The sequence below is a fragment of the Prionailurus viverrinus genome, chromosome F2 (assembly GCF_022837055.1).
Source record: "Prionailurus viverrinus isolate Anna chromosome F2, UM_Priviv_1.0, whole genome shotgun sequence".
NCBI classification, from domain to species: Eukaryota; Metazoa; Chordata; class Mammalia; order Carnivora; family Felidae; genus Prionailurus; species Prionailurus viverrinus.
In genome coordinates this window covers 44,288,214-44,402,520 of record NC_062578.1, presented here as the reverse complement: position 1 = coordinate 44,402,520, position 114,307 = coordinate 44,288,214, and the positions used below count along the sequence as shown (strand labels likewise).

Below are 114,307 nucleotides of genomic sequence, written 5' to 3'. Positions count from 1 at the left end.
CTGCCAAGAGGCCTTTTTCCATTCCTAACACCTCTTAATATGATTAACTTAGTGTGAGTCTTCTGGGCACAAAGTTTCCAGGAACAGCATTTCTCAGGGTGAGTTTATAAAGAACAGTCATGAGATATACCAAGAGAAATCACCGAGGCTGATTCTCAGGGATAAAAATCTCTCCTCCCACCTCTCTCATTTAATCTCCCTTGGCATGGAGTAAAATCTGAACTGCTTATTAAAAGTACACCATGGACCTAAACCACCATATGCAAAATAGCCGAGCACACGGAGCTCGGCAGAGGTGGGGTTTAGGAACGTTCGAAGCTCGGGTCAGTTTGGCTCCATTTCTCTTGGCCTAAGATGCTCTGATTTTATCAGCACTGAAATATTAAAAAATACATATGTGTGAAAAAAGCTATAAAGCTGCCTCCTCAGGCCAAACTACGTGTGTCGGCATGGCCACATGTGGGTGGAAAGGGTCCCTAGGTATGATGACCACAGAGTCAAAAGGTTATTTTCTCAGATGTGGGCAAATGTCACTTTAATTGCAAAGCCTTCATTTACAGCACACTCAACAATGAACAAACAGGAGAACTGTGACTTCTGAACATATGAAATGTATAAAAGTCCCTTGAAATTCAGATAGTCGAGATACGAGCATTCCACAAGAAAAGCACCCTTCCTCATTTTTCTGAAGACCGTCTTATGTTTCAAAGATGACAAGGCATACTCAGAATCTCAAAACAGTAGGATGTTCCTTGCAGGGAGAGAAGAAGAAAATCTTGTTTCATACTATTAGGCAAATACTTAACGAGAAGGGTCCTGGGTAGGGATGGGAAGCCAGGAGGAAGGAAGCACCAGATACCATGCGAAACTAAACAAATCAGTTCCACCTCTGTAACACAGATGGGACATGCCACTCCACGACCCCCGACACGGGGTGTGCAAGAACAGCCATCGGAGAGCGGCTGCCGTCATTGGCTGGGATTGCTGAAGGGTGTCAATTTAGCCCATGGACAAAATCCTTGAACAGCAGATACAAACTGTCACTGACTTTAAGTCAAAAAGAATCTTAAGGAAATTCTTGTTTTATTTATATAGATATGGACTCCTATTTATCTAATTAGAGCAATGATTACACAGTTGACATTCCTGTTCCATAAGGGTTTGTTCAAACACTGGAATGGCTTAAGAAAAGCATCGTCTAATTTCGATTTTATTTTACACTTTGAAAAGAGACAGAGGGAAGACAGAGAAAAAGGATGACTAATTCCCCCCGACTCTGGGGTCCAGCAGGTACAGACTTCTCTGACTCCAGGTTCATCCACACTGCTGGGAAGTTTCAATGTCTAGGGAAAACCAGGGAAGACTAGGTAAGCCCGCTGCGCCCCACCCCTACACAAAGAATTCTACAGTGAGTCTATCACAGTGCTCTAGCTGAAGCGTATCTTTAAAACTAAAGAGGGATTCAACTGAACATCTAAATTTTAAAACTGTAGCGTTCAGCAACAAATAAGCTCAGAGAACTCAACCCAGAAGTGAAATGAAAGAACTATTGCTCTGACGTCTGAAAATCAAGCCGCTGCGCTCAGCTCTGCCCCACTTTCAGGTTTAGGCAGACACATAAGGGGGTGGTGGCTCCTTGGACGCGCCATTCACAGTGGCATCATCGTAAGGGGGTAACAGCACCTGAGAAGAAACAGAGAAGACGAGGGTTAGTGTGTAAAGGTGCACATACATTCCCCTGAGCTTTAACTTTAAAAGAACTTTCATGCAATTAAACGTTTACCATAGCCGGTACCAAAGATCAACTTGCCAGCAAGTGGCTACCCTTCGATGAGAGACTTTTTCTTAAGGAAGAAAATGGGAAGAGACTTTTGGCCCTTCTGTAGGTTCTCCTCACCCTGTTCACATGTGCCTGGAGGGACACAGGACTGTGTCACTAGGACTAGGAAGCAGGCGACTGTGGGTCTCCAGGGCACGAAAGGCTTCTGGGTGAGTTCCACGTGTGCACACAATTGGGGCAGGCACCTAACTGACCACACGAGCCACACTCATGGTTGAGATCAGCCACAGTTTACCGGCACAGCCGTGGTAAGTTACTTAACCTACATTTCTGCAGCCATAATAGGTGGATACCTGAGGTCTATCAAATACCTAACACTGCTTGATGCACCCCTGAGATGGTCGATATTATCTGTCAATGGGTGAAGAGAAATAAATAAGAATAAACACTCATGTTGATGGACAACCTTTCTGTTCACATTTCAGGTACAAAATCAAGCACTTCTAATTGTTCATGAGCTGTCAACATAAGAAAACACTGACTGATTTGGGGAGTGAAAAACAAACCAGGGAATAGCAACTCAATATAATTAGCCTTGATTCAATCAACTAACATTTATTATGCACCTACTGAATGACAGGCATTGTGGGTACAAGATAATTAAAATAAAAGACAGTCTGTGTCCTTAGGAATTGAGAGATGAGATGAACGAAAACCTTACCCACCTCAAGTGCTTTGTGGAAAGAGGAAGAATATTCATTCACAAATGGAACAGAACAAAACAAAATTATGGACATCACTTAAACTGAAAGTAGTAAATAAATGTAAAAGCCAATTTCCTGCCTTTTCATTTATTTATCCCTTTAGCTTCCATAGGGACATTAAAATTTTCTTTTTAAGTTTTTGTCACACCCCATCCCCCCAATACCACACACAGGCACACTCTTCCCTCTCTTAACACACCTAATTGCTGATTTTTCTCTTCTTCCGGTCTGGGAGCTCCTCTTGAGGTGCAGCCCTGTCTCACTTAGCCCCAGAGATGGCCCCAGTCCCTATTCGCTACTAGGAACTCAGATGTTTGTAGAATAAATGATGGAGGCATCCCCTGGGCTGGCCCTGGGAGAGTCTGTATGGTACATCAGAGGGAGAAGTGCAGCCGGGCATTCTAGGCAGAGGACATCTACACTGGCTAGAGGCCAATTAGGAGACTGGAAACCACCCAGTCATTTGAACAGAGAAAATTTCATAAAGAGTCATTAACAGAGGACTGGAGGTGAAACAGGTAAAATCAGGCACGATCAATGCATGGGTGTGAACAGGATGTTAAAGAACGCACACGGAAAACTCCTTTAGGCCTCTCGGGAGGATATGTGGCATCAGGCCCAGAGCAAAGAGGAGGTGCTGCAGGTAGACAGGGAAGAGCACCGGCAAAGGGAGGAAACCTGAACGTAGAGTACCTTCTGGGACCGGAAGGAAAGACGGACAAGGGTCAGAGCATGACCGGAGCCCTGTCTTTCACGAGCAGGTACTTTACCCAGTAACTGGCAGGAGCATCTTGACGAGGGATCCTAAAGGTCTCGGCCTGACATGGGAGAAAAGTGTACTCTCTACAACAAAGCCACAGCTCCGCTCCCTGTGTCGGCACATAGGTGTGTGTGTGCGTGTGTGCACATTCGATGTGGCTACTTAGAACCGGTGGCAACAGCTGGGATCGACACTAAAAACATTTACATTTTCCACGACTGAGCTTCAGCATGATGCTCCTCGGCCTCATTAAATAACGAACTGGTTCCTATCTATCATTATCCTTGGAGAAATTATTCTAAAACACAGCAGGGCTACTAAAAAAGGACTGAAATCAAGCCATTGTATCCAATTTATTTTCTTTCCTGAGCAAAACACAACACTCAGATTCTCCAAAAATGTACACCAAAGATTAAACATGAAATTAAAAAAAATTTTTTTAATGTTTATTTTGAGAGAGAGAGAGAGAGAGAGAGAGAGAGAGAGAGAGAGAGACAGCAGGAGAGAGAGGGAGACACAGAATCTGAAGCAGGCTCCAGGCTCTGAGCTGTCAGCACCGAGCCCAATGCGGGGCTTGAACCCACGAGCTACGAGATCATGACCTGAGTCAAAGTTGCCACTTAACCAGTTGAGCCACCAGGGGGCCCCTGAAATTTTTTTAAAAAAAGAAAAAAGTACTGTAACTTTGTAATTTTGTCAAAATATACCTACTTTCGCATAAGTCTGGCAGTTTGTCACTATTTCTTGTGATTTGTCTTCAAACTTGTATTATTATTATATTTTTAAGTTTATTTATTTATTTTGAAAGGGACATAGAGAGTGCGAGTGGGGGCAGGGGCAGAGAGAGAGGGAGAATCCCAAGCAGGCTCTGCAGGCGGTCAGTGAGCAGAACCTGATGCAGGGCTCGAACTCATGAACCATGAGATCATGATCATGACCTGAGCCGAAATCAAGAATCTGACATTCGACCGACTGAGCCACCCGGTGCCCCTTCAAACTTGTTTTACAGTTTCATTTTACAACAGTTATCTTCACATCCCAATATTGGCCTTTTGTCTCAAATATTCCTATTGCCTTGGACCCTTCATCCAAAGTCAAGAGGCCTGGTGACAAGTTTGCCCTTTCAGCGGGGCTCGTGACAATCTCACCTATCCTCGCGTCCCCACAACCACACTGAAGATGGTCTTCACACAGTACCTCACGCTCTTTTCACTGAAAGTCATCCAAATGGAATCAGTTTTACATTCTGAAGGGATAGCGTCATTTTTTTTAATCGAAATGACGTTAATATTATTGACAATTTCAAGGAAGGGTTGGTGACATGGGACTGCCATACTGTTTCTATTACAGTCTGACAATGCTGACTAAAAACACTTCCTGTTGTCCTTTTCTTCTAAAGATCAATAAAGTACTTAGAAATCTGAAAAAACAACTGTAGAGTCAATTAAGATGGAACATGCCAATTAAGATGCCACATAACAAAACTGGTTGAAATCCAATTACTTTGACATTTTTAGAAGTTGGCTTTTAGTTAAACTCAGTCTTTCATTTTTAAAAATTTAGTCATTCACAATGAATGACTACAAAAATAATCTCTGAGGACTAAGAATATAGGTCATGTCCTACTTCAAACTAAAGGCACTGCCTGGAAAACGGCAGCTGCTCGACGAGTAGACAAACACAGAGACGTTACAAATCTCAACCACCGAGGACTTTACTTCAAGCAATATTCAATCTAATGAAATTCTAATCTAAGTACAGTCCCTTGGAGTTTGTCTTAATAGGAGCTCAACCACAGGGTGACTGTGTGATCGTGTCACTTTCTTCCATGCAGAGGGGAAAATCCCTCTTGCCAATGACCCCAGAAGGCAGCTGTTCACTAGGAAGATTAGAGTCTGTGTGTCCGTAGTGTCTCTTTCGTTGGGAGTTACCTTGCTAAGTGACACTGTGCTTGTGGGAAAGCAGCTCCCTGGTCATTGCAGTTCAACACAGCAAATACATCAATACATAAAACAGTTGGAGGGAGAAATAAATTAACACCAAAGGTCAAAAAATGTAACACAGAAGTGATTTCGTAGAAGGATTCCATAAATCCACAAGTCATTAAAATTTGGGAAACGAATTCATTCCATCAAATACTAAGAGATGATAAAATGGTCGAGAGAAAAGAACTATTTATTGGTAACAACAGGAGATGTTTGGGTACTATGGTTAGAGTTGGACTTCAACCATAATAGTAGAGCTTAGGCATTAAAAGCCTAATTTTAATTACATGGAACTCTACAGTTGTCAGCTTTACACACACATCTCCCCAAAGTATTATATGTAAGTTACATACATGTCTACAGACATTCACAAAATTACATGTCCAATTTTGTGTTTTGGGAAGAGTGTTCAGAGCTTTCATCATGTTCTCAGAGAATCTTCCCCGGAGATCTGGGGGTCAAGACCAGAGATCAATATGAGGTACAAGGTAAAGTGCACCAGAAGGCTGCTTACTGGCCCCTGCATCCTACCAGGGCAACGTAAATTAAACTGGAACCAGTGACCAGGACGATGGCTGTGTGGCACCTTGTCCACGCCGGGGCAGGGGGAGGAGAAACCCTAGGAAAAAAAGAGAACTGATAGATGACCTTACACAGTCAAAATACTTGGAAAATAGTATTAGTAGGTGGTTGACAGATCTAATAGCCACACAGAAAGGATGGGGGCTTAGGTAACAGGAAAAAAGCATGGCAGCTGAAAAAACAAGGCAAATGTTTACTGGGAAAAAACAAAAACTATACAAGAAAATGTATACCACAGAGCTCTGCACTGAACAATATTCACGTATGTGCATCATCCAAAGTAAACACTGACTGATGGCGGCACCAGAAAATCTGATATGACTGTACGAGGAGGACAAGGGAAGCAAGGAACATGAGGAGGAGAGTGAGAGTTAAATCCTATCCAACAACAAGAAGTCAAAAGAGATCTTGAGCAGATGACCAAACAGCAAGGTAGACACTATTTTAAAATACAGAGGTAAACACTAGAAGAAACAAGAAAAAGAGTCTGCAGCACTTACTGCTGGGGTAACAGGTAAGAGCTGGGCAGGATAAGTAAGAAAGCAATCTTTCTGTGCAGGATCTTCAGCTATGTATATGTAATACTATGTTAACAACACAAATAACATTTAAAAAATGAAAGAGTAATCATGGCAGCGTTGAAGTCGAAGTCCGTCATCAAGGGGCAACTTTCAACCTGAGGGTGGTGGGCAGGCTAAGGGCTGCATCATTCCTGCTGGCTGGAGGCAAGTTGTGGATTTGACAGGAGCTTCTGCAGGGGGCCTGGAAGATGAGCTTGACTGGCCAGATCTGCAACTCTCAGAGCAGGGAAGGGTGGGAGGGCCTGGACCCCAGCAGTACAGATACTTAACAAAGCAACGGGGGAGCACTGTGCTGGCTGAAGTTATTACCTCAGGTGCAACATGCTCCCACAGAAAGGGTGATCAGGACCAGCCCCCACACCCACCTGAGACCCCCCCTCCAGTCCTGTGAGTCCCAACCTCCACACCGGAACATAGTGCAGAGCACCCCACACTCCAAAGAAAACTAGAGAACTATGGTGCCCTGAGGTACCCCCAAGGAAACAAATGTGTGCAACAGGAAAACGAACAATTCCCTCATTTACCATGTTCTTCCCGCTACTCATGCCCAGGTCAACAGCAGCCCTGTATCTGACCCCACCCTACCCTACCCCATCCCATCTATTCCCAGGATTCCTGGCATAGCGCGCTCATTACCGATCTGACTCCTTCTTGTGATTTTTCTCTCCTGGAACGCTCCTTTCCTGTCACTCCATACAAACCCAAACAACCCCAGGCTCATGTTAAATTCACTTCTAATATGGAGATCTGAAATGTTCCAGCCTGGATTACACTCTTCTCCACTTAATTATGCTGTACAATCACAGTACAATAAGTTCTTGAGATAAAAAGACCACAATGATAGATTTTCATATTCTTTATAGATGATATGAAGTCGTAAGAACAACACTGGAAATGGCAGTAATTATAATACGACCCTCTGAACTCAAACCACAAAATCACTTTCCTGAAGCACTTATGTAAGTTATCAATTGTATATTATCTTGTACTATTAATAGTCTCATATACACTTACCTTTCTCCTCTCCAAAGAGTTCCTAAAAAGCAGGAGTCTCACACTTCTGTATCCCTCTCTCAGAGCTTGTTCTTAGACAAAGGGGTATTCAAATGTGAGTTCTATCACTTAGTTGATGTGTGGCCATGACCATATTCTAGAGGCAATATGGCGGTGGATAGCCATCAGGATCTGATATCAGACCCGGGTTCAAATTCTAGCTCTGTGATTTATGATCCTTGGGTTATGAAATATACCTGAACTTCAGTCTGCAGATCTATACAATGAAGACCACGACAAGTTCCCTTTGAAAGGGTGTTATAAGGATTTAAGGGAGTTAACATAATGCTAATGTGCAGGACAGGATTAGCATTTGGATGCTCAATGAATGGCAGCGATTTTCCAACTACAGCCAGACAATTGAAACAGTATTATTTTATCTTAAACTAGCTCACCTACACAGCACGCTCTCCTCAGGAAAGTGACACCAGTAAGCCCTCTACTCACATCGTTATTTCCTTGGGTTAGAAAAGAAGTTCTCTCTTCCTGCCCCAGCTCTGGTGGTTGCAGAGAGTGTTAGAGGCTAAAATTGAAGCTGCTCTGGGCCCTGCTTGTTGAGGCAAACAGATGACTGGATAAATACCCATGAGGGAAGGTCACTGAACCAATAACCTATCTGACATGGATCCTCTCTCAAGAATCCTGAAGAGGGGCGCCTGGGTGGCGCAGTTGGTTAAGCGTCCGACTTCGGCTCAGGTCACGATCTCACGGTCCGTGAGTTCGAGCCCCGCGTCAGGCTCTGGGCTGATGGCTCAGAGCCTGGAGCCTGTTTCCGATTCTGTGTCTCCCTCTCTCTCTGCCCCTCCCCCGTTCATGCTCTGTCTCTCTCTGTCCCAAAAATAAATAAACGTTGAAAAAAAAAAAAAAAAAAAAAAAAAGAATCCTGAAGATATTCCTGTTCTGGAATATGGAAGGATAGTCCTAAGGTTGTGCCGAGAAACTCCTTTGGAAACAAGCCAGCTCATGATTCCTTTTACCTCAAAAGCTAGGAGCAGACAGTATACTCATCTCCCCCTACTATAGGATTTGCCGTCCCCACACCTCCCACGTCCTCCTTTACCAAATCTAAACAAAAGTAACTGAATGATGAGAAAAGACACTATTTGTCCATGAAAAGTGGATGCCATTCTTACTGTAAGAGATGTGGGCATATAGTTATAATTCTAAAATCCACGGCAAGGTTTGGTTGAAAACACCATAGCCAGCACTCACGCCTTACCCGCGTACATGGGGGCACCTATCAGAGGGCAGCTGGGCTGAAGGCAGAGATGATGATGGGCTGAAATGTGGAGCAGGATGGCCTATGTCAACAGCAGGGGTCATCCCGGGAGGGGGGAAAGTACACGCAAACTGCGTGTCATGAAAGACCCAGGCACACCCAGTAAGGTTTAGGTAGTTTGCTGGCTGGAGACCTGGGTGCGTGAGGTGGGATTACAACGGATGAGTCTGGAGCTACAGGCGGGACCCCAGCTGGTCTTGGAAGCAACGGCAGGGAAGTGGCACCTTCTTTCATAGAAACCAGCAGTCCTCGCCATTTTGGGGAGGGGGGGTGGATACGGGTCTTTGGTAACTGAGGAGGCACAGATTGTTTTTACAAAATCAACCACCCTCCTCTCCCCACAAAACATGAAAAAGCCAAGAAAATACCACTGTGAATTTAGACTTTTCTTGTTTTGGCTCCTCGGGGGAGGGAGGGGGTGGTTTTCGTGAAGGGGCCTGGTATTTGTGAAAGCACGACAGCTCACAAGAGCGAGAGCAGCCGCTGTTGACAACACGTCAGTAACAGTCCCTCAAAGCTGCTTCACAAATAAGATGGAGTTGGCAGGACGAAGTTAGGATTCCGCTCCCTCCTCTCGTTTCAAGGAAATACTAGAATGCGTGCAGCTGAGACTGAGGTTATTGTAGGGGTAAATCCTGAATCTGTTCCTATTTATTAAGAGGGAAACAATACCAAACCACCCCACAAGTCACAAATAGCCATCACACAGCAAAGTGGAGTAACCCACAGTGGAGAAATGTTGCAGTAATAATAAGTGGCACAGAACCCCCTGAAGACTTAAAAAAAATTTTTTTAATGTTTATTTTTGCGCATGCACGCGCGAGAGAGAGTGTGAGCGGAAGAGGAGCAGAGAGAGAGGAGACACAGAATCCGAAGCAGGCTCCAGGCTCTGAGCTGTCAGCACAGAGCCCAATGTGGGGCTGGAACTCATGAACCAGGAGATCATGACCTGAACTGAAGGTGGACGTTCAACTGACAGAACCACCCAGGAGCCCCTGAAGACTTTTTTAATTTTTTGTTTTTGCTTTTAGAGAGAGTGTGTGAATGTGTGAGTAGGGGAGAAGGAGGGGCGGGGGGAGAAGGAAGGGTAATAGAGAGGGAGGGAGGGAAAGAGGGAGGGAGAGAGAGAGAGAGAGAGAGAGAGAGAGAGAGAGAGAGAGAGAGAGAGAGAGAATCTTAAGCAGGCTCCATGTTCGGTGCGGAGACTGGTACAAGGCTTGATTCCACGACCCTGGGTTCACAACCTGAGCTGAAACCAAGAGTCAGACACTCATCCAACTGAGCCACCCAGGTGCCCCCTATGAAGACTTTTAAATAAAGGGTTGACAAATCAGTTTTATGATTTACATCAGTCTGGCAGCAACAGAGAGAAGAAAACTGAAAAGTAGAGCTGAAAAGACTAAAGGACTAATCGTAACAAGTTTAAAGATGACTGGCCAAGGTGACAAGGTAGACATTGCTACCATTCACTGGAATGGAAGAAAAGCAGCAGATATGGAAGAAATAGTGTGATCTCCGCAGTGTGCTCGTTTGTGGATGACAACTGGACGGTCAGGGGTATAGGCACGGAGCTGGTCTGGTTCACATCACCTAAGTGATTTCCACCAAATGAATAAAAAAGAGAGCAAGACAAATGATTTATTAAATGTTTTCCATTCATTTCATCAATGAGTGTTGGTGCTGCTGTGTGCCAGGTACTGAGGATACCGCACTAACTGAACCACACAAGGCCTGAACCAGCAGACAGCTCATCTGCTAGCCGAGGGGGGCTGATGAACAGAATTTATTTTCCATGGGGAAGAGCTTCTCAACCAGTATCCATTCACAAGAGTGTGCCATACAAACACTGTTTCTTCCTGTTTGCCACCGTCTCGAGAAGCCTGAGGCCCGCTGGGGTACTGGCTAAGAGCATGGGCTGTGGGGCAGACCATCTGGGTCTACCAGTCCCAGCTCCGAGGCCTCGGGCTGGCCACGTACCTCTTAAAGCCCTACTTTTCTCCATCTATAAACAGGGGCCATAACAGCGTTTCTCTCACAAGGTTAGTGAAATAAATAAACCTCAGCAATGTGCTTATTAGTACATGGAATGTACTCAGGCTCAACAAATCACTTTATCCCACGCAGTTTTGAAAGGATGTTGTGGCTTGCAGTATTGGTCATACTGCAAAATAAGACAAACGAGTGTTGAAATGACCCAGAAATAAGACAAAATGGAAATTAATTGGGTCAAGAAGTTTTTTTTCCATATATGAATGGATAGACAGATAGATACAGAAAGAAAGGAAAAGAGAGGGAGGGAGAGAGAGGAAGGTGTGTTTTTTCTTTTTTAAAATTTTTTAATGTTTACTCATTTTTGAGAAGGAGAGAGAGAATGTGAGCGTGTGCAAGCAGGGGAGGGCCAGAGAGAGGGGGGGACAGAGGATCCCAAGCAGGCTCTGCATTGACAGCAGAGAGCCCGACGTGGACCTTGAACTCACAAACCATGAGATCACCACCCAAGCCGAAATTAAAGTCAGACGCTTAACTGACTCAGCCACCCGGGAGCCCCTACTTTTTTGTGATAGTAAACTACAACAAGACTTTATGGAGCCTGGGGGGCTCAGTTGGTTAAGAATCCAACTTCGGCTAAGATCATGATCTCATGGTTCGTGAATTCGAGCCCCCATCAGGTTCTCTGTTGTTGGCACGGAGCCCTCTTCAGATCCTCTTCAGATCCTCTGTCTCCCTCCCTCTCTGCCTGCCTCTCTCTCTCTCTCAAAAATGAATAAACATTAAAAAAAAAAAAAAAAGACTTTAGGGGCACCTGGGTGGCTCAGTCAGTTAAGTGTCCAACTTCGGCTTGGGTTGTGATCTCACAGTTCGTGGGTTCAAGCCCCGCGTTGGGTTCTGTGTGGAGTGTGGAGCCTAGAGCCTGCGTTGAGTTCTGTGTCTCCTCCTTCTGCTTCTCCCCAACCCCTGCTCACTCTCTCTTGCAAAAATAAACATTAAAAAAAATTTTTTTAAAAACCTTATGGAATAAATCTTTATATAAAAGATAGTGGGTAATATATACTAACACATAATAGCTTTAGCTACTATTTTTCAAGGCTTTGTGACTATTTTGCAAGCAAATTATTCTTTTATTGATTTTCTACTAGAGTTTGTAGAAAATGTAAGCTTGATTTAATCCAGAGGCAAAACAACAAATAGGTGAGAATTAAAACTTTCTCAGGAAAAAGCTGTCCTTTACAAACACCAAAGGGTTAGGTGCTGTTTGTGAACCCACCTGCAGGAGAAAAAGCTCAACTCTGAGATCTACCAAGGCCAAAAGTTGGGATTCTTAAACTCCCTGGGATGGTTCCAACAGTTGTCCTACAAATGCCTAGAGAACTTGGCTTCAACTTCCACTAAAGCAGAGGTCTGTGAACTACGTGGGCCAAATCTGGCCTGCCACCTGTTTTTTGTGTGGCCTATAACCTATGAATGGTTTTTACATTTTTTAACGGTTTAAAAGAAGAAATGCTTTGTGATCTGTGAACATTACATAAAATTCAAATTTCAGCACCCATAAATGAGGTTTTATGGGAACACAGCCATACTTACTCATCTATGTATTATCTACAGCTGGCTTCACACTAGGACAGCAGGGCAGAATAGTTATGACAGAGACCATCTGGCTCACAAAGCCTAAAGTATTTACTCTCTGGCTCTTTATAGAAAGTTTGCCTTTGCCCGTACTCAGGAAAAGCATTACCCTGATTTCTGCCCTTGGAAGACAGAATAATGTCAGATATGAAATTACACGGCCTCAAAACAATCTCAGAATTTCGAGGCACTTAGGTCTTCCAAAGGTCCTTTTAAATTAATTCCAAGAAGTGAAAATATTTTCTCTTCTTCACCATTTCTTACATCCCACATGGTCCACAATGTATATACAGTTACAGTGTACCTTGTTTAAAACAGGCGGCGTGTCTTACATTGGCCACACCATATTGGCCTGTTTAGACGAGCTTTTCCTTACTCATGCCAAACAGGAAAGGAGAGACAGCTGGCTTAGGAATCGTCACGATTAACAGAAATAACCATTTGGGCATTTGGGACAGGGTCACCACGGACATAAAGTCTGGGCTATCTTTAAGGAACCTAGGTTAGCTATTTCCAAACTTTTTTAATATCCTCACGTATGATATAAATAAGTAAACATACACATAATCACATTTTTTACCTTTAAGATACACATTTTCATACATTTTAACCCCTGAATGGAGGCTTCACCTTGTAATCGACAACACCTTACAATAAGCAGTACCTGAAATAATGGTGCAATTTACAACTGATGGCATCTTGTTTCCAACATGCCAGGAGGCGGAGAGAACATAAACAGACTTTTTGGGAGGTTCTTGTAAGAAATCCCCACTGAGCCCTGTCTGCCTACATAATAAGGAATCATTTCCAAAGGCAAGTAAAATAGAAGATGATTTTATCCTCAATTCACTGCAAAACTACTATAAACTGCAATTACTTGATATTATAGGAGGAAGTCATTATTTCTCTTAATTCTCAATAGAGAAGCTACTCAGACTCTTTTACAGATTATATCCAGAATATAGAAAGAACTCGTACTTCAAATATTTCAAATTGGGTCAAAAATTCTCACCAGTGAGTTATTTGGTCTGGAAATACCAAATTAACATAGCTGCCCAAACTGAAAGTTAAAATGGTTTTGAGCACTTAAATATCTAATATTTAAATAACGCTATCTAAATGAATACACCTTTAAAAACCTGTACTTTTGTCTAAAATAAAAACACCTCATTTAACTACAGAGGAAATGGAAGGGATGGCCAGCCTGCTATCATGCTGTCTATGAAAGGCATCCCAGCTACTTCCTCTCCGCGACCCCAGCCTGATGTGCTACGCCACCTACTGTGCCTCCTCCTTAATGATTCTACACCGCTCCTTCCAGAGGCGGCCAAGGCGGCAGGAAGAACGCTCAGTACCTCAGATCTCAGCTTCCCATTTTACCCAGCTCCCCCTTCCCTGTACACCTCCCTCCCTCCCTTGCGTCAGTGGAAAGGGAGAAATGTCTCCTGCTTTCATTTCCAGCATCCAATGAAGCAATGTTTAATTTTCTATTACAGTGTAATTTGTGCCTACAAGCGTCATTTTTTCATAGCTATAAGTGCACTACCAACTTCCATATTCTGCTTTTCAAAGCATCACAAGCCTTTCGTCTGTTGTTAAACTGTTCGTAATAATTTTCATGACAATAATGACATTTTGTCAAGTGGATATATCCTTATTTAACCAAACCAGTCTCTAATTATTAGAAAATGAGCTTAGGGGCGCCTGGGTGGCTCAGTCAGTTACGTGTCCGACTTCGGCTCAGGTCATGATCTCACGATTCGTGGGTTCGAGCCCCCACATTAGGGTCTCTGCTGTCTGTGCAGAGCTTGCTTTGGATCCTCTCTCCCTCCCTTCTCTCTGCCTCTCCCTTGCTCTCTGTGTTCTCTCTCTCCCAATAAATAAACAAATGTTAAAAAAAACATGAGCTTGGGGTACTTTTGCTGTTAAAAACAATGCTGCACAAACATACATTTTTTAAAATTGCTTCCTTAAAACACATACCCAGAAACTTTTCTTAAAATATGTTAAAAAATAAAATCCAAGGTCTCATTTGTTCCTAGAGCAAAAATCAATACACACTCTTTTTTGGACAAGGGTGATACGTAAGTCCATTTCTGTGTTGTTTTAAAGTAAACTGCAATGAAAATCGAGGGTAACTTAATCCTCTGTTCACTGCAAAACTACTATTAATTGTTCTCACTTGCTATTATTATAGGAGGATTACAATTAAGCAATTAAGATTAATAGCCTCTTACCCAGGGTCACAAGGAAAACTGGGTTTATTTGAAATGTTCTTCCAGAACTTTTAGGTTTCAAATATTTGTATGTTGACTGGACTGCTCCATGTCCTCATTGGATGAAATAACTGAAAAGTTATATGGGTCAGAGATAATTTCTAGCAGACCAGGAGATTTTTTTTAAATGCTGTATTTTACAATGGAAGGAAAGAAACATGAACCGAGTTAACATCACATCCGGTCAGCTTGAACCGTAGAACATACATGAGAGCAGGTGAAAAGCTTTCAGGAGGAAATCTCGGGGGCAGCCAATGCAATCTCATGCACAACCAGCCGTGTGAATGTGGGAGCAATCGGGAAGCTGTGTGGGGCTGAGTTACAGGAAGTAGGGCTGCTTAGCACAACTCTGAAGAAGGCAGGTGCCCTGCCGTTACAAAGCTTCCTTTTAACCTTTGCTTTTCTTCCCACTCTAAGTCACCCTCCCATCCCTTCCACTGTGCTAAAAAGCAAAAATAAGCAAGCAAAATAAAAAAGTCCCACGGCTTCTTTTTTTTAATTAATTTTTAAAAAGACTTTATTTTTAAGTAATTTCTACACCCAACATGGGGTTCGAACCTACAACCCCGAGTCGTAAACTCCACCAACTGAGCCAGCCAGGTGCACTCCCCCCACAAAGTACGGCTGCTTCTAAGGTTTGTGACTTGACTTGAGAAGAATCAGCTCAATGAACTGTGTAGCTGCTTCACTCCTCACCCCGCTCAGGCAGGTGCCAGGCACGGGAGGTGAGAACACATGGTCCTGGCTGCAGTCTGCCGACAGTCTAGGAGGAAGCCGGTGCATAAGAACAGACAGAAGCCAGGTTGCTCAGGTCCGTAATGCCCCTCCTGCCGCTCGCCAGCCGCGTCATCCCGGGAAGTGACCCCCGTGGTGCCTCAATGGACTCTTCTGTACACAGGGCTTAGGAGACCCTACTCCAAGGACTCTTGGGGGATGAAGTGAGCTCATATACTCAAAGCACCCAGCACAGAGCCTGGCAGATGGCAACCACCACGTAAGCATTTGGGGAGAGAGCCATGCTACTGAAACTACAGGGCAGGAAGGTAAAACAGAAGCAAAGAGCAGAACATCGCTGGAATTATTCAGCCCCCAGGTGGATGGCATTTGTGGGAACTGTCGTGGAGACAGCACACCAAAAGGTGGTTGGACCAGGTACCTTCCAAGGTACTGTCCTACCCTCAGGCTAAGTGGTTTTATGTTTTTTGTACAGTCACACACAAGAGATATCCCTGAGACTCATCTTACTCCGTATCCCCTCGACTATCAGCTTGCTTTTCTACCACCTACAGCTCCCTCAAATCCTTCTCCTCTTCCTCTTTCCCTCCACCGTGGCCTTGGATCAGACCTTTATTGTCTCCATCGTCATAGTCACCTTGACTCTGGAGATAGTCTCCTAACTGCTCTCTCTGCTTATTGGAGAGTTTACCAAATCTCTATCAACCTCTCACATCTGCCTTGGTTTTTTAAAATTACAAGGGGAAAAAAAAGAAGCTTAGGGAGATCATATAAACTATTAAATTGCAAGGCCAAAGGACACCTACGACTGAGATGTTACAAGTAAGATCCCCCTTTTGTATTCCAGCAGGTAGCAGGCCAGAAGCTTCAGGGTCTAAAGTCACAGGCTACAGTTTTAAACTCTCTAGCAGTCGTGTTCTTAGCACACCTTTCTCTCCCCCCAACCCCTCACTGCTTCTGGACCCTCTGGTCCTACAGGCAAACGACAGTGATGAAAGATGTGCACTGTTTATAAAGTATGTTTAATGAATCCGAGATGCCCAGGACTGGAACAGATCTTGAGAGCCAGCCTAGTAACTTAGTTTTCTGGGGAAGCCCCCCTTACACCGTCTCAGAAAGTGATGAGTTTTCTCAAGAATCTGCAAGATGAGAACTGTACATTCACCTGGCATCAGTCTAGCTTCTCAGGTATGAAGGACCTTCTTCTGAAGTATAACCAAAAATCTCTCTTTGAGGGCATGGGGGGAGATAAAAGGACTCATGTTACTTAGTCGGGAACTTGTTTCTAACCATACCTAACCTATTCCTAGGAAGGAATGAACATCTGATTTTTAAAAGCAACAGGAGGAAAAAATAATAAAGAAATAAAAGCAACAACAGGGGGAAAAACAGGGGTATTTTTTATGCACAAATTTTAACAGTCATTGAGACCACTACTAAATCCCACTCCACTCCACCCCCAGCAACCCCACCCCACCCCCCGCCCCAGCCAACCAAGAACTTGTTTTGGGGCTTTTCTGACAGTCCAAGGTCAGCCTTTCTTAATCTCAGGTCCCTCAGAGGGAAAGAGCTGTTGGGGAGATAATCTGGCTTTCATCAGGTCCCTGACTTTTTTCTTTTTTTAAAAAAAAATTTTTTTTTTTTCAACGTTTATTTATTTTTGGGACAGAGAGAGACAGACCATGAACGGGGGAGGGGCAGAGAGAGAGGGAGACACAGAATCGGAAACAGGCTCCAGGCTCTGAGCCATCAGCCCAGAGCCTGACGCGGGGCTCGAACTCACGGACCGCGAGATCGTGACCTGGCTGAAGTCAGATGCTTAACCGACTGCGCCACCCAGGCGCCCCTCCCTGACTTTTTTCTTAACTGCGTTTTTCAAGCAGTCAGACTCAAAACAGGGCCCCACATGGCAAAATACTTTCTGAAGTCAACACAGTAAGCCTGTATATAATGTTAATCTGGATTAGCACCCACAATGCGACATGGCATAACAGGCTCTATGTTATGATGTTTAAAATTTTCCTGTGTATCCATAAATGGTTAGGAATTTTCCTACATTACTCAAAGTCTATGATTTATTTTATCTGGAATCAGAACTTCAGACATCATCTTGGCTAAATATTAATCTCACTGCTTTTAAAGTGCTCCAATTCCAAAGGAATCAGGTTCCCTACTCTGGGATTTAACTAAATACTGGGTATTACCATGACTCAAATCTTCACTGGTGTTAGCAAGACAAGACTGCATAGATTAAAATAGTTTTTAAAATCTCAATTTGCATACATTTTAATGTGAAGGAAATCTGTTTCTATAATCTACGTGTTTAGTATTTGATACATTTTTCTTCTTAAGGCCAAATTTTGATGGCAGTAGGGGAGAAAATGTGGTATTATATAATATGTATCTGGAAAGTGATTTCTACAACAATGTCCTCAAAGGAACAGTGTGTCTCCTCAGGGAACCCAACAGCGTGACACAGGGACTCAGAGGGGACACTGTGGGATTTTTTAAAATTTCAAGGAAAGCACAGCAACAACTGGTAGATATTATACTCATTTCTTTTTCTTTTTTTCCAAGTTTATTTATTTATTTTGAGAGAGAGGGAGAGAGTGAGTGAGCAAGGGAGGGGCAGAGCCCAACACGGGGCTCCATCTCACAAACCACAAGATCATGACCTGAGCCGGGATGCCTGGGTGGCTCAGTCAGTTAAGTACCTGATTCCTGATTTCAGCTCAGGTCATGATCTCGTCACTTGTAAGTCCAAGCTCCGTGTTGGGCTATAAGCTGACAATGTGGAGCCTGCTTGGAATTCTCTCTCTCCCTCTCTCTTTGCCCCTTCCCCACTTGTGCTCCCTCTCTCTCAAAATAAACTTTAAACAAACAAAAAGATCATGACCTAAGCTGAAATCTAGAATCGACCCCTTAATTAAATAAGCTACCCACGCCCCTATTATCCTCACTTGTACTCTTAGATTCTCTGGACCTGACTACTTAATGCAATGGACAGTTAGGTATTCCTTTTGGCTTATGAGCACCATGAAAAAAAAAAAAAATACCAAGACCCTAGAGCATTATGAACTAACAGAGTTTGTGACCACTCTGTTTTAATCATTTCTTTTAAAGGTTTTGCTGTAGTTTGGTTGGGAAACTGGAGGTTAGATTAACTCAGGGAATGAGTTCCAGTACCTGATAACTCCTCTGTCCTCCACCTAAGCAGTATTCGAAAGAGTACATATACGACTAATAATATGTGTACTATTTTAGAGAAGAAAAGAAATTTAAAAAGAGAACACATTTATTTTCTACCAACAAGAGCCCCCAGAGGATGCTTCCACAGAGGTCACCCTGAGACTATTCAGCCTGGGAGAAAAGCCATCTGGCCTAATACTTGATAGGAAGTGAAAGGCAACATGTTATTATGTCAGTGTGGATTCCCAATAAAGACAGGGACAAAAGAGAAACACATTATTACATGCTACGAGGATCTTAATATAGCTATGGAGTCCAGGGAAAATGACAGAACTAGATCACTCCAACCCCCACTCAGGTCTCAGAGCGAGGCTTCGGCATATTGGGATTTTTAAAGTTGGAATGCTAACATTAACTCCTTTCGTTCTAGTCAAAACCATTCTTAAACATGCGGAGCCCTGCTTAAAGAGAAATATGTTGTCTTGGGGCGCCTGGGTGGCTCAGTCAGTTGAGCAACTGACTTCGACTCAGGTCATGATCTCACTGTTTGTGAGTTCGAGCCCCGCATCGAGCTCCGCATCTGTGCTGGCAGCTCAGAGCCTGGAGCCTGCTTCAGATTCTGTCTCCCTCTCTCTGCCCCTCCCCCCACTCATGCTCTGTCTCTCTCAAAAATAAATAAATGTTAAAGAAATTTTTTTAAAAGAAATATGTGGTCCAAACCTAGAAATCCAGATTACGGTCTCCACCTAAAGAAAGCAGCGCTCCTTGGAGAAATGGCTGATTATGAGTCTGGGACAGAAAACGGACGAGAGGAGCCTGGAGCATCTTCTCAACCAGACAGCAAGGAAGCCACACTTCTGTCAAAAGATTTGGGTGCCAACCTGAAGAGGCTCCAATTGGCCAAAAATGGCACAATTTGAACATTAATACAGATAAAAACTATATAATATACGAGCTTTTTAGAGAAAGCTTTTATATTTTTCCCTTAGAAAGTTCCAAAAAGGCATGGAATAACAGGTTAAAGTTTTATTTAGGTTTACTGACAAAATTTATCAAGACACTTTACTTTCCAACTGGACACCCCCAGACTCTTCTCATAACAGGCCCTTTTTTCCCTGAGTTCATTTGTTCCATAAAAAACAAAATAAAACAAAACAAACAAAACCTTCACTGGTCACCACTAGAGAATGACAGACCAATGTATCATTTTGAAAACTGATAAATAACAAAAAGAAGTATATTTATCCAGGTCACAAGTACCTCTGGGTAACCCAATCGAACATGAGGGAAAGTTTCTCTTTACAGAAATATTCCAGCTAGTAGTGAACAAGGACTGACAGCCTGTCACCATCCTGCAACCCCTCATCAATCACCAAATCCAGGCATTAGGTATCACTGGTTGCTGACGTTCCAAAAAGGCAGAATCAGTCAGACATTATCTGCCTCTTGACGGAAGAACAAATGATCAATTATGAAGTCATGTTGCAAAAAAAAAGGTGGGGGTAATGAATATGGAAAATCCCTAGATCCGAGTACTAATCTACTGGGAATACAGAGGACTATATTACAGGCATACGGTCAGACAAATCTAGTCTGTAGGACAAACTAGTTTCTTTAACAACAAAATTAGAGTCTTAAAATACAGAGTGACCCATTGTTCCTGTTTCAAACCACTAGAAAAATTATGACATTTATGAGGCACTGGAAATCTGAGCACTTACTAGGTATTGTATGATATTAAAGCATTATTAATTTAGTAATAGTAAGGACTCTTTTAAAAATAAGCACAATACCATTATCTTTTTTTAACAATGTGTTTTGTTTTGTTTTGTTTTTTAAATATTTGAGAGAGAGAGACAGACAGAGCATGAGCAGGGGAGGGGCAGAGAGAGAAATGGAGACACAGAATCCAAAGCAGGCTCTAGGCTCTGAGCTGTCAGCACAAAGCCTGGTGTGAGGCTCGAACTCATGAACAATGAAATCATGACCTGAGCTGAAGTCGGATGCTTAACCGACTGAGCCACCCAGGCGCCCCTAAAAAAATCTTTAAAAATACTGTCAGAAAGCTGAGACTCAGGTGATGATCTAACACTGTATTTTGGACTAGACTATCAATGCAATCCAATTATGAGAAATGATAAATCTTCCTTCCCCAGAAATACTCTTCTTTAAACACACACAGAAAAAGAAAAGGTTCACTGGGAACTCCGAGAAAGTAGAAACATTATCAGCAACTCAGTGTCCCATCTTAAAAACAGCAAGTCAGTACAGCACAGTCAAGAAGATAATGACCAATAACCACTACCAAGCAATCCCCAACACCTTTGTCAAAACATCAGGAAACCATTGCAGTTGGCAGTCGTCCAACGTCCCAAATCCTAGTTACTCCAAACCACTGCCAAGCTGGAAGCTTTTCTGAGGAAAGAGGTCTATTATTAGAGGAGCTGAAGATGTCCAGTTGAAAAGTACAACTATTTTCAGTTTATATTCGCCTAAATAAAACCTACCTGTTATCCCATGTCTAATTCTGACTCTTTCAAAGGGAGAGAAAATAAAAGCTTCCTCTAAAAAAGCAAGTTGGCTGCATTTTAGGGACTTACTCATGGCTCTTAAATTCTCTAAGCATCCCAGTTTCTACAAATATCAGAATATCCTTGGATTTGAAGGTATACCTATACAACGTGCACCCTTTTAGTCCTTCCACCTTGCTTCTATTAAGAATACATACCACTCTTTGGAAAGCACTGAAAAAACAACCACCACTGACAGTGTATCAACACAAACACGTGCAGTACAGGCATTATCTTCTCTGAGATACTTCTCAAAGTTCTGTAAGTCCCATACATCATGATATTTAAGGATGAGGTTGCTTGTTTAGCAACTTTATTGGTTCTTCAAACTCAAAAATCTCAAACTTTGTTTAGATTTTTCATTAGATCAGCAGGACAATAAATGTACTCTGGGATTTCTTCTTGAAGAAAGGGCAGGAAAAAAGAAACTTACAGGTAACTAAGTACCCAGAAACTCAGAGAAGGAAAAAATTCTTTAAGCCAGTAATTTTATCAAAATTATGATAATTACGAACAGCGATTTCTTTAAAGAGATTACTGACCCAAGAGGAATTCTTTAAAGGGTTGAGCAGAACATGTGTTTACTGCAATCAGGGCATAGGATTCTGCAGGACCCATCCCCACCCCACCCCCCACAAAAGGGCCTCTCAGCATCTGGTGTGTTGGGCTTCGTGCACCTGACCATGGCCTCTTGTTAAACCACTGCTCACACACATGCGCGTCAACTCAACAAGTGTTTGGTGAGCACTTAGGAAAACGATTCGTGTACAGCATGCTTTCTCTCAGAAATCCCACATAGTTCTCAGTGTATCAGCTTGTACCTATATATTTAATATAAAGCACGATACTGTTTTATTCCCATCTTATACACAGGGAGGTCGAGTCAGGGACAGGTTAAATCACTTCAGTAAGGTCACAAGGTGAGTAAGTCACCACAATTTAAAAACCAAAACAAAATATAAAACTCTGTTCTGGTTTAGACCTAACACGCCATTTGTATTTACCCTTCCATGTGTCCTGTCCATTCTGTCCCCTCCAATCCCATCTGTTACAAGCCATCCCACACATTCATGTCATCCATCACCAACCTTTGCATCAACTGCTCCTTGAGCACGCACTTGTCCCGAGCACTGCGTCAGGCACTGTGCCGAGTACAAATTCGATGGAGACATAGGCAGGTTCCTATCTAGAGGGCTTACACTTTTCCTGTGAGCCAGGCAGTTTAAGATAATTTCCATAAAGTACAAATGATTTTGAGGACTCTTCCAGTAAAATCACGTTTTCCACAATCCTATTAAATAGGTTTAAAAATTTTAAGTATGAACAACTAGAAGCAAAACAAGAGTTAAAAACATAGGGACCTCTGCCACCCTCATTTCTCTCTCTGTACAGTCACGTTTCTCGAGGTTTCAACTCACATTCTCAATTCTCTCTCAAGTGAGAGCACACAGTCATAGTAGGCAGAACTGATATCTAGAACTTTATACCATGGTTTAATAATTCAAGTTTAAGATACATAAATATGGGGAAGGCACATATATTATCCATCTGTAATATTTTTAAAAGTAAGCCAGAAGTTGAGCCACCTAGGTTTTTTAATATCCTATAAGGAAAACAAAACACATTTCATTCAACTATGAATCTTTTGATGACTAAGCAGCTCATGAGTATGTCAACAACAGTAAGATCACAGCAAACACTAGAAACATCTAGAAGCTGTCACATAATATGGCAATCTCCACATTAAATGACTTTGCACCTACCGTAGTGTCATTGCTGGTAACATAAACCAGGACATCAGAGGAGTTCCTGCCATTGATGTATCGGTAGCAGTTCCAAACACAGCTAATCAAGTAACCCTGTAAGTGAGTAATAACTATTAGATCTTTCATTTCAACTTCAGAAGATTTTAAATAACCCCCCCCCCCCGCCCAGTTACAAAACTTTTATTTACATAACTAGTACGTGCACATAGTAACTCTACTAAACCAAAAAGTCCCTAAAATTACAAGTGTTGGGTACTTTTCTGCCAAAGGGTGCTGCTATAGCTTATTCTATCACACCACCCCGGAAGGCAGTGGGGGGCCGGGGAGGGGGGGATAGGGAAGAGGAAGAGAATCTGTGAGAAAAGGTAGTTGGAAAGAGCAACGGCCACAAACATTTACTGCCCCCAGTGTCACAGGTCAATTTATTAACCCATTTCTCATCACATTTTAATTCTCTGTCTTTGGGATCTTTATTTTACTTTTATTATACGTGATTAAACAAGTCATACACAAATTAATTTTTTCAAAAACGTTCACAGCACATAAATTTGCTTCATGGTCAATAAAATTCACTAAAACATTTCCCATTTTCATAATGAAATATCCAAAGATAATTAGAATTAATGTCTCGAATAAAGATATGAATAAATAATGTCAGGAGGCAGGAATAAAGCGTGAGCTCGTGGGAGGTGTTCTATGTAGACTATGAGCCGCTTGCATTCCGCTCCAATCACCTGGAACTGGATTAAAGGACTTCAAAATCCCTTTCTAGCTGTACAATTCTTTGATCAAAAAATGTAATGATGTGGAAAGACTGGAACCCTCGTATGCTGCCGATGGGAATGTAAAATGTTCCAGCCGCTTTCCACAAGAGTCTGGGGGTCCCCAAAAGGTTAAAGAAGGTACCATATGATCCAGCACTTCCACTCGTAGGTATGTGCTTCAGAGAAATGAAAACATGTGTCTGCACAAAATCTTGTGCACAAATGTTCACAGCGGCATTATTTGTAATATCCAGGAAGTGGAAACAACCCAAACATCCATCAACCGTTGATGCGGTAGATGAAATGTGGTACACGCATACGATGGAACAGTGTTCAGCCATAGAAAGGAAAGGAATTCTGACATATGCTGCAACCCGAATGAACCTTGGAAAACATTACGCTGAGTCAAAAACGGTCAGTCACAGAGGACCACATGCTGTATGATTCTATTTACATGAAATGTCTAGAACAGGCAAATCTACAGAGACAGAAAGTAGGTTAGTAGTTGCCAGGGGGAGGGGTTCTGGGGGTGGTGAGTGATAAAAATGTTCTAAAGTTATGCTGCTTAACCACAGAGCTGTGTTCACACAACTCCATGAATATACTAAGATCCACCGAATTGTACCCTTTTAATAGGAGACTTTTATGACACATGAATTACACTGCAACAAAGTTGTTTGTTATAAAACAAAGTTGTTTGTATAAAACAAAGTTGTTTGTTATAAAAGAAGATATTTAAGGACGAAAGGGGTGCTTGTCAACATTTCTCGGAAGAGTGAGATAAAACACTCTGTCATATACTCAGAATGCTGTCTTAAGCTGCATTCATACTTAATGGTGATTACTTCTTATATTTAAGTATGCTGTGAGGATGTTAGGATGCAAATGTATAATGCTATTTTACAACATGTTCCTGGACAGCAATAATCTGAAACCAGATATCAACAATGAGAAAGAGAGGAAGGGCAGATTTCTTGAACAACGTACACAGTATGTTCAATTTACTCAAAGCTTCAGTTTACTCAGTAATGCCATTGTTTCTTTTGTGGGAAAAAAAAGCGCCTTAGACTTTTTGGGAATTCCAATACAAATGAAGAAGAATGTTTGGACATATCAGTTACGTGTTATGTAAGAAGACTACTCATCCATTTTTTTTAGCAGTGAACTGTAGCTATTTTTAAAAAAATTTTTTTTTTTAATGTTTATTTATTTTTGAGACAGAGAGAGACAGAGCATGAATGGGGGAGGGTCAGAGAGAGGGAGACACAGAATCTGAAAGAGGCTCCAGGCTCTGAGCTGGCAGCACAGAGCCCGACATGGGGCTCGAACTCACGGACCATGAGATCATGACCTGAGCCGAAGTCGGACGCTTAACCGACTGAGCCACCCAGGCGCCCCAAACTGTAGCTATTCTTTAAGACAACGTGAGCCCCTGCAAAGACAAATCTGTAACAGAAAGGCTGAACACCAGAGGGGAAGTGCCCAGGGACTGGGACTTCACAAGCTCAGGCGGCATTCTCGAGGGCCCCCTGCAACACCACGTGCATTCACTTACTCAACACTCCAACAGGGGGAAAACCTCTGGCCTATTGTCACTAAAAACCCAATAACTGACTTCAGTGATCTTATTTCTTTCTTGACATTTCTGTAAGCTTATTCAACTTCAGGAGAATTAAATATCTAATATGTTTCCCAAATAACCTTGCATTGACAAATCATGTCCATCATGTATTTGCAGAGCTAGGCGGTAAGCATTGCTCCCTTTGTGGCCTTGGAACAGACTGAAACGGACTACGCGTCCTGGTTTGGGCTCCTAGGGAACCAGTGTGGTGATTAATCTTATTAAACAGTAACAGTGAAATCAGGTCGTGAGAGCCACTGATCAGGTAAACTGATATGTGAAGTCACAACATGTAGACTCATATTTATTTAATCATTACTGAGTCTCTACGTGCAAGGCATCAGCTTAGTGCTAAGCGGAATATAAACATGAAGGCCTAGTCTACGTTCCCAAGGAAATGCAGTCTAGTTAATAGGTATGTATGTAACGAAATATTAGGAGAAGTACACATTTCCCACAGGGTGGAGGCAGATTTGTATTGTGCCTTTTATTAGATCATAATGATAACTAAGTGTTTTGCAATTTATAAAAGCACCCTCGGGCAGAAATTGTTCTTATTCACGACCAAATCCCAGTACCTAGAACACAGCCTGGCACACGGAAAATGAATGAATGACACATCTTCCCATCCATTAGGGCACTTAAACCTCACAGGCACTGTACAGAATGTTTTCTTCACCATTATTGCTAGTTATTAAATGAGGAAACCATGGCTCTGGCCACTCGGCGAGAAGCAGCAGTGACAGAAGCTAAATCAGACTCAACAACTCCAAGCATTTCCAATACAAATGAAAATGCCTACTAATAAAAATGCCTTCAAGAGCACTCGGAGGACCCAGCCTCCGAGCTCCTGGTAATGGCAGAAAGCGGCTTGGTCAGACTAACCTTCCTTCAGGCAAAAATGATAGAATCTGGAGTAAAACATGTGCACAACTTGAAAGCATGGAGGGTAGGTGGGGGGACCGAAAGCAGGCAGAAACTAAAGAGTCTACCTGTGAAAGACAAACTACCAGGAGTAGAGGATTGATAGTTGATGACCTTTTGCCAGAGGGTGCTGCCAACTCTGCATGTGACAGGGGTGACCTGGGGTGGCAAAGGACAACGTTCGGGGCTAACTGAGCAGCCGGAAGGCTGGGGTGAGAGGAGCAGAACCACACGGAGGGGTAAAGCCTCCAAATCCGTGTATAAAATTGGCCCAAACCTGAAGCACTGAACTACACGGGCAACATCCACATATTCAGAGTTTCGTGGGGAAAATGTAGACACAAATAATCTCCTACTCCTCTTCATATTACCTGCTTGAAGTGACTTTTCTCCCTAAATGAGGCTTCTTCAAGCTTACTGATGCTTATTTAAAAAAAAATTTTTTAAGTTTATTTATTTTGAGAGCAAGAGTAGACAAGTGGGAAAGGGGCAGAGAGAAGGAGTGACAGAATCCCAAGCAGGCTCCACACCGTCAACACAGAGCCCGAAGCGGGGCTCAAACTCCTCAACTGTGAGATCACGACCTGAGCGGAGACCCAGAATTGGACGCTCAGATGTTTAGCCGACTGTGCCACCCAAATGCCCCAAGGCTTGCTTTTTTAAGAACTGGGTAAGTTTACACCAAAATAAACACAATGAAAGACGTTAAGGATTAAAAGTTCAAAGTCTAGGAACAATTGAGAAATTTTTACTTATTGGTAGCACACAAGCACAAATTATAGTGATGTTTTTATCATCAGGTTCACAAAAATGAAAAAGGAGAGCTGGTACTCAACTGCTGAGGTGGGGGAAATAGTGCTGACAGGGTGTCAGTCACCCAGTTTGGGGGGAGATCAATTTGACAACCAATCAAAAGCCCTCCAACTATATATACCCTCTAAGTTTAAGAAATGTATCCTGAGGAAATAAATATATTGAAGATGAAGTAAAAATATTCATTGCAGGAGCGCCTGGGTGGCTCAGTCGATTAAGCATCCAACTTCAGCTCAGGTCACGATCTCATGGTTTGTGAGTTCAAGCCCTGCATCAGGCCGTCTGCTGTCAGCACAGAGCCAGCTTCAGGTCCTCTGTCTCCCTCTCTCTGCCCCTCCTCCACTTGCTCTCTCTCTCTCTCTCTCTCTCTTTCTTGAAAATAAACATTTAAAAAAATATATTCACTGCAGCACTATTAACAAGTGAAAAAGTAGAAACTGTCTTGATGTCCAACAAAAAGTAATTTATTAAATAATGATAAATTCATACACCAGATGGTTAGAGAACACTGTTCAAAATATATTACATTTTAAAAACAAATTACAAAAGAAAGTGCACACAGACATTGTAATGGCTGTTGCAGTATATGAGACATACAACCTAATGTATAACATTAATGTATTCCCACCCAAATGGATTTTGGAATAACCCTTGGTTGGCCTGTGGAAGTGTGGTTACTGTTACTCTCCTATAAATAAGAGAAAGAACAGAATTGTTAGGAAATAAGAAAACAGTTCAGAAATCTAAAGCAAGAAAAAAAACTGACACAAGTTTGCTTACTTCTTCAACATTCATGAATACATTTAATAATATTTAAGCCGTAAGTAAAATATTCACACTTACCTTAAAAGTCAAGATAATGCTGATAAACAGAAGAATAATAAGGACCAAGCAGGTAGGATTCACGGACATGATATCATCTCTGTAGGGAAAATTAGGAGGCTGCAAATAAAAAGTGCCTTATTAGCAAATCTCATTAATCATTCAGGATTATACTCTTTAGGCATTCACCAGCTATGCTTATTAAAAAGCAATTAGTTAAAGCAGACAGTTATTATTATGTAAGACCCCTACAAACTTTCTAGCCTACCTCTACTAATTAAAGAGTAACAAACGGTTTGTGGGGAGAGGTCAGTGTACTCATAATTCAGGCAATAACTCGTGAAAAGAAAAATCACAGCAAGGTTCATTAAATGAGACCTCAAAATGTAACACTGCCTCCTATGATCCAAAAAGTTAGAAGTCAGTAGTCTATATATACCTCTGACATTTAGATTTTATGCAAATTCTGGACCACTCTAAAGGGCTTGCACAGGGCAAGGAGGAAAAACTATTAAAATCCTGTTTTATTTATACAGAGTATTTTTGCTAATACTGCTTCTCTTCAAAGAGCAAATCTTTTACACTAGTAGGTATTCACAGCGTTAAAAACCAAAGACCAAGCCCTACCATCTGACCATACGGATGAAGTATCGGGTCAAAGAAGTCCCTTCAGGAGGACCCAAACCTGCCCCTATGATTGGGGGTGACAGGGCCCCACCATGAAGCCCCTGCTCTGCCTGGGGGAAGCCCTCCTCTAACCGGCCTGGGTCAGTGTGCGTGGAAGGCAGCTTGGGAAACCATGTCCCCTTTCCTCTCTTCTTCATCACCTAAGACCATAACTGTTTGGATTCCACATGAGCAGTATTCTGAGACATAACAAAGAGGTTCCAAATGTGAAGAAAGAATACAAAGAAAACCCATGACTCATGTGCCCGACTCCTCCTGCCCCCAGGAAACATCACCAACTGGTTTTCAGTCTCCTTTCGCTTTGGGCAAAATACCCAAGAAATAAAATCTGAATCATTCTTTGTGATCAGCTCATGAAACTGGTCCCTACCCTTGGAGACTGGAAGAGTTTTTGTAGTACTAATCTTAAAGGTAAGAATAAAACAACTTGGTGCTGGTTCACAAGACCAACACGAAATCATATTGTTTCTGTGTCTAATAAAAAAAAAAAAGGATTAAAGTGGAAGTTTGTGACTCCTTCCACAAACATCTCTACACTCTTTCCTCCAGAAAAGCGAGCGTGGTTTCTACGTCCAGTTAAGGCCTATAGAACACAGGCACAACTTGTTTTAGCTGCACTTTACAAGACTCCACATGAACAGAACAGGCATTAGAATTAAGTGGGTGCCTTCCGCCAGCTTTCTCAGATAACGGTCCCCACAGACTCCTGTATCTCAGCTTGTCAGCGGGGCCTTGCTGTCACTGGAGCTTTAACATCATCCTTAAGCATCGTGATAATCCATAAGCCTCACCACTTCAACTCAGACTGATCTTGAAGTAGAACAGACTGAAGACACTTGTATTATTTGGTTTGTAATTACAAATAAAAGTAGACAGTGATTTTTTTTTTTTTTTTTTTTTTTGCTGATACTATGATTACTGTCCGCAGTAACCCCGATGTTATCATTTTACCACTGGCAGCTCTAAGGCTAAGTGACTGAACAAGGTGGGGTATAGCAAAGTCAAGGTAGTATTCTGAGTGTTCTAAACGCCTGCCTGCACCTTACACATTTCTGCAATATATGGGACGGAGCACACAGGACACTCTTTAAGCAGTCACAGGGCTGCCATAGGGCTTGTGTTATAGTGTCTCCTAACTCAGCACCACCCCCTTTACCAGCCCCTCAAGGTGACAGGCTATGCTGAAATCATGCTTCCTGCACACTTCCAAGGTTGACTTTAGGAACCCAGCACTAGGTCCTCATTATAGAGTAAAAACACAAGTCCTTAAAGAAAAAGGTAATTCTACAACCTGCTCGTTATATAGAAACCCTCTCATGCAGAAATACTCAAGCTGTACCACAAGAGATAACATACAATTAGGAAATACACGTGGACAATACACAAAAAAACACACATGGCAAATACACAAAATTTTTCTTGACACTACAGGCTACCGAAACATGGACCTGCTGGGTTTTTTTTTAATTTTTTAAAAATGTTTTTATTTATTTTTGAGAAAGAGAGAGAGAGAGAGAGAGAGGGAGGGGCAGAGAGAGAGAGGGAGACACAGAATCTAAAGCAGGCTCCAGGCTCTGAGCTGTCAGCACAGAGCCCGATGCGGGGCTCAAACTTATGAACTGCAAGATCATGGCCTGAGCCAAAGTCAGACACTTAACCAACTGAGCCACCCAGGAGCCCCTGGACCTGTTATCTAAACCAAGGATAAGTTATTACTAAAAAGAATGACAACCATAACAGTGACAACCTAATGCTTTTAAGGAGCAAAACGCTGGAGGCTTTTCATGCGAGGTCTGCTAAGTATTAGTTACGTGATCTGGGCATGACTGCCTTAAGATCGGAAACTTCTGAGGCCACATTTCCTTCCCTCCCCTCCTCCTCCTGCTCCATCTCTCTCTTTTCCACTGAACTTCCTCTTGGCCTCCCCTGTCACCTGAAATCCTCAGCCTTGTATCTCCCATCCCAGAAAAACCCTGCTCCTTCCCCAGAGCTCATAGACAGTGCAAACTTCCAAAGAGTGAACATTCTCCCCCTTTAAAACATTCTAAGATTTTGAAGAAATTAAATTTTAAGGCACATTCACAACTTTAAAAATGAAGGCTAAAAATGTAAAGGCACAGAATTATTCTAATCTCACACCTTCCACAAGCTTCTGAACACCCAGCGACCCACCGCATTTGCTCAGATGATCACAAAGGACATTCAACAGAAAACCAGTCCCAAGAAGATACTTGAGGAAGATAGGGGTTCTATGGTCAAATCAGTTTGGGAACCAGCATATAGTATAGTTCCACTTTTCCCATACAACAGCAGAGGCAAAATGCTATCCTTCGCTAATAACTGAGCAAACTACATCTTACAAAAATAATAATCAGTAACTAGCTTATTGATTTATGTAGGTGCATCTCATAGAGTCAATACAGCCCCTACTTATCTACTCCAGAGGTTATGTTGTCCTGACAAGCATTCTAAGAAACCAAAAATCTCATCTTTAAGACAACACTCAAAAATTTCTAATCAGTAACTCAGAAGCCAGTGAAAGACACACAAAATCACAAGTGTGTGTATGCTGATGTCTCGATCCCTGACTTGCGGGTTTCCCCTCATGAAGGAACCGTGGTGGGGACGGCCACATACCAGCTGTCGTATGTATTCCTGAATGGAGTTCGGATACACAAGCACAGTGACGGCAACCAAGGTGTTGAGGGCGAAATCAAAGATCTGGTAACAGAAGAACGGGATGATCCAGGCAGCGCGTTGCTAAATAGGACAGAAAATACAACGTCAATGTGTTCCACGTGAGAAAATATGGTTTCTTCCCAATTCAGACAAAACCTTTCTTGATCTGAAGGGAAATGGAGGACAAGAAATTCAACCAACCAGGTCATGACAACTGACAAGCCAGACAGCAGTGGTCAAAAACAAGCCTCTGGACATTTCTGAGACTACAGAATTGGTTTTCCATCCACATCATATTAATGTGAGATTTAAACTTCCAAAGATTCTTACAGGAAACTGAGACTCATCACTTCTTCCTTCTTACAAGTAGCTGCACAGGTTACAAGTGTAAGGGATCAAGGAAAAAGCCCAGCCCCTTATTTCAAGGCCGCTTACCTTGTATGCTCCATAAGTAGCCATTGCACAAATCAGGATCATGAGAAGAGAAATTGCAATTGCAATGCACATGTCTGCCAAAAGAAAAAGAGAAAATCAGTACTAGATCCACTGTTTTAACTTTTTTTTTTTAATATTATTTATTTTGAGAGAGAAGGTGTAAGCAGGGAAGAGCCAGAGAGAGGAGAGAGAGAATCCCAAGCAGGCTCCACACTGTCAGCACAGAGCCCAAGGTAGGACTTGAACTCATAAGCCGTGAGATCATAACCTGAGCCGAAATCAAGACTCAGACGCTTAACTGACTGAGCCACCCAGGCACCCCGTATTTTAACATTTTTTTCATCTCTCGTCAAAGGCATTTTGTTTATAAACCAATTATAAGTGAGAACTTTATACGAAGTAAACCACTTGGAGCTCTTTAGGAATTTGAGAAGATGATAGTTAATGGACATAATGTGTCCAAAGAAGTTCTCCCTGAATCATAAAAATGTCTACAGATAACATACTGACTTACGCGTAAGTTTATTTTGAAAATGGGAAAGCGATCTTCATTACAGATATTTTTAAAAAAAAAAGTTTGGTCATCTGGTCCACTGAATTAGATATACAATAAATTAGGCATTTTTTTTTAAGCATGAGTGCCTAACATGTATTTTATAAACTCATGTGTGTCTTATGCCCCCATTAAAACCCTCCACTGGCTTCTCATTTAAAATAAAATCTCAGTTTATCATAGCCTGTATGTCTGTAATTTCTTCTAGAGCATGCCTAATCTCTCTCTAATCTCCTCACACTTTCTCACGTACTACAATCCAGCCACGCCACTCGGTTCACTAAGTACAGAGAGAACCCCCCACTGTAGGGCCTTGGCACCTGTAGATCCCACTGACTGGGGCACCTTCACTCCCAGTACCATAGGACTAGCTCTGCCTTTGTATCATTCGCACCTCAGCTCAAACATCAACACCTCCAACAGCTCTTCCCTGAGTATTCATCCTACTTCCGGTTCCTCCCACATCAATGTCGTGTTTTCTTTACAGCACGTATCACTATGATCTTGTTTATACCTGTTGTGTATTATCAGTCTCTCTTTGCTAGAGGACTCCTCCTGAGGGCAAGAACTTTCTGCATCTTCTTTACTACTGCAACCCCAACATATAGAAGGAGACAGATGCCCACCACAGGAGCCACTAGCCACATGTGGGCCCCGAGCACCTGTGACGTGCTCAGTCTGAAGTGAGATGTGCTGTAAGATTAAACTATACTCCAGAATTCAAGGACCTACCACCAAAAAAAAAAAAAAAAAAGTAAAATATCTTGGGGTGCCTGGGTGCCTTAGTCAGTTGAGCGTCTGACTCTTAATTATGACTCAGATCACAATCTCACGATTCAAGAGATCAAGCCCCAGGTCAGACTCTGCACTGACAGTGTAGAGCCTGCTTGGGATTCTCTTTCCCTCTCTTCTCTCAAACCCTCCCCTGTTCGTACTCTCTCTCTCTCTCTCAAAATAAATAAACTTGAAAAAAAAAACAAGAATGTAAAATATCTTAATCATTTTTATACTGATTACATGCTAAAATATTCTGGATATACTGAGTTAAATAAGACAAACCAGTCGGATGAGCATCCAACTTTGGCTCAGGTCATAATCTCATGGCTCGTGAGTTCGAGCCCCGCATCGGGCTCTGTGCTGACAGCTCAGAAACTGGACCCTGCTTTCGGATTCTGTGTCTCCCTCTCTCTGCCCCTCCCCCACCAGCAATCTGTCTCCCTCTCTCTCTCTTTCTTGTAAATAAATATTAAAAAATTAAAAAAATAAAAATTAAAAAAATAAACAAAAAGTAGTACAGTTAATTTCACCTGGGTCTACCTTTTTAAGTGTGGCTTCCAGAAAATTTTAACTTACATATGTGCTTATACTCTCTTTCTATTGAACAGTGCTGATCTAGAACACTGCCTATATCACAGCAGGGACTAAATGAACATTTATTCAAGAGGTCATGTTATTATTTCTTTAGATTCAGATTAATTTTTTTTAATGTTTATTTATTTTTGAGAGAGAAGAGAGAGAGAGAGACAGAAGATGAGCAGGGGAGGGGCAGAGAGACAGGAAGACACAGAATCTGAAACAGGCTCCAGGCTCTGAGCTGTCAGCACAGAGCTTGATGCAGGGTTCTAACCCACGAACTGTCAGATCATGACCTGAGCCAAAGTTGACGCTTGACCGAGTCACTGAGGAGTCCCACACCCCTAGAGATTCAGATTAGTACATATGACTGGGTTTTGTTTTTTTTTTTAATTTTTTTTTAATGTTTATTTTTGAGAGAGACAGAGACAGAATGAGAGTGGGTTAGGGGCAGAGAGAGGGAGACACAGAATCCGAAGCGGGCTCCAGGCTCCGAGCTGTCAGCACAGAGCCCGACGCGGGGTTCAAACTCAAGAGCTGTGAGATCATGACCTGAGCCGAAGTCGGATGCTTAACCGACTGAGCCACCCAGACGCCCCCCCCCCCCATGTGACTGGGTTTCTAAAGCAGTTCTACTGTGGGATTCTCACTAGCTAAGACAGTGCAAAAACCCATGCAGTAAAACATCTGTATGGTGCTGGCAGTTTCTGAGGCATTTCACGCATACCTCATTTAGTCCTCTTAACTCTGAGACGACATTGTTCCCACCAAGCAGACCGCAAAACGAGGCTTAGAAGTTATGAAACTCGCTGAGACAGTATTTGCACCAAAAGGCTGAACTGTGACTAGTCCTGCTCTTGGATTTCAAATCTCTGGTTCTGCTAAGACTGCTGCTTCCTCTTCAGCTTTCAATACTGACCAATGAACCAATGTGGCCGATTGCTTCCTACAGGTGATCCTCCAAAGGAAAACATCCCACTTCTAGAACCATCCTCTCCGCATCCTCAGCTTCAGAGAGGAGAGGACATTTTAGGCAGGAGGTTTAATTGGATAAAAGTACATTCTAGGACAGCAACGCAGGTATATCAACAAAGACCATCTGCCATATTTAAAATTTTAAAAATGAAGGTTCCTGAGATTAATCTATATGGATTTAGTGGAATAAATTCAACATTTCATTCTCAAAAAAGAAAAAAGATACGGTTATGAAAGCCTCAGAGGATGACCAGTACTAGCCAGTACTTAAAAAATTCTTTAAAGTATACATACAGATTTTGTAGTTTATAATTTTAATGTTAAATTGGCTTACCTTTTCCCTCTTATGAGGGAAGAGATACCTACAAGGAAAGTTCATGTATGCCCTACGTTATTCTTGTAGGATCGTGAGGGGAATAAACTTGAATACATTTTATACGCAAAACAAAAGCTGAGAGACTTAACTCCTTAACAGCAAAGGGAGTCTCTCACACACACACACATATGTAAGCCCACGTGGATGCATTCTAGCATGCCATTTGCATATGAAGCAATGAGGGTTATCAGGCTCTCCATTCCTACATAAAGCTATGACCACCGTGGAACGTCCATTGTCTGCTTTTACGGTCCCCACTTACATGTGTGCTTTCTTTCCGCAGTGAAGTAGGCGCTGTGTTATTATGTTAATCCTCAGGACAACCCTAAAAGGTTAGTACTATTAATAATTGCATTTTAGAAAAAGATGACTAGAAGAAGGCAAGTCACTTGCCCAAGGCTGCCCAGCTAGTAAGCGGTGGATGGGATATTCTCCCCAAGAAGGATGAGTCTATACTCTTCACCGGAATGTTACCCAGCTGGGGAGGAAAACCATGCAGCCTCCCTAAAAGGAATTGGACGTCGGTATGTACTTGCTATGTGCAAAACCTATGAGAATTTATAGCAATCTCTGAAACCGGAACTCAGGAAGAAGTTTATTATTTTCTTCTTTGTCTACTGAGATGGTTTCCAAATTCTGTACAAGCATATTTCATAATGAGAAAAAAAATTAATGGAAGCCAGCCCATTTATAGGGTATTCTTTACTTCACAGATCTTAAAAGAGACTCTAGGTATACAAACTCAAGGTTGTATTCAAACATTTAAAATATTAATATAACCTAAAAAACACTAATATAGCCTGCATATCCTATTCTGAAGTAAAAAGAAACTCCAGAACTAAATCTCATATAATTATAAAAAATGTTTAAATTTACCTCCTTCTCCAAGAAGAGAAATTAGGGGCACAGGGGCGCCTGGTGGCTCAGTCAGTTAAGTGTCCAACTCTTTATTTCAGTTCAGGTCATGATCTCATGGTTCTGGGATCGAGACCTGTGTAGGGCTCTGCACTGCCTGCTTGGGATTCTCTCTCCCTCTCTCTCTTTCTCTCTCTCTCAAAATAAATAAATAAAACCTTGTTAAAAAGATAGAGAAATTTAAAAAGCACAAAAGTAAGAGAAAAGTCATAGAATATCCGTTTACCATTCATAGTGAGATACGACTTACCATAAAAAAAAAAAAGTTAATTTGAGATGAGGAAATTTTCAAAATTCTGTCCGTACAAATGATTATACCAACCACACCGACCGGACTGAATATATGACAAGCATGTGAAATAGCTTAGGTAGAATCAAAGTGTAAATCCAATAAAAACACGGAGCAGAGAAGACACACCAGGCTAATACACCTTCTATCTCCTAGCAATCTGGAGCACATGCTGGCTCCTCTGACAGTGTGTAGTGAGTGCACCCTGGTGGACGTGAGTAACTCTGAGGAATTAAAATTCATTCCTTTTAATGACGTCAGACATAAAAGAGGAAACAGTTCTAACAACAACGTACGGATTTTTAAAATCAGTAACAGTACTGGTCGGTGACAGGGATAGATGCCCTTTACTTATTATTTTTTTTAAATATTTATTTTTGAAAGAGAGAGAGAGAGAGAGAGAGAGAGAGAGAGAGAGCGTGAGCAAGTGAGGGGCAGAGAGGGAGACACAGAATCCGAAACAGGCTCCAGGCTCTGAGCTGCTAGCACAGAGCCCGACACGGGGCTCGAACTCACGAACCGTGAGATCAAGACCTGCACCCAAGTGGGATGCTCAATCAACTGAGCCACTGAGATGCCCCACCCTTTACTTATTCTTGACACATTATTTCCTAGTAGCAACCCAGTCAGACACAATGTCCTCACACTGTTCCCTAAATTAACATCCTGCCTCAATAATGCAGCTCTAATTTGAAAAGGATCCTAAGAAAAGCTATACCACAGGCCACAAATGGCATAATTAGATAATGTTTTCTGATAGTCAATCACGGAAATAAAAAAGGCATATAACGGAGTTCTATGAAATGCGTCTCTATTTTTTTCTAATTTTCTTTCTATTATTGGTGAGACTAATATTTTTCTTAATCACCCAAACCTCTTGCTTTTTTCCTATTTGAGTTGGTTTCAATCTCTTGTAACTGAAAGTGTTCTGCCTGACACAATTTGCAATATATTAAGAATATTACCTTTTTGTCTATCATAAATGTTGCAAACAGCTTCCCCAATTTATTTCTCTTTCAACATTATCATGCTAGCCTATGATACAAAAAAGGTGTATGTAGGTGTGCGCGTATATGTGTGTTTTCATATAATGATTCAAATCATTTCTTTCATTTTTTTTAGTGGCCTTGATTTCATGAAATGTCTTTGTTTAAATATTCAACTTCTATGGGGCACCTGGGTGGCTCGTCAGTTAAGCATCCGACTTCGGCTCAGGTCATGACCTCATGGTTGGTGGGTTCGAGCCCGGCATCAGGCCCTGTGCTGACAGCTTGGAGCCTGGAGCCTGGAGCCTGCTTCGGACTCTGTCTCCCTCTCTCTGCCCCCTGCCCTGTTCGTGCTCTGTGTCTCTCTCAAAAATAAACAAACATTAAAAAAATATATTTTTAAATAAATATTCTAATTCCACTTTCCCTTATATTTCTTGGGTTTCTTTCCTTCCCATAAAACTTGGAGCTAGCTAGATAACTACTTCATTCATGTACCCATCTTACTTCTTTAGTCATAAGTCACTGCCATGTCTCAAGTTTCTGTCATTTTGGCCACATTCCTGGCACCGCAATTTATGAAAACAAACACTCTGTGGAGTATATTCTCACCCCTTAGGTCTAGAGGAGAACTATTTTCAGATGGATTCACAGCAACAATATGACCTACTGAAAGCAAAATATAAAGCCCAAACCACCCAGGTTCAAGTCCCTACTATGGGGTCCCATGTTCTGAGGTTGAAAGTTTGGGGAAGAAGAAACAATAAGGTACTAGTTTTATTTCATTAAAACAGAAGGAAGGTTCTAACACACTTTTTGTATAAGTGTGTTACAACTGTTTGCAACTTTTTATTGAAGTACATTGAGAGAAGAGTTTTTTGGCAACATGCTAATTTAAGAGCTTTATTCTTAAACTCAAAATTTATTTCATAAACAATCAATAGGTGTGTAATATGGGATAAACACTGTGAGGACACCATCAGGACATAACTTCTGTTCTGATGTTGAGCATCAGAACTGGGAAGGGAAGGAAGAATCCAAGAGGAGTTCGTTGATGAAGAGCTAAGGGAGGTCAGAGGGGCAGGATTACTTTTAGACAAGGGGAAAAAAGAATTTTTTGGAGGAAATGGTTATTTGGGCTGGGTTGTTTTCATATATATGTATATACATATGTATATATATATGTATATATACACATGTATATACATGTATATATATGTGTATATATGTATATATATGTATGTATATGTGTATATATTTTTTTTTCTTTTTTTTTTTTTAACTGAGCTATAATTCACAGAGCACTAGGGTGGCTCAGTCGGTTAAGCTTCTAACTCTTGATTTTCAGCTCAGGTCATGATCTCACAGTTTGTTAGTTCAAGCCCCGCGTTGGGCTCTGTGCTGACAGTGCGAAGCCTACTTGGGATTCCCTCTCCCCCTCCCCTGTGCTCATGAGCTCTCCTCTCTCAAAGTAAATAAATACACTTTAAGATAATAATAATAAAATGAGCCATAAAAAAGTTAGGAAGAACTAATTAATTCAGGAAACCTACTTAAAATGTCAAGTTCACAGAATCTAATATAAGGAAATTAGTTCCTGCCAGCTACATGCTTATATTGAGATGTATACTGATATAGTTAAGTCTCTATATAAAAACAGAAAAAGCAATAAACAGCATTTACATTTTTTGTGTGATTAGTGATTATGTTCACTGGAGAACCAAGATGTCATGACTAGACCGTGAGAAGGAAATAAAAGAAATTTAATTAAAAACATGAATGATCTATAGATCATTTAATGCAATCCCTATCAAAATACCAACAGCATTTTTCACAGACCTAGAATGAATAATCCTAACATTTGTATGAGGTTCTTATAAAATAAAGAAGTTTCTACACAGTGAAGGAAACAACAGAACTAAAAGGCAACATACTGAATTCCAATTCAGATATTTGCAAGTGACATATCCAATAAAGGATTAGTACCCAAAATACATAAGGAACTTATAAAACTCAACACCCAGGGGAGCCTGGGTGGCTCAGCTGGTTAAGCATTTGACTCTTAATTTCAGCTCAGGTCATGATCTCACGGTTTGTGGGTTCAAGCCCCACATCAGGCCCCGTGCTGAAAAGTGCAAAGCCTGCTTGGGATTCTCTCTCTCCCCCTCTCTGCCCTACCCTGCTCACTCTATCTCTCAAAATAAATAAATCAACTTAGAAATTTATATATATATAAAAAAAAAACCTTGAGGCACCTGGGTGGCTCAGTCAGTTAAGCGTCCAACTCTCGGTGTTGGCTTGGGTCATGATCTCACACTTTGTGGGTTCAAGCCCCACTGGGCTCTGTGCTGACAGTGTGGAGCCTGCTTGGGATACTCTCTCTCCCTCTCTCTCTGCCCCTCCCCCACTCACTCTGTCTGTCTCTCAAAAATAAGTAAACTTAAAAAAAATTTTTTAAAAACCCTCAACACCCAAAAAATGAATAATCCAATTTAAAAATGGGCAGAAGACATGAAAAGATATGTCTCCAAACAAGACATACAAATGGCCAACAGACACATGAAAAGATGCTCTATATCACTCATCAGGGAAATGCAAATCAAAACTACGGTGAGATACCACCTCGCACCTGTCAGAATGGCTAAAATCAACAACACAAGAAACAAGTGTTGGTGAGGATGTGGAGAAAACGGAACCCTCATATAGTGCTGGTGAGAATGCAAACTGGTGCAGCCACTCTGGAAAACAGTATGAAGGTTCCTCAAAAAGTTAAAAATGGAACTACCCTATGATCCAGTAAGTACACTACAGGGTATTTACCCCAAAAGTACAAAAACTAATTCAAAGGGATACATGCACCCTTATGTTTACTGGAGCGATCTTTTCAACACTCAAATTATGGAAGCAGCCCAACTGTCCATCAATAGATGAATGTATAATGAAGATGTGGGGTGTGTGTGTGTGTGTGTGTGTGTGTGTGTGTGTGTGTATACATATACATAAACTATTTGGCCATGAAAAAGAATAAGATCTTGCCATTTGCAACAATATGGATGGAGTCAAAAAGCATAATGCTAAGTGAAATAAATCAGTCAGAGAAAGACAAATACCATACGATTTCACTCATATGTGGAAGCTAAGAAAACAAAGGAGATAAAAAAGAGACAGAAACCAAGAAACAGACTCTCAACTCTAGAGAATAAGCTGATGGATACCAGGGCGGGGGTGGGTGGAGAGATGGGCGAAACAGGTGATAGGGATTAAGGAGTATGCTTGGGATGAGCACTGGGTGTTGTATGGAAGTGATGAATCACTATATTGTACCCCTGAAACTAATATAACACTGTATGTTAACTATACTGGAATTAAAAATTTTAAATAAAAAAATAAAAACATGTATGATCTATATGGAAAATTTTTGGAAATATTACTGATGGATGCTGAAGAAGATGTGTATTAACTGGAAAGTTGTAAGCCGTAATCAGACATTTAACAAACATTGCACACATCTCTGTAAATTCAAAAATCATTGACTTGTACATTTAAAATGGGTAAGTTTATGGTATATAAATTATACCTCAATAAAGCCATTTTTTTTTAAATTTTTTTTTCAACGTTTATTTATTTTTGGGACAGAGAGAGACAGAGCATGAACGGGGGAGGGGCAGAGAGAGAGGGAGACACAGAAATGGAAACAGGCTCCAGGCTCTGAGCCATCAGCCCAGAGCCCAACGCGGGGCTCGAACTCAGGGACCGGGAGATCGTGACCTGGCTGAAGTCGGACGCTTAACCGACTGCGCCACCCAGGCGCCCCAATGAAGCCATTTTTTAAACAGTTGTAACTGGACAAAATACAACATATAAGGTATCACTTCCCCCTAAACTAATGTGTAAGTTTAACATTTGTAATTAACAAATGCGCAACAGGATTGCTTGAGAACTGGACAACTGATGCGAAAAAATAAATAAGCAAAAATGGTCAGAAGATTTCTGAAAAAGAAGGACCGGGTCAGGTTCACCATATACTAAAGCATGTTTGCTGAGGACATGGGGAATTGGCACTGAGCGTTCATTCCCACCTAGTGTGTCTGCCTATTCTACAGAGGCTAGGAAGCTAAAAACCTGAATTGCCCAGACTCTCTTGCAACTGGGTGCTGCTAGCAGAAAGGTCTCCCCAGGTACATGTAGACACATAACGACGACTCTCTCCTCCAACCAAACACCTTGGGTCCTGCCCATGGCCCATTTGGTCTGGTTTTGGCAAGAATCCTACTGAGTCAGCTTACTAAAAACCCCCTCTCCTCAGTATATGATCACCCTGATAATCTGATCAAATTTCCTTATCCCCCAGCCTCTGTAACTTGCCATGCTGGTCTGCTTTCAGCAAGAATCCTGTTGAGTTGTCTAGAGTTGTCTAGCAAGAATCTCCGCAGCTTTGATGTTTCCTCTCAGTAATTTTCCATCCACTGACCCCCCCCCCCCCCCACCTGCTCCTTGGTGACAATGCTCCACCGTCCTTGCTGGAGAGGTAGTTGAGTCTGACCTCTTGCCTACTGCAAAACCCCTCTTGGGTAAAGTCTTCCTTACCATCTTTAACAAGTGTCTGAATACCTTTCTCATCAGCACAGTAAAACTGAAAAAACAAGTCTCAGAAGTAGGCATACTGCATGAATCTATTCTATAAAGCTTATTAGCATGAAAATTAAACAACAGATCAATTAGTGACACAAATATATGTGGACATCTATAAAGAAACACAAAGGAATGATCAACCATTCAGCAGAATGGCTAGTTCTGGGATCAGAGGAAAGAACATGCCATCAGGATGGGACACATAGTGCTCTTTCGAAAGTAAGCTAAAATTCAGTGTCTTAAATCGAGTGATGAGTACATAAGTACTTGTACCATTGTTCGGTATTTTGTAAATACTGTTTTATACCTATTCGCTACTTAGTAAGAGATAATTCTATAAAGGATGAAAAACTCCAAATTATTATTAATGAAAAAGGCAAGATGGGGCACCTGGGTGGCTCAGTCGGTCTGACTCTTGGTTTTGGCTCACGTCATGATCTCATGGTTTGTGGGTTCGAGCCCCACACTGGGCTCCGTGCTAACAGTGCGGAGCCTGCTTAGGATTCTCTCTCTCTGTCTCTCTCTCTGCCCCTCCTTCTCTCTCTCAAAATAAATAAACTTAAATAAAAAGAAAAAGCAAGATGGATGTTCACTGTCCATAAAACTTCTCTGAAAGGTTTGAATTTTTTCAAAATAAAGATTTGGAGAAAAAACAAGATCCTCACACTAAATCCATGCTGCATGGTAAATCACATCCTGATTTCAAACACATTAAAATGCAAACAACAGCAACAACAAAATGCGTCATCAGAGAAGTTACAGGTAAGAAAAGAACACAAAAGGAAGAACACTCGATGCTTGAGCTAACTTAGTTCCTGCTCAGCCTCTGGCCAAACTGGGACCTGAAGTGAATCCAGGGAACCTATAGGCTTCACATATCCAATTTTAAAAAGACATCTGGCAAAGTTCTTTATTCTTGTAGGCAAAGGGGAGAAACGCGCACCCAGCAAAGTAGTTTGGTTAACAGGAACATCCAGGTACGCAGGTGAATGATTCTACCAGAAGCCTTCCACTCGCCTTTCACCATCCAGTCCGTTCTCTGCCCCAGAAGGCAGACGTGCATGGTTCATCAACAGCCTCCCTTACCCTCTGGCTTTTGTGGAGTTCAGTCAACGAGAAGCCTAGACAGGAGATCAGAGGGAAGGTGACGTTGCCTTGGGTTGGCCGTGGGCCTAGACCTGAGGTCACTGCTCCTAATGAGGAGGTTAACCCTGTAGGAGTCTCTCATTCCCAGCTCCAGTAACCACAGCCTCCTACCTACCCCTCCTTCAGGTTTAGGGATAACAATAGCTGGCCTTGATTATCCATGTCCTTTCATTACCCCTAGTGGTCTTCTTACATCTACATCATTACAAAAGGTCTTCTTGAAAATATTCGTTGGAAGTATCCTTAAAAAAAAAAAAAAAAAAAAAAGCAAGGGGCGGACTCAATTGGTTAAGCGTCCAACTCTCGATTTTGGCTCAGGTTGTGATCTCATAGTTCGTGGGATCAAGCTGCATGTCCCCATGCTTGGGATTCTTTCTCCCTCTCTCTCTGCCCCTCCCCCACTCACGCAGCCTCTCTCTCTCTCAAAAACAAATAATAAACATTAAAAAAATAAGCGAGATATAGTCAAAGCATAGAATATGCAACCCTTTGAGTCATATGATGTAAAAGATAAATACATAGATAAGAGACTGGGAAGGTGGATGGATGACAATAAAGGGCTCGGACGGTTCCTATGGGCCGGCTTCCCCTGCTGTTGCACATGCAGGTCTATTTCCTCAAGACTGTTGGGATCTTTATGCACAAGTGGACAAGCTGTGTAGACTGACTGCCAAGCCTGTATTGGGGTATGTGAATAGACAGCAGGTAGGCAGCCTGGGGCCCTTTCCAAATGACAGGGCAAGGAGAGCTCTACACTGTGGTGCCAAGAGCCATATGGAAAGCCCTAGTTGATTGTTCTTTTTTTTTCCATTTCTTAGTTTTTTTTAATCAAAACTTTCAAACACCCAGAAAAGTATAGTGAATCCCCATCACTCCTTTTGCTTGTATTGTTTCATCTCTGATCACTCCGTTTCTGTCCATTCTATCATTGGCGGGAATCTGGACTGTTTCCAATTTTTGGCTATTATAAATAAAGCCATTATGACCATTTTTATAAATGGCTTATGATGGACACAAGCATTATTTTCTGCAAGGTACAGATCTAAGAATGGAACTACAGAGTAGACAGATGTATGTTCAGCTTTAGTTTTCCCAAAGTGGTTGTATGATTTACACTCCCAGAAGCATCCTGGGAGCTCTAATAGTCCCACATCCTGATGGACAGGTGGTATTATCAGTTCTGTTAATGTTGGCCATTTTGGAGGGGTGCAGTGATTCACTGCTGTGCTTGTAACTGGCGTTTCCTTTATAACTGATAAAGCAGAGAGTATTTTCATATGCTTATTGGTCATATGGATATCTTCTTTCGTGAAGTACCCGTTTTCCCCTGATTGATTACACTCAGGACATTTATCAAACGCTCCTCCTTTCTCCAGTAAGTGCAGTGGTGTCTTTATCCTAAATCAGATGGCCATATATGGTAACCATCCATTCTTGATTAGTTTTATGGCCATTTCCTTCCTTAGGCCAGGTGTGTCCATTTGGTAAATAAAACTAAGTTTGACTAGAAAGACCAATCTGCTGCAAAATTAATCAGAAATTAATTTGAATGATCTGTTGTTTGACACTCTGCACAGCCCTGACACTTCCAGTCACAGTTCTTTGCCAATGCACTAAAATTTCACAAATAAAATGAAATGCTACAAAGCCTACTTCTATACAAAATAAGTTATGAGTGTCTAATATAGTGTGCTGCACATACATGCTTTTCAGTCATTATCCTTCAGTCCTCTAAATCAATAGATTATAATCATTTCAAAATCATTTTAGACTTATAGGAAAGTTACAAGAACGGTAGAAAGTTCAGGGCTCCTGGGTGGCTTAGTCAGTTAAGCATCCGACTTTGACTCAGGTCATCATCTCACAATCTGTGGGTTCGAGGCCCGCACTGGGTTCTGTGCTAACGGCTCAGAGACTGGAGCCCGCTTTGGATTCTGTGTCTCCCTCTTTCTCTGCCCCTCCTCTGCTCTCTCTCTCAAAAATAAACAAACTTTAAGAAAAGAAAATTTTTTAAAAACAAAACAGTAGAGTTCAAATATACCCTTCATCTTGCTTCCCCTAACAGTAACCATTTATCATCAAAAACAGAGTAATGGTCAAAACCAGGAAATTGACACTCCTATAATGCTATAATAAACTACAAAACTTATGTGAATTTCACTTGTTTCCCCTATTACTGTCCTTTTTCTGTTCCAGAATCCCATACTACATTTAGCCGTATCTCCTTTGTTTCCTCTGATCAATGACAGTTCCTTACTCATTCTTAGTAGAGACAATTGAGGGGATGGGCGTGTCACATAAGAAATATACATTCATAAATTATAAATAGGTATTATCACTAATACTTTTACATTATATAAAATAAATCTAAAAATACAAATGTTAAAGGGCCAGATTTTTTTTTTTAAGAGAAATCCTCATGTTTTCTTTCTTTATCCCAGTGGATTGTCCCATACGCCTCATTTTGATTTAAATAATACATCTTCTTCTACCAGATCATTTTAGGAAAATATCATAAGGAAAAGTGAAACATTATTCCTGCTTTGTCCTTCTGGAGAAAATCTTCAGATGGCCACCACCATTCCAAAAAGGTATCAACTTAAAATTGCTATATTCCATAATTTTGAAGCACAATTTAAAGCAATTGATTGTACCCATTTCCAGGACTATTTAATTCTATTCATATGTGAGTTAAATATACAAAGGCTTGTCAAACGCAGTGAACTTTTACTTACAAACTTATTTTCAAAAGGAGATCAAAACATGTGAAAAGGAATGTAACAGGAAAGAAGTTAAAAAAAGACTCACTCAAGTGAATATCCACTCTTCTGTACCCTTTTTATAACCATGAGATTTAAATGACTGATAGTCCTAAACGTAATTACAAACTCTTCATTCATTTTTTTCAAATATATGAAATATGAGCGAGACCTCAAATGCACTGGAACTAATATCCAGGACATTAGAGAACAATTACTATTTTAAAGTCTTAAGTACCAGCAAGCCTTTGAAGACAGCTAAATTAAGCCTATACAGTCAGAAACTCATTACCCAGCTTAGTCTCGAGCAATTAGAACAAGGCATATAGTGTTACTGTTTAATTCAGAGAGAACGATAGCCATATCATTTAAAACTTCTTTTTCTAACCTCAATTACCTTAGAAAAGGAAATCCTGCTACTGGCAATGGTAAAAGATCATTTGTTTTTAAATGTCAATCAAACATTATATTTATAGCTTACATAGTCTTTTATCTCAGGGGAAGGAAGGCAGAGATATTAATTTAATATTAATGGAACTCATTAGCCTTTCTGGGAGAATCCGTAAGAGTAACAGGGTTATTCAAAATAGAGAGAAGGAGCAGGTCTCAGTCTGAGAAGGTTCCAAACCCCAGGAGAATATAATGTTCTGACATTTATTGTTGGGGCTCCTACAGGGCTCAATCCAGGACCACTTTACTTTTCTCTTTACTATGTCCTTAACATAAATACCATTTTTAGGCTGATGTCCTCAAATTTGTATCAGCCCAGACATCTGAGTTCTGGGTTATAGGGTCACATAACCAACCACTTTTTAATCTCTGCACTTTAAGACAGCTCGTGTCTCAACTGTAACATACCTAAATAAGAATGGCTAGTAAAGCAGCAAAATATACTGAGCACTTATTATGGGCCAGACCCCATTCTAAGCATTTTTCATGCACTAATTGATTTAATCACTGCAATGATCCCGTGAGGCAACTATGATCACCACTCTTTCAGAAGGAGGAATGGAAGACACAGAAAGGTAAGTAACTAGCCCATGCTAACATTTAATACACGGCACGGTCAGCCTTCTGCTTCAGAGCCTAGACTCCTAATGACCCTGGTGAGTCACTTAAAGCAAAGTCAAGTCCCCTCCCCCAGGTGAGTCACTTAAAGCAAAGTCGAGTCCTCTCCCCCCAGGTGTGTTCTTATCTCCTGACCCCAGACTCTCTCTCACCCCAGTGAAGATCAGCTCTTTTACTCAAGCTGAAAAGCAGGGATGATCTTTGATTCCTCACTTTCCTTCTTCATTCATACCAGCAAGTTCTCTCAATCCTACCTCCAAACCCACCCTCTTCCTCATCCTCAGTACAGTCTGGATCACAGGGAACCCCCCCACTCCCCCCGCCCCACTGCAAACCAATCTCCTAAATGCATACTCCACTCAGTGACAAAAGGGATCTCCGTAAAACACACATCAGCACATAACTGCTGAATTACTAAAAACCACTGAAAAGCATTTTTATCACTCTGAGAACAGAACCCACAAGCCTCAACGTCTTCCGAATGTTCCCGGTCTATCCCTAAAACTGCATCTTGAGTCACTGTCTCCCCACCTTACTCATTTTGCCCCAGCATTTTTTTTAATGCATTTAAAGTTCTCCAAAGCCAAAGAGAACTAAATTTGCATGATCTTTTGTTTGGGATTATGCACAGCACTGCCCCTTTCAGTTAGTGTGGACACAGTGTGACTGTAATTATAAAAGATGCCCATGAGCTTAGAACTGGGGTGCCTAGCCTCCTTCTGGCATATCCCACACCCACATCCCTGTGTGTGTTTCTATTTATTGGAGAAAGGCCTAAGTCCACTAAATAATGAGCAACACAGTTTCTGGAATGGAAAATGATCATCTCCTAGAAGACAGGGAAATACAGAAAGTAATAGAAGATACAGTAAGGTACGCATGACTCTTTTGACCTTGTTTCCTGCCATTTACTCCCCATCCTCTAAAAAAGGCCAAAAGGCCCAGGGTAGAAAGACCAGGACAAAGCATTAATTTAAAAAACGAGAAAGTTAATGTAAAGAAGGAAAAAAAAGAAAAAAAACAAAAGAGACCTTATTTAGACTCTTACACCTAGAACAGAGGCAGAGCACACGTAGCACATAAATATTTGTTGATCTGATTTGTAACGATGGAAAGAAAGTGAAGTATCAGTTCAAATGGCCCATGAATCAATATTTGTAATTTAACAGGAAGAACTGGAAGCAGGATTCCCTGCCCTTGAAAGTACCAAAATATCTACAACTGCTATCTGATGTACTTACTGGCATCATCCATGAACTCAAAGTCACCTCCTAGCTCAGAACTTGAAAAGTGATACTGGTCTGGGTCAGCCAGGGCGCTCAACAGAATCAGCAGTACCACAGCGTTGATAATCTGCAATAAGAAAGAAAAAAATTTAAGTGCCCCAAGGATATGGTCCTTATAATAGGAACTTAAACTGACCATATGGAATTCAATTTCAACAGAGGCTCACAATATTGAAACAAACAACAGGTAGCCCCCCTGCGGGAGCAGGCTAACATTCCCAAGCCAGAAGCACCACCTGTCCATAGCCAAGGGCTCATGGCTTGGGCGTAGCAAATGGCCAGATTTCACCTCTTGCCCACCTTGGGGCTGGCATCCTAGAACAGTGAGCAACACACACAATCATACACAGCAGCCCTGATGCCCGGGGTTGGAAAAACACAAACTCTCCAGTTAGCCAAGTGCACCGTGATAAACAACCACAGGTCTTTCTAGGTGATCAAGCATTTTCACAGGGTCAGACGATCTGAGCTTTGAGACCATGTAGGGAACAGAGAGAATGAATGCAAAGTCACAGTGGCAGAGGCATGATGGTTCCTCCTGTTGTAGCTCAGGTGAGCCCCTTTCCACCCCAGACCCATATCTCTGCCTTCTGGACGCTGCAGAATACATAGCCCTCAGGTACTCCAAACTTAGCTTGTCTAAATGGAAATCACCATCTCCCATCTCTGCTCCTCTTTTTATGTTCTCTATCTTTAAAAACAGCATCACCCTTAATAATTAAAGGGGAAAACATTCAGGCACTATGCTAACTTCTTTATGTGGAGTCTCTCTCTTAAGCTGTCCAATAACCCTAGTGAAATAGGCGCTAAATTATCCCCATGTTATCGATGAGAAAACCGAGGCCTGTGAGTTAAGAACATTACTGAAGATCAGGCAGCTAACAACCTGCAGAAATGAGACCTGAATCCAGGAATTTTAATTCCAAAATGGAATCTCTTAGCCTCCTGTTTATATTTGAAACCTGATTACCTTTGAGCTTACCATCTACCTTACCCCCACATCTGACCAACTGGGAAATTCTGACCATTCTACTTGTACATCTGCATTTCCTTTATTCTTCCTGGCCATCCTTGCTGCATGCGACACACGTGTACCAACTGTGGTGGGGCTAGAGGGGCAGGTGTGCTAAGAGCTTGGGTGAGGCTTGAGATGAGACTGGGTTGTTATCTCCTTTTTGTGTGTATTACTCTTGTCCAAATGGGGATGGAATAAAATGAACAACCATGAAGATTACATAAAGGAAATTCTTTTACTAACAACAGTAAATAAAAGCATATCCTACTACAAAAGTCGTATTTGGAATACCTATTTACAGAAGAGGTTCAAAGGGAGGGTTAGGTTGTCTGCTCTATAAAACATCCACTCCAGAATCCATCCATCCATCCATCCATCCATCCATCCATCCATCCATCCTTCTTTCTTTCTTTCATCCATCCATCCATCCATCCTTTTCTTTCTTTCTTTCTTTCTTCCTTCCTTCCTTCCTTCCTTTCCTTCCTTCCTTCCTTATTTTTATTTATTTATGAGAGACAGAGTATGAGCAAGGGAGGGGCTGAGAGAGAGGGAGACTGAATCCACGAAGCAGGCTCCAGTCTCTAAGCTGCCAGCACAGAGCCCGACACGGGGCTCAAACCTGTGAACCATGAGATCATGACCTGAGCCGAAGTTGGATACTTAACCTACTGAGCCACCCAGGTGCCCCCAGAATTCATTTTTCAATGGCAATCCCAAGGTGGTTGTTTTAGGATTATTGTAGGATTTGGAATAATTCTTTTTCTTCCTCTTTGTTCCAAATCATCTCATATGGTCTGATTGTTTTTTGACAAGCACATGGTTAAAAAAATTTTTAAGGCACAAAAGGGTATATAGTGAAAAGTCACTCTCAGTCCTATTGCTATCCAATTATCCTCCCCACAGTGGTTATTAGAACCACTTATTTCTCTTCAAAGATCCCAGAAACTTCTTAGCACATTTTAAGGAGAGTGTGTTTAGCCAAACTCTATTTGAACAAAGCTTTTCAGAACACATCTAAAGCTTAAAGGAAGGTATGAGTTAGTCCCACAACTGGCATGTGATGTTTGGCAAGGATGTTCTTTGATAAACTGTCAAGTTTTCCTGGCATTTCGTTCCCTCTATACTCTTGTCTTTGAAAAAAGCAGCCCAAAGATCATGGGCTGAAGTAAGATCAGATGAAACAACCTAAGAATGTAGTTTGAAAAAGCAAAGCACCACACGAAGACAGCATAGTCACTGTTACTGCAATGGGTCGGTTTTAAGGTTGAAAAGGGAACTCTGAGATTCATGGGCAAAGCTTTAACCTAATGGTAGAGTAGGGAGGGTAAGAGCAGATGATGGCAGAGTGAGAAGCAGTGCAGTGTCTGGTTAAGGTAATGCAGGCCACGTTTAGAGATTCCATAGGGCTTGTGTTAAGAGAGTTTGGATTTTATTCTAAGCATAACAAGAAGCCCATGAAGAATATCAAGAAAGGGAAGACAGTGACCTGGCTGGGGTTCAAATGAGTAAATCATGTAAAACATCTAGAAGGGTGACTGGCATACAATGGCCACTCACGTTAGTTCACTTACCTCTTCGCACCTCCATGGGACCCACATAAAAGCTCCTGGCTGGCATGGAACGTTGCCTGGCTGCCAGATCTGAACCAGTGCTATGCCGTGGCTTCCCTGTCCTTATAGTTCCGACGCATCTGTCAATTCTCTGGGTGTTTTTTTTTTTCTGATTTCAGATTTTATTACAAAATTTATACTAATCAAAACAGTGCAGCACTGGCATAAAACAGACACATGGACCAATGGAACAGAATTGAGAGCCCAGAAAAGACTCATGCATATATGGTCAACTGATGCTTGCCAAGGGAGCTAAGAATACTCAGTGGAGAAAACAACTGTCAGCTCTTAATCAGCTTGTTATTATCCCCATGCCTAGTTTACTTATCACAATACATTTACTAACTGCAGCAACAGATAGGCACTGTGCTAAGTGCTTAGCAAGAATTCTCCAGGACTCCGAATACAAGGCTAAGTAAGTCATGTGCCCAAATAACACAAAGCATACAGCAGTAAGCATGCCAAGAGTTCAGAGCAAGACTAATGGAAGTTCAGAGAAAGGTATTACTGAAACTTGAGGCTGAGACTGAGGTCATGGGGAGGTGCAGCAGAGATGCGAACACTTGGACAGGGGCTGGAAAGATGGGAAGATTTTGGAAACTGAGCGGTGTAGAAAAGAACACGTTCAAGTCTGAGTAGGGCCACTGGGATGGGACCTGTACTGAATATAGCAAGTAGTTAGATGTGACTGAACACAGCACACGAAGGGTAAATGTAAGGGAATGAGAAGAGAAATGCAGGTTGGGGCCGGATGGTGAAGAGTCCTCAGGGGCAGGACAGGAAGCTGGGGCTTCAAGCTAATAGCTAATGAATAGCTCATAAGCTGGGATGAGACACGATTAGAACCATGTCATTAGGAAGATCAAGCTGGAAGAGGCAGGGAGGCTAGGCAGGAGGCAGGCCCTGGATCTGGACAGCAGTGCAAAGGTCTGCTGAGGAGTAACCAAGGTTTTCTCCACTTCCCTCTAATTCTCAAGACAGCGCTGAGACTCTGGTCTTACACGTTACTTTCAGAGGTTATGGGACCTTTCCTCAGGTCCTAGAATGGAAGAGCCATGGTTGGAACCACAAGACCTTGCCACGTGGAGGCAGCATCACTAGAGACAGGAAGTGACTAAATGCAAAGACAAAGGGACGCAAACCAGATTGGAGATTTCAAGGCTGGGTGACAAGATGTATCTTGTTATTATCAGAAATAAGAGGGGAGATCACAGAGGGACTAAGATGAGGCTGCTTTTAGAGACGTTGAACTGGAAAGAATTTCCAGGATGTCCAAAGAATCACGTTGTTAGCTTGTCCATCTGCCCCTCTCTTTTTATTCTACCTTTGGTGTTCAGGCCTGCCCTCAGTTTTGTTCTGACCGCCTGATGCCTAGTCTTACTGGTGCTCCTGCTCGCTCCAGCTCATGTCATTCCTGACACCTGAGTCCTGGCTCCTGGTTCGCTGTTCTTCTTGCTCCACAGCAGGCCCTGGGTCCGATTCCTGGCTGTGCCTGCGGCTCTCTGCACACTGTCATCGTCTCCTCTGAACCACCAGCCCTGTGGCTCTTCTCTCTGTTCCCCAGCCACAGACCACAGTCCTGGGGCCGAATGCCCTGCCAGCTGCCCTAGTTCTTCACGAGACAGTCCAGGGAGAAAGGACACAGATAAAACAAAAATGTGATGGGAAGGTCATTATGACCAGTCATCACTGTGTTCTTTTCATCACATGGTGAAATTTTCATAACAAAAACGTGTGATGACACATATTTACTGTGTCCTAAAACCTCAACTGCCGACAGGAATGTGGCATGCCGTGGGTGGTATATATAGCGAATAGAGTAGGGTGACAGGGTGATCCGTGAGGATCAAGGTCTGTGCAAAGGGGCCGGGGGAGGACTAGCCATGGTAGTTACCACACAGAATCAACTGGAAAAGGCCGAATTAAGTCAAAGCCCTAAGAACACCTGATAAGAAGGACTTCCTCTAAGAGAGAAAATGGAAGTTATCCAATCGTAGTTCTGACCAAGAATGAAATGTCACCAGAAATGAGAACCAAGAAGATGATAGGACTTTCCAGGAGCAGATGATGCAATGACCACAGCTGAGCTAAATGTAAAAGAAAGAGTGGGCATATTTGTGATCTTGTTCAGCTAATGCTCACCTCCTTTGGACTTCGTCTGTTTTGGTAGGTCACATACAAATTGTTCCCATTCTATTGACAAAGTGTTCCTGGGGTATCACACATTTTTTCCTTGTTCTTGACAATGATTACTTCCATATGTAAATAAATTCAACTTCTGCCCAATTACTTAAGTAGTCAGGCCCTTGTATATTCTCCAGGGATCCAAAGTGCTTCTACCCTTAAATCATTTCTCAGATCCTAAGTGAACAGTGATATCTGTAGTTTGAATCACTGAAAATGTTAAATGTAATTATCAGCTCGTTTTTTAAAAACATCGATAAAAGCACCTTAATAACACCCCAGCCCACTGAGGTAATAATAATTACACAACCGCCAAAAATCTGCACAAAAAGGGGCACTTGGGTGGCTCCGTCAGTTGAGCGACCGACTTCGGCTCAGGTCATGATCTCACGGCTCATGGGTTCGAGCCCCGTGTCAGGCTCTGTACTGACAGCTCGGAGCCTGGAGCCTGCTTCGGATTCTGTGTCTCCCTCTCTCTCTGCCCCTCCCCTACTTGTGCTCTGTCTCTCTCTGCCTCTCAAAAATAAATACATGTAAAAAAATTAAAAAAAAAAAACTTTGCACAAAAGTGGTGTCCAAAAATGACTGTTGTGCAGATTTATCTATAATGAAAACTTGAAACAGAAGTAGGAGAAGGGCGGGGCACCTGGGTGGCTCCGTGGGTCAAGCGTCCAACTTCAGCTCAGGTCACGATCTCATGATTCGTGAGGTCAAGCCCTGCATCGGGCTCCATGCTGACAGCTCGGGGCCTGGAGCCTGCTTTGGATTCTGTGCCTCCCTCTCTCTGCTCCTCCCCTGCTTGCACTGTGTCTCTCTCTGTCTCTTTCTCTCTCTCAAAAATAAAGAAACATTAAAAAAATTAAAAAATTATAAAAAGAAATAGAAGGGCTCAATATTACTACAAAATAACAGAATCCTAAGGATAAAAACCCATATTTTGAAAAAAGTTAACAATAAGAAATGTTCATAGTATGTTAAATGAAAACTACAGTATAAAAATGTTATATGATTCCAATTCTATTATTTATATGTGTGATATGTTCACAAGTATAAATCACAGACCAAGAACGCAAAAGTGTACAATGTTACTTACATACAAACCAGGTAGATGACGTGTACCTTTAATTTTCATTCTACCTTTTTTCATATCTTCCAGAGTGTCTAACATCAGCATATACTGCTTTTAGAGTTAGAGACAATTATTTAAAACTTCAAAAACATTTTTAATATAAACTATGTTACAAAATATTATTATTGAACTTGCTTCTCTAAAAAACAGTTAACGAAAGAAACTGACCAATGACAAGTAAATCTGGCTGAGCATTCAAGTCAAATCTTGGAAATAGGTATTTCGGGGGAGAAATGTCATAGTGAAAGAACAATAAATAAGGAATCTGCCACTTCCAATAATGGTGAACCAGGCAATACAAACCAATGTCCCTCTGAGGACAGCTAGGAAATCTGAACAAAATACCCACGTATGTGAGAAGGTGTGGCAGCTAATGAGGCAATGAGAATTACTGGTCCAAAATCCAGGAAAAGGCAGAAATACCCCAGGGGCATTTGTCGATTCTGGAAAAGACGGATAAGAGCTAAGAGCCTAAGCAGCACCCCTGACAGCCTTGCTGGGCCAGGGCATCAAGAGGCTGCCGGGTGGGGGTGGGGGCAGAGCCCCCAGGGCTTTGCCCTAAGACCCTGCAGGGTCACCACTGGAGGAAGGTACACCGCAAGAAGACCAGCCTTTAGAGGGACACAGCCCAGCTTTGCATCATCTGAGTCTTGAAACTGGATAAAGGCAATCCCCAGTTGCTAGACCCCTAATAAAAGCTATTAAAATCCTGGAGGAGAAAGAGATCATCCTATGCCTTGAATTACTTTTTTAATTTTTCAAATGCAATGTCCAAAATACAGCGAACAGGAAAGACAAAACTCTCAGAATAGAAACCAGAAAATCCAATAAAATACCCACTTGTTTTACTAAAACAAACAAACAACAGACAACAGAAACATAAGTACTCTTGATATAGAAGTTAATGAGCATGTGCTTTAAAGTGAACTATGATGAGACACCTGGGTGGCTCAGTCGGTTAAGCATCCAACCTCAGCTCAGGTCATGATCTCACAGTTTGTGGGTTTGAGCCCCACATGGGGCTCTGTGCTGACAGCTCAGAGCCTGGAGCCCGCTTCAGATTCTGTCTCTCTCTCCCTCTGCCCCTCCCTGCTTGCACTCTGTGTGTCTGTCTCTCAAAAATAAATAAACATTAAAAAAAAATGTTTTAAATAAAGTGAACTATGCTAGGGGTGCCTGGGTGGCTCAGTCGGTTAAGTGTCCAATTGACTCAGGCTCAAGTCATGATCTCATGGTTCATGAGTTCAAGCCCTGCATCGGGCTCTGCACTCACTGTGCAGAGCCTGCTTGGGGTTCTCTCTCTCTCCCCCTCTCTTTCTGCCCCTCCCCAGCTCGTGCTCACTTTGTCTCTCAAAATAAATAAACTTTTTTAAAAAAATCAAAAAAATAAAAGTATCTTTTTAATAAATAAATAAATAAAGTGACTATGCTTATGAAAATCAAGGAGATAAAGAAGAAACACAAGGAGAATTTTGGCAGGGAACTGGTATAAAAAGAAGCATATGACAGAGTTGAAAAGAATACAGAGGCTCTAGAGTGAGAAACTACAGTAGCCAAATCAAGAACACAGTGGATGAGTTTCATCCATTAGACAAAGTGCAAGAAAATTAATGAGTTGCTAAGACAGAAGAAAACGTTCAGATGGTTGGCTTTAATTAAAAAAAAAAAAAAAAAAAAAGCCAGAAGACAATGGAGTTCCAACTTCAAAATACTGGGGAGGAAATGCCAACCTACAGTTTTATATCAAGAAAAAAAATCCTTCAAGAATAAAAATGAAACAAAGAGGCTCTTGGACAAAACGGAGGGAATCTGTCACCAGCAGCTCAGCAGTAAAGAAGCACTAAAGGGTATTCTTTGGGCAAAAGAAAAATGATGCCAGATATAAGGCTGAACAGGTACAAAGAAAGAAGAATAACAGAAATGATAATTATGTTGGCAACTGTGAATATCGATAACCTAATAACAATAATAATGACTGCAAAATATAAATAGATTCAAAATAGACAATACCATGTAAGTCAAGAGCAGATCACTGGAACTGAACTGATCTTAAATCCTTGCATTGCCCAGGAAAAGAATGAAAGTACCAGTTAATGGGAGATTTTAAAGAGTCCAGGATGTTACGTTGTAATCTCTAGGGCAACCTTTAAGAGAATAGTCAGACTCGAGTGGTAGGTAGACACATGACTCCTTGTTCGGTAATAACCGAGCTGTTTATATTTTGTGCATTTCCCATATGTGTGCAATATTCACAGTAAAAATGGTTAAAAATAATTTAAAAAATAAATATAAATTATAATCAGATATGTGGGTTTCACATGATTGGCTAATTTTTTTCAACTTTTTTTTTTTTTAAGCAATCTCTATGCCCAATGCAGGGCTCAAACTCAGGACTCCGAGATCAAGCATCACATGCTCTACCAACTGAGCCAACCAGGTGCCTTTAGATGGCTAACTTTTATATTCCCACATTTGAAAAAAAAAAATTAAGCTAATAATGGCAGCTGTGCGTTTCACTTGGGTCCAACATCAATGGGCAAATATTTAAAAATATTTTAAAATATTTTACTTGAAATATTTTTAAATCAAATTTTAGAACTCTGATCCAAATGTGCTTCCTTATTCAATTCAAATAAGCCCCTGTCTAGATGGTCCTGTTCTGATATTGAAATACGTTTCTGACATTTGCTATTTCAATTCAAACAATTGTGGTAAATATATTTTGGGAAAAAAACTGGATTTATTGTAAAATCCTATTTGCCTAAGAAATTTTGTAAATCAGTTCACCTATTATGTTCCCAACATTCTTCTTGAAACTGGGTTATACAACAATGAATAACACGCGGTCCTAGCCCCGAAGATTAGTATTTCAGTGGGGCAAACACATCAACAGCCAAGTAAAATGCAGAATGCTAGAACATTCATTAAGCAATTCATTCAATTGTTCAGAAGTTCAGAAATTACCCATGAGGCAACAAACATATGCCAAGCACTATGCTAAGCATCACATCCATATTACAGCAAACACCACAAGGCAGCTTATTGTCGAGTGGGGAAGACAGTCAAACAAACCGGATGTTCGTTCAGAGTGAAAAAGAATTCTGCCGTACTAGTGGTTCAGGGAGAGGCTGAAAGACTTTGCAGGGAGATGACACTGTTAACACCACAGAGAGTAACAGACTTCTGGAAATCTTGAGAGACAAAAGATTACAGCACAAATAATTTTAGGGTATCAGACTCAATGACTAAGAATTAAGTATTAACAGACAGTCCCAGGAAACAAACACATAAAAATGAGCCACTCTTCTCGGCCCTTTGTGTTGAATTAATATTCTAGGCTAATGTTTTAAACTCCCGAAGCTATAAACCAAGGGACTACGTCCAGGTTACACACAGTGAGGGAAAAAGGCTCAGCAGTGAAATCAAAGTTGTACCTTTCATGAGTGCCACGTTTCAATAGGCAAATTTTTCAAATGTAGAAATGTTTTCCCCAAATTCAGTGAGACCCTCCTGATTCACCTTGTAGCCCACAGTGCCATCACGTTAACCTGTCCTCCTCAAGAAACCACCACCACCAGTCCCATTTTATACCACTGGAGCAGTCTTGCCTCCCCTGTGAAGTGTGACTATTATTGTATTCTGCAAATGAGCACACTCAGACTGCACAGGAAACCCCACACAAGGTCACATAGTGCTCAGCTGAGACTCAATCACTGATCCTTTGATCACAAATGTCATATATGCTCTTTTGGGGGCGCCTGGGTGGCTCGGTTGAGCATCTGACTCCTGGTTTCAGCTCAGGTCATGATCCCACGGAACTGAGCCCCACATCAGGCTCTGCATTGACAGTGTGGAGCCTGCTTGGGATGGATTCTCTCCCTCCCTCCCTCCCTCCCTCCCTCTCTCTTCTCTCTCTCTCTCTGCCCCTCCCCATGCACTTTCTCTCTCTCTCTCTCTCTCAAAATAAATAAATAAACATTTTTTTTTAAATGCCACACATGCTCTTTCTAGTAAACAGGTTCCTCTCAAGAAGCCACCACACCCAGTTCACAGATCCCACGAACTCTGCTAACCAATCCCCTAGCACTTGCTCCGAATTCTTTTCAAGGGAGTGTCCCAGATAGCCACTCTCACTGTGACTGGAGCAAGCAAAATGAAGCCGATCTGCCACCCCAGCAGAAGCATTCCCATTTCTCCCAATGGACTTGGCTGGGTTCTCCCAATGGACTTGGCTGGGTTCTCCCAATGGACTTGGCTGGGTTCTCCCAATGGACTTGGCTGGGTTCTGATTTTCACCCTCAGGCTGAGGCACCATTATATGCTCTCACAAATATAGAGCCCATGTAATTAATGAGAAAGCTGTCTGGACAGTGGCAGAGGATGGTCGCCTAGAGGAAGCCAGCTAGGGGAATGCTGTCCAAAGAGCCTCTGGGAGAGTTCAGAGTGAGGGGTGTGGATGGGGAGGACAAGCATGTTCCCTTTTATGTCTTAAAGAATATTCTGGGTCTCTGAATGTGAAAAGACAGGCCTAGCCTGCAGCCTAGTTTAGAATGGGCTATGGAGATCTAAACTCCATGCATAAGAAAAGTATCACATGCTACAGGGTTAGAAGACTGGAGTTTGGAAAAGACCAGAGAAAATATAAAGTGCAAAAATGGCTAAATTAACATTTTTATACAGCAAGCATGGTCTTTTTGTGTTCTGATATGCTTCTCTCTTCATTAGGTCTATTAGTCCCTACCTGTAGCCATCCTATTCCAACAAAGAGGATTACCATAAGATATGCTTTGAAAGACAGTTTGAAGTGATTATATTATTTTACTCTGTTTAGTTTTAATATATATAAGAGTACTTTATTCCTGTAGCTATTCATCAGGCAGAAGTGAAACTCATGAAACAGAATATCTTTACTAATAAAAGAGTCAATAACAGATTTAACCACTAGAATACAAATTTCGTATCCAGTTCAAGAACAGTGTTGTTATATTTTCCTTTACCGTTAAAATTTTCTAACAAAATAGCAATACATTCAAAACATCCCCAAACAAAACCAAGTATCAGAAATTAAAGACAAGTAAAGAAATTAAAGACAAGTATCAGAAATTAAAGACAGAAATTAAAGACCTGGGTGGCTCAGTCGGTTAAGTGTCTGACTTCAGCTCAGGTCATGATCTTACAGTTTGTGAGTTCAAGCCCTGCGTCGGACTCTGTGCTGACAGCTCAGAGCTTGGACCCTGCTTCAGATTCTGTGTCTCCCTCTCTCTCTGCCCCTCCCCCACTGATGCTTTGTCACTTGCTCTCTCTCAAAAATAAACAAATTAAAAAAAATTTTTTAAAGAAATTAAAGACAAAAAACATATACCTTCACAATTGAAACACAGCTTGGAAATCTAGAACAGGAGCTGCAAAAGTATAACCTGAAAGCTAATTTTTAAACAGTCTTGTCAAATTAAAATCAAATGCAATGACATAACCTAACTATCTCTTAGATAATAAATGTTTTCTTGGGGCACCTGGGTGGCTCAGTCAGCTGAAGCATCTGACTTTGGCTCATGTCATGATCTTGTGGTTCATGAGTTCAAGTCCCGTGTCAGGCTCTGTGCTGACAGCTCAGAGCCTGAAGCCTGCTTCAGATTCTTTGTCTCCCTCTCTCTCTGCCCCTCGCCTGCTCACACTCTGTCTCTCTCTCTCTCAAAAATAAACCTTAAAAAAAAATTTTTTTAAAGAAATGTTTTCTTCTCTGAGTAAGGTAAGAAATAATGATGAATTGTTTATATATGGAAAGGAGAAAGATTATAGTGTATGTCATAAATATTCATTACTATGAATCTAGGCAAGAGAACATTCTTGAAGGTGATGTCAATATCTGATAGTTACTTTTAGTTATAAAACAGTATCGGATTACTTTGAAAGTAGATAGCCTCTGAAGATCATAATCCCTACCTATATTCTCAAAGTGAACAAATGAAAAGATTATCTAGTAAATTATTAACTACCTGTTACTAATGTAAATACATAAATATCTTTAAGATTCTATTCTTGTTTACATACTTTAGAATATGTACTAAGATTATCTGAGAAATTCCCATTTAATTTCTAAACTGCTAGTAAGGAAAAAAAAACAGGCAAAGAAATATGCTCAGGTAAAAATAACAAAAGAATCTAAGAAAGTCTCTATTGTGATTTACTAACTTATTTTTTTTTTTAATTTTTTTTTCAACGTTTATTTATTTTTGGGACAGAGAGAGACAGAGCATGAACGGGGGAGGGGCAGAGAGAGAGGGAGACACAGAATCGGAAACAGGCTCCAGGCTCTGAGCCATCAGCCCAGAGCCCGACGCGGGGCTCGAACTCACGGACCGCGAGATCGTGACCTGGCTGAAGTCGGACGCTTAACCGACTGCGCCACCCAGGCGCCCCATACTAACTTATTTTTTAATTTAAAAAAATTTTTGTTAACGTTTATTCATTATTGAGAGAGAGAGAGACAGAGACAGAGCATGAGCAGAGGAGAGGCAGAGAGAGGGGGAGACACAGAATCCGAAGCAGGCTCCAGGCTCCGAGCTGTCAGCACAGAGCCCGACGCGGGGCCCGAACCCACAAACTGTAAGATCATGACCTGAGCCGAAGTCGGACGCCCAACCGACTGAGCCACCCAGCCGCCCCTCCTAACTTAATTTTTAAAACATTTTCAGAAAGGCTCTATGGCATTTCTCTATTATTAAAGTTTGTTCCTTATAGCCATACTCGTAACTGTTACTTGTTCTGTTCAATACCTTCTGAAGAATAAAAACTAATAGGCAAAAGTTTCAACTACACGGGCAAGATTCTAACAAAATGAATTTAATATCACAAACATGAGTTCACTAAAGCACTGCTACCAAAAGGGTGGTCTGCAGACAGCAGCTTCAGTGTCACACACAGGTTATTTTGAACGTAGAAACGCAAAACCTACTGCAGACCCAGTGAATCACAAATAAATGTCAATACAACCGACGACTGGCAAGGTAGGTGAGAGTTTCAATGTGTTAAGAGACAATGTCAACCTAGGATTGAAGTATCTTTGAACAATGAGAGCCACATGAAGATATTTTCAAATAAAAGCGGTTAAGAGCGTGCCACCAACAGAACCTCACTAAAGGAAATTTTTAATGTTTTCTTTTTAATTTTTGAGAGAGAGAGAGAGAGAGAGAGAGAGTGACAAAGCATGAGTGGGGGAGGGGCAGGGAGAGAGGGAGACACAGAATCCGAAGCAGGCTCCAGGCTCCGAGCTGTCAGCACAGAGCCTGATGCGGGGCTCGAACCCACGGACTGCAAGATCATGACCTGAGCTGAAATCAGATGCTCAACCAACTGAGCCACCCAGGCAACCTGAAAGGAAATTTTAAAATACATACTCAGAAGAGTGAACCCACACAACAGGTCTGAGGTGTGGAAGCAAATGATCATGTACCATCTACAGTTTGGGTATTAAATATCCATTTTTAAAATAAAAACTATAGTGATTGCAGAAAAAAAGGAGAATAATGCACAAAGAGAGACACAAATATATAGGTAATTCTAAGCAAACACTTACAGATCAATGTTTAGGAGCTTTTAAAAAAGACATTAATGGGACACCTGGGTAGCTCACTCAGTGAAGCGACCAACTCTTGATTTCAGCTCAGGTCATGATCTCACTGTTCGTGGGTTCAAGCCCAGCACAGGCTTTGTGCTGACAGTGGGATCCTCAGTCTCCCTCCCTCCCTGCACCCAGCCTCAATCACGCACGTGCTCTCTCTCAAAAATAAACAAACATTAAAAAAAAGACACTAAAATTTTTTTTAAATGACTGGAGTTCAAGGTCTTGTTCAAAAGAAAGGCAACGATATTATTAACTCTAAATTTTGATGAGTATACACGGTTACATTTCTTGAGTGAACAACCAGAATAACAGAAATGGAGTATAACTTCCAGAATAGCAGACACAGGGGAAAACAGCAGACTAGAGGAAAACAGGTAAGCAGCAACACAGTCCGCGTGAAAGGTGACAGCAAAGGAGAAGGAAACGGAAACAGCGACCGGAATAAATCCAGATATGTTAACATTGTTAATGTCAGTGGACTAAGTTCCGCAGTTAAAGACCAAGACGGTCAGGCTCTCCAACGCTGCTGCTCCCATCCACAAGCCCTCGTCTATGCCTCACCGCAGCGCCACACAATCGCGCAATTACGCACCAATATTTCTTTGTGTGATCATTAATTAACTTATATTAATTCTGATTAATATTTATTGCCTCTACTAGACCACAATTCGATGTTGGCAAGGACTGGGTCTATGTTGAATCACCACTGTATCCCCAGCACCCAGCACACTTCCTAACACACAGTTCTCAAGAAAACAAAAATTCTGTTAAAGGACGAGGGATGAGGGGCGCCTGGGTGGCCCAGTCTGTTAAGCGCCGACTTCAGCCAGGTCACGATCTCGCGATCCGTGAGTTCGAGCCCGGCGTCAGGTTCTGGGCTGATGGCTCGGAGCCTGGAGCCTGTTTCCGATTCTGTGTCTCCCTCTCTCTCTGCCCCTCCCCCGTTCATGCTCTGTCTCTCTCTGTCCCAAAAATAAATAAAAAACGTTGGAAAAAAAAAATTAAAGAAAAAAAAAAAAAGGACGAGGGATGAGGAAAGGAGGGAGGGAAGACAGCATCACGGTACCTTCTAGGCTTCAATTTTCTACAACTATTTTCTTTGGAGATGGGAAGTCCTTAAACCATAAGCGCAGCGAACAGTTTTCTGATCCCTAAGTTAGCGGCACTTTATCTTATATAGATGATCGTATGTTTTCATGCTGAAAGTGCTATGCGTGTGGCTTTCATTTTATCCTTTTAAAATTTCTTAAGCAGCCAATAAAAACTCCACTAATGCAGGACACCTTGGGAAAAAGGCATTCACATTGTATGCCACTTACTTTTATCCACAGTCATAACTATTTTTATGACTCATAATCATTATTTACAATTATTCATTTTTTGAATTATTAACTCCAATCTGGAAAGAGAAAATGAAGTCTTGAGAATCACCCAGTGCTGCTTTGTAGACTAGAAATTAAAGCCTTCCACAGATAGTACAGGTTGCCCGCTGAGCAACAGGATCTTAAAAATTGGGCCACCCTTTGGGGACATGTCAGACTAGTAGATGTCCCCCAAATCTTCTCTCCCCTTCTTTCACAGTCATGGACTTATCTGGATACATTAATGCCCAGCGACAGATAATATCTCCCAGTGTCCCAGGCAATTGGGTCACAGGTCTTATTTGGGGCTACTGATATATAAATGAAAGCAATGTGTGCAATTTCCATGTCACAACCTTAAAACACAAAGTTGCTTGTCCTCCATTTGTCCTTTTTCCCTTCCAGCAGGGATACTTAGGATAGCACAGCCACTCCAGCAGAATAGGCCTCTGGGGGACCTCATGGAACAGTCTGCTACCGACCCTGGACTGTTCTATGAGACAGAACGAAACCTTTATCTTGCATAAGTCCTGCAATTTGCACCTGTTATAAGACTTTACTTACACCGTAACAAATACAGAGGTTAAAGTTCATCTTAACACAAAAGAGAAAAGAACAGATAACAGAGAATCCAACGCTACCTTAAAAAGGAAGAAGAGAAAAAGACCCCTAGACCAGCGGCACTAGATGGAAGTTGGGGTAATCAAAACAGACCTCAACAGGACCATCGAAAAGCAAACCCCTCTCTTTAAGCATAGTTAGAAGACCTCCAGACCCAGCCTAGAGACTTGATGTTTGTAGCCCTGAATGTTACCTCTTCTGTGAAGCTGGACTCACCAGGTTGTCTTCATGAAAAGCAAGTCAATACTCAAATCATTCGATAATCATAATTTAGTGTCCTCTACAGAAAAAGGATACAAAGGCCTAGGGATAGGAACATTCATCTCATCAACGATTCTATTATGAATATTAGCAAATTGGCATTCTGGTTTTATATGTCAATCTACTATCAGTTGGTGTGAATCAGTCATTCAACTTTAGGGTGTTGACGAGATCCAATCTCTGGTCCAGGGAGGTTGAGGGCTCACAAAGAATGGACATCCCACCTGGCCTTGCCTAGGTGACCTCCTAAGTGCTTCTTTCTCTCCAACGTGTAACACCTTTGTGTTTGCAACCCGCAAGCCCTCTGCTGTTAGCACATACGTCAGTACCTGCTATCGTACCAAGTGTCACTGCTCCACCATCTTTGCACCATGGAATCAACTAGCCGTGTAATTTTAGCAGCTCAAGGTGAAAGAAAGAATGAATGAAAGAGCTCAACCTTACTTTTACGAATAATTTGAAATTATATTTCTTTTAAGCATTTTTTGGTGTTAATATTTTTCCCTGAGAAATAATTTTCCCTTGGAAGCTGCATCTGCAAAGATGCAACTCTAAACCTTTAAAAGTTTGTTAAAGGGGCACCTGGGTGGCTCAGTCCGTTGAGCTTATGACTTCGCTCAGGTCACGATATCCCAGTTCATGGGTTCAAGCGCCAAGTCGGGCTCTGTGCTGATAGCTCGCAGCCTGGAGCCTGCTTCTGATTCTGTGTCTCCCTCTCTCTCTGCCCCTCTCCCACTTGTGTGCTCTCTCTCTCTCTCTCAAAAATAAACATTAAAAAAAGTTTTTTCATATTCATTTAATTCATTTTCTTAATTGACATCAAAGTTAGTTAGCATATAGTGCAACAATGATTCCAGGAGTAGATTCCTTAGTGCCCTTTACCCATTTAGCCCATCCCCCCTCCCACACCCCCTCCAGCAACCCTGTTTGTTCTCCATATTTAAGGGTCTCTTATGTTTTTGTCCCCCTCGCTGTTTTTTATTATTTTTGCTTCCCTTCCCTTATGTTCATCTGTTTTGTCTCTTAAAGTCCTCATATGAGTGAAGTCATATGATATTTGTCTTTCTTTAATTTTGCTTAGCATAATACCCTCTAGTTCCATCCACGTAGTTGCAAATGGCAAGATTTCATTCTTTTTTGATCTTCTTTTGAAATGAAGATCAAATGAATGAAAAAAGACTTCATTCTTTTTTTCATCTTCGTTATCCATTCATCCATCGATGGACATTTGGGCTCTTTCCATACTTTGGCTATTGTTGATAGTGCTGCTATAAACATTGGGGTGCATGTGCCCCTCTGAAACACCACACCTGTATCCCTTGGATAAATAACCTAGTAGTGCAATTGCTGGGTCGTAGGGTAGTTCTATTTTTAATTTTTTGAGGAACCTCCGTACTGTTTTCCAGAGTGGCTGCACCAGCTTGCATTCCCACCAGCAGTGCAAAAGAGATCCTCTTTCTCTGCATCCTCGCCAATATCGGTTGTTGCCTGAATTGTTAATGTTAGCCATTCTGACAGGTGCGAGGTGGTATCTCATTTTGGTGTTGCTTTGTATTTCCCTGATGATGAGTGATGTTGAGCATTTTTTTCATGATTCTCTGTCTCCCTCTCTCTCTGCCCCTCTCCCACTTGTGTGCTCTCTGTTGGCCATATGGATGTCTTGTTTGGAGAAATGTCTATTCATTTCTTTTGCCCATTTCTTCACTGGATTATTTGTGTTTTGGGTGTTGACTTTGATAAGTTCTTTATAGACTTTGCATATTAACCCTTCATCTGATATGTTGTTTGCAAGTATCTTCTCCCATTTAGTCAGTTGCCTTTTAGTTTCGCTGATTGTTTCTTTTGCTGTGCAAAAGCTTTTTATTTTGATGAGGTCCCAATAGTTCATTTTTGCTTTTGTTTCTCTTGCCTCCAGAGACGTGTTAAGAAGTTGCTGCAGCCAAGGTCACAGAGGTTTTTACCTGCTTTCCCTTCAAGGATTTTGATGGCTTCCTGTCTTACATTCAGGTCTTTCACCCATTTTGAGTTTATTTTTGTGTATGGGGTAAGAAAGTGGTCCAGGTTCATTTTTCTGCATATCGCTGTCCAGTTTTCCCAGCACCACTTGCTGAAGAGAGACTGTCTTTATTCCCCTGAATGTTCCTTCCTGCTTTGTCAAAGATTAGTTGGCCATACGTTTGTGGGTCCATTTCTGGGTTCTCTAATCTGTTCCATTGACCTAAGTGTCTGTTCTTGTGCCAGTACCATGCTGTCTTGATGATTACAGCTTTGTAATACAGCTTGAAGTCCGAAAAAAAATTTTTTTTTAAGTTTGTTAAAACACTTGAAGAAGTGTGATCTTTACTTAAGTTTTCTTTTTCTTCAAGTAAAATGGGTTAACCAGTTTATAGCTCAAGAACTCTTAAGGCTCCAGAAACTCTACTAAGGGACAAGGGAATTGGGAGAGAAGTAGAAAGGAGTAAATTATGCTGTTAGGGCTCACATATTATTTCTGTTGGCATCCTTTCACGGTCAGTAAAGGATCTAACCCAAAGGGGAAGGGAAGGGAAAACTGAAGCCTCTTCCTTTATGGCAAAGATTCAAAGTAAGTTGACAAAATAAATATATTCTACATTTAAACATAATACACATGATAGTGTAAAACTCGTGTTGACTGCTTTAATACCTGACATTTTGTTAGTTAAGTTAAATATATTTAAAGTGAGTCCCAGAGAAGTTGATATTAATAAAACAGGTTTGATGCCAATCTTTATTTCATGGCCAGCCTATCTTTAAACGTCCTGATGAATGTCTATCATAATAAGCCACAAGCTAAAAGACATATTAAATATCACTGAATACAGAGAACTGACAGTTGCCATAGGGGAGGTAGGCGGGGGCACCCAAGGGAATTATCTTGATGAGAACTGAGAAATGTATAGAATTTCTGAATCATTATACTGTACACTTGAAACTAATATAACACTGTATGTTAATCATATTTCAATTTTTAAAAATAAATAAATATCACTGAAATTTACCAGTCAAAATTTTATAGAGCTACCTTTGATCCTTTATATTAGGTTGGGGCAGAGGGTACCTGTGCTTTTTGAAAAGGGCTCATTGGAAGTGCCTAGGTGGCTCAGTTGGCTGAACATCCAATTCTTTTGATTTGGGCTCAGGTCATAATACCAGGGTTGTGGTATCGAGCTCCACATCTGATTCCATGCTGAGCGTGGAACCTGCCTGAGGTTCTCTCTCCCTCTGCCCTTCTCCCCTTCTAATAGAAAAAAAAAAAAATTGTAAGTAAAAAAACTCAGAAGGGCTCAGTGGAGATCTCTCAAAAATCAAGTATCCCTCACTACCCAAATCTATTTGATTTCTGAATTCAGATGGGGAAAGTCTAGATGTCAAGAGAGACTTATGTCACTAACTGCTAAAAATTCCCATCCATATTATCCGCAGCCTTAGCCAATGAGAGACTGGTGCTAGAAAGAACCAGTATCTTCTATACCTCATATCTGGAGGACTGTAACACATCCTTTCTAGTTTTCCAGCCACCTAAAATGGCCTGCTATTTTAATATTCCTTAAAAACTGAATATTAAAAGCAACTAGAGGAAAGGACTTGGTTACATTCAAAGGAACCCTCCACAAGACTTTCAGCAGATTTTTAGCAGAAACCTCGCAGGACAAAAGGGAGTGGCATAATATATTCAGAGTGCTGAAAGAAAAAACTTCCAACCAAGAACACTAGCAAAGAGTCCACTCAGAAGTGAAGGAGAGGTAAAGGGCTTTCCAGACAAGCAAAAACATAAAGAGTTCATCACCACTACACCAGCCTTACAAGAAAGGTTAAAGGGAAAAGAAAGGGCACTACTTAGTAACAAGAAAACATGTGAAACAATAAATCTCACTGGAAAGATAAATATATAGTAAAGGTAACAGATTATTTATAAAGCTAGTATGAAGGTTAAGAGAAAATAGTAAAAATACCTTTGATTACAATAATAAGTTGAGGAGTATATGTGTCAAATGTGACATCAAAAAAAAAAAAACATGGCAAAGGGTAAAAATGTTGAGCTTTAGAATGGGATCAAACTTAAGTTGTTATCAACTTAAAATAGACAGTTATATATAAAAGCTGTTATACATAGGCCTTGTGGTAACCACAGAACAAGAACCTATAGTGAATACACATAGATAAAGGGAAAGGAATATATGTATACCTCTAAAGAAAGAGAAAAAAGAAACAAAGAAAAACTACAAAAACAGTGAACAATTAAAAAAATGGCAATAAATACATACCTATCAATAATTACTTTAAATGCAAGTGGACTCAATTCTCTAATCAAGACAGAGGGGCTGAATGAGCCCCATCTATATGCTGCCTATAAGAAACTCACTTTATTTTTTTTAAGTTTATTTATTTTGAGAGAGAGAGTGAGACTGAGAGAGAGAGAGAGAGCAGGGGAGGGGCAGAGAGAGAAGGGGAGAGAGAATTCCAAGCATGCTTTGCATTGTTAGCACAGAGCCCAACTTGAGGCTCAATTCCCATGAACCTTAAGATCATGACCTGAGCCGAGATCAAGAGTCAGATGCTTGAACAACTGAGCCACCCAGGTGCCCCAAGAAACTCACTTTAGATGGTAAAGGCACACACAGACTGAGAGTGAAGGGATGGAAAAAGAAACTCCATACAAATAATAATTAAAGAAAGCTGGAGTAGCTATATTTACATCAGATAAAATAGACTTTGAAATAAAAACTGTAGTAAAAGACAAGGTTAGTACATGATAAAGTGGTAAATCCGACAAGAAAATATAATATTTGTAAGTATTTATGCATTTAACATAGGAATACCTAATATATAAAGCAAATATTTATAGATCTGAAGAGAAAAACAGACACCAATACAATAAGGGTCAGGGATTTTAATACCCTACTTTCATCAATGGATAGATCATCCAGACAGAAAATCAATAGGAAATACTGGCCTTAACACATTAGACCAGATGGACTAACAGATATATACAAAACATTCCATCCAAAAGCAACAGAATACAAATTCTTCTCAAATGCACATGGAACATTTTCCAGGACACATCATACATCAGGCCACAAAATAAGTCTTAACAAATTTAAAAGGATTAAAGTCATATCAGGAATCTTTTCTGACCATCGAAGTATGAAACTAGAAATTGATTATATGAAAAAACCTGGAAAATTCACAAACACGTGGAGATCAAACAACATGCTACTGACCAACTAAATAGTCAAAGAGGAAATTAAAAAAAACTTTATCTTTTTTTTTTAATTTTTATTTTATTTTTAGTTTTTTTTCAACGTTTATTTATTTTTGGAACAGAGAGAGACAGAGCATGAACGGGGGAGGGGCAGAGAGAGAGGGAGACACAGAATCGGAAACAGGCTCCAGGCTCTGAGCCATCAGCCCAGAGCCTGACGCGGGGCTCGAACTCACGGACCGCGAGATCGTGACGTGGCTGAAGTCGGACGCTTAACTGACTGCGCCACCCAGGCGCCCCAAAATTTTTTTATCTTAAAATGAACACAAATGGAACTATAACACCAAAATTTGTGAGATGCAGCAAAAGCCTTCTAAGGGGAAAGTTCACAGTGATAAATGCCTACATCAAGAAAGAAGTCTCAAATAACCTAACTTTACAACTCAAAGAACTAGAAAAGGAACAAAGCCCAAAGTTAGTAAAAAGAAGAAAATGATATAGGGCAGAAATAAATAAAATAGACACTAAAAAGACAACAAAGATGATCAATGAAACAGATCTGGTTCTTTGAAAAGATAAACAAAAGTGACAAGACTTTAGCTAGACTCGCGGGGGCCGGGGGGGGGTGGGGGGGGGGGGTGGGGGTACTCCAAATCAAAAATGAAAGAAGAAATGTTAAAACTGATGCACATAAATACAAAGAACCACAGGAGGCTGCTATGAACAATTATTTGCCAACAAATTGGACAACTTACCAAAAAATGAATGAATTCCTAGAAACCTACAACCTACCAAGACTGAATCATGATGAAACAGAAAATCTGAACAGGCCAATCGCTAGTGAGGAGACTGATTCCTTAACCAAGAACCTCCCAACAAAGAAAAGGCCACGATCAGATGGTTTCACTGATAAATTCTATCCAACATTCAAGGAATTAATACCAACCCTTCTTAAACTCTTCCAAAAAATAGAAGAGCAAGAACTCCTACAAACTCATTTTATGAGGCCAGCAGTGCCCTGATACCAAAGCCAGACAAGTATACCACAAGAAAAGCAAATTACAGACCAATATTCCTGATGAACATAGATGCAAAAATCCTCGAGAAAATGTTAGCAAACCAAATTCAACAATATATTAAAAAGAATCATATAGCATAATGAAGTGAGATTTTTTATCCCAGGGATGTTAAGGAGGGTTCAACATCCACAAATCAATGTGCTACTTCATATTAAAAAATGAAGGATAAAAAATCATATGATCATCTCAATATATGAAGCAAAAGTAATTGACAAAATTCAACATCCACTGATGATAAAAACTCTCAACAGAATGGTTACAGAGGGAATATACGTCAACATAAAAAAGGCCACATATGACAAGCCCACAGCTTACATACTCAGCAGTGAAAAACTAAAAGCACTGATCAGGAACAAAGCAAGGATATCTCATTCTCACCACTTTTATTTAAGACAGTATTGGAAGTCCTAGCCACAACAATTAGGCAGGAAAAATAAATAAAAAGCAAGTAAAACTGTCACTATTTGCAGATGACATATATAAAAAACCCTAAAGACTCCATCAAAAAACTGTTAGAACAAAGGAATTCAGTGAAGTTGGGGAATATAAAATCAATACTCAAATATATGTTGCATTTTGGGGTACCTGAGTGGTTGTCAGCTGGGCGTCTGACTTCAGCTCAGGTCATGATCTCCTTGCTCATGAGTTTGAGCCCCGCATCAGGCTCTCTGCTATCAGCACAGCTGCTTCAGTTCCTGTCTCCCTCTCTCTCTGCCCCTCCCCCAGCTCATACTTTCTCTGTCTCAAAAATAAATAAAAACATAAAAAAAATTTTAAAAATATGTTGCATTTTTATTCACCAATCCTGAGCCATCAGAGATAGAAATAAAAAACAATCCTATTTATAACTGCACAGAAAGGAATATAAAAACTAGGAATAAGTTTAACCAAGGCGATAAAAGACCTGTATATTTAAAATTATTAAGGGACATTTGGGTGGCTCAGTCAGTTAAGTGTCCAACTTTGGCTCAGGTCATGATCTCACGGTTCGTGGGTTTGAGCCCCATACTGGGCTTTGTGCTGAGAGGTCAGAGCCTGGAGCCTGCATCTGATTCTGTGTCTCCCTCTCTCTCTCTGTCCCTCCCCTGCTTATGATCTCTCTCTCTCTGCCTGTCAAAAATAAATAAACGTTAAAAAAATAATAAAAAAACTGAAAGAAAGTAAATAAATAAATAAATAAATAAATAAATAAATAAAATTATTAAGACATTAATGAAAGAAATTGAAGACATAAATAAATGGAAAGATATTCTGCACTCATGGATTGGAAGAATCAATACTGTAAAAATGTCCACACTACCCAAAGCAAGCTATAGATTCAATGCAATCTCTATCAAAATTCCAAATGTCATTTTTCAAAGAAATAGAACAAATAATCCTAAAATTTGTATGGATCTACAAAAAAACCTCAATATTCAAAGCAATCTTGAATAAGAAGACCAAAGCTGAAGGCATGATACTCCCTGATTTCAAACTGTATTATACAGCTACAGTAATTAAAACAATATGGTATTGGCATAAAAACAGACACATATATCAATGGAACATAACAGAAACCCATGTATACATGGTTAATTAATTTACAACAAAGGAGCCAACAATACAGAGTGAGGAACAAAGTTTCTTCAATGAATGGTGTTCAGAAAACTGAAGAGCTAAGTGCAAAAGAATGAAACTCAACCACAATCTTATACCACACACAAAAATTAACTCAAAATGGAGTAATGACTTGAATGTAAACCATAAAACTCCTAGAGAAAAACACAGGCAGTAAACTCCTTCACAAGGTCTTAGTAATGATTTTTTAATCTGACACCAAAGAGAACAACAAAAAGTGGGACTACATCATACTAAATAGCTTCTGCACAGTAAAGAAAAACCTCAACAAAATGACAAGGCAACGTACTGAATAGGAGAAAATATTTGCAAATCATATATATGATTAGGGACTAATAGCCAACATACATAAAGAACTCTTACAAGTTAATGGCAAAAATCAATCCAATTTAAAACTGGGAAGATCTGAATAGACATTTTTCCAAAGAAGACATATAGATAGTCAGCAGGTACATGAAAAGTTGCTCAACATCACTCGTCATCAGGGAAATGCAAGTCAAAACCACAATGAGATGCCATCTCACACCTGTTAGAATGGCTATTATCAAAAAGAAAAGAAATAACAAGTATTGATGAGCATATAGGGAAAAGGGAACACTTGTACATTGGTGGTGGGAATGTACTATGGAAAGCAGCCTGGAGGTTCCTCAAAAAGTTAAAAATAGAACTATCATATGATCTAACAATTCCACTTCTGAGTATTTATCTTAAAAAAAAAAAAAAAACACTAACTTGAAAAGATATCTGCACTCCCATGTTCACTGCAGCATTATTTACAATAGCCAAGCTATGGAAACAACCGAAGTGTCCATCAACAGATGAATGGATAAAAAATGGCATGATATATATATTGAGGCTACACACACACACACACACACACACACACACACACACACACACACATATTGAAGCATGAATGGACCTCAAGGGCATCATCCTAAGTGAAAGAAGTCAGATTGAGAAAGACAACACCACAGGATCTCTCTTACATGTAGAATCTAAAGAACAAACAAAAACAAGCTCAGAGAACAAGTGGTGGTTGCCAGAGGCAGGGGGTAGGAGGTTAGAGAAATGGGTAAGGGGTGTCAAGGATAAAAAGAAAAAAAATACAGTGCATTACAGAGCAAAAAAAAAAAAAGAGTCTTACACGCGGCGGGTGGCTGCTTTCATTCTAACACCCTTGTTCGTAATTCTTTAATGCCTCCCCACTGCCTACAGAATAAAATCCAAACTCTGTAACCTAGTATTTCAGTCTTTTACACTCTAGTATAGTAGGGAAAACACTAGGCAATGAGGATTATATAAGTACTGGGTATCAGCCCAAATTTTGCCCTAGACTTATAGACTAAGTCATAGCATCTGACACCTAAAAAGGAACTATCAATCTTAAATGAGCATATCACCACCTATCCTATCTGAACCCCAGGGCTGTTTCATGATCTAAATAAGAGTAAATGTGAAAGCCCACTAAAAACTATCCATCATTCTACAAACACAAGCTGTCGATTTTACTACCCAGTATTACCAACCAGACAAAAAAAAAAAAAAATCAATATTTATCACACCAGAATTTCTTGGGCTACAAAAAGAACCCATCAGGCTTGAGTCCACAAGCATCCTGGGACTTTCAAAGTGAACTGGTTGGTCATTTGAAAGGTCAGGTCGTAAAGCTAATGAAATCAGTTTCTCTGACCTCTTTAATCCTTTATAATCTGATATACGGCCAACTACCCCATGAATGGGGTACAAAGAGGCATTCAGTATGTATTTGCTGAATGACTAAGTTCCTAAAATACACTTGGATGATGATGAAAAGGATGACACATACAAAGGGTTACTCATCCCAGGTGTCAAGTTCAGATGCTTCCAACTACCAGTACCACCTTTCAAAACACTCTAAGAAAATCACATGGTAAAACAATGAAAGAAATTACAAAGGAAAAAGTATTGTTTAAGTATGTCAAGAGGAATGCAGGTTCTGATGGTAAAACATATTCTATATGAAATGGGGGCTGTAGCCTAAGGAGGGGAGCATTGTTCCTGTCCTCTTTCTCCCAGTAACAGTCTCGGTTTCTCTGGGAAATTACTCATCCCTCTGCTCTCAAACGGGAGAGGGTTTTGAGGAAAATTAATCCTACTCCTGGCTCACATCCCTCTAATCAATAGTTCAAGAGCAGGAGAATATCCCAGAACTACATTTATCCGGATATTCTAGTCACAAAAACCTGGTCTGCTTGGTTTAGGGGTGGACAGGTAACTTACATTTATCAAATCAGAATGAATCTCAGGATTTAGGGCTTAAGCAATGGCTTGCAAAGGAGGGTAACCAGAAAAGGAAGGGGTGGGAAACAGGGGAAAGACGTGGCAGAAACCACTGTGCTGTTTAAGCCAACTGAAGTTGGCTTGCAACACACAGGTCATGAAATTCAGACTTCCCTAGAATAGAGGACCAAAGTTCTTAGAAGTAGGCTAACAAGTTCATATTTATGTTTGAGAAAAATACTTCAGGGAACTGCATCTATAATAGACTGAAAAAAAAAATGGACTGTTGATGGCAAGGCTAGAAGCAAGGAGACCAGTTATTAGACTGTTATAATAGCCAGGTGATTGCTTACGAGAGCCTAAATGAGGAAAATGTTAGAAAGAAGAGAGACCAGAATAAGGAGGTAATCACAAAATCAATAGGACATGGCAACAGAATAAAGGAAGAAATTAAGGAAGGTGGCAGGAGAAAGGCGTCTAGCCGAGGAGTCTAAATGGACGGTGAGAGACAGACTAGAGTATAGGCGAATGTGGGGAGGCAGTTAATGGACTCAGGTTTAGAACAGGAAGTTTTGATGAAGAAAGAATGGAAACCCCAGAAGACTACATAGCAATCAGCCTGCTTCAAGTACTCCTTTTAAATTACGAACCCTCTGGAAACCAGGACAAGTCAGCCTTCATGCTCTGTGAAGATGGATAATCATCTTATTTGTCTCTCTGAAAATGTCTGTAGTTATTAAAGGTTATGTAAAAATTCAGCTTCTTTTCAGGGCAAGAGATTAAACTGCCTTTCAAAAGAAACAAATACAAACCTCTACCTCACACTGTAACACAAAAATTAATTAGAGGTGGATCACAGACATAAATATGATAGCTAAGCCACAAAGTGTTGGAAGAAAATAGAAGAGAGTATCTTTACAATTTGGGAGTAGGCAAAGATTTCTTAGAATACACACAGTACTAACCATAAAAGAATAAACTGACAAATTGAACTTAAAATTTAAAACTTCTATTCACCAAAATATACCACTAAGAAAATGGGTAGATAGCCACACACTGGGAGAAAATAGTCACAAAATGCAGAATCCAAAATATAGAAAGCTATCTTACAAATCATTAAGAAAAAAAACAAAACCCTGGGGCACCTGGGTGGCTTAGTTGGTTAAGCGTGCAACTCTTGGTTTCAGCTTGGGTCATGATCTCACGGTTGGTAGGTTGGAGCCCCACATCAGGAGCCTGCTTGGGATTCTCTCTCCCTTTCTCCGCTCCTCCCCTGCTCACGCTCCCTTGCTCTTGCTCTCTCACTCACAATAAATCAACTTAAAAAAAAAAGTCTTAAAAAAAAAAAAAAAAAAAGACAAAACTCAAATAATGGGGCGCCTGGGTGGCTCAGTCGGTTGAGCGTCCGACGTTGGCTCAGGTCATGATCTTGCGGTTTGTGAGTTCGAGCCCCTCGTCGGGCTCTGTGCTAACAGCTCAGAGCCTGGAGTGTGCTTCAGATTCTGTGTCCACCCGCCCCCTGGCCTCCACCCCACCCCTGCTTGTGCTCTGTCTCTTCCAAAAATGAATAAACATAAAAAAATTTTTTTTAATGGGCAATAAATAGCACTTCACAAAAGATGATATAGGAGTGCCAAATAAACAAAGATAAACTGTTCCACATCATTAGTCACAAGGGAAATGCAAATTAAAGCTACCATAAGCTGCAACTACATACCCACCAAAATGGCTACAGTTAAAGACTGACCGCCCTAAATGTTGACAAGGACATGGAACAATTGGAACTCCATAAGTTGCTGGCAGAACCACTGTGAAAACTGCTCAGCAGTTTCTTATAAAGTTAAATATATTTCTACTCCATGACCAGCAATTCCACGGCTAGGCATTTATTCTAGGGAAATAAAAACATATATCTGCAAAAAGTCTTGTGCAAGAATGTCCAGATCAGCTTTATCTATAATGGCCCCAACCTGGAAACAACCCAAATGTCCATCATCTGGCAAATGGATAAATAAATTGTGATTTATTCAGACAATAAAATAATACTCAGCAATACAAAGCAACAAACTACTGATATACTCCAATTAACATGAATGAATTTAAAAGATGCTGATGCTAAGTGAAAGAAACCAGATACAAAAGAATACATACAGTATAATTCCATTTACATGAATAGGTAAAACTCACCTTTAGGGTGGGGGTGAGGCAGTGGGAGGGATTAACTGAGAAGAGGCACAAGGGAAATTTCTGGGGTTTTGGAAATGTTTTCTAGGTGTGTGGGTAACACAAGGTGTATGCATCTGTCAACTCAATGAACTGTACACTTCTGTGGATCTCACCCTATGTAAATTATGCCTTCATCAAAAGGAAAAAATAAAACAAAAAAATGATCTCTAATAGAAATACCTGAAATCAACATGCTTCATTACTAGACTGAAGGAAATCTTTGTTATTCCAAGGCAAAAACAAAACACACACCAACTTTAAAAATTTTTTTAACGTTTATTTATTTTTGAGAGACAGAGCGTGAGCAGGGGAGGGGCAGAGAGAAAGGGACACACGGAATTCGAAGCAGGCTCCAGGCTCTGAGCTGTCAGCACAGCATCAGACACGGAGCCCGAACCCACAGAACGGTGAGATCATGACTTGAGCCAAAGTCGTTCACTTACCTGATTGAGCCACCCAGGTGCCCCAGAAAACACACACACAACTTTTAAAAGGTAGAAACAGGGGCACCTAGGTGGCTCGCCAGTTGAGCCGACGCACTTGATTTTGGCTCAGATCATGATCTCACCGTCTGTGGGCTGAGCCCAGTGACAGGCTGGCTCTGCCTCTGCACTGAGAGTAGGGAGCCTGCTTGGGATTCTCTGTGTGCCTCTCTTTGCCCCTCCCCCAAGCACTCTCTCTCTCAAAAATAAATATAAAAAAATAAATAAAAGATAAAAACAAGTGGAAACAGGCAGACTAAAATATCACTCAGACCACAAACCAACCATGGAATTTTATGTAAATCACCTATGCTCTCTTGGCCTCTATTTTCTCATCTATAAAATGGGGTAAGAAAATCTACCACACCAGGAGTATGTAGACATCAAGATTATGCAAAGCATCTAGCATGTACCTGGCACACAAAGCCTTAGTAAGTGGTAGTGGTAGGAGCAGCAATTAGAAAATGCGTTAAAAAGACCCACTTTACCCATCTGGTGTAAGAGTTCCACTGAACTCTTATTTGAATATCTATGCACAGCCCTATCCTTTTTTCATGACAACTCTTCTCCCGTCTGATAACTGACCCTATTCCACCCAGATGACAGGTGGGGTGAGAAGGGTAGGGGAAGGAGCGTGAGATGCCTTGCTCTTCAGTGACCCTGTTCCCTCATCTTAAAAAAATGTTCATGGAAGTCAAAGTTATGGAAACCAAATTATATTTAAAGGTATGAGAGAAACTCACTATTAAAAAAAAAAAAAAAAAAGGTCTAAAACTGTTTCATGAAATGCAAAAGACTTTTTATGAAGATTACCAGTACTATAAAGTCAGGTTTCTCATTTATTAGGTTTACCTAATGTAGCACTCTTACATCTGCTAGAAAGCTTTCTAATTATCGTTCAAAAGGCCATGCCGTTTCCAAATGTTAACACATGCACAGCAATAGCTACTTTCCACAAAGAGCATGTTCAAACAGTACACAAAGCATGCAGAGTACTGTCCTTTTATCACACTAGTGCTGTCTAGTTGGATTACAGCCAACAACAGGGCTCAAGTAGATTTATCTTTCCTGCAGATCATGTAGTACATTTGCCTAATGCAGTGCCCTAGATTTTACAAATTACATTTACTGATGTACTTGCAAGTCTGCAGACTTGAACATTTTCGAGGACGCAAGACATTTATATAAAATAGTATGTCTTGATCATCAATAAAAGCACTGTTTTGAGGCCACCTACTATCCTTTTGCTGGAATTTAAAATTTCCGTAAAGCATTTCTTGGCTTTTAGCAAAGTCAGGGTTGAGCCAAGACGCTGATGTTCTCTCTGCGTTCAACTGCACAAAAAGAATCCACACATACCAAAGATCTGTTCGAAAGCTTTTAAGGCCAAAAATGTCTATTGTGTGGCCTGTGATAGGCACTGACTAAAGGAAACTTGAAACTATAAATAGGACACAGAACACCATATGCCTGGGGGAAAATATTTTGCTTAAAATGGCACAACGACACAATTCGACATGATGTTCATATTATGTCAAAAAAAGTGAGTATGAACCAACAAAAAAACCCTCTGACGATTAAGAATTTATTCTCACGAAAAAGTTCAGTATGCCATCTTAATACCATTTTTAAGGGATTTCCTGATGATGCAGTGGTATTCACTGCAAAGTGGCTCGGGTCTAACTCTCCAACATGATGTCACAAAACCCGAAATGCAACGGAATCCGATTCAGTGTTGGCGCAGTCCGGGGGTGCCAACAATCAACCTGGAGGAGGCATACAGGGCCAGAAAGACTCCATCAGGTTTCCTCAGTGCCCCCTTATAATCAGTGCTCCCCATACAAACAAGTTCTTAAAAGCTCCAACCTAAAAAATAAATAAATAAAAATTAAAAAAAAAAAAAAAAAAGATTTGCCTGCAGCGTCTGCTAAGAAAGGTACAGGGATCACCTGTCAATGGGCAGGAAAGTAAGTGGGTGTAAAATGGCTTCCCCGGGCACACTGAAACTGAAACGCAGTAAATCCTGGCAAATCCCTTCCTAGAGTAAGGGCTTCACACCAAACGTGTGGAGGGACGCATTCCCGGAGCGTGCCAAGAACCCCCAACCATTCCTCCTCGGGACCCGAACGCGAGCTGAAGACCGGACAGCAACCCCGAGGCCGGGATGCGAGCTGGGAGAATGGGCAAGCCGGGGCTGCAACCGCGACCACAGGGGTGGCAGAACGCGCCCCGTCACCCCACGACCCAGTCGCGGCGCGACTAAACACAAAGCCCAACGGGTGGTGAGGAGAAAGAAAGGAATGGAAAACACGTGGTCCGCAGATCCGATCAGGGCTCTCCCGGCCACCAAGTGCACTTTTACCGGAAGCGGGGGAACCCGCCGCAGCCCGCACGGCCCCCGACTCTGGGCCGTGGCAGGACCCCCGCCACAGGTTGGCTGAGCCGGGGATCGCGGACAGGCTCGCGCACAGAATTAAGTTTCTAATAATACAACTTTAAGCGGATTAGCGCCGGCGTTGCCCAACGCCGAGGCCGCACTCGGGGGCGTGCAGAGTGCAGCGGGCGCATGGGCCGGGGTCCCGGGGTCCCGGCGTCCCGTGCCGGGGGTGGGGGCTCGCGGCGCCGGCGCCTCCGCCCCGGCAGGTGCGCCCCCCGCGCGTCGCCTCGCTCACCAGGTACCAGACGCCCAGCAGGATGGTGCCGGTGCGGACATGGCAGCACAGGCAGCAACTGTTGGAGTAGAACCGCGTCCAGGGCGCGACCATCTTCATCGCTCGGGCCGCGGGCGCCGTGGCGCGAGCGCGCGCCCAAGTTTGCAGGAGCGTCGGCCGCGTCGCTCGGGGCCCGCCGGGGGCTGCTGCCGGCTCCCCCGCCGCTGCCGCTGCCGCTGCCGCTGCCGCTGCCTGCCCGGCTCCCCCGCTTGCCCGTGGCCCGCGCTCCGCGCCTCTGCCGAGAGCTCCGAGCGGCTGCGGCGGCCGGACCCTGCGCTCCGAAGGCTGCGGGAGGAGGAGGAGCGGGAGGGGGCGGGGCGGGCCACGTGACTCGCGCTCGGGCTCGTGATGTCACCGCCGGCTCCAGCCAGCTGCGGGCGCCCCGGGCCGGGGGTAAATAAATCAATCATCCTGCGCCCTGGGCCGGTCCCGGAGTGGGCCCGCGGTGGAGTTCCGGGCCTCTCCTCTCTCCTGTGGTCATTTGTGTAACTCTGTCACGGGTTTGAGATTCTTTTACAGTCTAGCTGGTTGTGGTTTCTCCCCTTCCACTTCTATTTGGCAGATAATCTGTAGATGCAAATGCTATCACTGTTATCTTGCGAACTGGAAAGAGGGAAAACTGCAGGGTGTGATTCCGGTCAACTGCAGTACTTTGAACCGCTGTTGGAGTCGCCAGGAGCAATTTGTCTCCTCTTCCCAGCTCAATTACTGTGGTAGTAGTAACCTTTTCCCAGAAAATAGGATGTGTGTCAAGGACATCCTCGCTGAGCTTCGAGTAGCATTTTTAATCATGACTGCAGCTCTAAAGAAACAATCATAAAGCCAATTACTGCCACAAGGGCTCTGAAGGACACAACATAGAGCGTTAAGAGGTACTGAAAGAAAGGACTCCAGTTTGGAGTTATTTCTTCCCATCTGTTGTTTTTTCTCAAAGCGCCCTTGTCCTAGGTTAGCCTCTAATCACCGTCTAAGCCAAGCATCTCAGATGAGTTAGATCATTAGCGCATGTCAAAGTTTCATTTCAGACTTGGAGCAAGAGAAAAATTGGTTGGATTTAAATTTCTTAAGGACAGGTTATATAGGAAGGAAGGAAGGTGTTAGATGAGGCTGTTTAAGTGCAGGACTAGTTAGTTTTACAAGGCTGTAAAGCTGTTACATTCTTAGTGTATAGCTTAAACCTGGATCCAGAGGGACCAGAGAGGCATCCCCAGAGATGTCAGGTGTGGGCCCTTAATTGGAAATTATAAGTAACATCATTGTGGGAGATAATCAGAAATAAGGAAGAAGAAAGATCAGCTTTTGTTTTGCTTTCTCACTAAGAAGTTCTGTTTTCTCTCACACAAGAGAGAATTTTCTCTCTGGGGTCTTCCATTTAATGTGTAATTGTAAGGGCACCTGGGTGGCTCAGTCAGTTAAGCATCTGACTTTGGCTCAGGTCATGATCTTAAGGTTCCTGAGTCTAATCCCCTGGATGGGCTCTGTGCTGACAGCTTGGAGCCTGAAGCTTGCCTTGGATTCTGTGTCTCCCTCTGTCTTTTTCCATCCCCCATTTGCATTCCATCTCTCTTTCTCTCTCTCAAAAATAAAGATTAAAAAAAAATTTTAATGTGTAATTATAGCCATAACCATTTTTAAATTTTATATTTATTTATTTAGTTATTTATTTACTTATTTATTTTACTTTAGAGAGCATGAGCAGGGGAGAGCAAGAGAGGGAGAGAGAGAATTCTAAGCAGGCTCCACACTCAGCATGGAGACTAACGCAGGGCTCTATCCCATGGAATCAAGAGTCAGACACTCAACCGACTGAACCACCGAGGTCCCCCCAATTATACCCATAGCCTCTCTTAAACTTCTGTGGGACAAGCAGGAAGTGCACTGAACAGGAAAGGAAATCGTGAATCAGGATGGGGAGTGCTACTTTCCAAATTCAAACTGCCAGCATGTTCCTAGAGTTACCTCCAGCTTTGCCCTCCCCACCAGGATTTCAGATTCGTTAGGTAAATGATTCATTGACTAAAGGGAATTTCATATTCCACAGAGCTTGCTATTCAAGAGCTGAGTTTACAGACGGTTGCCAAAACACTCTAGATAAGAAGAGAGACAGAGAGTAGAAAAAAACCTGGCTGGAGCAAGGAGATAAGGAGAGAAACAATACATCTGCAAGCAAAGTTTATGAAATAAAACTTGGAGTTATATTTATTTGGATGCAAGAGGATTGGGGGGATTGGCAAAAACAGACAAACAAAACCAAAGAAAAAAAAACCAGAGGCTTCCCACAGAACTTAGTCACAGCTGGGTTACATCCTCAAACAGCAGCATATGTAACTGGAATACGGATTGCAGGGGTACAGTTATGTAGACAGGTCACCTTGTTTTCATTCCCTAGGCACGTCAGCATCTGGGGTCACACTTGCTCTGTTTTCTGTAAGAGCAAAGGGCGACAGCCTGCGTGACCTTGGTCAGTCACTCACCCCTCCTCTCCCATTCTTCTGTCTCCACGGTACCTTCATCACTGAGACAGGGAAACTGAAAGGTCTCCATTTTAGAAAGGCTCTATGCCGGATATTTCTCTGCTAGTCTCCATTTCCTCATACTCCATACTTCACCTTGCATCTGAGTGAATCAAAAAAGCTGTGTTCCCACTCCACCGGGGGAAGCAAGAAAGTTAATCATTCTACTACGAGTTTCATCCTAGGCCCCTAAACACCTGATAACACCTCAAAAGAACCGAATCCCAAACATATTCCAGGACAATTAGCTTCCAACAAACCTCCATCAACAGCATTGGCATCAATCCCCCCACCTTCAGTGATTTGTGGAATAACATCGTTCATTTGCCTGACACTTGCCTTTGATGGGACCAAACCCTGGGTCCCTGGGGGAACACGTACCCTGGACCCCTTTCCAATATAAACTCCTAACCCCAAGTGATGGAGAGGCCCACATCTCCTTTTCTGAGTCTCCCAGACGCACCACCTGCTATACTCTATCACTTACACTACTCAATAAACTCTGCTCTCACTTCCTTCTGGCTCACGTTTGATTTCCATCCTTGGTGATGCCAAGGACCCTTTGGAGTGGTCCTACAGGGACCCTCTGGGTCCTCAGACTGGGCCTGCCTACATCATGACCAAATTTTATATATTTATTTTTTAAGTTTATTTATTTATTTGGAGAGAGACAGAGACAGCGTGACCGGGATGGGAAGACAAAGAGAGAGAGAGGGAGAGAGAATCCCAAGCAGGCCTCGCACTGTCAGTGCAGAGCCTGATGCAGGGCTTCAACCCAGGAACAGTGAGATCATGGCCTGAGCAGAAACCAAGGGTTGAACGCTCAACTGCCTGAGCCACCCCGACGCCCCCATCATTACCAAATTAAAACCTTACCATTAGGACTTGAGGCCTTGCAACTTCTCTGTCACCCAGGTCCCTTCCCTTGCCTTCTTGTACTTCCCATTTTTCTCTCCCTGTATCCTCCCCGGGCCCCCCTCTTCCAAGGGCGGGTATTTTCCAATGAACTGACAGAAACCTTTTCTTTCCATCAGATAAAGCCACTCTTGTTCCTTTTTCAAATCTCTTTTTCTCTGGGACGAATTGTATTTCAGACTATCGGCGAGTGACCCAAAATGCCCAGGGTTAATTTGAGTGATGACTATTTGTAAGAAGTAAAGACACAAAGGCTGGAAGATGAGAACACTCTGCTCCTGATCCCAAAATTGACTGTGTAGTCTACAGCACAGGTCACCATGGCATTAGTCAGAACGTGTGCCGTGTGCCATGCGCCGAGTATCCCTACAGATTACAACAATGCAGTGGGAAAGCCTAGCGCCATCAATTACATTAAAACAGGGGGGAGTTAGCATTTCAATTGGGCCTTGTAGGGGTGAATAGAATGTAGACCAGGAGCACAGATATAGGGGATGGAAGAAACACTTGATCTTGATCCAGGACTTGCATAGGGCCAGACACTCTTTGGAAGTAGGGAAGGTCTCCCTGGAGCTTCTTCTATGACCTGGGCTAGGGTCTGTCCCAGGAGAGACCTCAGGAACCCCCTTAAAGGCTGAGAAATTCAAAGAGCTGCTACCATGTAGCTCTCCTGAAAAGGAAAAAGGGAGGCAGCGCCTTCCCTGGAGGAGTTGGAAAAGGAATCCACGTGCCTATGACAGAGGGTGTTCTTGAACGTCTTCCTCAATGATGTAAGTACTGCTCAGTCCTTGGTGGTTCAAAAGAAAACCTTATAGGTCTCCTCATGCACTCTCCAAATAAACCAGGGATCTGTTCATTCATGCAGTCATGAATCTGGTGAATGGAAACTTAGCAACTACCTCCTTGAGGCTGAGTGTGGCTTTCAGCTCAGAGAACATGAGACACTTTCTACCTAAAGGGAACTCACAACTTACAGAGGAAAATGGAGAAATAAACGGAAAATAACATGAAAGCAAGATAAATGCCACTATATGTTTAGCACAGGGTGCTAGGAGAGCCCCATATCTCAGTTTTGGGGAGATCAGGGAAGGGACATCTAGGTTCACACCTGTGAAGTAAGTTGGTGTTGGCCAGGAGAGAGACAGAGGGCAGCCCCAGACAGGATGGGAGCAGGATATGCAAAGGCCCAGCATCTGGCAAGCTCACAAGTTTAGAAACAGCAAGTACTATGATAGCTGGGAGTTTACATTTGAAAGGAAGGAGGTCAGAGTAGAAAAGATGGGGCTAAGGAAGTTTTAGAGCTGTCAGTATGGGGGCTGGGGGGGGGGGGGAGGGGGTTTCATACCAAGCTGCACTGAGAGGTCTGGAGCAAATCTCCTAAGGAAAGTGGGGAGCTTCTGAACTACTGAGAGTTTCATAAATATTAAACCCATATGCCTCTAACCTCAATTAATGTCACAAGGTACATACAAACGAGATAGGGAGGACTGGCCAAATTATTTTTGGGGTCCAGTGCAACACTGGGAATGGGGGGCCTCTTGTTTACAAATATTAAGCATCTCAAGATGGCGACATTAAACCACGCGTGGGCTGTTCTAAGCGGGGGACCCTGTGCTATTTGCCCGGGTCACACGCCCATGAAGCTGGCCCTGAAGATAGGCCCCGTGTCTCTCTCTCAGATTAAAAACAAGACTCAACAACAACAAGAAAAGTGAAAGCCATCAGATAACAAAGAACTGTTTCGTGGAAGCTGTGATAAACGCCAATTTTATAGGAGTGCGCGTAAGAAAATAAGTAGTATGTCGGATGATTCATCGAAGAGTCTGGATCTTGTCCCAGTCGGGGGTCAGGACTGTGAAGGTCAGAATGTGGAGCTGGCTCCAGGCCTGAACTGCAGCCAAGGTGGAAGTCAAAAAATAATGATTGATGTGCTCTCAGAGACCCACGTAATTAATCATATATTTATTAAAGCACACATTTGGGTTTGATTGGGTTCTGGTCTGGGGTTGTGAGAAGCAGGGCATAAGACACAATCCCTGCTTCTAAGAAACTCCTAAAATAGTGAGAGGGACAAAGATGGGCAGAGGGATTCATTAGAGGGAGATAGTGTGGCTAACGATAAAGCAACAGTATTCTGGTCCGCGGTGATACTAAGATGTTACTCTAGTTGTTTATCAGTGTGTAAAGATTTGGAATGCACTGGAATACATCGTATCAGTCAGAGTCCAGGCGGGGAAAACAGGGCTCATTCTAGATACTTCACACCGAGGGAAGGTAATACAGGGAATTGGTTGCTGCAATAAAGTATTTTCCGAGTGCCAGTTTTGTAGCTACAGCTCAAAGCGATCAACTCCCCTTTGCGACAGTTTGCTGAGCCCCCACCCCAACTACTTCCCTCATCAGGCCCTAACACCCTTAGGTTACAACACACACTTACCCAAGGCCAGAGGCCCCAAATACCTAACCTCAGTGGCCCTTTCTTCCTCGGGTCTGCAGAATTATTCAAAAGACCCAATCCCGGGGCGCCTGGGTGGCGCAGTCGGTTAAGCGTCCGACTTCAGCCAGGTCACGATCTCGCGGTCCGTGGGTTCGAGCCCCGCGTCGGGCTCTGGGCTGATGGCTCAGAGCCTGGAGCCTGTTTCCGATTCTGTGTCTCCCTCTCTCTCTGCCCCTCCCCCGTTCATGCTCTGTCTCTCTCTGTCCCAAGAATAAATAAACGTTGAAAAAAAAAATTTAAAAAAAAATGTATATTTATAAAAAAAAAAAAAAAAAAAAGACCCAATCCCCAGTGAGCCCTCAAAACCTGGCTAACCTCACTGTGCTTGCCATACATAAGCCATCTCTTGCCGTTCCAACTTGCTGTTACCCTGTTCCCGGCACAACCCCCCAGGCCCCCCCCCCACCCCCCCGCCTGGCTGTCTTCTTTCATTTGGAGCCATAAGTAACAAAGAATTCTGCCTTTCGTCTATCCTCACGTGTTACTGTATTGTGTCCCACCATCAAAAGAAAACTTAAATTTTATGGCAGAGTTGCACACAGATGAGAAAACAGAGGAGAGACAAAGAGGCAGTCGAGACACTGGCAAGAGGAGAAAGGAAGCCATGGCCTCCTGCGTGGCCGGGCAGAGACAACAGAAAGGACCACCAGCAGAGGTGGCTGAGTGGGGCGTCAGGGCCACTGTTGGGAACACCTCCCAAAACAGAGAGAAAGAGGAGGATGCTTTGGCCTCTCCCCTGCTCCTAACCTCCGGTCTTTCACCAGTACTTCCTGTTGGCCAAACTCCCAGACACCAGTTGATGAGGGGCCTGGGACACATACTTTCCCGTTTTCTAAAACCAGCAGGGGGCACACCCACGTTCTGAGCAGCATTATTCACAAAAGACCGACGTCAACACAGGTGTCCATCGGCAGAGGAACGGATAAGCAAACTGCGGCATATACATACAGTGGAATATTATTCAGCCTTAAAAGAGGAGGGAATCATGTCACATGCTACCACAGACATAAACCTTAAGGACATTATGCTAAGTGAAATAAGCTAGTCACAGAGAGACAAATACCACCTGATCCATTCATCTCAGGGATCTAGCATAGTCAAATTCAGAGAAAGTGGAATAGGGCTTGTCAAGGGCAGGGAAGGGGTAGGAAGGGAGGAGGAAATGGGAAGTTGTTGTTTCAATGGGTATAGAGTTTCAGATTTGCAAGATGAAAAGGTTCTGGACTCCTGTTTCACAGCAATGTGAATATACTTAACACTACTGAAATGGACACTGAAAAATGGTTAAGATGGTACATTTTATGTTACATGCAGTTTTTTTTACCATAATAAAACTTCTATTATTTTTTTTAATGTTTATATTTATTTTTGAGAGAAAGAGAGAGAGAGTGCAGGCAGAGGAGGGGCAGAGAGAGAGGGAGACACAGAATCTGAAGCAGGCTCCAGGCTCTGAGCCGTCAGCACAGAGCCCGATGCAGGGCTCAAACCATGAACTGTGAGATCATGACCTGAGCCAAAGTTGGAGGATTAACAGACTGAGCCACCCAGGTGCCCCAGGAGAAGATATTTGCAAACAATATATCTGATAAAGGGTTAGTATCCAAAATCTATAAAGAACCTATCAAATTCTACAGCCAAAAAACAAATAATCCAGTGGAGAAATGGGCAGAAGACATGAACAGACACTTCTCCAAGGAAGACATCCAGGTGGCCAACAGACACGTGAAAAGATGCTCAATATCACTCATCATCAGAGAAATACAAATCAAAAGCACAATGATATACCATTTCACACCTGTCAGAATGACTAAAATTAACAACACAAGAAACACCAGGTATCGGTGAGGATGCAGAGAAAGGGGAACCCTCTTGCACTGTTGGTGGGAATGTAAACTGGAACGGTCACTCTGGAGAACAGTATGGAGGTTCCTCAAGAAACTGTAAACAGAACTCCCTATTATCCAGCAGTTGCATTATTAGGTACTTACCCAAAGGATACAAAAATACGTATTCAAAGGGGCACATGCACTCCAGTATTTATAGCAACATTATCAACAATACCCAAACTATGGAGAGAGCTCAAATGTCCATCAACTGATGAATGGATAAAGAAGTACACACACACACACACACACACACACACACACACACACGATGGAATATTACCCAGCCATCAAACACACGATGGAATATTACCCAGAAGTACACACACACACACACACACACACACACACACACACACGGTGGAATATTACCCAGCCATCAAAAAGAATGAAATCTTGCCCTTTGCAATGACATGGATGGAGCTAGAATGTATTATGCTAAGTGAAATAAGTCAATCAGAGAAAGACAAATAGCATATGATTTCACTCATATGTGGAATTTAAGAAACAAAACAGATGAACATATGGGAATGGTGGGAAGAGAAGAGGGAAACAAACCATAAGAGACTCTTAGTGATAGAGAACAAACTATGGGTTGATTGAGGGAGGTGAGTGAGAGACGGTCTAGATGGGTGATGGGTACTAAGGAGGGCGCTTGTTGCGATGAGCACGTGAGAAAACAAAGCACACGTATAAAGCACTAAATAAAAGTGATGAATCACTGAATTCTACCCCGAAACCAATATTGCACTGTATGTTAAGTAAAATTTAAATTAAAAAAAAAGTGCCATCAGGGAGTGATGTCACCAAGATTACAACATAGTAATGGTAAAATGCATACATGATGAAATGAAGTGAGGTGAATGAGGCATTGTGACGTGGCATTGGGCTACTATTGACCTTCTGAGTATAAGTCAGAAGCAGGATCCTCTGCTTCTCCACCGCAGTTGGCTGGGGGTAACTGAAATCATGGAAAATGAAACTGCCAATAGGCACAGGGAGGGCTACTATACAGGAAAATTCTTAAGACAGTAAATCCTATGAGTTCTCAAGAAGAACATTTTTCCTTTTTATCTTTCTTCTTTTTGTTGTATCTATATGAGAAGATGGCTGTTAGCTGAACCTATTGGGGTAATCACTTTACAATATATGTAAACCACACCAACCCCCTGTACACCTTAAATTTATATAATGATGTATGTCAATTATTTTTCAATAAAACTGGAAAAAAAATCGAATCGTGCTTAAAATGAAAACACTGTAGACTTTCTGTAAAAAAATGGGACTGCTAATGGTACTTTTATGGGTGTTGGGAGGTTATTACAGAGCAAACAAAGCACGTTAAATGCTTTGCACATAGAAAATGTAGTAAATGGCAGATTTAGGCAAAATTAACATTATGCAGCCCCTCCTAGTGTTTTACGTTTGTTAGGTAAGGCTTACAACAAACCTGGGAGCTAGGTATTAAGCTTCCCATTTTTCCCAAGGTTCCCATTTTTCTCAGATGAGAAAACTGAGGCTCAAAGACTTTAAGTGTCTTGCTACGAGGCAGTGTGAGGACTAGGATTTGGATCCGGGATAGTCTCACAGAACTTAAGTGCATGCTGTTCTCCATGCTGCCACTTAGATCCTATCCTCAGAGATTTAGAATCTGAGAAAACAAAACACACGTATAAAGCACTAAATAAAAACATCACCCAGTACAGATTGCCCCTATACAATGTGTTCCTGAAAATACATATATGGAACAAGATTGTCCAAAATTTGGTGATATTCTTTTTGTTCCTAGAGAGTTAAAAATATTTCTGTTTCTACCCCAACTTTTTAAACAAGCTTTGGTGCCCTTGGTGGCTCAGGCGGTTAAGCATCTGACTTCAGCTCAGGTCATGATCTCACGGTTCATGAGTTCAAGCCCTGTATCGGGCTCTGTGCTGACGGATCAGAGCCTGGAGCCTGCTTTGGATTCTGTGTCTCCCTCTGTCTCTCTGACCCTCCCCTGCTCGCGCTCTGTCTCTCTCTCTCAAAAATAAACATTAAAAATTTTTTAATAAAATAAAATAAAATAAAAACAAGCTTCAATGATATTGCTCCAGCTTTTTACAAGTTTCTTAATTTGTTTCCTTCACAAACGAGGAGCGTCAATTAGCTGAGATGGTGTGAGAGACCTCTGATTGGGGTATTCACAGCTTCCGGCACACCCAAGGGGTCCTCTCGAGTGTTTTTAGTTTATGAGACCTAGGTTTCTTATGACTCATATCAGCACTTTAATTTTCCATTTTCCATCCACGGTTATAAATTAATAAGGGCTAAGATGCAATAAAATATTTAAATGCTTGTACAAAGAGTTCCTTAAGAGAGCAACACTACTGAAATTGGCAGCATCAGCAGGTGAGATCACAGGATGGGTTGTTTGTCAGCTGAGAGATGAAAGTCCAGAGTCCAAATCCAGCACAAGAAACGTTTCCTAAGAGAGTGTGGTAGATTGTGTCACTATCTATTCACCAAATCATCAGATTCCCTGTCCTTGGTACCCTTCCCACCAGGAAGATTAGACATCCCTGCCCTACTGAATTCAAGAGTCCCCATGTGACTTGATTTGTCCAACAACATGGTTAGAAGCCATGTGGGCAGAAGTTCTAAGAATCAGACGTGGGTTACCGGGCTTTTCCTCCTCTACCCGGAAACAGTAATTGTGACAGGTAAGACTGCATCATCCGCAGTCCCAGAGTGGAGACAATGACATGGATCAGAGCCACAGCCAACCCATTTTGGGCAGAGAGTATGAGCAAGAAATGACTTGTGGGGTTGTTTGTTAGCGCAGGGTGACCTCGCCCCTCCTGATGATACTGGGTATGGGTGTGCGTTCAGGTAAATGTGGGTTGTTGCACCAGCTGAGTGTTAATAAGGAGGGGATTGAGCGCCCCAAAGTGGCACCGATAGCAAAGGCACCAGAGAAGTTGGCTGAAATTTTTTCGTGGGAGATTGAGGCAAACAGAAAGGCTTCACAGAGGAGCTGGAACCTAATGTGAACTATGAAGAACCAGGCCTTGGACAAGGGGTGCTACCTCTTCCCTATCCTATTTCAATGTCTGGCTATGCATTTCCAAATACCAGATAACTGAAAGGTCAACAAAAGGAAAGATAAGGATATAAGATGTTAAGCTTTTTTTTTTTTTAATTTTTATTTATTTTTTGAGAGAGAGAGACACACACATATAGAGTGCAAGCAAGGGGAGGAGCAGAGAAAGAGGGAGACACAGAACTGGAAACATGCTCCAGGCTCCACCCTGTCAGCACAGAGCCAGACGCAGGGCTCAAACCCATGAACGGTGAGATCATGACCTGAGCCAAAGTCGGACGCTTAACCAACTGAGCCACCCAGTGCCTCTGTTAAGCTTTCATTCTTAGGAAAATGATTTGAGTAAAGTGAAAAATATTCAGAAGAATATAACAAACCCTTGCTATAACCGTCACTGAGATTTCATCACATCCTCAAATTGTGCCAACTTTGCTTCCTGTTTTTTTCTAAAGAAATAAAATATTACAGACACAATAAGTTCAAGCTTTCTGCATACCCCTCCCTGATTTTATTCCTCTCCTTTAAAGAGTCCACATTTACACCTTAGTAAAGTAGTCATTGAAAAAAGCCTAGAAACCATCAAAATAAAAACCCCACTTTGAAAAAAATACATTTTTTGAAGGCAACATTGAAAAGCATAATTTTTTTTTAATGAAGTACAATGTATTATATCCAGGTGTAAACACCACACAATCATCAGTCAGAGGAAGGAAATGAGAAAAAGATAAGACAATTTTTAATGACCACATTATTGTTTTCCAGTTATTCTCACATAGAATTGGGAAACAGTTATTCTAGGTCTTAAGGGTTTAACAGGATCGTAACATCTCAGAGTTGGAAAGCATTTGGAATCAACTTGAATCGGTGTCTTTATTTCACACTTGAGAAACTGAGGCCCAGAGAGACAAAGCAATTTGTCCAAGGTCACACAGACAATTTGCGTCATAGTAGAGCTTTGTCCCCACGCAGCATTACCTTCCAAAACTGATAAGAGACTGAGAGGGGAAGGCCAGCTATCTGTCTGTGTGAAGTATGGGCAGCTGTAGGAGGTGCAAGGAGAAAATTCCCTAGGTGCTGAAGGTAATGGGTAAGGGTAAAGGGAGCAGGGCGCCTTTGTGGAAAAGACTGGTCTCCTTCCACTGGAGCACGGGCACCTTAGCAAGTCAGGAAATGCCCAGGGACTGTACCCCAAGACCATGGCCTGTAGTGGTTTTCTGAAGGCGAATGCTGCCTGTTGGGGTCCCCTGACAACAAGGAGCCTCCCTGGAAGCTCCCATGAACTGGCCTTAGGACTTGGTAAGACCTGGAGTGAAACGGAATTCTTGGGGCCTCAGGATCCTGAAGACTTCGGGCCGTGATGTCCCAGCCTCTCCTCCCTTTCTCTCTGACCAGATCATCCCTGGGCAGGGCTGTCGGTGTGTTTTAGTTTTGTTTTTGTAGTCTGAGGGAGGTTTTCTGGCTTTTTTCCCCCCCTAATTGATGTGTTTCTTTTTGCCGTGGTTTAAATAATACTCAGAAACAAAGCATGCATTTCAATGTTGTTTCCTTCCTGAAATGGGGGATTTAGATTAAGCAAATTCCCCGGGAAGTTTTCACAAGGGTATTTTAATTCAGTGAGTCAACCATTTTAGATTACACGGAGCAATCCCTCTTTCCCTGTGCCAAGTCCCTTGCTGCAGAGAGGATTGAACGCAGCATTCCGGGAGGAGTGCCGGAGAAAAGGCTGAGGGCGTTTTGTTTATGCAAATGTTTGGCAGCCTTTCCTTTTCTCCCCAAGGGGAAAAATTTGCATTTTGAAAAATGAACTGTGCTAATACCCCTGAGTCCATACTGAAGTAAATAAATGATTGAATAAATAAATAAGTGGGGAAGAAGAGATAAATCCCCTGGTGGAGGAAAATTCCAAATAATTTATGTAGCTACTTTGCCTGCAAGGAAAAGGAGAACCATTTCTCACTCCTTCGGTGCGGGCTGTGCATAGTGACTTTCTTCCAAAGAGCACCATACGGAGAGTGGGGCAAAGGGTGACTTGGAGAAACCTGACAAACACGACCTTGGCCAGGTGATCAAGGTCAACAGCAGCAGTGATTAAGTCCTGTTGATGGCACGTACCCTTGATAGGGTGTGATGAGAACGGCACTTTATCTCTCTGATCTTCCCCAAGACCCATTACCCGGGTCTCATCATGAGAAAAATATTAACAAATCCCACTTGAGGGACATTCTACATATCTGAGAAGTACTCAAAATTGCCAACGTCGTCAAAAATGAGGAAAATGAGAAACTGTCACAGCCAAGAGGAGCCTAAGGAGATAGAAGAAGTAAATGTGGTATCCTGGATAGGATCTTGGAAGAGAAAAAGGTCATTAGAGGAAAACTAACGACATCTGAATAAAGTCTGTACTTTAGTTAATAAGAATGAATAATAATAATAATAATAATAATAATAAAGAATGGGGTGCCTGGGTGGCTTAGTTGGTTTAGGTGTCCTACTTCGGCTCAGGTCATGATCTCACGGTTTATGAGTTCAAGCCCCACACGGGGCTCTGTGCTGACCGCTCAGAGCCTGGAGCCTGCTTCAGATTCTGTGTCTCCCTCCCTCTCGCTCTGCCCCTCCCCTGCTCGTGCTGTTTCTCTCTGTCTCTCAAAAATCAATATACACGTTAAAAAAAAAAAGAATGCATTAATATTGGTTCATTGTGACAAATGTACCATGCTAATGTTAAGGTGTTAATAATAGGGGAAAATGAGTGTGGGGTATCTGGGAGCTTCGGTATTCTAGTCGTCATTTTTCTGTGTATTTAAACTGTTCTAAAAAGTAAAGTTCATTTTAAAAAGATAGAAAAGTGAGGTGTGCAGTAATGAGGAGAGGGGGGAATTATTTTAAAATTGTGTTAGGGTGCCTGGCTGGCTCAGTCAGCAGAGCGTGGGACTCTTGATCTCAGGGTGGTGAATGCAAGCCCCAAGCTGGGTGTAGAGATGACTGAAAACATAAAAATTAAAGAAAACAGTTTTAGACAAAATTTTTAAAGGCTCAGATAATTATGAAAACAGAAGGTTTTTTTGCAAACTTTAAATTTGCTATGGCATCACTTATGCCAAGTAATTCAGCCTCAACTTGTTCCCTGTAGAGGGAGAAAACAATGTTTTGTGATTTAATATGAGAAACATTTAAATAAATTAAATGAATCTGTGGTTTCCTCAAACTGCTTTTTGCTCATTGCTGTATACATGCCCCTTTTGGGATCCCTGGTAAATTTTAGTTAAAGTTTTTTTTATTGGTTAAAGGATTTAAAGCAAAGGAATATGCCATTTTTGACTTAAAACGTTCATTAAGATTGAACTCATTTGACTCATTTAACTTTTCATTAAGCCTTTATTATTCTAATAAATATGCCCATTGTGTGACAGTTTTTATTTTACAGTTCACCTAATTTTACAGTTTCATAAGAAAACCACATCCAGTTTGAAGCAGCTGGTAGCAATCTTTGTTGTTATTTGTTAGATGAGTAATGGAGAACATTTCATGTTCTTTTTAGGTCCAGTGACCATAGTGAAAGAAAGGGGGAAATTTCTCCCCCAGTATATAAAGATGAGGAGAAGACTTCATTTTTTTTTAATTTTTAAAAAATGTTTATTTACATTTGAGAGAGAGAGAGAATGAGGGAGGGGCAGAGAGAGGAAGACACAGAATCGGAAGCAGGCTCCAGGCTCTGAGCTGTCAGCACACAGCCCAATGTGGGGCTCACACTCACGAGCTGCGAGATCATGACCTGAGCTGAAGTTGGATGCCTAACTGACTGAGCCACCCAGGCGCCCCAGGAGATGACTTCATTGAAAAAGTGGAGAAGCCCCTCAGCTCTAATGTGAAAAATGCCAATACGGCACCTTGGTTGGACAGCATGGCCTGGGGGGGATGAAGCTGGCATTCAAAGTGTAACACTTGTCTGGGGACCTTCAACAAACACTGAGAATTTAGCACGTGCCAGGCACTCTTCTGGATGCAGATTGAATAAGAATTCATCAAACCCACTTCTCTTCCCTCTGCACACATGTGTAGACCATATTTCCCAGGTTTCCTTGCAGTTAAGTGAGGCCATATGTCCGAGTTTGGGGCATGCAAAAGGGATCAAAGTGATGTGCCTTTTCCAGGATGTGCCCATAAATATCCCCTATACAAAGCCTCCACTTTCTCTCTTCTCTGACCCCCCCTCCAAAAAATTTAAGTTTTAAAATTCTTGCTGATGGAGCATAGTACTCGGTTTTAGACAGATACTTGGTGGGTGATCTGTGTGTGTGTGATTCTATGATCTCAAAATGCTAACACCTGCAAGAAATCTATTGGGTAGCTGTTGCTGGGTTACTAAAACTGCATTAGCACTTTTCATACTTAATTCCCTCAAAAACACATGCATACAGTTTGTTTGGCCAACTGAGTGATGATTGAAGTAAAATTCCTAAATATCATTTATCTCCTATGAAGTCAACTGTCCCTTCCATTATCTGTTCCATTTCGAGTAACACAATTCCAATGCAGTTTATCTTGAAGTCTTAGCCCAATCTTGTTTCAAACATTTCTTCTGCACTATGAGTAATATGCTTAGTGAATTGATAATAAACCATTGTTATCCTTGTAAAACATTTTGTTGTGTAGCAAAACCTCTTAGATTCTGTGGCCTGCTGCCATTTTTTTCCCTGTGTTGTGATTCTCAGATCAATTATCGCTGTTATTTTTCTTTTAGATTCCAGGAAATGTATAAAACTTGCAATAAAAATAATAACAAGAACTGTTCATCTTGATACAGCTTTCCTCAAGAAGTCCAGACAACTCCAGAGAATGGTTGTAAGATATGAAACAAGAGCTAGACAGACAGCAGCTGAAGCCAGACACAATTCTTAGGTGTTTGGAAGCAAAGCTATCCACATCTGTCTTATTAAAAAGATGGCCCATCATTGCGGTATTAGATAGAACCAGAGGTCAGAATTCTCCTGTGCTTCATTCAGCACTCGGTGTCCCAGCCATGAACAGGTCAAATGAGGTCAATTGTCAAACAAGGATAATTGTAGCAAGAAGAATAATGGAGACTTACAATGAGATTGTTTGCATCCAAAGCATAATGTTATTTTTAAAAAATTTTTAATGTTTATTTATTTTTGAAGGAGAGAGAGACAGAGCATGAGCGGGGGAGGGGCAGAGAGAGAGGGAGACACAGAATCCAAAACGGGTTCCAGGCTCTGGTCTGTCAGCACAGAGCCCGACGCGGGGCTCCGAACTCACGTACCGCGAGATCACGACCTGAGCTAAAGTCAATCACTTAACCGACTGAGCCACCCAGACGCCCCTGTTATTTTTTTGAAAAAAGAAATTTATTAGACCTTGTCTGTCATGATTTATCCTTCTCCTGGAATTCAGTGGCCCTGTAGTTCTGGCCAGCGGCCCTCTGCTCACAAAAGTTTCCCTGGCGTGATTTCTGAGTGAGGGAGCTCTGTCCAAGCAGAACAGACAAGTGGCGTTTGTATCACTGTGAAGTACCCTGGAGCCTTCTCTGCATCCTGTGTTCCCACCACCATCCCTCTCACCTGGAGTCCTACGGCAGCCTTAGGATGACAGGGACTCGGGGTTGGAGCATAATGAATGCAGAACTTCTAGTGCTAACTAAGCCTGGCAGAGTCTTGGGCAAACTGGGACAAGTCTGTCACCCCGAGCAGCCTATTACCTGTCGTCCTTGCAGTACCTCTAGTTTCTTCCTCGGATCCATTGCCCGCAGAACAGAACTTTAGACAAATCTGGTCATGTCACTCCCGTGCCAGAATGTCTCTGATGGACTTCTTTTTTTTTAATTTTTTTTTTAACGTTTATTTATTTTTGAGACAGAGAGAGACAGAGCGTGAACGGGGGAGGGTCAGAGAGAGAGGGAGACACAGAATTCGAAGCAGGCTCCAGGCTCTGAGCTGTCAGCACAGAGCCCGACGCGGGGCTTGAACTCACTGACCGCGAGATCATGACCTGAGCCGAAGTCGGCCGCTTAACCGACTGAGCCACCCAGGCGCCCCTCTGATGGACTTCTAACATCGTTAAAGCTAAGCCACTTTGCAGGGCACACAAGGTCTTTATGATTTAGCCCCTACTGTCCCTCTGGCTTCATCACTCATTGACATCTTCCTCTTCGTACCTTCTGGACCCTTCCAGTGAGCTGCAGTGTGCACATGCTTTCTTTGGCCTGTGCATGAGGAGACCTTCTCGTCCTCAGGCCTTCTTCACTCACGCTGGTCTCTCTGACCAAATATGCTCTCCACTTCTGTGATTTGTCTGCCCGGGTCTCCCCTTGCTGTTGCCTCCTCAGGCCAGTCTTCTCTGACTTACCCTGTTTGAGTTAGGTGCCTGTATCCATTGGCATGATTTTGGCTCCCCATAACAGAAACACCATTACTGTGGCTTAACAGGGTAGAAATTCAATTTCTCCTCCATGTGGAATGAATGTGGAGATGGATGGCCCAGGGCAGTTTGGAAACTTTGCAGCCACTGGGAACCCAGGCTCCTTTCCTTCTGCACCCCAGTCTGAGCTTGGATCACCTCGTGGTCCAGGCTGACTCTTTCAGCCATCGTGTCAACCTCTCAGGCAGTGTTTTTGATTCTGTACTTGTCTAATTGGTAGCTATTAATCTTAAGGCTTTGGCCTTAAGGTTGTTTGCATCTCCCTGTGATCCAGGGCCCATTCTCTGAACCACCTCCCTTACTGGACTCACACACCAGGCTGGCATTTTCCCTGTTCTAAATTGCCCCAGGGCCAGAGACCAGACAACTAGAGACGGCCCTTATGCCCCAAAGCCTGCTGGGATTATTCAAACGAGCCAATGCCAAGCTTGCCTCTCCCTCAGAAAGCGCAATCAAGGCCTATGCCGCCCTTTGCACCTGCTCCAGCATCCTGACCGAACCTGGTGCCTCCCCACGTGGCCCGGTGTGGCATGGAGCGCCCCTTTTTCTTACTGCAAGTCCTAAATTCTTCTTCCCAAGACATCAGCCTCTCCATGCCATCACTCAGTCTCCTTTATGAATGAGAACCCAGACACAGATCACAAAGTGACTCCCATCCTTTCAGGAAGGCTTCCTTGGCCCACGGCGCACACAGTGTTCGGCCACGACAGGTGTCCTCCCATGACTTGCTCCCGAGGAGGCTGGGAGGGTGCGGTGTTGTCCCAAATACATCAGGGTTCTGTCGTGATGATCTTACTGTTTGCTCTCCTGGCGCTGGATTCTTCTCTGTACGCATTTATCCTCTTGTCCGCAATTACCTGCTCACTCGTTTGCCATCTAAGTTGGTAAGACGAGGAATGGATTTGTTATGTCGCCTTGATGACTGTTGTGTCCCTGCCCCTAACGCAGTGCCTTGAACACTGGAGGTGCTCAGTATTGCGTAAGAAAAGCACAGCTTGTTGACTGTTAACCTAGGAACACGGGTGACATGTCTGCATTGCTCGGTTAAGCATACCTTCTTTATAAAACGGGTAACGCATCTGACATCGATTCATCTATTCACGTGGTCATTGAACAAATATTTGTTTTGAGCAGCAAACTCGGGCTTGTTGTAGTTCTAGGTGCCAAAATGAGCTAAACGGACTGGCTCTTATTCAGGACTGTGTTTAGAGCAAATTCCTGCCAGCGGATCTAAGCCTTGTTGGGCTCACCTTCCTCTTTCCTTCAGACACATTTAATTCTATGCTTTTCACAGTAAGTAGTCAATAAATCTCAACTGAGCTGCCGGTAGAAATAAGAAGGACAGAGTGAGAGATTTTAAATGTCCTCATTATCGTCCCAATTTCCTCTTTAAAAATGTTACTTGGCCATTCTTCCCTTTTAAGTTTTATAGTCCTAAAGAAATGAACAATTGGATAATAAGGGCTGGGTATAAATTCTAATTCCCTTTCCTGGAATGTGTCTTTGTAACCCTCTGTACTGGTTTCCTTTGAACTTCAATATTGTAGAAATTTATGCAGAATAGGTTTTTGGAGGGAGCTGAGCCACACAGTGTCACATGATGTTATCTTCCCTAGTGCCAGGCTCTTAGACTTAAAGTCTGATGTGGCATGAAAGCCCCCAGCTACCATCAGCTCTCTGTACAGATTCTCTCTCTCTCTCTCTCTTTTTTTTAATGTTTTTATTTATTTTTAAGAGAGGGAGAGACAGAGCACGAGCAGGAGAGGGGGGCAGAGAGAGAGGGAGACACAGAATCAGAAACAGGCACCAGGCTCTGAGCTGTCAGCACAGAGCCCGATGTGGGGCTCGAACCCACGAACCAAACCGTGAGATCATGACCTGAGCCAAAGTCAGCCACTTAACCGACTGAGCCACCCAGGCGCCCCTGTATAGATTCTTAAAGATGTTTTTCCTAAGTCTGATATCTGAGAAAATAAGTTCACTTCCCATTAGTTATTCAAGCAACAATGATATTTTTCTGTTTAAAAAAAATTTTTTTTAACATTTGTTTTTGAGAGACAGAGACAGAGTGTGAGTGGGGGAGGGGCAGAGAGCAAAGGAGTCACAGATTCCAAAGTAGGCTGTAGGCTCTGAGCTGTCAGCATAGAGCCCAATGCAGACCTTGAACTCACAAGCCATGAGAACATGACCAGAGCTAAAGTCAGATGCTTAACCAACAGAGTCACCCAGGTGCCCCTGTATTTTTGATCATATATACGTGTGGATATGTGTGTATATATATATATATATATATATACACACATATATATATATGAAACTTTTTCTCTGCTCACCTTTCTTATAGCAATGGTGATAGAAATGAATTAAAGAACTGTGTCCTAACTTGGGGGGGGGGGTCTGTCAAACAATAGATCACTAGTTTATTAGTGTCTGTGCAATGGGGCATATAACATGAAATGGGGTCTCCCAAACAAGATAATACCATTTTTTTTTAAGTTTATTTATTTATTTTGAGAGACAGAGTCAGAGAGAGAACTAGCTGGGGAGGGACAGAGAGAGAGGGAGAGAGAGAATCCCAAGCAGGCTCCACTCTGTCAGCTCAGAGTCCGATGCAGGGCTCAAACCCACAAACTGTGTGATCATGACCTGAGCCGAGATCAAGAGTCAGATGTCTAACCAACTGAGCCACCCGGGTGCCACGATAACACCATTTTAATTAATTAATGTTAGTGCAGTGGGGTCCAAACACAAAGTGGTTTCTTTTGTTTCATCCATGCCTTTTGTCATCCATTTTCTATTGAGTCCTCCTTTCCTGTCCTGTAGAGACATCCAGAAGATTCCATCCTTTCCCAGTTGTTTCTTATAATTAATGCTTAGTCTCCATATAGCTCATGTTTAAACTTCATCCCCCGTCCTCTTCCCCCTTCCTACTCAGCAGACAATAATGGCATAGGGATTTGGAGGTGAATGGAGCAAGTCTCTGCTTTCATTTCTTTCCCAATCTTGCCTGGGGCTTGTGATTGAGTCTGGGGCCTTCCGCCACCCCACCCCACCCCACCCCACACTCCAATTTCTCCAATGTGTTAGGGTGGCCAGCTGGGAGAGAGACAAGGTCTGAGCCTTTTTCGACTGCTGACCTTCTTTTAGGGGTTGTGATGGTTAATTAAAATTAACCAGGTCCTCTCGTCTCGGCTGTGGTGCCCAGTCATTTGGTCAGACACAAGTCTAGATGTTGCTGTGAAGTTATTTTTTAGACGTGATTAACATTTATATCAGTAGACTTTGAGGAAAGGAGATTATTCTCCATAATGTGGATGGGCCTCATCTCATCAGTTGAAGGCCTCATGTGAGAAAAGCCCAAATCCCCACAAGAGAAAGGCTTGTGCTTCTTAATTACCTTTGGACTCAAGACTGCAACATCAATTCCTGCTGGAATTTCCAGATGCCGGCTCGCCACACAGATTTCGGACTTGCCACCTCCCACCATTGAACATTGCATGAGCCAGTTCCTAAAAATCAATCTCTCTCTCTCTCTCTCTCTCTCTCTCTTGCTCTTTCTTCCTCTCTCAGAAATGAGCTATCAAGCCAGGAAATGATAAATGATGTGGAGGAACTTAAATGCACATTACGAAGTGAAAGAACCCAATCCGAAAAGGCTATATACTGTAGGATTCCAACTACATGACATTCTGGAAAAGGCAAACCTATGGAGAGGGTAGAAGGATTGGTGGTTGTCAGGATTGGGGGTGAAGGGAGGGATGAATAGGTGGAGCACAGAGGATTTTTAGGGCCGTGAAAATAATCTGTATGACACCACAATGATAGATAGACACATGTCATTATACATGTGTCCAAACACATACAAGGTACAATATCGGGATGAACCCTAAGGTAAACTATGGACTTTGGGTGATAATCATGTGTCCCTTGTCCTCCCCCAGCAGAAGTACCTCTCTGGTAGGAGATGTTGATAATGGTGGAGTCTGGACCTGTGTGGGGGCACGAGTATATGGGAAATTTCTGTAGCTTCTGCTCAATTTTGCTGTGAACCAAAAACTTCTCTAAAAAATAATGTCTTAATTTAAAAATCATTTTAAAATCTCATATATATGTATGTATTTCCTCATTGGATTAGGCCCACCCATGTTGAGTGTGTGTGTGTGCACGCATGCGTTTTACTGGTTCCGTTTCCTGGGAGAACCCTTAGGGTTTTTCTCTGCATCGCTGCCATCCCTGACTGGTCTGTGTCTATGGCCTCCATTGCAGGGCAGGTACCCAGATCTTCAGGAGCGCTTCTCTTGGAGAATGTCTTCACCTGCCCTGCCGGGGATGGTGGTGAAGAACACCTCCTCCTTTCACCTCACAGAGAGGGGAGGGAAAGCCACAGAACGCTGCCCTAAGCCAACAACACTCTACTTTCCTCACTCTCTTCCCTTCTCCCCTCCCCCATATTTTTGGGTGGGCATTAAGTGATTACGGGGAGCAGAATGGTGCCCCAGCGATGGCAGTTGTCTTTAGGACATGGGGTTCTTCGTGCTCCTTAGTCCTCAGCTGTAGACCTTAGTGGTCAGTTCCAAGGCCGTGGGAAAACTTCAATAACTCCCAAAAGTGTTTCACAGAACACTGGATTCGGAAATACCCAGTAAGCGAGGCAGCTGAGACCTTGGCTCTCCCTTGCTCCTTCCCAACTGCACAGCCTCTCTGGGATTTGGGACTAATTACTTAACTTCCTGAGCTTTTGTGAGCATCTGAGGATAACGTACACAAGGCACCTGCTACAGAATCAATGTTCCATGAATAATGACTATTACTGTGAATAAGATCTGACGTTCATGGGTATGGAATCAACTCATGACCCACCCTACCATCAGTAAGTATATGTCACCACTGGCTGTTCTGTTGTAAGAACAATCAAATGTGTGATGTACTCTTAAGGTGCCTAAATTCTGAGCTGTGTTTTAAAAACGTTTCTTCTGTGAGGGCGCCTGGGTGTCTCAGTCGGTTAAGCATCCAACTCTTGATTTCAGCTCAGGTCATGATCTCACGGTTTGTGGGTTCCAACCCCTTGTCAGGCTCCATGCTGACAGTGCAGAGCCTGCCTGGGATTCTCTCTTCCCCTCTCTCTGACCCTCCCCAGCTTGCACACAAAAGCGCATTCTCTCTCTCTCACAAAAATAAATAAATAAACAAAAACCCATTTATGTTGTCATCACACTTTATTTTTCCCTGTTTTGAGATTGGTACATGGAAGAAATCTGATGCATTCTTCCTAAGAATGTCCAAGAAGGTCTGGACAGTTTGTATACTGGTCAAGTTAACATGAAAGAGGTCACTGAAGTCACAGACAGTGGGTTAAATATTAGAAAACTCAATTTACTATTAGAAACATGGAATGAGGAAACACAATTTCCTACAACAAACAAACAAGTAAAGCTGACATGATATGCACTGAGATAAGAGGGATTGGGCTACAATTGGATTGTTTCTATCCTCTGCCCAGCCCCCCTTCTTTCAGGGAGGTTGAGAAGGAACTGCCTTGTGATGATCATTCAAAACTTCAGCCCAGGGTTTGGACAGATGTGATAAAGTCCCTTTTTCTTTACTTATGTGCTTTATGAGACAGTATAGATCGGCTGAAAACTAATGTTTTTGTTATTTTGTAAGAATACTACCACTTTGGGGCACCTGGGTGGCTCAGTCAGTTAAGCGTCCAACTTCAGCTCAGGTCACAATCTTGTGGTTTGTGAGTTCGAGCCCTGCATTGGGCTCTGCGCTGAGAGCGTGGAGCCTGGAGCCTACTTCCGATTCTGTGTCTCCCTCTACTCTGTCCCTCCCCCACTCACGCTCTGGCCCCCCCCCCACATCAAAAATAAATAAACGTAAAAACAGAAGAAAAGAATACCACCACCTTATATTTTATGTGATTTAGGTGATTAAATATTTTGGAGTCCATACATCCATTATGACTGTATTATACAGCATCAAAGTTAAAAGCTATATGATGTTTAGTCATTAAAGTTCTCAGAAAGAGAGATTCTTGTAAATAAAATATTTAATTTTTTTAATGTTTATTCATTTTTTGAGAGAGAGAGACAGAGCACAAGCAGGAGAGGGACAGAGAGAGGGAGACACGGAATCCCAAGCAGGCTCCAGGCTCTGGTCTGTCAGCACAGAGCCCAACACGGGGCTCGAACTCAAGAACCAGGAGATCATGACCTGAGCCAAAGTCGGACACTCAACTGACTGAGCCACCCAGGTGCCCCCAAAATATTTAAATTTATGGTGACAATATACAGAGTACATATACATTTTCCATGAAGGACTCTTACCCCAAACTGACCGCTGTTCGTATTGTTGATGTCTTCAGAGTATCTGACTTGTAATATCCTCCAGCTCCTTCTCCTCACCTGTATAAAAAAAGGCAAAAATTTAAAAAAAAAAAAAAGGCAACAACTGGGGCAGTGCTTTCTCTTCCCCCAGTTTTTTTTTTATATAAAAAATTTTTTTTCAATGTTTATTTATTTTTGGGACAGAGAGAGACAGAGCATGAACGGGGGAGGGGCAGAGAGAGGGAGACACAGAATCGGAAACAGGCTCCAGGCTCTGAGCCGTCAGCCCAGAGCCTGACATGGGGCTCGAACTCACGGACCGCGAGATCGTGACCTGGCTGAAGTCTGACGCTTGGCTGAAGTCTGACGCTTAACCAACTGCGCCACCCAGGCGCCCCTCTCTTCCCCCAGTTTAACATCAGAGGTCAAAGACTCTCGATCTCTCAAGAATATTGCTGTCAGAATCTCGTGTCCTTGATTTTCATCAAAGCCGTCTTAAAAATGTATTTGTTATTATGGTAAGGACACATGAGATCTGCCCTGTTGACGAGACTTTTGTAAACATTTTATTTTTAAGTCATCTCTATGCCCAACGTGGGGCTTGAGCTCACCACCCCACGACCAAGGGTCACGTGCTTTACCTACCGAGCCAGCCAGGCACCCCTATCCTCTTAACAAATTTTTAAGTGCACAGTGCGTTGTTGTGGATTATAGACACAATGTTGTCAGATCTCTAGAACTTATTTATGTTGCGTAACTAAAACATTGTACTCATTGAAGAGCCATTTCTCCCTTCTCCCAGACCCCCGCAACCACCTTTCTGCTGTTTCTATGAGTTTGACCTTTCTACATATTTTACGTAAGTGGGATCATGCAGTATTTGTCCTTCTGTGGTGGGCAGCATTAAATTCAACAGTACTTAACGTTTCACCCTGAAACCTATCTTTGTTATTTTTCTAATATATCTCCAATGACCAGCCCAGAACTCACTGGCCTTACCACATTTTTTATCAGCTACCCATAGGGTGTGTGAGGAGATGACTGTTCAGAACCTAACATTCACTTCAGTTATTCTGACATGATTGAGCTTGAGGTGATAACAAACCAAACCAACCGTCCTCTAGGGAATTTACGGTCTGTTACGCAGCAGCAGAATCTAATGTGGAGACCAGAGCATACGTTGGTCAAAAGCCTTATGTTGGTCTAATGTACTTTAATGAAACACCTGATTTTCAATAGATTTTAGAGTTATTTTCAAGTTGGCCTTTATTTTGAAAGCTTTGCTTTTTGGAAATGTAAAATGGGCACATCCACTTTGGAAAAGAACTTAGCCGTTTCTTAATAAAACTAAATTCCCAGGGGCACCTGGGTGGCTCAGTCGGGTAAGTGTCCGACTTCAGCTCAGGTCCAGATCTCACAGGTTTTGAGTTCGAGTCCTGCATCACGTTCTGTCTTGGCAGGTTCAGAGCCTGGAGCTGCTTCAGATTCTGTCTCCTTCTCTCTTTGCCCTTCCTTCTCCAATCTCTCTCTCTCTCTCTCTCTCTCTCTCTCAAAAATAAATAAACATTTAAAAAATATTTTTTAAACCATACAATGTAGCAATTTCCATTTCCATCCCGGGTGTTTATCATTGATGAATGAAAACCTGTGTTCACACAAACACATGGACACAAATGTTCATTGAAGCTTTATTCATAATAGCCAGAATCTAGAAACAATCCAACTGTCGCTCAGTGGATGAACGGTTAAACAACCTTGGTACATATGTACCATAGAATGCTGGCAGCAACGACAGTGACAAGAAATGAACTGTTCTGTTTTTGTTGTTGTTTTTTAAATGTTTATTTACGTTTGAGAGACACACGAGAGAGACAGAGTGTGAGCAGGCGAGGGGCAGAGAGAGAGGGAGACACAGAATCCGAAGCAGGCTCCGGGTTCCAAGCTGTCAGCACAGAGCCCGACGCGGGGCTTGAACTCACAAACCGCGAGATCATGACCTGAGCCAAGTCAGACGCTTAACCAACTAAGCCACCCAGGTGCCCCATAATGAACTGTTTTTGATACAATAATTTGGATTGCTCTCAAGGGAATAATGCCAAGCGGAAGAGGCCACTCCCCATAAGTACATACCATATGATTCCATTTAAACAGCGTTTTTGAAATGACAACATTATCAAGAACAGAGCACATGTTGTCGTGGTTTAGGGACAGGGGTGGTGCTGGGGAGAGCGTGGGTGGTTGTAAAAGGGCAGTGCAGGGGAGCCCTGTGGTTAAGGGCTGCTCTGGACCTACACAGGCACTGACCACATGAATCTACGTGCGAAAAAGTTGCACAGTATTAAATTAAAAACACCCAGAGAAGAGCACCTAAAACTGAAGGAATCCGAATAAGATGGTAGATGGTATCAATATCTGTACCAATATTGGTACGGATATGGTACAAATATGGTACCAATTTCCTGCTTGAAATATCGTACTATAGATTTGCAAGAAATTACCTCGGAGGGCAACTAGGTAAAGGAGTCTGTCTTATTCCTTACAAGAGCATGTGAATCGACAATTATCTCAAAATAAAAAAGCTTAATTGAAAGAAAGGTTTTGCCTGTAGTTGAAGATATTGCAGGGAAAGCAATCCTTTACATTTGATAGACCATTACGGAGCAAAGGGAAGTTTTCATTAGTTTCTCCTGAGGAATAGCCTGCCTTGCAAAATAGAACTGTGGGCCTCAGGAAAGTTATAAATCACTTCTGTTACTGAGAAAGCAATTTGGTATCTTCTAGAAGTCAAGGGAAAGAGAAGAACAGCATGAGATGAGAGTAACCTCAAGAAATATTCAATGACTTCCAAAGATGAACTTTTTTTTTTTTAATTTTTTTTTCAACGTTTATTTATTTTTGGGACAGAGAGAGACAGAGCATGAACGGGGGAAGGGCAGAGAGAGAGGGAGACACAGAATCAGAAACAGGCTCCAGGCTCTGAGCCATCAGCCCAGAACCTGACGCGGGGCTCGAACTCACAGACCGCAAGATCGTGACCTGGCTGAAGTCGGACGCTTAACCGACTGCGCCACCCAGGCGCCCCAAAGATGAACTTTTTAATTGCCTTTCTTATTCTTTAAGCTCAGAGTTGGACTCTACTTATGCACGTCCAGACCGCAAATATGCATATAGGCCAGTCTCTATGTTTGGACATTAACCATTATTCTTGTCACTTAAAAACATTCTATACAACAGGGGCGCCTGGGTGGCTCAGTCAGTTAAGTGTCTGACTTCAGCCCAGGTCATGACCTCACGGTTTGTGAGTTGGAGCCCCACCTCGGGCTCTGGGCTGACAGCTTGGAGCCTGGAGCCTGCTTGGGATTCTGTGTCTCCCTCTCTCTCTGCCCCTCCCCAGCTCATGCTCTATCTCTCAATAATAAATAAGTGCTAAAAAAAATAAAAAATAATTCTATCCAACAAAGGGCTCTTCTATTCCTACTGTGTGGAAGGCACTGTGGGGTGCAGAAAGATGATACACAAGAAAATCTCCAAGAATTTACAGGAGTCCACTGAGGAAGACAGGGCAGCAGTAACACGGAGTGCAATGAGTATGCCTTTGGACAGGTGCAGACACAGGCCAGGGCTGTGCAGAGGGGGAAGAGACCATGTGCGTGTGTGTGTGTGTGTGTGTGTGTGCGTACAGAGGGTTGGAGATGAGGACTAAGGAGAGAAGAGAAGGGTTATAGGAGATGGTATCTGAACTGATCTTGAAGTGATTGCTTCTGTGGCTCTTTAAATACAATACAATACAATACAATACAATACAATACAGTACAATACAGTACAATACAACTGAATTAGAAATTTCGTTCCTCAGTTGCGGTGGCCACATTTTAATTGCTCAATAGTCCCATGTAGCTCAGTGGCTTCTGTGTGTGATACACACAGAATATGGATACAGGGCATTTCTATCACTGAGAAAGTTCTGTAGGGCTATGCTTGCCTAGCATTCGGCTGTGTGGAGGTGGGGAAGGGAACTCTAGTTAAGGGGGCAGCAGGAACAGTCAGGGGGGTGTGAGTACAGGGGAGCAGTGGGGAGATAAAGTGAAGGGTAAATTGGAATCGGTTTCTGAAGGACCTGACAGGAGGTTTAGGGATACCAAGGGCGGCACCTTTCTTTTCTTGTGTAACAAATAAATCCTGGTGATCATGAGATATCAGCAGATAGCGATTTTCCTTCTTCCTTTCTACAGCTGCATAGAACTCCATCATTGAACGGAACGTAATTTATTCGATGAGCACCTCTTGATGGGTATCTGGGCTGTTTCCAGTCTCTCACCGTTACAAGTAAATGCTTACGGTATAGGACACTTCCATTTTTGGCAACGTCCCCTTGAACTCAGTGCTTCTACTGGTGGCCTTCTGGGGGCCAGCCCAGAACCCTCTTCTCTAGCTCTTCCTCTTTTGGAAAATAGCAGTCAGGGGATGAAGGGAGGGCTGAGAATGCCCTGTGTTCAAATCGCTGTCTCGTGGTGGTTTCAGATTCCTCTGGAAGGTTTTTAACCCTGCCTCGAGGTGAGCAGTGGTAGACAACCAGGGCTGGAGGGCTGGAGCTCAGTCTCAAGCACCTTCAGCAAAATTGCTTGGAGTCAAAGGTGCCCTCAGGACCGGTCAGTGCCATGGTCTTCTTGAGCTGTTACACGGACTGTCATGTAACACCTGCCACTTAAGGCCTTAAAAAGACTGCACGGCTCTGGGTTTGCACTGAAGCCAGGCAAAGGGAGTGGGGTGGCCTATACTGGAGCTTAGAGTCCTGGCCAAGGCGAATCTTGGGCTTTCCTTTCTTGAGGTACCCTCAGTTTGATTGCCCTTTGCCTCCTGCCTCAAAGGACACGTAAGAGCCCCCCCTCCCTTCTAACAAGGTGAGGTGACTTTATCTTGGTCCCATCCTGCAGTTCTCAGAACACTTTTTATACTTCATACCCCCCAAATCACACTTTTAGGTACTTTGAGTTGATGGATTTGCTCATGTGACGCTATCTGCAATTTACTTTAAAAGGCTTTAGGGTGGAGTGCGTGATATAAATATGTGCGTCAGTTTGAGCTACACACGGGGGACGGGGGATGCTGGTTACTGTCATCCCGTGATCAGGGGGCACTGTATGAGAGAAGGGCCTGCTCCGGAGGGGGTCGCCGGACATCCTCCTGTTTTCCCCATCCCTGATCAGCCCCTGATGAGGCATTCGTCTTTCGACACTGCTTTAGAGTGCCTTTTGTGTTTTCCATGTCAATGTTTTTATTTTTATCTAGTCGAGTTTGAGCAACCTTTCTTCATTGCACCTGGATTTTGAGTCATAGTTAGAAAGCCTTTCCCTACATCCACATTATATAGGAAATCGTCCATGTTTTCTTTAGTACTTGAATAGCTTGGTTTCTTATAGCTGGATTGCTGATCCCCTGGAGTTTATTGTTTGGCACGGGGCGAGCAGTAGTTTGGCTTGTTCATTTGTGTGCCAGTACCACACTTAATGACAGGGTTTTAGCGTTTGTTACAGTACGGGGCGGGGGGGGGGGGGCGACTTTCTCTTCCCACTCTCCTTTCTCAGTATTTTCTTAGTTATTCCTACATGTTTCTTTTTTGCATGAAATTTAGAGTCCATTTGTCTAGCTTGTTACGGCTACTTTTAATTTTTAATTTTAAAAATAGCACCGGATTGCTCTCCCAAAGGGCTGTGACAATTTATGCTGCCACTTGCAGTGAATAACACTATTTTCTCTGCATCCCCATTAGCAGTTGGAGTTATGGCTCTTTTTGATTCTTGGCAGTCTAATAGTTATCAAGTGAGACGGTCATTCTTTAAATTTTCTTGGTGTGCCACTAAGTTTAAGCATTTTTGGAGATGTTTGATTACAATTTTGTATTTGCTTACTCGTGAATTACACACTTATTCCTCCCCTTTGCTTGTTTTCTCTTTTTCTCCTTTGTCAATTGTCTTTATGTATTATAGGTATTAGCTTATTAATTTGTAAACTGTATTGCATATTTTTTTAAAACTCTGACTACTCACTTTGTTATATGCTATCTTTTTGCTATACAAAAGTTGTAAATTTGTACATGGTTACCCACGGAAGTACAGCCATTAAGCTTTAATAAAGATACAAAAGCAATTCAGTGGAAGGATAGTTTTTTCAATAAGTACTGCTGTAGCAATTGGAAATCCATAGGCAAGAAAAAAAAAAAAAAGCACTGAGTAAATATATTAAGTGTTGAATCACTTCTTTTTACACCTGAAACTAATATAACGTTGTATTGACACTGGAATAAAAAAAAATTCACACATTATACGATAATTAACTCAAAGTGGAAGTGGATTATAGATTTAAATGCAAAACATAGCACTATAAAATTTTTCCAAGAAAACAGAAGAAAGGCTAGATGAGAAGTTCTTAGACATGACCCCAGAGACATGCATGGCCCATAAAGAAAAAAATCAATAAATTGGACTAAATCAAAATTTAAAACTCTTGCTCTGCAAAAGACCCTGTTAGGAAAATGAAATGACAAGCTATAGATTACAAAAGAATATTTGAGAACCACATATCTGACAAAGGATTTTTTTTCTGGAAAACATGAGGGACTCTCAAAATCCAGTAGTCAAAAAACACTCTAATGAAGTGTGGTGGGGTTCGGAGCTGACGGCCAAGAAAGAATTCTTGAAGACGTCTTTGGTGCAAAAAGGTGATTTTATCAGAGCATGGGGACAGGACCCGTGGGCAGGAAGAGCTGCACTGGGGTTGTGGAGAGTGACACTTGTATACTATGGAGTTGGGGGAGGTAAAGTCAAAAGGGAGGCCTCCAGGAGGACTTTGTTGGAAGAGAACTCCTAAGGTACCTGAGGCCTTGCTGTTGTCCAGCTCAGGCTGTTTTCCCCTAGTGAGGCGTTAACATTAGGACTCTAGGGGGTTCCTGGAGAAACGTTATAGTCTGTATTTGCCTCAAGTATTTGCCAATGGGCTGCAGGTTATAAGGAAATTTAATTTCACCTGCCATTTCCTTCTCACCTTTGTTCCCCACATCACTATGGAGGTGAGGGTGATATTAGGGGCTCCAGGAAACTGAGTCTATAGGTTTCTGGAGATTAGGCTATTGATAAGATTGTCTTTTTTTTTTTTTTTTGTAATTTACTAAGATATTTGTAAACTGACGGATTCTCCTGTCTTGCAAGACTGTGATCGCTATCAGTTAACCACTTGTTTTCTTTCCTTTCCTTTGTTCTTGAGCAGTCAGGAATGTCCAGAGAATATCACACACATCCCACTTGGGTTAGGGGGCGTGGGTATGTGTACTTTGCCCTCAGCTTGCCTTATGCTCCCTTATCAAGACCAGTGGAAGTGCCTCAGTGGCTCAGTCGGTCAAGCATCTGACTCCAGCTCTGGTCATGATCTCATGGTTTGTCAGTTGGAGCCCCACATTGGGCTCTGTGCTGACAGCTCAGAGCCTGGAGCCTGCTTTGGATTCTGTGCCTCCATCTCTCTCTGCCCTTCCCCTGCTCACGTTCTGTCTCTGTCTCTCTAAATGTTAAAAAATATCTTTTAAAAAATCACCTTTTTGCGTCAAAGACATCTTTAAGAGTTCTTTCTTGGCTGTTGGCTCCAGACCCCATGCATCCCACTATCACCCCCCAAACCTCATCACCGTGAGTCTATAATTGTTTTAAAATAAAACATTTAAAATGTTTGAAAAAATTGTATACACTTAAATATGTACATCTTTTATAGTGTGTAGGTTTCCAGCCTTGGTTAAGAATATCATCCTCATATACAGTCAATTATTTCTCAATAAAACTGGTAAATACCCCACTTTTCCTTCATTAAAAGGTAAGGGTATCTCTCCCACCTCTATGTTGTATACTTAGTTTTCTGTATTGTCTAAGATTTTTTTTTAAGGTCTCATTCTTTAATCTATTTGAGATTTATTTTCCTGTAAGGTATGATGGGGTCCAGCTCTAACTTCTTCCAGTTAGAGAAGTTGTCCCCAAACCATCTAGTAAGTAAATCATCCCTTTACAAGGAACTAAAACATGACCTACACTGTATTCAAAATTCTCATGTATATAGGAATATATTTCTGGTTTCCCACTCTGTTCTCCCGACCTGTTGGACAATCCTTGTGTTGATAACAGATGACACTGGCATGGACATTAATCAGGGTTTGGTTGCTTGACATTGACATTTTGAATATCCTTTATGTTTGGGGTTCTCTACATAGTCAAAATTCATTCTCCAGGTTCCCTTGCTGCTTGACAGACAGAGATATGACCTCGAGTCTGCCAAACACTGACTAGGAAAGGGGTGAGGTGGGAAGAGGCTCGAGCAGAACCCAGTTGTGGATGCCCAGGGGGCGCCAAGAGGCTGCAGGGTGAAGGTCTGGGCACTCAGTCCTGAGCATCCTCACGGGAGCTGGTGAATGGATCATTTTTTGGTTGGGCAGCCTCTGAATGAGCATGTGGCAAGCTGTTATTCCTGGTGGGGTCAGGGCCTGGATCTCCGGTGCTCCCAGATTCCTTTTCAGTTTAAACTCGCTGGAGGGATCCCGGGTTTTATAGTGAAGAACTCTGATGGACACAAGCCTTTCTGTATTTTATCTGACATTGGTTACTGATAACGCTAGTCCCCTGCCCTGCCCCAACAGCTGCCTACTACTTTTTCTGACTTTTGTCTTTTTCAAATTAGTTGTTTCCACAATCTTTGAGGAACTTAAAAAAATCTGTTGCATTCTAATTAGAACTGAACTTAATTTATATATTAATTTTGGAAAGAGTGGCGTTTTTGTTTTCCAAGTAATGATACAACTTTTCATTTGTTATATTATTTTCTGTCCTTCTCGAAGACTTTTTCATTTGGTCTTTTTCTTGAAAAATTTATTTCTTAATATGATAGTTCTGGGGGCGCCTGGGTGGCTCAGTTGGTTGGGTGACCGACTTTGACTCAGGTCGTGATCTCGCAGTTTGTGAGTTCCAGCCCCGCATCGGGGTCTGTGCTGACAGCTCAGAGCCTGGAGCCTGCTTCGGATTCTGTCTCCCCCTCTCTTTACCCCTCCTCTGCTCATGCTCTGTGTCTGTCTCTCAATAACAAATAAATGTTAAAAAAAGAAAAATGACAGTTCTGGTTGCCATACTTGGATTTTTCCCATTTGCTTTTCCAGATGCTTATTCTAATACAGAAAATTCTAGACAATTTTGTATATCTGCCATTTGAGTGTGTTCTCTTCCTAGTGGTCACAGCTTGTTATTAAAACCTCTTGAGCTTTGCAGGTGTATAAATAGTCAGGAAAAAATAATTTCACTTTTGATGTTATGCCAATTTTAAACTTTTATTATCTGTTAATGCTTCTCCAAGACAATCTGGGCTAACATCACCCTGTTTTGCTGATTTCAACTGAGGTGACATTAGTATTTCCCCTATTTTAAGTTTTTAAAAAATCTACATTGGGCACGGCTATTGGATTTTGTAAAATACTTCTTCTTTAAGTGTCATGCTTATAGGATTTTTCTGCTTTAATTTTGTGATGAAATGAAATGTTAATACATTTCCTGGTATCAGCACACACTTGCATCTTTGATCGGTGTTTTATTCTGTTAATAAATTACTGGATTTTGTTTGCTAATAATAGAAATGTACCTAAGGCAGGTTTTCTTCCATCTTTCATTATTGTGGTCATTTCAATATTGCTGAGAAATGGGAATACTTGCAACTTTCCCAGGTAATCCTGTATTTTAAAATTATGATAGTTTCAAGGAGAAAGAAATCATTCATAATTACACTATCTTAAATTACTCACAGCTTCTGCTGTTTTGCCATAAACCCCTTTGTGGTATTTGTCAGAAAGTCTGCAGCCCCTCAACAAATTTCACAAGGAATCTACACCCTCGACACCCCCCCCCTTTTTTAAGTTTTTAATTAATTAAATTTATTTAGAGAAAGAGAATCCCAAGCAGGCTCTGCACTGCAAGCACAGAGCCTGACACAGAGCTCGAACTCATGAACCTGAGCTGAAATCAAGAGTTGAACGCGTGGATGCCTGGGTGGCTCAGTCAGTTGGGCGTCCGACTTCAGCTCAGGTCATCATCTCACAGCTTGTGAGTTCAAGCCCCCCGTCAGGCTGTGTGCTGACAGCTCGAGCCTGGATCCCGCTTCAGATTCTGTGTCTCCCCCTCTCTCTGCCCCCCCCCCCACTCTGTCTCTCTCTCAACAATAAACAACAAAGAAGAGTTGGACACTTAACCAACTGAACCACCCGGGAGCCTGAGGAATCTGCACCCTAAACAGGGGCACGTGCTGCCCTTCTGAATCCCCACATGGAGGGTGGGGTAGTTCTTATACAGCCTTGTTACCCTCCTCCCTCAGGGAAAGGCTGTCATGTTCACTATACAAACTGGGGGCACTATTCACATTCAGTCATTGTGCCTATATGTAGTTGTTACAACTTCCCAACAGATGTCAGTGGAATAACTTGGCGAAGGGGCATCAGTGAGCCATGGCTCCCTTCCAAGACCGGCTGAAGTTACTTGGGATCCTCAGCTAGTGTTGGCACGAAAAAGGACCTGTGCCATGTCGGGGTATTTGAGAGCAGCTATTTTCATCCGTGCCTTTGCCCCTTGATCCTGTTGCCAAACGACAAACGTCAAGCTCACTCCCAATATCCCCTCTACTGGTAAGGTTCTATTTCTTAAGCAGAATGGTGGTTTCAGAGGTGTTCGTTTTATTGTAATTTATGTACATGTTACATATATTCATTTTGAATGCTTTGATACAATAAATAAAAAAGGAAAGCATACATATACAAATAAGAATGCCATTACCATGGGGAAGACCTTGAATCTGCTTAAGTTTTTCTTCAATTAGCCTATTCGTAAATCTCAGTACTGTAACTATTATTAGTTCGCAAACATGTCACAATGAACCTCCAGCCTTGATGCTCGGGTTATAAAGCATTCTCCCGTTAAAGCATTTAGAAAGAATAGTAATGCTTTATTTTTTTTTTAAAGATCGCTTTAGACACTAGGGCAATTTTTCTATTGAAACTTGTTACAATTTGTACTTGTGGGGCAGGCATGATGGCAGGCTATTTCTTCAGCCTGTCTCTAGAATCTAAAACAGCTACTGGTTGGCAGGAATTTCTTTCAGAAAGCTAGTACATAGACACTCGAACATAACTAGCTGCTCTTGGCGGTATCCAAGAGA

The 114,307-nt window shown here is 42.1% G+C and overlaps 1 protein-coding gene across 1 annotated transcript; it reads right to left on the bottom strand.

Moving 5' to 3' along the window:
* Positions 1 to 505: 505 nt before the first annotated feature.
* LAPTM4B (lysosomal protein transmembrane 4 beta) lies at positions 506 to 79,725 on the bottom strand. Its single transcript, XM_047842140.1, has 7 exons — positions 79,395 to 79,725; positions 47,983 to 48,094; positions 31,690 to 31,763; positions 31,213 to 31,335; positions 27,910 to 28,008; positions 22,942 to 23,037; positions 506 to 1,683 (listed from the first exon to the last, which is right to left on the bottom strand). Exons 1-7 carry the CDS (start codon positions 79,491 to 79,493, stop codon positions 1,606 to 1,608), a joined length of 681 nt encoding a protein of 226 aa, XP_047698096.1. The 5' UTR covers positions 79,494 to 79,725; the 3' UTR covers positions 506 to 1,605.
* Positions 79,726 to 114,307: the final 34,582 nt, after the last annotated feature.

Bases quoted from the DNA above. Each gene is read 5' to 3' on its own strand.
- LAPTM4B (XM_047842140.1), bottom strand. From the start codon at position 79,493: ATGAAGATGGTCGCGCCCTGGACGCGGTTCTACTCCAACAGTTGCTGC. The intron at 31,336-31,689 runs GTAAGCGGCCTT...TGTCCTATTTAG, and splicing joins CTACTTATGGAGCATACAAG to CAACGCGCTGCCTGGATCAT. The intron at 28,009-31,212 runs GTATGTGGCCGT...TTTTATTTGCAG, and splicing joins AGGAATACATACGACAGCTG to CCTCCTAATTTTCCCTACAG.